Source organism: Pristis pectinata, chromosome 4 (genome assembly GCF_009764475.1).
Source record: "Pristis pectinata isolate sPriPec2 chromosome 4, sPriPec2.1.pri, whole genome shotgun sequence".
Lineage (NCBI taxonomy): Eukaryota > Metazoa > Chordata > Chondrichthyes > Rhinopristiformes > Pristidae > Pristis > Pristis pectinata.
Genome location: NC_067408.1, coordinates 74,718,872 through 74,863,050, shown reverse-complemented (window position 1 = coordinate 74,863,050; position 144,179 = coordinate 74,718,872). Strand labels below are relative to the sequence as shown.

The 144,179-nt window shown below is 41.2% G+C and overlaps 1 protein-coding gene across 4 annotated transcripts; it reads left to right on the top strand.

The window, feature by feature from the left end:
• The first annotated feature begins 48,168 nt into the window (after positions 1-48,168).
• LOC127569910 (galactosylgalactosylxylosylprotein 3-beta-glucuronosyltransferase 1-like) lies at positions 48,169-133,944 on the top strand. Of its 4 annotated transcripts, none has more exons than XM_052014961.1 (8): positions 48,169-48,402; positions 79,133-79,251; positions 107,776-107,842; positions 111,075-111,235; positions 119,299-119,825; positions 120,768-121,064; positions 124,678-124,792; positions 130,021-133,944. In XM_052014961.1, the coding sequence occupies exons 4-7, from the start codon at positions 111,124-111,126 to the stop codon at positions 124,762-124,764; spliced, it is 1,023 nt and encodes a 340-aa protein (XP_051870921.1). In that variant the 5' UTR covers positions 48,169-48,402; positions 79,133-79,251; positions 107,776-107,842; positions 111,075-111,123; the 3' UTR covers positions 124,765-124,792; positions 130,021-133,944. The 4 variants fall into 4 exon arrangements, with proteins under 4 accessions (XP_051870921.1, XP_051870922.1, XP_051870919.1 ...); XM_052014962.1 differs by lacking the exon at positions 107,776-107,842 and adding an exon at positions 60,584-60,824; XM_052014959.1 differs by lacking the exon at positions 107,776-107,842.
• Positions 133,945-144,179: the final 10,235 nt, after the last annotated feature.

Sequence of the window (144,179 nt, the reverse complement as noted above, 5' to 3'; positions counted from 1 at the left end):
ATTTTTATTCTACACACATTCTCGTCAACTCCCCTCAGATTCTGCCACTTGCCTACACACTAGGGGCAATTTGACCAATTAACCTACCAACCCACACATCTTTGGAATGTGGGAGGAAACTGGAGCATGCCGGGGAAACCTCTTCGGTCACAGGGAGACCATGCAAACTTCACACAGATAGCACCCAGGGTCAGTATTGAGCCATGTGCCATCCCAATCATGACTCCTAGTAAAGTCAATCGCTTATTTTGACCCTTTGCTTGCATTGCCTCTTTTAGCAACGGTGTCATGTTTCCGCTGTTCCTGTTTTCTTACAATATTCCCAATGCCGTGAGATTGGAAGACAATAATGAATGCATTCACTATTTTTATCACTTATTTCCTTTAAAAGCCTGTGTTGATATTGTCTGGGCCTGAAGATTTCTTCGACTGAAAACCTCTATTAATATTATTGACACCACTGGTTGCCTGGGCATATTTATTCTGCAAGTAGATGCCTCTTATGTTTTATACAACTCCAGGCCTCCATCTCATTGAGTTGCTATTGCATTATGAGATAATGGGTTGTGGGCTGAGTTGCCATGGAGATGACTCTCCATTGAGCTATTTACTTCCGCCAATGCTGTGCTGAAAATGCCAAATCTTTCTTTGTAGAACTACCCCACTGGTTTGAACATTGAGTATTGGACTCAGTTGTTGCTCTTAACCCTATCCTGTTGAGTTCTGCACAAGTTTCACTTCCTTTGTCTAAAAATGAAAAAAAACACTGCTGATGCTGGAAATGTGAAATAAAAACAGAAAATCCTGGAGTTACTCAGCAATGGGTTTGCTGGTGTAATGCCATATTCAGTGTAGGCTGCTCTTCTCTGGGCCCTTCTGCGGAACAGGTTTCATTATCACATCTTTTGACTGAATGCCAGTTGGTAGAGAAGACCAGGAAATGTTTTTGACAGAAGTGATTGGTATCTATAAGGGAGGTCACAGTACTGTCAGCATTGGCTCTGGGCCAGATCATCAGAGTTCCTTATGCACTTGCTTTAGAGATGCAAAGTTTTAGGTGCCAGTAAAATACATTTATGTCATATTTTGGATCACTTTATTCAAAAACAGGAAGGATGCACAGCAGGCTCTCTCCTCATTAAGTAACAAGTTGCACTTCACATCCATCGGTGGAAAGAGAGCTTTGCTGTATAAATATGCATTCTTTGTATCTGATGGTCACTGCCAACGGTGCAACAGCCCAAAATTCCAGTCAGTTGTGAATGAGGCTCAGTGCTGCATGTTCCACACCTATCCATCACATACTCCATTGTCCTGTTTCAGGGATTGCTCCCTAAGTACTGTTGAACATGACATTCTATAAAGAACAATTTTTGAGGACCTGATGACCTGGTGTTTTGACTTGATCAAGGTGCAGAGCCCAGTAAGAACTGATGCACAACAGGCTTCATTTTGCAGCAACATTGCCACTTCACTACAGGTTTACAAAACAGATATATAGGCCCTCTGCCTCCACTCACTGTTTTCCTGCCAGCATTGACCCTTGAGGAGGTTTGGAGCCAACTTCTTAACGGTTTGTCTTTTGGTTTGAATGTCTTTCACACCGTATTTTCATCCCTCCATTAATCTTTTTAATTTCAGATTTCCAGCATCTGCAGTTTGTTTTTAATTTTCATGAGCCTCAGCAGGTTGTTCTGGGTGCCAGAATCCTTGAGAGTATGCAGCATAGTGGATGGCATTCATGTGGAACGCAGTTAATTCCAGGTGGACAAGTTTCCTTACTGTGCCAAAGAGAACAACCTTGCCAATATCCATCTCAGGCACCATTATGGTCAGAATTTCAATCAGTTCAAACCTCCACTGGCTGTGAACATGCTTGTCAATTCTAGCCATCCACAGTCAGCCTAATATTCTATGCCAGGAGTATTTAGAAATTATTGCTGTAACTTTTAAAGGCAATAGCATATCTTATTCTTAATTCAGATTATATTCCTTTGAATCGAAAAACATATTTTACAGGGGAGAATGCTGAGGAATGGGATTGGTTGGAGAGGTTATTAATGGACATGATACGTTAAATAGCCCCTAACTGTATGATAGTCTGATTATTTTACAAGTAAGAGGTCAAAAGTTTTTTTCTTATTCGCATCAATTTGTTTGGATGTAAATTGTTCAGAATTAAACACCTAATGACCAGTTGCCAAATCACTCTGGTTCTCTTTGAATTACCTTCCCATGCCCATTATATGATGGCAGCTTGAACCCAAGCAGCCTGTCATCACCTACTACCTTCTTGTAAAACACCCACATTCAGCCACTGCAGAGATGTCGGTGAGATGCTGGCGACCATCACCAGAGGATTCCGTTAGCCGCAGCTACTTAATTAGAACTAACGCTGCTGGTCTAACTCCTGCCAACTAATTGAGGTGGGTCAAGGCTTGTTTGAGTTCTGGAATCTATCAGTGCCTCTGCTGCTGCTGTGTAATCATTACTTGCAAGCTGGAGACTACACAGTCTAGCTTTATAAAAGAAAACTCTAATTATTCTAATCATCTAGTAGAAATGGTACTCTTTTTCGATGTGCATCAAGAAGTTCAGGTTAAAATGTCTCAGTGAACCAGCAACGTTTTCTTTTTTAAAATTCCTTCCAATATTCCTTCTTTCCTTTCTTTCTAAAGACTTCGATTTCTTGCTGCCATGTGGTTCCATAAGGACGAGTTACTTCTTACAATCTCCCCACACCTTCGGCAATCCTTGGATTTGAGGTGGATCTCTGCCATGCTTCACATGTTGAGGTGACTCAGTAATGTGGTGGCAAGCCTACAGAACCATTCGCAGGAACTGCAGTGTTTCCATGTTGATGAACAGTCCACTGACTGGGGCTTCCTCCCCTTGCTTTCTTTTCAATACTGAGGATAAGGCATTTCTCTTTGAGTCAGGTTCCCACTTGCTTTGATGCCTTTGAGCCTGGTGGCTTGCTCTACAAGCTCATGATATCTACATCTGTTTTCTTGAGATATGCCTTCAGTGTTCTTCTATAGCTTTCCTTGGGCTGTGACTGAGCAGGGAATATGATGCTCATCCAGCTTGTGTTCATTGCGCACATCTTACTTACAAAATGGGAGGTTAAGGAAGGCATTTAGTGCCCAAGAAATGGCTCTTTCATAGGTGGATTTCTAGGTCATAGTTTCCATAAAATTATGGAACTTTTGGAACTATTAAAGTATCAAGAAGCTTGGGCTTTTGCATACACCTATGAATGCAGAAGTCCCAAGCTTTCTAATGCTATTCTCTGGGGTTTTGCTGACTACATTCCACTACTTGGCCTTTGGAATCCAGTGCAGAAGCACTAACCGCCGGCAGCCCCTTTTGAAATAATTGACTGTGTTTAATTTAAAAAAAAAATCATTTTAAAGTGTTACCTTCTCAGTTGGCTGCCAAAGATTTGTCGGCATTTCTGTGGGCTTGTCTTTATCAGACCTTGTCACAGGGTGGCACTTGTGCCTGCTGTGCATCTGGAGTGGGCTCTGTTGCTGCTCAAAGGTGAACAGTGAGTTTGGGCGGCTCACTGCTGTCAGGAAGTTCTGGCCATTGTATGTTGGATAGTGTAAGACATCAAACACCCTGATTCACAGGAGATGTGCTCATGATCCCTGAAATGTCCATGGCTTTGCTTTTCAGCTTAAACATTAGTCATAAACTCTCAAGTTCCTCACTTCATGCTTGCACCAGCTGGTACTGCAACGTTTGATGGGAGTTCATTATTGATGGCTGTAAGATTAAAGACAAATTCACAATCTGACCAAAAACACAGCAAAGTATCTTTCTGAAGAACATGAAGCTTCAGGGAGCAGAAAGACTAATGCTTGTTAATCACCTTGTGCTGCAGCACCTGTTAGGTGAAACGTGCTTGCACACCAGAGATAAATTTTATCGTAGGATTTGATTACCACGCGGCTGTGAAATTCAATTTATCAGCCATCTAGTTGCATTGCTGAATGGCCTCAAAAGAGAGGCTAGATTATAACAGTGAGCTATGTCAGCTCATTGTGACCATGGATTCATCAGTGTGGCTTCCAATCTTCTGTACAAATGATAGAATGAGAAGCATCACCTGCACTGAAATGCTGGCCCAGGTTTTGCGGCTGTAGTGATGGTGAAACAATCAGTGATTGCTGATGTTACACTGTGAAACTGACAGCAACAACGGGAGTACAGACATGCACAGTTAGATGCAGAAATCCAGACGTTACTGGCAGCAATCGTCTGCTGCTACATGGGATTTACTGCTCTGTAGCCTTCTCTAGCATAATCTCTATTAATTAGGGATCTGATGAGTTCCTGTATGTTCAAACTATTCATGCTGTAAAATATTCTGAATGTGTTACGCTTTATCACATGAGGATACGATATGTTTTTAATGGTGTCCTGAGCTACTCAATAATCTCTCTGGCTCTAAATAATATGTATATAGATTGCATTTCCCTTGTATAAATATTTCAAAATAAAATGGACTTTAAGATTATAAAAGAAATCATTTTTTTTATAGTTTGTTTAAATTTCAACTTCAACACCAGTCTCACCAATATAATCCAATCATCGTTTCACATTTTGTAAAATGTAAAATAATACCTGAAGATTATTCATTTTCTTATGTTAGTCAGATTTCAGCACAATTGGCTGCTCAACCACTTTGATACCTTCACATGCTTTCACATCAAAGTGATACCCAACAGCAACCCAGCCACAAGATGTCATTAGCCCCTTAGGGAAAGTCAGTGGAGAGTTCCTTTTTTCTGGACCTCACTAAGAAGGCAATGGGCTACTGGGCCTTGAATAACCAAGAAGCCAAAGGAATCAGCAGCCACAATGCCAGCTGTGAGAGCCCCTGGCAGTGTCACATGGATGTTGTTTTCTCTTAACCATCCTATCTTACTTGAATTGTGTCCCCTTCTTCATTCCTGTGCCCTGGAACAAGTTACTATTCTGTGCCATTTTACAGCAAGCTACATAATGCCAGACAAAAAATTCCACTCAGTCACTCATGCACTTCCCAGAGTTATACAAATGAAACTGTGTACTCACCGTAACTCAAGTGATGCCATAGTTTATGACCCAAAATGTAATATTTCTGATACCAATATTAATAGCTAGTACTACGTCATCTCATATTTCTGTCTGCTGAGGCTCAGTTTTTAGCACTTCATTCACAGAGTCTAACAGTTGTGAGTTCATTGGAGACTTGAGCACAAAAACCTCAGCTAATACTGGTTTAGAGGGAACATTGTCAAAGTGGCATCATTCAGATAAAATGCTAAAGCAAGGCTCTGTCTGCCTCTTAGGTGGACATACATGAACCCATGCCACTATTTTGAAGAAGAGCATGGAACTGCCTCTAGTTTTCTTGTTGATATTTGTCTCACTGCCCACATTGTCATATTGCTTTTGGTGGGAGTTTGCTTTGTGCAAATTGATCACCGCAGTTCCCACATTAAACCAGCGACCACCTTCTTAAGAGTACTTCATTGACTGTAAAGTAACGTGGACTATCTCAAGATCACAAAGGGAAGTCCTTTTTTTGTTTACAGTGCTACTCCCTTATTTGTTGGCACTTGTAAGGTAACTAGCAACTCTCCATAAGAGGCTGATGGGATAGAGGTGAGACTTGAATCTTTGAGCAATGACCCGCGATGATCCATCTATTTCTGGATCTGGCTGCAGCCTGATACTGGCCAATCTCTGGCGATATAGGTCCCTGGTCAGACCCCACTTGGAGTACTGTGCTCAGTTCTGGTCGCCTCACTACAGGAAAGTTGTGGAAGCCATAGAGAGAGTGCAGAGGAGATTTACAAGGATGCAGCCTGGGATGCGGAGCATGCCTTATGAAAGCAGGTTGAGGGAACTCGGCCTATTCTCCTTGGAGAGACGGAGGATGAGGGGGGACCTGATAGAGGTGTATAAGATGATGAGAGGTATTGATAGGGTAGGTAGTCAGAGGCTTTTCCCCGGGGCTGAATTGGTGGCCACAAGAGGACATAGGTTTAAGGTGCTGGGGAGTAGATATAGAGGAGATGTCAGGGGTAAGTTTTTTCACTCAGAGAGTGGTGAGCGCGTGGAATAGGCTGCCGGAAATGGTGGTGGGAGCTGATACGATAGGGTCTTTCAAGAGACTGTTAGATCGGTATATGGAGCTGAGTAAAATAGAAGGCTATGGGTAAGCCTAGTAATTTCTAGGGTAGGGACATGTTTGGCACAGCTTTGTGGGCCGAAGGGCCTGAATTGTGCTGTAATTGTTCTATGTTCTATGTTTTATGATATGAAGTTATAAGAGAGGGTGAGTGAAATAACAGTTAGATTATCATTAACTGGCAATTCATGCTCAGCTTTCTACTGGGGTAGATCACTGTGGTCTCTGTGAGTATACCCTATGACACCACTAACACCATTAGAACGACCAAGCCATTCTACTTGGCCAGATCTGAGAGAGCAGTGTAGTGCCAGTGAGGATGGAGCCTGATTATTGGTAGGCAATGCTAAGTTTGGCATGAGGTTCTCTGCAGTAGCGAGGAGTGGGATGTGCTACAGATGGCCCTGGTGTTGCCACATGTTCCAAGATGGACTGCAAGGCTGTAATAAAGCCGGTAAGCTCTGGGAGATGGATCACTCGCAGAAAGAAGGTATTGCTCTTTTAAAAATTAACTCCTGAAGATCAAGGACCCTTCCCTTGTCAGCTCTAGATGGATGGAATCTCACTCCCCAGCCAAGCTGCTCCTTGTGCCCCCATCTGGTCCTGCTCACTTGCACTCGGCATTTCACCCAATCTTCTTCTTGCCATCTCACTTTCCAACCACCTTGCTTTTTACACCACTCTGCTGTTGTTTGAAAGAGGGAGACAATTTGAGAGAAAGTGTGTGTCTGTTCCTTATCCTGGGCCTCCCCAACACTGCCCTCATTGAAGAGGCAGTGTTGACATAGAAATGTTGTTGATTGCTTGTTGACCAGCAGGGTAGAGGGAATGTTAAGTAAGCTGAGATCAGTGGTGGGATCTGACCACACCTGACCATCTCCTGCCTATTTTCAAAGTTCTGCCTCTGCAATGGAAAACCTGCTCCTAAAAAGTGAAGAGATATTCACAACTTCTAGCTCTTGCTATACCCACTACACCGTCCCTTGCTGGCTAATGTCTATTGCTACCTCCAGATATTGGGAAGATAGATATATGTAGGGAAGGAATTGGGAAAGTGGGGGTTGTACCAAAGGAGGTTGGTACCAAGGCTGGTGGTGGTGATGGGAAGGATAATGGGCAGTGGTGGCTGATTAACAATGATACCAATCTTTTCACACACTCCAGCAATGTGAGATGAGATGAGATTTCTTTGTGAGTCACATGTACATCGAAACACACAGTGAAATGCATCTTTTGCATAGAATGTCCTGGGGGCAGCCCACAAGTGTCGTCACGCTTCTGATGCCAACATAGCGTGCTCATGACTTCCTAACCCGTACATCTTTGGAACGTGGGAGGAAACTGGAGCATCTGGAGGAAATCCACGTAGTCATGGGCAGAATGTACAAACTCCTTAAAGACAGTGGTCGGAATTGAACCAGGCTTGCTGGTGCTGTAATAGCGTTACGCTAACCACTACACTACCATGCCTGTGTGAACATACAAGGCAACTGTTCTTCTCAGTTATAGTTCCCACACTGGATTACCATAACGTTGTAGCTAAATATCCAGCCCGCTGTTTCTAATAAGGGTGGTCACATTTTCCCAAATTCAGGTTCTTTTGACAATGACTCTAAGATTATTGTAATGAGTGACCTCTGACCCTACCTTTGGTTGGCCAGGATTCAGAGCAAAGTACGACCACCCTCCCCAGCCACACTTACTGCTGCAGAGGTTTTATGGCTATGAACTCTATTGGCTTGCTGTTGCCATGAATTGTTGCAGGCAATTTTACCCTTGGTTTAAGAACAACAGTTGTCAATTCCAAAGAAAAATGCAAGTGTTTTTTTAAGCAGATGAAAGCTTTTAAATGTATGCAGTAGCACACTGACTGACAACCCTATTGGGCAATTATTGAACAGGATACAGATGCTCACTTACTTCATGCTAATTACTTGCAGCCAGCAACAGTGTTGGGTTCAACAAATTTCTCTCTGTACTTCTCTTAGCTTAATACTGAGGATCTGGGCTGAGGGAAATCGACTGCTTGTGCCTCCTGATTGAGAAACCGAATATTGTAAACTAACGTTGGAGGAATAAACATATTCACAGAAATGATTTTCATATCTTTAGTTCATATTTCCTTCTGACAGAGGAGGCTATTCTGCCCACTGAGTCCATGCCACCTCTCAGAGCATCTTCCCCACAACTTATTCTCTCTCAGATGCCCATTAATTCCCCTCTTATGTTTCTGAACATCTACCTGCAGTAGGGGCAAATTAAAGCAGCCATTTAACCTATCCACAGCATGGCTTTGGAATCTGGTTGTATCACAGTGCTCCACAGTATTACCGAGCAGAGTGGAAAACTGGAATAAAGTATTTATTCCCATCCATGTTCTGTGTCAACCCAAATTTGCAAGCTCCAGGCACTTGATAAACATTGCTCAATATAAAAAGCTGGATCTTGTTCACAGTGAACTCTGGCTGTTATCAAGACAAATGATGCCTAACACCTGCTGTTGAGCATTTTTGTGCCTAACTTAAAAGAAGCAAACTATTCTTGCACTGCACATCTGAGAGACTGTAAGAATCCAGCGCTGTCATGCCGTTGTTCAAGTCAATGGAGTATAATATTTGATGTGGTATAAAGCTGGAATCCCATTGGTCTCCTACCCAATGAGCTTGATTAAACTTAGTCACAGAGTCTTACAGCATGAAAACATGCCCGTTGGCTCAGTGAATCTGTGTGATCATCAACCACTTATTCCCAGGATCTCCAGATATTCTTAGATTGAGTCGGATCTATCCTGGCTAACAGGTCTGGGAAAAAAACATTGTTTATTTTGTGAATCCCACAAACTAGCTTGTTGGCTTTAGTAGACATCATCAGTTAATTTAGCTCATGTCCAAGTTGACAGAGGAGTAACTTGACCTTAAAATCCATTCTGCAGAAACATAAAAAATCTTAAAATGTGACCTCCTTGCTGTAGTTTAGCTCATGCACCCTTAATCACTTCACCAAAAAACATTCAGCAACCAAACACGATTAGTTTAGAAATCTTCATGCAAAGCTCAGGCTGTGGATCAATGGTCTGTAGCAGACAAATCTTAACCTGCAAAATCTGGGGCTATTGCCGAGAATAAGATCAAAAAATCTGAAAAAGGAACTCAACTCAACCCAAACCCGGAGCTACAACAGTTATTCTGGACTATCTGGGTTAACATTCTCAGTTTTCTTTATCCTTCATGAATCAGGTGCCTAATCTCGGGTTTCCCATTAATTTTCTTTTGGGAATAATATGGACTCGGGGCAGGCATGGTAGTGTAGCGGTTAGCATAACGCTATTACAGTGCCAGTGACCCAAGTTCAATTCCAGCCACTGTCTGTAAGGAGTTTGTACGTTCTCCCTGTGTCTGCATGGGTTTCCTCTGGGTGCTACAGTTTCCTCCTACGTTCCAAAGAAGTACAGGTTGGGAAGTTGTGGGCATGCTATGTTGGCGCCGGAAGTGTGGCAACACTTGCGGGCTGCCCCCAGAACACTCTACGCAGAAGATGCATTTCACTGTGTGTTTCGATGTACATGTGATTAATAAAGATATCTTGTCTTATGTGTTACTTGAGTGACTGGTCTGACAGGTAGCTACCATATGATGTTGATGAATGGCATTGGTGGATAATTTGCCGAAACCTTCAGTGCACTATGCAGAAACAATAAAGTAGGGAACTTAAGTTTGCTTACAGTTATCTTTTCCAAACTCAGGTGGTTGCACTACAGTACATTAACCAGAATTCTTCTCCATACTCCAGATAAGACTTTCTCAGTTACCATGACAATTACAAAGCCTCAGTACTTGTATCAACACGGGGTAGTAAGGTATCATGCTGGGTCAGATTTGGACTATTAAATGTAAATTTATCATGTTTTTCACAAAAGATTATGAACTGTTGCATAATAATGAAGCTTCTGCATATTTCATTACCTGTGAGGCTTGCGTCCTCCTTCACTCACAGGTTTTATAAAAACTTGCTGTCCTAAGTGTGCAGTAGAATTAGTATATGTCCTTTTCACTTCCTGATGCTATTTTCCCAAATGCAGTCCACGTTGAAGATATAAAGGGCTCCTCCTCAATCTACTGACTGTAGCTCTAACGTGTTTGGGCGGACTTGGAGACTTCCTCATGGTTTTTCTCCTCTCCTCCACCTTTAGTTTCGTCCCAATGATTTAACCCTCACCTCTAAGTTTACCTCATCAGTAAGACTTTGCTTATTTTCTTTCAATTGTACTTCTACTAACTCTCCGATCAACTAACTCTTGCTTCCTAGTCCCCCTCCTGAATCTACAATTCTAGCTAATGTTTTGAATTACTTCACTTTCTTGGTCTTCCATGATTTAACTTTGCAATAATCCCTCCTCCTTGAAAAGCAAATCCTCATTCTCACCATTCTCTTTGATTTCTTTTTCTTTCCAAAGCTCTTAAATGTGTTGTCACCTTTCCTCACTCTAGCAGTAGCATGCTTGAGTCTCCTTAGTCAGACTCCTGTCCTTCACAGAGGGAAAAAAACCGGCAACCCATGACTTGAATGGAATTCTTGGTAATTGTGACCATTATGCATCATCCTAGTTCATTCTTAATCCTCAACACATTGAAGCTACGTAAAGCTCCTCTAACACCTTGTCAAGATGTATCAAATATACTCACTTGTTTCCAGTTAACTTTCTATCCATAGCCAAAATGCCTGAAGCAATAGATTCCTTTCCAATTCCCACATCGTCAGCTTTGATTCATTTATATTATATAATATATTAAATTTATATTTGTATCACTGCATCTTTATCTAATTCTCCCTTGCCTCTCTGTTGTCAGCTGTTTGTTTAACTTGGGATAAAAACTCACTAAAAGTCAGGCCATGGAAATCGAACAGTACAATGAAATTCATTACAGGATGGATGGAACAAAAAAGCAGAGAAGTGATGTTAAATTTTTATGTAACCTTGGTATAAACAAACTCGTCATACCGCTCCCTATGTTATAAATTTGACACAGAAGCACTAGAGAAGGTGCCTAAAAGATTTCTCAGAATGATATCTGAACTGAGAAGTTATACCCATCTGGAAAATTTGAACAGCCTGGGGTTTCTTTCTCTGGAATAGAGACTGAAAGGCAAAATGATAGCTAGAAGAAAATGAAAATGTTTTATAGGATATAAATAGAGATGTTTTCACTTCTGTGTGAGATTAGAACTAAGGATAATTTATATGAGTCACTTGTAAATCAAAAAGGTACTTCAGCAGAAACTTCTCTATCTTTAGAGTGGATCTCAAGGGACATATTCCCAGCATGCACAAACTCATTGACCCACATTGATTTATGGTGCCCTACTCTCTGGACTGTCAACTTAGAAAAAACTGCCTAGAAATTCATCCTTAGTGACCTTAAACTTGTTGTTTAACAGCATTATTACATTCTGCTCTGCTTCTGAAATTCATTTAATTGAAAGCAACACACCAATACTTCTATGTAAAACATTCAACACAACTGAGCAAAGATTTTATAGGCAATTCTGGAGTCAAAGAGCCATATATCACAGAACCAGGCCTGTAGGCCCATGGAGTCCATGATGACCATCAAGCACACATTTACACTAATCCTACACTGAACCCATGTATATTCTCCACCCCAACAACCCCCCACCCCACCCCACCCACCTCCAGATTCCACCACTGGCCTATACACTAAGGGCACTTTATATTGACCACTCAACCTACCATTCTGCATATCTTTGGGATATAAAAGGAAACCAAGGGCACCTGGAAGAAATCCATATTGTCACAGAGAGAAAATAAAAACGCCACACAGACAGCGACGGAGGTCAGGATTGAACCCTGGTTGCTCGAGCAGTGAGGCAGCAGCTCCACTAGTTGCACCACTGTGTCACCCCCAATATGTTGGATGTTTATCCTTTACTTGAGTTGTTAATTCCCACTATGCAATCGACAGTCTCACTATTCTGTGCAAAAAAATTCTACTGTTCTCTATTCTAAAATCTTTTGATTTTATTCTTATTTTTATATGCCCCTCTTTCTAAACCCTTCAAACACTAAAAACAACCAGTTTATATCTTTTTTCTCAATTTCTCTCCAATTCTTTCATCAGTTAGCTCAAATACATGGACCCTAGTTCCTGGCCTCTTTACTGATCGAATATGGTCCTTTCTGGTTACCTTGTCTAGGCATCTCATAATTCTATATACAAATTTAACTCTTTTGCTCTTTTTCATCACCTCTCCCCATTCAGCTCCATTGCACGTTGAATTGTATTGAATTAACTTGATACCTCTGTCTGCCATATCCCCTCGCATTTTCTTTGGCCCTCAAGAATAATTTGGTACACCTCCTGTTTTAGTATCACCTGTAGATTTGGACCTCGATCACTCCACAGAGGATCGCTCTGATTTAACCTTCAGTATTTCTGGGTGTGTCAATCCCACCATGCAAACGTTACATGTACAATGTCACCCTCCTCCCATTTACCCCACCCCCCAAAATTACAAAAAAAACATCCTTCGGCTTGAACGTTCAAACAAGGAAGACTCCAATCCAGTTGACGCTCTACACTGATTGAATACAGTGTGGTCGATTGTTGTGGACAGTTGGCTTTTCTCTGTGATTAGATCTTTGTCCATTTCACATGTCACAAGCTACCTTGCAAATAAAATTTGACAAATGTTATTTGTAGTACTTAGCTGATTCCCAAGAATGTGTACTGGAGAGCAGAGCACAGGCATCATGTAGTTTGGAGGGTCTTGTAAGCTACAGATCCAGGTTCACTAGTTCTTGCAACCTTTAATCTCATCTGAGAAGGAACAGCAGCCTTTGAAGCCAACAGATGTGCAGAATTAGAGGAAAAGAGAAGGAAATGGAAAGAGAGGCAGCAACAACCAAAGCCTGATCTGCCATCTGAAACTACCTGTCCTGAATGCGGAAGAACTTTCAGAGCCAAGATTGGGCTCATAAGCCACTTGAAAACCCATAAATAGATCAACGGAACGAAGACCATCATCCTCGACCGAGGGATAGCCACGACAACGAATCTTTTTACTCAGTAGCACTGCGCAGGAACATGAAGCGACATTATAACATCTGCTCCAGGGAGTAGCAGCTGATGCTTGGTTCTGTGATATAGATTTTTGAGTGACATTGACCTGGTTAGTAACAGTTTGTAATTGAGCATTCGAGGGTTTGCGTTGGAGCCCACCTGTGCCTCCAAGAATAACCTACCTTATGACCCACTAGGTATTCCTAAGCTGCAGAGGCTGTGGAGTGAATCATTTGCTAACCAGTGTTTAATGAGTATTCAAGCAGAAGCTGTAACTCAAGCTCTTATACAAGCTAATCTTTTAAAAATTCCATCAAATATGATTAATACCAAAAGCAATGATTTTTTCAAGTGTAATACAGGAACCTTTTAAAAAACTGAAATGCTCTGATATATACTTGATATTTATATAGATTTACCTTGCATACTTCATTTGCAGAGAGGGTTCTGTCATTTTATATTTATTATCCAGACCTTATATGGTTATGCCCCATAGAAATACTGTACAGTCAGCACTACCTTAAAGGCACCAATCTTACACATGCTTCAGTGAAGACTATTTACAGCCCAGTATTATACAGAGGATGCCAACTTTATCCTCTTTGATAATAACCCTCCATTTTGCTGACGTATTAGCAATGTTTTTTTAACATAACAATATGTGGAAGATATAATGCTGAAGGAACCAGCAGACTGCTGATGTGGTTACCACATATAAAAGGACATAGACATAGACACCATTGTAAAACAATGGACCAATTAACTATATGTCAGTGGTAAGAAAGGCAATGGGCTCAATTTTAAGTTGCTGATGAGCTATCTGTAGGATAGAACAAGAGTGCATGGGAGACCTGGAAGCTAGTGCAGATTGCTTGTTATTAGCTCGGCCAGATAATTAAAATATTACATCCAGGTTTCCTGACCACTTAAATTTGGTGGGCATGTTGATACAGAAACCATTGCATTTAAATGGCCATGAAATAAAGAGAAAACACAGAAGTGGGAGCATACAGTGCTGGCTGTTAAAGGTTGGTCTTCACTTCACTTAGAATGTGATGCTCAAGGTGGGGTGGGGGATTTTGTTTGGGCCTGCAGAGAGAGATTTCAAGAAAAAAAAACTGCTGGAAACACCAAGAAAATGAGACAATATCATCCACCTATGTGACAAACAGCACTCACCGGATCCGACGTTAGCTGTGAATGAAAAAATGATTGTACATAACACTAAAGAGGAAGAAGATGATTCCTAAAAACAGAACCCTGATTTAACAACTACATATTCATAAGACTCATAAACACTTTTAATTATCTCAAATACTCTGATGGCAGTGGTTAGAGGTATAGTTGGGCCTTTAGTTGAAGACTTCCACATCCCAAGTGAGCAGCAGCGAGAAGAACAGTTGAACGTCCACAGTAGAAGGCTTAGGACAACTCGAGCTCCAGCTAACTGGATGCAGATGGTGTGTTGCTGAGCAAGATATTCCCGATGTAACAACAAAGAATGTTGAGTGCACTGGTGGACGTCCCAGTGCGCTGTGTATGTTTGCAGAGAGGTGAAAGGAGTCTGCCTCAGGCACGAGAGCATGTGGGGTTTCAGGTCTTTGCAGTGATATCTGGCCCATGGAAAGAATCATCACCTTCATCCAAGTATCAAATGCAGAATTCAATACTCCCATCAGTAGGGTGTATAATATCCCAGTCTTTGTTATTCAGTGCCCAAATGAAGCGTAAAAGCCAGCAAGTTATTGCTAGCAGGGAAATGGTGAAAGAGTATTTCGTAGGGGGGTCTCTGATTAAAGCCCCTCTACTTTTCATGCCCCCATTCCCCAAGTTTGTATCCCTATGTGCTTTGTGTCCTTGTGGTCATGTCTGCACAGTTGCAGTTGGAGGACCCCATGACAGAGCCCTTGTGGGCTCCAAAATCCAAAAGCCAAGAGCTAATCAGCAATCAGAGGAGGGATGTGAGTGTATGTCTCCCTCTTCCTCTCCCTCCCCTCCCTCTCCCCCTCCCTCTCCTGAGGTCAACAGAGTCAGACCATACAGATATTGTAGGAAGAGGAAGAATCAAGATATGTCATTGCACAAGAGTATGCATGTTGGTGTTTTAAGATTATGACTTAACTTTGATCCATGTATTTTTTCCATCACCATCTCATCTAGCCCATGTTTGCTGGGAATTGTCCTTCTCTGAGGTGATGAGTGCTGAGACATGAATTGCCGTCAAGAAATGGCTTTCCACCTGGATATAGGAAAGGAGGCAAAGTGAATCTCTCATCAATGAGGATATACAACATCCCAGTCAGTGACATGCACCTGTGGTGCATTGACAGCATAATGTTCCTCCTATTGGAATTGCCCAAAGATGCTGCGCCATCTGCACCTTGTTCTTACTGCAGAGTAATGTTCTGCAGACTGCAACACATCATGCGTAATCTGGAGACTCTGACTGTGATTGAAGAGGACCTCCAGATCTGGTGCATCCTTACCATACTGATGGCTTGCTCAGTGACATGTCTAGTTGTCATAAGCCTTTTGTAGTACTGGCCAAGTGCACCCTTGCATGGGTTCCTCACTGGTGTCGTCTGTCACATGTTACCTTGATGTGTGAATAGATTAGAAAGGATGGACTATCCCAGGACAAAAGCAGTGTGGTAAGTCTCAGTGAATTTTTGCTCACTAAATGCACATTGATGAAGAGGCACCCTTGGGGTTGGCAAACACACCTAAGTAATCTGATAGTGTTTCAATCACCACATGGGTACAGCTAATAACACTCCACTCGTTTGGGAAGTCAGCTGAGGATGCAAAGTTGAGTGCCTCTCAGTCTGACAGGGACCATCACACACAAAGTACCCCCTCTCCACCCCACGGTATGCACATGTATACAGTCTATGCATAACCCAGAGTCAAGGAGACAACAGGTGTCATGAATTTTACAGCCATGGTTAAGTGTGGTCCAGAGATTGACAACGTAATAGGACTGGTTCTAAGAGATGTTGGCTGAACCCAGTCTATGACCCTCATTTAGTGGGGTTCAGACTGGTTGAGAAAGCTTCCTTGGATTGCATCTCTCCATTAACCCCTTCCTTCTGTGAAACAGCAAGTCTATGATGAGAAGACTTTTGCTGGTCCTGCTGGTCCTGCTGGTTCTGGTGCTGCTGCTGGTCCTGCAGGTCCTGCTGGTTCTGGTGCTGCTGCTGGTCCTGCTGGCCTTCCTGGTTCTGATGCTGCTGTTGGTGCTGCTGGTTCTGGTGTGCTGCTGGTCATACTGGTTCTGGTGGTGCTGCTGGTCCTGCTGGTTCTGGCGCTGCTGCTGGTCCTGCTGGTTCTGGCGCTGCTGCTGGTGCTGCTGGTTCTGGCGCTGCTGCTGGTGCTGCTGGTTCTGGTGCTGCTGCTGGTCCTGTTGTTGTTGCTGCTGCTGTGCAGATGATTATGATCATGGTCCTCACATGAGTTCCAAAGTAAAATAACAAGAACAGCAACCATGCTGATGTGGTGGTTCGAGGCTCCAAGCCGCAGATCACATTGGTAACATCCCAACTCTACAATCTCACTGCAAATTGTGTCAAGCCTTTCACAGAATCAGTCAAGAAGTTATCACATACTGCTGGATTTCCCCGTCATTCTTCAGACCTCTGGCTGCATTGTCCTCACCCTTGATTTCAATGGCCCATTCCAGGAAGCCCAGGAAACATGTGGACCCACAGTTAACATCAATGCCAAGTTAATATTGCTCCAGTAGTAATTAATCAGATTGTTAAGTGATGGGAAGTGCTGTTCCATGGGGCATGGTGCCAAGACTGCTCTTATTCACCATTTCAATGAACAATATGCACTTGGGAATTAGGCACACAACTTCAAAATTTGTGAAAACAACAAAGTGCTTGCGTTGGGTACAGTTATTACAGGATGGCGTTAATAACTTGGAGAATGAGTGCAAATCTGGCAAAGGGGCTACACTGAAAATGAGTGAGTTATAAATTTTGACCAGAAGAATGAGCCCATGTAACCCTCTGAAAAGTAAGAAAAGGATGTCAACTGACGCTAGCTTTGTAAGCAAAAGGGAGGAGTTTTGGCCAAGTTTCCCTGTGTACCACAAAGTTTTGATCTCCTGGGAATGGGCTTATTGTTTGTTCTGGTCCCACCTTCAATAAGCCTGGAAGTGGACTGGTTGGAGGCAGGTTGGGCATAATCTTGAGATTCCCATCCCTAAGCTACCTGCTTTGGGAGGGTTAATGATACCTTCATAGTGACCAGGCAATAGATGAGAAGATGTATCTAGCAGTAGAGACCAACAGATCACTAAAAATACCAATAAAGGGTTATCACCAAAGATGCACTCAAATCACTGCCTTCATTTATAGAATTGAAAGCAGAGAAGCTATGTGTACTTTGTTTGAAACTGATCTTCAACATTTATTGGTCTTTAATCCTTTCAGTATTAATGGCAACTGTTTAAGAGTTGATGTTTTACCGCATATCCCATCTCATCAATCACCAATTTCTGTTTGAAAGGCTTGAGGGGCTGAGTGATCTATTCCTGCTCCTATTTTGTTACATTCTTTTTCTTATGTTTGCCCAGAGTAATCTTGCAAGTAACTGATTCAACTTTGCTTCTGAGGATTCACTCCAGGTCAAGTCTCCAGGCAGTATGGATGCCAGTGATGTAACTCTATTTTCGGATCAAGCAGGGACTGAAGTGATCAGAAGAGAAAGTAGCTGTAACAAGTGAGCTTCGAAATAAAGCGAAACCTAACGGAATAAGCAAAGTGTGAATGGGCTCTGCAGTTATGAGTTAAAGGAGAGAAGATAGAGCTGATGAATACAAAACAAAGAAAGAAATGTATTGGGGAGAATATACCATAAATCACTGCACATGTGTGTTAATGTCTGATTTTTCTTTAGAATTGTTAACAAATGACTTGGTTGTCTGTCAACCTGTTCAGATGAACTATATCTTCCCAGGTCTTCATGATTTTGAGTAGATTTCCAGAAAGGATTGATGGAAGCAGATTCAACATATCTTTCAAATGAGAATCAAATACACACAGGCAAAGGAAGCAATTACAAGATTATGGGGAAAGAAAGAAAGCAAGAACTTTGTTTAATGTAATCCCCTTTCAAAATCTCTGGATATCTGCAGTTGCTTCACAACTAAACCTAAGATGTGGGAAAAGGCAGGGAATTGGAGTAATTGGGTATGTTTTTCAAAGAGCTAGCACAGATATGATGGGCCAATCGACTTCCTACAATTGTAAGATCCCATGATTCCAAACTTCTGGCATGTGGCTGCAAAATAATTCAGTTTTATCAGAATAGCTGTTGTGAAATCAGGCTCAAGAAAGCCTAAAATGCAAACATATTCTCAGTGCCAAACCCCCAGCCCTGGGGTATTTCTCATGATCCCACTCTCCACTTTTATCCCAGGTTCTGCCTAAATTCTCTGCGAGCAATTTTTCTGGAACAGACAGTGGGGGCTAGGCATCAGATAACTGATAAGGTAAACATCAGCCCAGATTTGCCTGAGAAATGCTGACACCTCTGGGGGAGATCTGACATTTTCCTCAGTAAGTGTCAGGAAATCTTAACACTTGAATTATCTGGCAATTCCTTAACACTCTGTCCAACATCTTCATATTTCTGGTAGTCATTGTTGTATGTTCAAGTTAATAATTTTCTGAAGGTATTTTTCATTATCACAGTCTGATTAGAGAAGGCTAAATGAAGATTTAAAAGTATTTTTAAAGATTATTTCTCTATCTGGGTATTCAATGATGAAGGGTCATCACTCATTAAACTGATGCTAAGTCAGTTAAGAGAACACTGAGAAGAAAATGATTCAGATGGAAGACTTTTGCCTAGAATGCTTCACCTATGAGAGCAGTTGAGGCAAGGACTGTTGCCTATTTTAATGGAAAATGGAATAAATAAAATGGAGAAATATTCTGCGTAAATAGCAAGAAGCCAGTAATAGGATTAATTTTGTATTTCTATAACAAAGGAACATTGGAGAAATTATGGACCAAGAGAGCATCCATGACAGCTAAGTGCACCAAAAATGGGTGAAATCAAATTTCTAGACTCGTACGTATGACCTTTTTCATTGTTCATTTCCCTTCTTCTTTACGGTGTCTGTGAACTGATCAGTAGCCCCAAGCTGGTAACAAACTGTGACCACAAGAAATTAGGTTGAGATTTTCTGTAATGACTCTTACAGCTAAAGTAATTGTAACAATTCCCTTTGTTGACTGCTCTAACTTTGGATGTGTTAGAGGCTTCTAAGCTAGCTGCCAGTATTAAATGATCATCACTGACGATTCAGCACTCCATATACTGACTCATCACCCCAATACTTGCAGACTTTGTCCATCAACATTCCAATTTTAAAATTCACATCCCTTGAGATTTTTTTTCCCATTACTGTGATATAATTCCCATCATTGTTGATGAGCGGCAGTCGAGAGTGTCCCGAAAACCTACCAGGCATGATTCATGCTCTAGAATGCTGGCCACATCACACTGATACAGTTTTGTATGTTCCTCTTCTGCATCAGCTTTGACTTGAAATGCAATCATTTTCCTGGCCTCAGATGATCTACTTTAGAATCATGCAAATGATTATCATTTAATATTGTTGACATTTCTTAACAAGATACAGACCACTCCTTTTTTTATGAAATGCCCTATTTTTGCTTTATAGTTTAACAAGTCTAGATTAAGTAGATTGTAGAAATGATACTTACATGCTTTTTAGGTCAGTGTTTCACTTCAATATAATTCTAATTGAATAAGAACATCAGGCTTTGCTTATAACTCCATCTGGGCCTCATCTATCACCTTGTGCTGCTGCCTGCTGCTATTGCCTGAGGCATTATCTTACACTGTCAGACCCAGAAATAACATACTGGAAGCACATTACAGGAGTTATTCTGCTTATAAATATATATCACCCTCACTGCTCAAAGCAATTACAGCTGAAGCGAGTTACAGCTGCTTATGCTTCAGCTAATAGAAAAAGGCTCCGTGAGAAGATGTAATACCTCTCTTAGCTGTCCACCAGGGAAGCATGAAGATCACTCAACCTAATAAGTGGATGAAATAGAACAGAAACTACTGGAAGTACTGAATTGGTCAGCCAGCACCTGTGGAGGGAGAATCAGGGGAAGTGTTTCAATATGCTGACCTTCCTTCAGGACGGGGATAAATTAAAAATGAAACAAGTTTTAAGGTGTAAAGAGAGGGGTAGAGGGATGACAAAGGGAAGGTCCTTGGGAGCTTAAGTGAGGAAAGAACTCTGAGTACATGTTGAAAGAGGGTGGGAAAGGGCTTAGGGAGTAACCAAACATCAATCCTGAGTGTTCATCCCTTCTTCGCCTGCCACCCTGACATGTCCTGGTGTGCCATGTTACCATGTACAGGAGGAAGGGTCCCGAGTGGAGGATCCCTAATGTAGGAATCTTTCCTTTTCCTCAGGGACAGGGTGTGCAGGATTCTATAGAGCAGTCCTGTGCAATAAGCATTTAAATAGACCCATACCTGCCAGTCCACACCTGCGATTTCTGTGGCTGGAAGACTCTGCGTTACATGTCCACCGGGAGTGTGGGAGATTGCAGTCCCTCTTGCATTATTTGATGGCCCTGCTCTTCAATTCCCGGCTGCACTTCAGTGCCACAGTCCTCATCTTTGGCTGACCTGGAGTGAGAGGCTGGGGGTGGCAAGCAGTTGCAGAGACCTTCGCGATGGGTTGGTCCCAGGACTGGCCAGACATCAAGGGGTTTTTGCAGTCCAACTGCTTGACTTCCTTCTGCAGATGCATGCACACTCAGTTGGCCCTGGAAAGAGAGCATGCAGCACACGCAGGTGCACTCGAGTCTATGAGTAATGCCTGGGAGATATTTTCATTTAAGTTTTTTTTCTCAGATGAAAACATTGTTTACAAGAATTAGCACTGCTGCAAGTATCTCCTCCACATCTTACAGCCCGTGCACACTGCCAGCTTTCCAACCAGAACAACCTCATTGCATGTGAAGGACAAGGTTGTGCAGAACAATCCTACGACCCATCCTCCAACAGAATTCTCACTGTCGTTCTGGGGAGTGGCAGGAGTCCCATGGAGATCCAACCTACTATCCTCTCAGAACTGCAACTTTTGTTGTCCCACCACTGCCATTGCCCTGATGTTTCCTGCCAGCCAGCTAGCCCGCCTGTTGCAGCTCATGGGAGGAAGGAGCAGTCCAGAACTTAACCCAGGGCTGCTTGACGTCATCCATCAAGGCTATCTGCAGACTCCTCCACTGAAAACCAGCAGCTTTCCCCCGACCCTGCTGCAAACAATGGAAGTGGACTGTGTAAAGCAGGACAGGCAAAGCCACGTGGGGGGCAGACGTCAAATGAATTCACAATGGTCTTGCGCAGTTTGGCATTCTTCGAAATGTTTAGTTTTGAATATTTCTTCTTTATCCATGAGAATACTGTGACTGGCAGCAGCTGAGGGAATGCCGACAGATGAATGGAATCCTCGGGAATATGTTTTTTGTTTTTTTGGATAAATGAATTGTTCACAGTTAGGATTGGATCACCGGGGTTGACCCTTCCCTGCCTTTCTCCCCTCTTCCACTTCTTCCTTTCCTCCTCCCCCTCCTGCCACAGCTCCATAGCTGCCCTGTATCATTGGTGCAAACCTGTGCCCCACATGGTTACACAACATTCAGCAGATCATCACAAATCTGGACCTCTATTCTGCTGGGCATTGCAGGGCTAAAGAAGAGACACAAGACATTCTGCAGATGCTGGAATCTGGAGCAATACACAAAAGGTGCTGGAGGAACTCAGCAGGGTAGGCAGCATCTTTGGAGGGAAATAAACAGTCGACATTAAAAAGAGTGTTTTATGCACCAGGGCCCGAGTCTTAGTACACCGATTGTCTATTCTATGTCATGTTGTGTGCTCAGAGTTTGCATGATGCCCATGTGTATCATCAGCAGTTAGCTTTGTCACCCAGTCATTGTCCCGCTGAGACCTCTTGACTACTGTTTCACCATGAACATCAGGTCATGCTCTCCCAGACAGTGATGGACCTCATTTACTTGGGAAATATTCCCCCAGAGCTTCCAGCCTGGTGGTGCCTCAGCCCCGCACTGCCTGCTTCATCCTATTGTCCATGATCCACGGACCTAGACCTGTTGTTTCAGCCTGCTCTTACCCCACCATGTTTATTTCTTCCTACCTTGTCTCTATCCTTTTTCCCCTCGTCCATTCCCTTCCCACTTCTGATGCCCTTTGCTACTTGGACAATTTTCAATTCCCTGGTCCCAAATGGCTCATCTTTACAACAGATGTGCAATCCCTCTATACCTCCATTCCACACAAGGATGATCTGAGGGGCCTCCAATTCTTCCTTGAACAGAAGTTCAAACTGTTCCCTCCACCAACACACTCATTTACCTAGCTGAACTCGTCTTCACGTTGAACAACTTCTCCTTTAGTCCACTCATTATCTTCAAGTCAAAGATGCAGCCAAGGGAACTCACATGGGCCCAAGCTACACCTATATTTTTGTGGGATATGTGGAACAGTTTTTGTTTCAGTCTTGCTAAGGCCCTGTCTCTCAACTCTTTCTCTGGTGTATTGAGAACTGCACTGATTCTGCTTCTGGCACTTACATAGAAATCAAAAATGTCTGTTTTCTCTTTCCACAGATGCTGGCTGAGTTCTTATGGTATTTCTGTTTTTGTGTCAAACATGTCTTTATTTTTGCTGCCAGTTTCCACCCTGCTCTCACCTTTACCTGTCCCATCTCTGACTCTTCCCTTCCCTTTCTGAATCTCTGTCTCCATCTCAGAAGATAGATTAACCACAATCATGCATAGGAAGCTTATAGGCTCCCGCAAGTATCTTGACTATACTCCCTCCCACCATGCCTTCTGTAAGGACATCATTCCATTCTGCTTTATCTCCCCTTCCTCCCCTTTGTCTTCTCTCATTCCTGTGGCCCCCTCACCCCTTCTCTTTCCCCTCCCCTGCCCTCATGACCTGCCCATCGATTTTTCATTCCCTTTTTTTCCATTGTCTACTGCCCCCTCCTACTGGATTCCTTCTTCTTCAGCCCTTTGCCTCTTCTACCTATCACCTCTCAGCTCCTTACATCTCTCCCTTTCATCCCCCCCCCTCCCCCAACCACCTACCTTCCCCCTCTCATCTGGACACTTATCACCTGCCAGCCTGTGCTCTTCCCCCTCCCCCGACTTTATTCTGGCTTCTGCCCTCTTCCTTACCGGTCCTGATGAAGGGTCTTGACTCAAAACGTCGACTGTTTATTTCCCTCCATAGATGCTGCCTGACCTGCTGAATTCCTCCAGCATTGTGTGTGTTGCTCCAGTTTCCAGCGTCTGCTGGATCTCTTGTGTCTCTGCTAGTTCCTCTGTCTCCTTTGTATTTTCTCTGATGATGAGACTTCCCTCATTGGTGCCTCTGAAATGTCCAGCTTTTTCATGAATCTTTACCTTGACCAAATCTCATCTACTTCCCAAACCTCTGCTCTCACCCCTTCTCTCCAGGACAAAACAAGGATGGAGTTCCTCTGGTCCCCATCTTCCACCCCACCAGCCACTGCATTCAACAGATCATACTTTGAATTTCCACCACCTTCAATGGGATTGAACCACCAGACATTTCTTCCCCTTCCCATTTAGCATTTGGTATTGGTTTAGTATTGTCACTTGTACAGAGGTACAGTGAAAAAACTTGTCTTGCAGACCAATTGTACAGGTCAATTCATTACACAGTGCAGTTACATTGAGTTAGTACAGAGTGCATTGAGGTAGTACAGGTAAAAAACAATAACAGTACAGAGTAAAGTGTCACAGCTACAGAGGAAGTGCAGTGCAGGTAGACAGTAAGGTGCAAGGTCACAACAAGGTAGATTGTGAGGTCAGAGTCCATCTCATCATACAAGGGAACCATTCAATAGTCTTACCACAGTGGAATAGAAGCTGTCCTTGAGCCTGGTGGTATGTGCCCTCAGGCTCCTGTATCTTCCGCCTGATGGGAGAGGAGAGAAGCGAGAATGACCTGGATGGGTGGGGTCTTTGATTATGCTGGCTGCTCCACCAAGGCAGTGAGAGGTAAAGACAAAGACTCCAAGGAGGGAAGGCTGGTTTCCGTGACGTGCTGGGCTGTGTCCACAATTCTCTTCAGTTTCTTGTGGTCCTGGTCAGAGAAGTTACCATACCAAGCTGTGATGCATCCAGATTGGATGCTTTCTATGGTGCATCGATAAAAGTTGGTGAGTGTCAAAGGGCACATGCCAAATTTCTTTAGCCTCCTGAGGAAGTAGAGGTGCTGGTGAGCTTTCTTGGCCTCACAGGGACCATTTCTTTTGTGACTCCCTGGTCCACTCTCCCATCTCCACCAACCATCCTGTATCCTATGGTACTTTACCATGCAACCACAGGAGATGCAGTGCTGGTCCTTTCATCTTTTCCCTTTTCACCAGCCAGGTATCCAAATATTCTTTCCAAGTGAAGCAACGATTCACGTGCACTTCCAATATTTGGTGTGCACAGTTTGGTCTCCTCTGTCTTGGAGAAACCAAACACAGGGGTGAACCTGAGCTCCATGTTGCCTGCCACATTAATTCTGTATTCTGCTTCCACTCTGACCTCTTGCACTGTTACAAGGAGGTCCAACACAAGCTTGAAGGAGCACCTCATCTTCTGTCTGGGCACATTGCAGTCACCTGGACTCAACAATGAATTTTCCAACTTCAGTTAAATCGCTTTCTCTATCTGTATCTGAACTAGTTGTTTCCACTGCATTCATCTGTCATATTGGCTTTGTTTTTCTTTCCTCATTAATACCCACTGGGAATGTCCCACAGCTCTGCTATTTGGAATTGGAATTGGAATTGGTTTATTATTGTTACTTGTACCGAGGTACAGTGAAAAAGTTGTCTTGCATACCGTTCGTACAGATTAATTCATTACACGGTACATTGAGGTAATACAAGGTAAAACAGTACGGAATGCAGAGTAAAGTGTCACAGCCACAGAGAAAGTGCAGTGCAGGTAGGCAATAAGGTGCAAGGTCATAGTGAGGTAGATTGTGAGGTCAAGTGTCCATCTTATCGTACTAGAGAACTATTCAATTGTCTTATAACTGTGGGATGGAAGCTGTCCTTGAGCCTGGTGGTACGTACCGTCAGGCTCTGGTATCTTCTGACTGATGGGAGAAGGGAGAAGAAAGAATGTCCCGGGTGGGTGGGGTCTTTGATTATGCTGGCTGCTTTACCGAAGCAACAAAAAGTATAGACAGAGTCCATGGAGGGGAGGCTGGTTTCTGTGATGTGCTGAGCTGTGTCCACAACTCTCTGCAGTTTCTTGCAGTCCTGGGCAGAGCAGTTGCCATGCCAAGCTGTGATGTATCCAGATAGGATGCTTTCTTTGGTGCATTGATAAAAGTTGGTGAGTGTCAAAGGTGACATGCCAAATTTCTTTAGCCTCATGAGGAAGTAGAGGTGCTGGTGAGCTTTCTTGGCCATGGTGTCTACGTGGTTGGACCAGGACAGGCTGTTGATGATGTTCACTCCTAGGAACTTGAACTCCCAACCCTCTCAACCTCAGCACCATTGACGTAGACAGGTGCATGTGCACCACCCCCCTTTCTGAAGTCAATGACCAGCTCTATTGTTTTGCTGACATTGAGGGAAAGCTTGTTGTCATGACACTCTGTCTCCTTCCTGTACTCTGACTCATCGTTATTTGAGATACGGCCCACTATTGTGGTATCATCTGCAAACTTGTAGATGGAGTTAGAGTAGAATCTGGCCACGCAGCCATGAGCATATGGAGTAGTGTAGGGGGCTGAGGATGCAGCCTTGAGGGGCACCAGTGTGGAGAATAATCATGCCAGAGGTGTTGCTGCCTATCCTTACTGATTGCAATGCATTGCAATTCTTTGTCTATATTATCACCTTTTCACTACCCCAATAACCCACATGGCTAGAGAACCTCCACAACTTATCCCCACTGCAACCATGGCCTCATCCTATCTCAGATATTCGCTTTGCCCTATCTACCCCTCCTCCACCTTCCCTGCAACTTAATACCAACCTTTTTTTTCCCCTTTTCTCTGTTTGTGGTGAGGGGTATTCAACCTGAAACCTGAGATCTGTTTCTCTTTCCACAGATGCTGTTGAGTGTTTCCAGCATTTCTGTTTTTATTTCAGATTTATAGCATCTGTTTTTTTTATTTTCAGGTATAATATGAAGATACATATGTCACAGGAAAGTTTCAACTTGAATAAATTTGTTCTTCACATCTGTTCTAAATTATATTAGTGTTATAATCTGGCACATATTCACTTCACATAGCATTATTTTTAAGTCCAGGTACAATCTAACCTGTGGACTCCCCTTAACTAAAAGCACAACTAGAAATATCAATGAAATTTAATGTGCTTGTGACAAATGAACATCGGAATATCAACAGCAGAAAAGATCTTCTGCTTCGAGCTGTGTGTATCTCAATAAATACACCCTGTACCCCTTGCAACCAAGTGATCTCCTGGTAAAGAGACTAAAAAACTGAACCAATTCAGGATTGGGAATTTACTCCCTGATATCCTTAAGTGAAGGATGTTTGCTCGGGAGACCACTCCAACCCTGAAAGTGTCCTGCATTCTCTTTGTTAGCACTGATCTTGATCTCCAGTTAGAAATGGGTACAGATCTCCCTTGGAGGAATTCATTGAATTGGTGCGCACAATTTCAGAACTTTAGTCTGGTGCCGCTGTCTTGAAGGTAGACAAGTAAATTTGTCCTGGGAGCTGTTAGCAAATAAACAGATGTATTAATAATTCTGACACACTCAGTGGGGATTTCATCAGACTATGTTACCCTAGCTAAAACAAACACTGTTCAGGATTCTTGATAATCTGTGGTATATTTTTGAAATAAGACACACTGACCACCTAAGAAAAGTGACCAATTCATGTGTGTTCACACACAGATCTGAACCATGATCAGTTTACCCAGTTCTCAAAGGATTTTGCTAACCTGCATGCTTAATAGCACAGCACATACTGTAGCTCACACATCCCCTCTCACTGGGGGATCTCCAGAGTTTGATCTGTGTGTTATCAGGAAGGACAACAATCAAATTTTACTTTTCGACTATTTCCATGCTAACTTTGCTTGTTCATCCTATATGTTTGCTAAAGATGACACTTGGGGGTCTTTAAAGCTTGAGTAAGTTGCCCAATAACCTTTATGGACACACCGGATTAACTTTTCTTTGCACTGTGACCTTGGATTTCAATGTTTCAAAGGAAACTGTGCTGAACAACTATACTACTGGGAATATTTACATTTTTTAGGGAAAGCCATCCACTGCTGTAATATCCAGAAGCACACCAGAACTACTCTGTTGGCAGCAGATGCATTGCAGTGTGTGATCAGCTTAATACTCATTCAGGCTTCATCTTGGGCCTGGAACAACATGCTGAATTTGTAAGTTAATTGTTACATTCGCAACAGAGATGCAGAAGAATACTCTCAGTTTGATCCAGAATTATTGGTGGCTCAGCACACTGTGCAGCTGCTGGCACTGAACTCTCCATGGAGCTGCTTCGTCCTAATTAATCTTGATTCTGCTGTTTTATAATGTCCTGGTGAATGATTGCAGCAATAAAACCTGAAGTGTGTTCTGCTGCAAAAGTTTTATTCCTTCCCACATGAAAAAAGAGTGATACCCTCCTTAAAGCTGTAATGTGGTCAATCAAATATCCTTCACCTCCAACTTGTCCTTCATCAGCTGTTCATTAGAAACAAATGCATTGTAATAATCAGGTAGCAAAATGGATACTTGTTCCATGATCAGATAATTTTGAGTCCTCATGCTACCACTAAGATGAGTTCATCAACCTTTGTTTGACCATTTTCTAATGGTTCAACCAGAATCATATTACCATAGAAGATGACAGCAAACTGACATTGCCTGATTTATCTTTGAGCCTTGCACCCAACTAGACCTCTGGTGTCCATCCACCAACATGATGATCCTTTCATTGGCAGGCACAATAACATCAGTTTGCGCAGTGAATGGGGAGAGCAGTAATAGCGGTCAGAAAGGGTCCCAGTGCTGTGATGTGGACACTCCTGCTGTGGCCCCCTCCTTGGCCAGTGACTGAGGAGAATTAGAACCTTGAAATCAATTCCAAACATTTAGTTCAGGTACCCAGATAGTGGCTAATCTTCCTGTTCAATGGGATGTGGGTGTCTAAGATATCAAGGTTACCATAAATATATTATCTTGCATCATATTTACAAAATGTACTAGCAGCATCTAGGAGCTTAAAATTGGAAATGCATCAATATTCTCCCCTCCTAGCCCTTCCAATCCATCCCGCACTCCCCCGCTACTCTTCCTATCGAACCCCCTACTCTCAAGGGTGAACCTCACCGGCTCTGGTATCCTGTTGAGAGGAAAGATTGCTAGATGCTGTAACATCTTGGAAGGTGTGCTTCCAAAATCTATGTTAGCACTGGTCAGTTTGTGAGGATACTTCCTGCTTCTACCACCTTCTATCACCTCAGTTCTGTTGCTGACAACAACCTCTGTACTCATTGTTCCAGTGATGGATAAGTGTTGTCTCATCCAAGCGATTACAGTCCTGCACCAGCACCTGTTCCCCACCAATCATCTGCTGCTGCCTCCTAAGGTGAATCACCTTGCCCTGGAGGAGAGAACAAAGATTGTTTAATGAATGTCGCCCAAAGCTTGATATTATGCACAACCACAATGAAGTGCAGGAACATCGCGGCTGGTGTGCGCAACAAATCTTGGCTCCAGAACAAACTTCTGCAGAGCTCTTCTCCAATGCTATTTTAGTTTCCACATGCTATAAAAACTTGGTCCCTTTTATCCCTATCATTCTACCCAGCTCAAGTCAGGACATGAAAAAAACAATACTGTAAACACCCTCTGAGGCTTGAGAATACTTCCTTTTTGACGCAGTTCTGATAATAACCCTCCCCACTATCGAGGACATCCTCAAGATGTAGTGACTCAAGAAGGTGGCATCCATCACAAAGGACCCTCGCCATCCAGGACATGTCCTCTTCTCATTACTACCATCAGGGAGGAGGTACAGGAGCCTGTAGACTCACACTTAACGATTTAGGAACAACTTTTTCCCCTCCGCCATCAGGTTTCTGAACGGTCCATGAACCCATGAACACTACCTCGTTATTCCTTTTTTTTGCACTATTTATTTAATTTTGTAATTTTTAGATTTTTATATCCTTGCACTGTACTGCTGCCACAAAACAACAAATTTCACATCATGTGTCAGTGATAATAAATCTGATTCTGATTCCAATAAATTAGCTTTTCTTTTGTTAAGGAAGCGAATTGATAATGTACTTGAAGGCTTTTCAACTGTTCTGTGGGATGTACGAAGTAATAGGTCATTGCATCCCATGCAGTCTTTCTCCCAGGTAGTTATGTCTCACCTTTAATGCACCAAATTGTTATTTCTGATCTCTGTTCATGGTTTGCTGTATTTTCACCTTGATTTCCCAGATTTCAAGGGAATATGATACATGCAGACCATACAGGGTCAAAAAGTTATATATATATTTTATTGTTCTTGAGATGAAATCCAACTTAAGGTTCTATCTGTGGTAACAATTAGAATGAATCAACCTGTTGTACACCACATTGAATCATCTTGAGATCTCTGTTCATATGGCTTTAATTTCCATTCCATGTGCCAAGCTGACCTGCATAGTTCATTCATAGTATAAAAATGGTACCAGTCTAGTTACTATGCAGTACATTCCATTTAAGTGCAATGTAGCGACACTTCTTGTCAAGATAATAATGTATTTTTGAGTACTGAAAGGGTGGGATGACAGGACATTCTGCACAAACCCGACAGGAGCAATTAAACTTCTGACAAGCAATGCTGCAAACATACTGCAAATCGTGTTCTTATGCTGGATTTAAATTTTAAAAAAATCACTGTTGAATTGAACTATCTGAATATCATAATGTTACAGTGAGGAGCAGGAAAATCATGAGTCTAAAAGTGCTGAAGAACTTGCTTAGAATGAGAGTCTGTCTCTGATGCTGATTAGAGAGGTACATTTGGAAAATGGATTCTGTTATTGAGTTGGTTCCGTGAGTTGTGACTTGGTTAGTTGATCAGTTTGGCAAATATAATGCAGGGGAATAAGGTTGAGAAAAGGCAGAGCCGTTTTCTGGATTTTTCCCTTTTAGGTGCATAATGTTCAGATCATTAGCTTTTTCATCCTTCAGTAAAGGTTGAGATATGAACTAGCTCAAATAGCTTCCACTTAAAATTGGAAACATAGAATTGTTTTTGTTTCCACACTTGTAGCAGCATTGTAAACCAGAAGGTGGTATTTTACAACATTTACTGCTAGATAAAGTTTTCCACTCTGAAATGAGGAATTCAAGTTAATTTTTGAATGTTTTTGACACCGGATACTCAAAGCATCCCAATTCACATTTTGTCATGAGTTGGACAAAAGACAGAATTTGCATTTATATGGCATCTTTTTCATCCTCAGTTTCAAATCATTTCATAGCCATTGAATCACTTTTGTTTTAGCAGAAGATGTAGCACCTGAACAATATTGGGTTGAGTGGCCAGACAATCCCTTTTCATGGTATTGGAATGTGGATCAACAGGAAAACTAAAGTTGTGCCATGGGATCTTTTACATCCAGTTAGATGGTTTGACATTTTTTTTAGATTTTATTTACGCGCCGCCCATTTTAAACCCAAACTAACCTACCCGTACATCTTTGCAATGTGGGAGGAAACCGGAGCACCCGGAGAAAGCCCACGCAGACACGGGATAATGTACAAACTCCTTACAGACAGCGACGGGAATTGAACCCCGATCGCTGGTGCTGTAATAGCGTCGCACTAACCGCTACACTACTGTGATACACAAAAACACCTTTTGTTTATTTTTGGCAACACCAGCCTGGCCACCTTTCTTTCCCTTAAACCTCTTTATTCCTTGAGGTGAGGGGGCACTCACATTAGTGTAGAGTGGGCAATTCCAGGATTCTGATCTAGCAAAAGTGAAGGAAAGGTGTTATACATCCAAGTCGGGATAGTACATGACACAGAGGGGAACTTGCAGGCATTACTATTCTTGTTATACAACCACACTTACTCATCCTTATGGCAGACATACCAGGCTGGAGAAGGAATGATGAAATAAGATAAGATTTCTTTATTAGTCACACGTACATCGAAACACACAGTGAAATACATCTTTGCGTAGAATATTCTGGGGGCAGCCTGCAAGTGTTGCCATGCTTCCAGCGCTAACATAGCATGCCCACAACTTCCTAACCCATATGTCTTTGGAATGTGGGAAGAAACCGGAGCACCCGGAGGAAAGCCACGCAATCACGGGGAGAACATACAAACTCCTTACGGACAGCGGCTGGAATTGAACCCGGGTTGCTGGCGCTGTAATAGCATTATGTTAACCACTACACTACCGTGCCTAAAGAAATTGGTGAATTTCTGCTTTGCCTCTGATTGATTGGAGGAGGTGGATAATGGGGCTGCAGTGAGGTGATTTGCACTATCCTGGGTAATGCTGAGATCTGCCTATCAAGGGGAGCTTCCATCACCCCTTTAATAGAAGCTGTGAACTATCAAGTGATGAGTGGGTGAGCTTCCTTTAGCAGATTACTCAGCTTCATCTACATCGGTGTAATTTGAATTCCATTTGTCGAAGGTTGATGATGCGGAACTCATTGATAACATTGTTTTTGGAGGTTAACGAGTGTTGGCCATTTGTCCTCGGTTTGAAATGGCACTTACCTAGTGTGGTTGTTTTTCTCACTTCTCCACTCCACCTTCCTCATTCTGCTGAAGATCAGCATGGATTACTTCATTATTGGCAGAGTTATAAGTTATCCTGAACACTGCAGAATAATCAGAAAACAGCCTCATTTCTAACCCCCAGCCTCATGGGAGATGGAAGGTCACAAATGATTTGTAAAGATGGTTGATGGAAGTCATTGCAGTCATGTCTGTTTTCTGGATTACTCCAGCATTTGCAGCACAGTTATGAAGAAGCTGGTACAATGGGAGAAAGAGCTCTCAGCACCTTCTATTTGTACACCGGCTTGCTTGATTCAATTGGGATCTTCCTCAAAGACGTTCCTATTCCTCTGGAATAACTCTTCTGAAGGTCTGATGGAAGCCGTCTTATTGAAGAGGAGGAATGTTTCTGTGTTGTAGTTCCAATAAGCAAAAGAAGATTGGAGGAATTTCCCACTTTAATTCCATATTTGTGGAGGTGGCTTTTCTTTTTTTCATAGTGGTTGAGAAATGGTAACAAAGTTTTCCATGCACACCTGGATAATATGCCCCAATGATTTTCCCTTCAAGTTTCCAACAATGGGAAACTAATAGAGTTGCTCCCTTGGGTTTGAACCTGACCTTGGGTACTATTTATGTGGAGTTTTCAAGTTCTCTCTGTGCCTGTGTGGATTTTCTCCAGGTGCTCTGGCCTCCTCCCAAAGATATGCAGGTTGGTAGGTTAATTTGCCATTGTAAATTACCCCTGGTGTGCAGGTAAGCAGTAGAATCTGGGAGAAGTTGATGGGTATGTGGGGAGAATGAAGTGGGATTTGCATAGGTTTAGCATAACTGGGTACATGATGGTTGGAAAAGACTAGGTCGGCTATGCTCTATGACTCTCTTACAATGCTTTTCTGTATCCTTTGCCTGGGGTAACTCACACTTAATTTTTGTTCACTTTTACCAGACCTTTCATGTTAAAAGAGACGGTGGATCTCTGAGGAACGTGAAGTTTGCAGAAAGCGATGAGTTAAATGTGCAAATGGTACCCAGCACACCCCAGGAATTCACATTTAAACTGTGAAATCATTATCATTTCAGGAAATATATAAATCATAATCCTGCCAGTGCGTTCCCATATGTCATGCAGTAGCAGCAGAAAAAAAAGATTAATATTAACAGTACCTGAGTACAGGCATCACTTCTGCGTCTATCAAGTGCAACTAATAAGAATTTCATGCTGTATTACGTTTATTTCTTATTAGGTGCTATGGTATCATATTCAAAAATATCAGAATTATCTAGGAGCAAAATTCTGACAGACTTTGGCCAGTTTCTTTGATCTTTCTTGCAGGTGAGTATTTAGGAATTAAAACACATGAGTGTTCATGAAGGAACATTCTGTATTCACACTATTTCTTATAAATCAACATTTTGATAAATGATTGGTTAAGATTTGCTTTAGTAAAAGACCACGCTTTAATATAAACTTCATAAAAAATAAAAATAGTTTATATATATAAAAAACAAATCTCTACTGTTTCATTCAGCACAGCCAATCTCCTTGAACAATATCCTCAACCTGAGTCACATTTTGTTGCTGCTTGTTTCTTCTTCTCAGTGCAAGGCTCACACATATAAAAACCAAAAGCTGACAGCCAGGCTCAGAAACAAAGACATGGTTCAAAAAGTCTAACATTTCTATAACAGCCCAGAGTACAAGCAAATGATTTGCACTGACCAGTGATAACTACCTTGTAAAGGAAGAGTTTGTGTACAAAACTGACCTATTGCTCCATTGAGTTTGACACTTCTTACATAGGTAGCAACAGTATAATGTTATCCATGTGTGGGAGCCCTGCTAGTTCTTACTACATCACTATGTATCTGTACATCAAAGTCCCAGTGATAAATTAGATGCAAAATTATGTCACAGCTCATCGTTCTTGGAAATGCTGGAGGTTGCTCCTGTAGCTCTGTAAAGATGTATGATACCTCATCATTATATCAATATTTAAAAGATGGCTATTTTTCATCACTGCAGTTGATCATAAGAATGTATAACAGTTCATTATTTTGCCTTGAAGAAAATGCCCTGCCCCAATTATTGGACTAACTTCAGTTGTTAAACCACCAGCTCTAAAATTATTTCTGTTCTATTAAACTAATGTAGAGAAATAGAAAGGCCTAGAAATTCCATGACATAATGCAATCTTTTATGTGATTAAGTTTTATAGGGTTCTGAGTTTTTTGTAAGTGATGTAGCACACTTCCTGGAATCAGATACAGAGGAAACTCTAAAGGTACAGTGATGACAGTCAGCACATAACACATAATTAATGTCACTGATGTAAGGTTCTACAGCACATGTGAGAATTGTAAGCTGTATGGGCATCAAACGCTGGAGTAGGTCTTTACTAAAGGGTAGAAGTGTTAAAGGGTCCATCCAGTCCTGCTGCCCAGAGTCCAAGGTGCAAACCCTTCCTGTCATTTGTGGTGATTGCTACCACCAAGCCTACCCCTCCTGCATGGTGTTTGTTCACCTAGCCCAACTGCCAATTACCCCACCCCAATCTTGTTCCCCTCCCCGACATTATTGCTCCCGCTTTCGTTCTTCTCCCCCAATTTCAACCATTGCATCAGCTCCTGGTGTCCTCACCAAACATCAGCTCCCACCCCTCTACCCATCATCTACACTATTTTTCTCCCAGCCCCCACCCCAATCCATTCATTAGCCTGTCCTGGTTTCCTTTTCTACCTTCCAATCCAATCTATCTATCAGACACCTCACCCTGATCATCTTATTTGCGACCCCTACTCCTTGAAGTCAACCCGTCTCTTCACCAGCCGCCCACTCTAAACAATCCATGACCTTCTCTCCTCATCACTACCCCCTACGGTCTTCTTCATCAAACTTCTCCCTCATGACTCATCTCTCCCACTGACCAGTTGACCCTCCCCCAGCGATCCATCTTCAACACTCTCTCCTTGATCTCCACTCTGTCCAGTGGTTGGAGGTTGTGGAAAAGAAGCCTTTTTTTCTGCCTGTGCAACTTCTGTGCGTGGTGGTATATTGTACCCAAGGAGCCTCAGACTAAGTGATGGAGGCCTTCCTCATGCAGCACCTCTCTAATGGGAAAGTCATAACTCTAATGGGAGAGTCAAAGAGACATACAGCATGGAAACAGGCCCTTTAGCCCACTGAGTCCTTGCTGACCATCAACCAGAAACACACTCATCCTACATATTTTATTCTCCACACATTCTCAACAATCACACCCACCCCTCCTCACCCAAATTCTACCTTCTACCACTCAACCATACACGAGAGGCAATTAACCTATCAACCTACACAACACTTTGGGTCGTTGGAGGAAACCGGAGCACCTGGGGAGAAACCCATGCAGTCGCATGGAGAATATTCAAGCTCCATACAGTCAGCAGCCAAGGTCAAGGTTGATCTCGGGTCTCTGGCACAGTGAGGCAGGTGCTGTAGTTGCTGTGTCACTGTGCCACATGAACATATTTCTAGCTCAAAATGTTTTAAACCTTGTCATAGCATTTCAGAGCAAATCACTTGTCATCCACATGGCATTACAAAGATATCAAAATTAATACCAGGCTCTTTATCATTCTAATAATGATTCAAATGATAGTAATATTTATGCTTAGTGATAAAATATTTACTTCATGACAGTTTAATATTTTACTTCAGTGGATAGTTTAACTTCAGTTTTTCTATTTAATACCAAAATACATTTACCTGGGATACAAAATAATTTAATATAAAACAAATGGTTTATCTTAGAATCTCTTTGTTACCTAACATTTGTAGTGCATTAGTTGGGGCTGTTTTGCATGTAAACCCTACCTCTGGTGACACTCTCAGCAGCATGGTGGCCTTGTAGGCAGCTGAGAACAGAGGCAGCTCTCTGCAGACCCTCAATCACACGGTGGGATTCTAAGGGGATTTAACTGCCTCTGTGGGAGAGAGGTTTTTTTTTGGCTTAAGCTGCTGTTTATAATTTATATGATGAGGAACACTGGTGTACTCATTTTGAAAGTCAAAGAGACAATAATGTTTGATTGCACTAATAAACTATTGTGAATTTGATTTTGATTGCTGGGGCTCCCAGCATGCACATCAGGGCTGTCAATCAATTGGAGAAGCAAGGGGAGGGAGAGTCAGTTTAATGGCAATTGTTCCAACATAAATAATAAGCTGATTTCAGGATATGGCTGTCAGAGCAGTCTGCAGAACATGAACATTAGGGACAAAGAAACAGACTGCTGTAATTTAAGCTTTATGGTAAAAATGACTCCAAGAACTGATGCCTCTGAGAGCTTCTGGGGTTGTGGACCTGCTGTAGAAGCAGCATCAGTACCATGGGGCACACCATTCAGACTTCAGCCTGGTTGCAACAGATCCTGAAACCAACAACATCATTAGTAACAGGATTGAAATAACAGATACCAAAACAACAGGGAATATACCCAATCTAGAATTTGATTCTAGTGCAAATCAACACATTAAAAAGGATATGAATTATACTGTAACCATGATCTTAAAAAATTGTGTTCAAAGTGTGACTGATGCAGCAATAGAAGTGATTAGCACAAATACCGGCTCAAATCAACTCAGTTGGGTTCATGTTCTGACAAACTGGGCTTTCTTTCTGTCATGTAAGGATGTTGGGAACTGACTTATTCTGCACCCAGTTGGTAGAGGAAGTTGTCATGTTCACAGCTCTTGATTGGTTTGGGTTCTTTGCAAGGCCTCTTACTCATTATGAATGGATTATAAAAGAAAACCGACTGCTCAATTCTACAAACTAATGAGGTGACTAATGCCAACAAATTCTGCCTACCTTCTTTTATTTTGTGCATAAGCAGTTGTTGAGTTAACAATAGCACTAGGTTAAAGAAAAAGTTATGCTTGAGCACAAATTCACTATTTGTTATACAGTGCTATCCCAATGGGAGCAATCAGGTGAAGGGTTAATCTGACCCAACCTACATAAAACATGCTAATCCTCAAGGAATATTGCATTCTGATTCCCATGGAGCATCCAGAGTTTGCTGGGTCAGTGTGCAAGGTGTTTCTTTCTTGGACAATAAGGATACCAATACCACTGCAGCCACATCTCAGGCACTGACTACCCATTGCTGCACAAACATTGGCACCTCCACAAAGCCTGGGAGATCACATTAACCAGCCTCAATAGTCTTTGTGAATGAAGAGAAAAGATGAAGGTGTTTAGAAAAAAAAACATTTCACTCACCTTCAGCAGCTCAAACTGCCACTTTGGGCCCAATCATTGCCCACTCCCAACTATTGCCCCCCAGCAAAATCCACCAATGTACTTCTGGAAGCTAGTGTGCTTCTTCTCTTTGGGGATATCAGGCTCTGTTATTGCACAGAGTACTGCAATTACATGATGCTAGGAGGGAAGGATAAAGCCAAGTCTTTCCTGCAATTGAAGTGGGATTAGAGGATAGGGACTAATTGGATTAAGGAGCATATCTCATGCTTCTGCATTGATTCTAAACCCATATATTCTCTTTTTATATTGATTTCATATTACTATTTGTAGAACTATTTCCCACATGCAAGCTGTATCTGGCAGTATTTCTCTCAGTGACCATTGAGACTAAACTCACTGAATTTAAGAACTACACCCTGGAAATACATGGTGAAGGGATAGGGGTGGTATTTTTCACTTTTTAACAGCTGAAACATTTCCTTCCTATTTTACGCCTGCAGGCAATGTGTGTTTACTCCTCTCCTACCGATTAACCCCTCAAACATGCAAGTGGGATGAAAACAAGAAGACGGTGTGAGATGTTAAAATTCCCATGGCTCCTCCTCTGACCATTTGTACCATTAGCTCCTTTCAAGCTGCGAGTGGAACTTGCCCTAAATTACAGCCTGGATGCTGTGGACAGATGGATGTCAACTTTTCCTGCTACATCACCAACTTCCTTACAAAGAGTGCTGAAAGGTTTTCATGGATTTTTCACAGAGGCAGACTGACACCTTTGTATTACGGCAACAATTCCCTGATTTTCCTGGTTTTGGAAGTAGATAGACACCCAAGCTCAGGACTTGAGGTGTAGGGCCTTGCCATTGGTATTAAAATCATGGGACCTCCCACTCACCCTACGTATTCTGGACAGATCAATCACTGAGGTCACAGTTGGCACATCACAGTTTGTAAGTATCTACGGCACTGCTACTTTCAAGCTTTCAGTTGGAAGAGCATTGAGTTACTGTAGAGATGTCCTGACTTTTTCACTACATTGGAATGGCTGGCTTCCAAACTGCATTGCCTGTCACACTCCAGAATACTCATGTGGGTGAGAAGAGGAATTTTTCACCTGCCAAGTGTTAGAGTTGAAACCAGACATGCAACCCACAAGCACTTCGATGTGGAATTTGGATAGTACTGCTTCTGGGCAGTCATCCACCCTTAGTCTTCTATAATGTCATCCATCAAGCATGGGCTATTTTTCAATGCTTCTGAGGTCAGATTCAGTTGTTCAACATCTGCCACAATTCAACTTCCCTTTAAGTTTTCTTTCAATTTCCTTGAGATTAAATACCCTTATTTAAATCATTTTCTCTCTCTCTCTCACACACTCTCTCTCTCCCTCTCTCTCCCTCCCTCTCTTTCTCTCTCTCACACACAATCTCTCTCTCCTTCCCTCCCTCCGTCCCACCCCCTTCCTTCTTTAAAATGCTGCTAAAAATGAACCTATTTGATAAACCTTTGTCATTTCTCCTGGTACCCCTACACAGCTGGATGCAAAGTTTTTCTTTCGTGATAATCTCACTCAGCTCCTTGAGTCATTTCATTGCATCAGAGACATTATAAAAATGCAAGTTCTTGTAGGTGTTTTCTGATCTTTAATTCTTGTCACGGTTGTTATAGGTAAGGGATCAGAAAATGCCGGAAACACTCAGAATCTGTGGAAACAGAGTTAATGTTTCAGGTCGGACAAAAGATATCAGACCTGAAATGTTAACTCCTTCTCTTTCAAAGATGTTGCCTGACCTGCTGAGTGTTTCCAGCATTTTCAGTTTTAATTTCAGGTGATTTTTTTCACACTTGGGGCAAAGGTTGTTGGCTTTCATTTGATTTAAGCCTTTAGCGTGGGCATATTAAGATACAAAGAGGTACAGTTTAGATCTCAGTGTATCCCTTCTCCATTTCTCCTGAAAACTAAGAGAAATTTGGAGCAAAAAGTTACTTGAGGACCACAGGTAAGGAGGACTGGGAATCCGAGGAAGTGCAGGTCAAAATAATGAATTTAATGGTGATGTAAGCTCTCCAACTAAATAATGATTTCTTCTCACCTGTAAAAATGCAGCCAACCCCTCTGGTGAGCTGTCAATTTACCTGCACTGCAGGTGAGCTTTGTATGCCTTTGCCATGAATGGCTGTCGGATGCTATCGTGCAAAAAGCTGTTGGGCAAGTGGATAATATTTTCTATATTTAAATGATTTTGCTTTCACAGTGGTTGGAAAATGTAAGAACATATTATTGTAGAAAATGAAAGGAAGATGTAAAGACTACTGCTCTATTTAATACTGATGAAATCTCCTGGCCTTTGTTCCAGGGGATGGTTGCTATGACAAAAATCCTAGCATGTGAAGATTTAATGCTGATAGGAATAAATCAATTTGAGACATTCCACGGGTGAAGGTAATTACATGGACCATATTTTAAAATATTCTCTTGAGAGTGGTGTCTCTAAATTCATTGATATAATACAATTTGCATTATTCTGTTAAAACAAATTAAATAGCCATATAATTGAAAAATACTTTATTGATAATAAAGGTTTGATACAAGTATTGGGACATATTTTTAATGATATAATATGTATAAAGTCAAGAAGAGTCACTCATATTTATTTATGAGAGTGCATGCTGCCAAATTCTTGAAAGGCTATTTTAACCATGACTTTGTAGCATGATATAAACTAGTACTGACATGAATGGATTGAGGACTAGGAAAAACCAGCCACAGAAGACACCAATTCATTGTTCCTGAAATGTATTCAGAAAGACTTGGTATTGGTATTGGTTTATTATTATTGTCACTTGTACCGAGGTACAGTGAAAAACTTGTCTTGCATACTGTTCGTACAGATCAATTCATTACACAGTGCATTGAGGTAGTACAGGGTAAAAACAATAACAGAATGCAGAGTAAAGTGTCACAGCTACAGAGGAACTGCAGTGCAGGTAGACAATAAGGTGCAAGGTCATAACAAGGTAGATTGTGAGGTGAAAAGTCCATCTCATTGTATAAGGGAACTGTTCAATAGTCTTATAACAGTGGGATAGAAGCTGTCCTTGAGCCTGGTGGTATGTGCCCTCAGGATCCTGTACCTTCTGCCTGATGGGGGAGGGGAGAAGAGAGAATGACCCAGTGGGTGGGGACTGCTTCACCAAGGCAGCAAGAGGCACAGACAGAGTCCACGGAAGGGAGGCTGGTTTCTGTGATGTACTAGGCTGTATCCACCACTCTCTGCAGTTTCTTGCGGTCCTGGGCAAAGCAGTTGACATACCAAGCCATGATGCATCCAGATAGCATACAGTATAAGGGGAATGTGAGTCATAAATGTGCAAAGTGTGTCATGCATGGAAGAAAAATGGTGACTTTGGACATGGTTGACCAAGCTCTTCACACTGAGGTTTTTGAGTCAATTGTGGACTAACTGATAGACAGTAATGACACAAATATGTCACTAACTTCATTCTTGTTGTATTATGTAAAAACTTGGATGCATCACTCATGAAAATACTTCCTCATACAAAATGTAGTAGAAATCTGGAAAACTAGAAAAATCCTAGGAATCAATTGAAAAATTTGAAACTGTTATATAGTCCACATCTAGTTCATAGTGCACATATAATTTTTACCTGCTACAACCACTCTTAAGTTCCAGAACTATTCTGTAAAGTAAGCACCATCTATATTCCTTATCTAGTGATGCAGTGGTTCAGGTACCTATCCTTGCTTTCAGTTGGACAGCAAAAAAAAACTGGAATAAAATATTGCAGATGATAGAAATCTGAAACAAAAGCAGAAAATCTTGGAAGCACTCAGCAAGTCAGTCAGCAGCAGCAGGGAGAGAAAGAAAGTTGATGATTTGGGCCAAATTCCATTCATCAGAACTGCAAACAAAAAACCTGCTTCCTTCAGTTCTTGGGAGAGACAGTTTCTTCCCAGCCCTTTGTAAGAATAACCAACAGTTCTTGAGACAGTTCCACTTTCAGTCCATTTATTGGCATTTCTGGCCTTACTCTCTCCTTACTTACTTACAAGTAAGTCTATTTGTTGCTAATGTTGCTCCCAAGGTGCTCTTTTTCCTACTATATACCAAATATTTAAGTTCAAAATACTCCATAAAGTCCAAACCAACCCAATACTTGAATATTGCTACTATGTCCTCAGAAACTCTTCAAGTATCTTTTAGTTTGTTGAAAATGTTGAAAATATTTTCATTAACCTTTTCTTGTGTGTAGCTGCCACCTCTTTACTGATTTGCAACTTCTCTTGTTTCTTCTCTTTTTATGAAGGTGACATGGTTAATATTTTCTCCTATTCTCTGTTATGTTTCTTTAGAGCTACAGTGTGCCATATTCTGCCACCTTCCTGCACCCTTAGCACATTGAAATCAAAGACTTATTAAAACCACCACCTACTCTAATTTTTTCCAAGCAACATTTTCTGTGGAGTCTAGTACTTGTTTGACCTATCCTGCTACAATTTTCAGCTACACACCTGTAAACTCTTTCATGATGGTATTGGTTAAGATCCAAAAAGAAGGAAGTTATTTTTGCAGTGTGTGCAGTTTTTTGCAGTGTGTTACCACCCTATGAGGAAGACATGATTACAGTTGAGAGGGTGCAGAGGAAATTCAGCAGGATGCCGCCAGGGTGGATAGTGAGAAAATGTTCCCTATGGGGGAGATGACTAAACCAGAGGGCATCAGTTTAAAGTGAGGATTAGAGGGGATTTGAGGACTTTTTTTAGACATTGAACAAATTACTACAATGAGTTAAGATATTCTGCACCTGTGAGCATGTGTGTATAGTATAGATTGTATACATAGTGGCTTATTATTGAACAATGATATAAAGCAGAGTTGAAATACATTGGGAGTCTGTTGGGCTCACAGCAGAATGCTAGCAAAACCCTTAAAGAAAACCCAATTGTTACAGGAGTTTCCAATAGGGCATGTGAGGGCTGGCCTCTACTGCCCTGCTGGTAAAGCTTAGGTCCAGGTGTTGGGTTGTACTCCTAAAAGAACCCATCTGCATCATTTCCAACTAGAAAATCTAGATTGGCCCACTATGTGGCTGTGTTGGGTGGGAGCCTGGGTAACTTGTCCAACCCATGGTGGTATGCAGAGGTCCAGCAAGCCGAATTTGATTCTGACTTTGTGTGCTATCTGCATTGAGTTTGCATTCTCCTTGTGAGTGCTGTGGGTTCTCCAGTTTCCTCCCATATACCAATGACATGCTGGTCAGCTTATTGCCTACTGTAAATTACCCCAAGTGCAAGTGGGTGGTAGAAGAATCATGGGGAGGTGTGGTAGATCTGATGGGCTGAATGGTCTGTTGCAATGTAATATGAAAAAATATAAAAGATAATGACAGTGATGTGTCTGAATACTGGAGACTGAATAGATCACTTGACCCCTCAAGTCTTCTTCTCCATTCAGCTAGATTATGACAGATTGTTATCCTGTCTATAATGATCCCATAATCCTGAATTCCCTTGATGAACAAAAATCTATAAATCTCCTTTTTGAAAATTTGTTTGGTCCCAAGATTTCCGCTGTTCTTTCTGCAAAGAAATGCTTCCTGACATTACCTGTGAATGGACAGGCTCTATTCTTAAGATACGAACATTGTTCTGGATGCCACCACTTGAGGAAATTAATTTTGTCTTTAAAACACATTAACGTCATGCACCCACCTTTCCAAGTGCTAATTAGAAGCCCACTCACTGACCTTGTAACCATCAGTGTGGTTTCTGTTGGAAAGCACTTATGGGCATGTTTCTGGTCTACATTACACATTATAGTAGCCTGGCAGAAGGCAATTCAGCATTTGCTTCCACAGTGGCTCCTACTAGAACAGATCTGTCTCATTCCCTTACTCTAAATCCATGCCTCTGGTCCCTGAATCATCTATTAATGAGAACAGTTTTCCTTTACTTACCCTATCTTACACAGGTATAACCTCGTATACCTTTATTAAAAATTTACTTTGCCCCCAGGAGAACAATCACCCAGATTCTCCAATCTAGCCTTTTAGTTGATGTTCCTCTAACCTAGAATTATTCTAATAAATCTTTTCTGCCCCTTTCTGGGACCTTCATATCCATTGGTTCATAAACATTGATTAGGTTGCACTTGGAATATTGTGTACAGCTCTGGTGACCACACAGCAGGAAGGATGTGGTAGCATTAGAAAGAGTGTGGAAGAGATTCACCAGGATGTTGCCTGAAATGGAAGGCATTAATTATAAGGAGAGAGAATGGATAGCTTGGGTTTGTTCTCACTGGAGCGTAGGAAGCTGAGGGGTGAACCTGTGGAGGTTTACAAGATTATGAGGGGCATAGATAGGGTAGATAGTCAGAATATTTTTCCCAGGGTAAGAGAATCTAAAATAAAGGGCATAGGTTAAAGGTGTGAACATAGAACCTAGAACAGTAAGCACAGTATTATGCCTTTTACCGAGCATGTCTGTGCCAACCATAATGTCAATCTAACTAATCTCATATGCCTGTATATGGTCCATTTTCCTTTATTCCCTGCTTGTTCATGAGTCTGTCTAAATGCATCTTAAATGTTCTTTTGCATCTGCTTCTACCACCTCCCCTGGAAGCACAATCCAAGCACCCACCACGATCTGTGTAAAAAACATATGTCCTTTAAACTTAATCCCTCTCACTTTAAAACTATGCTCTCTAGTGTTCGAGATTTCCACCCTGGGATATAGACTCTGACTATCTACCCTATCTCTCCCTCTTATAATTTTACACACTCTCAGGTCGCCCCTCAGCCTCTGCCACTCCAGCATCGGAGGCTGAGGAAAAACCTGATAGAAGTATATAAAATTATATCCGATCCCCCTGCATCTAATACACTCCAATCCAGGCAACATCCTGGTGAACCTCTTCTGTACCCTCCCCAACACCTCTACATCCTTGCTCTAGTGTGGTAACCAGAAAACTCTAAATTTTATACAAGTTTTATACAGCTGCAATATGACTTGCCAACTTTTATACTCAATGCCCCAACCAATGAGGGCAAGCATGTCTTATGTCTTCTTTACTACCTATCCATCTGTGTTGCCATGATAAGGGAGCTATGGACTTGCACCCCAAGATCCCTCTATACATCAATGCTCCTAAGAGTCCTGCCATTTACTGTATACTTTCCTCTTGCATTTGACCTCCCAATGTGCAAACCTCACCTTTGTCCGGATTCAATTCTATCTGTCATTTCTCCATCTAAGTTTCATACTGATCTTTATCCTGCTCTGTCCTTTCGATAACCTTCCTCACTATCCACCATTCCACCAATTTTTGTGTCATCTGCAAACTTGCTAATCAGGAGAGGGGAGACATTTAAAGGAGATCTGCGGGGCAAAGTTTTCACACAATGGGTGGTGCTTAGATGCAACGAGCTGCCAGAGGAGGTGGTAGAAACAGATACAATTACAATGTTTAAAAGGCATTTAGATAGGAAAGGAGCAGAGGGATACAGGACTAATGCAGGCAAATGGGATCAGGGTGGGTAGGCATCATGGCCAGTATGGACGAATTGTGCTGAAGGGCCCATCTCTGTGCTGTACAGTTCTATGACTACAATAAACTGTGGTGACAGAACTTGAGGCAATACTCCATGTGTGGCCTAACCAGTATTTATACATTCCAGTACAATGTCTTGAAGAACTTCTTCAGCCCTAGGATGTACAGATGACCTGTGTTATGACCATTTGGGTGACAGAAATTCATCCTTACAGAGTTCACAAATCACTTCCCAAAAATTTGAGATACTGAATAAAATTTGCTCTTACGGAATTTATGTGCGTGGGGGGGTGGGGGGGGGAGATTAAATAAGCACAAAATGAGAAAGAAACAGCAAATTTCGTCTATTTTTATTTTTAGTCACTCAATACTGTGAGGCGATGTGATGCCACCATGCCGATTGGGTCGGCTGTCACAGCCGTCCCTCCTTTGCTACTCTTTCTCCAAGGACACGTAAACAGATGTCTCAGAGTGCAGCGCTGCCGTACTCTTCATCTGTAGGGCGTTTTCTGTGACGTGCTGCATTGTGGGATGCTACTGTAGCCATGGCCAGCTCCCTAAAGTAATGCCTCGGCCTTTACCTCCGCTAAGTCACCACACTTTAACCCATTATCCCCCTGAGCTCCTTCCACAACACCTTTCTCCCATGAGCCCCAGTCCTCAGATCCTATCCCTTTCCCTGATGTCCCCACTTCCTAAGTCCTTTTCTTATCCACGAACCTTATCCGTTCCCCGCATCTCATGTTGGCCCCAGCTGTTAAATAATGGTGGTAGGTCACTTTGTCATTGCTAATGAAATGGCATAGTGTGAGAGAAAACCTGTAGGGATGCATCTTACAATGTGGGATTCAATGGGAAAAGGGGGTTTGCATTACAGAAAATTGCAATACAGATGCAACCACTCCTGTAACACAGGGGTTGCCTGTAATACAAATCTGACCTTATCAATAAGAGAATAGGCAAACTATAAATGGAACAGAACTTGAAAAGATATTTGCCCCTGAATACCAGACTATGCTGAATTTATTGAAAAGTCTCCTCTGCATGTGGCACTTTGTGAAATTTTGTAGACCATACCTCATCTCTTCTGATTCCTGAAGGAATTACAGTGAACGGTTCAATTCTTTGGTTATAGTCAAATCCAAAAGATTCAAATTAGACAAAAGCAAAACACTGATGATGCTGCAAATACAAAATGAAAATAGAGAACTCAGAATATAGTCAGCAGATCAGACAGCATTGATGGAGAAGGAATCAGAATTAGTATTTCTCTATAACCTTCATTTTTAACAATAACATATATCGATGAGGGAAAAACGGTGTCTATTGAACAAATATTTCATGTTTCCACTATTTACCTGAGCACCATTGGCTTAAAGTAAACTTCACAAACAAAAATGTTAAAACTATTAAAAGGAAAAGCCCATGAAAAAAATCCAACAAGGTGTTGTAGATTTTAATTAAAAAATGTAGATTCAATAAAAATAAGGGGCTGTGAAGGGCAGTGATGGGTTGGTGGTCAGGACAATGGGAGTAGGAAGCAAAGGCATTCAAAGATAGAGCTCCTCAACTGAATACATTGAGACTAAAATGAAATCGTTGACCAGGTGTAGGCATGTGTACAATTCAACAGAGGATTGAACAGAACACAAAAGTTGCAGAAGTGAACTGATACAGACCTCTGGACTGTTTCTATGCTGTAAATAATTTGCAACTTTGAAATAAGAGGGGCAAAGAGAAAGAATGTGAAAGATTAGTGGGTAACATAAATCAAACAAGGATGTTATTCTAAGCATATCACAATAAAATATTTGTCAGAGGAAGGGTGTGGCTAGATAGGAATAAGAAAAACATGTTTGATAAAGTAATGGAGAAGGCTGAGAAAATAGCTGACATGAGTTTCAAAAGACATTTGATCGAAAGGAGAGGAAGTTGGTACGGTTGTTAGGCAAGTATCTGGTTCATTAAAAAAGTGGGATATGGTACAAAAGCAAGATAATAAGGATAAACCTTTACAAAACATTGTTTGGTTCTAAGTGTGATGATACATTCAAGGGATTGAGAAGTGTGGGCTGGCAGTAGGCTTTAGTGGAGTTGTCAGGAACACACCTCTTAGTACTGTCATTGCATTAGAGTGTGTAAAACAAAAATGTACTTGTTATTCAGCAGATTCAATTGTCCCTGCAAAATTTATTGGTTATACCTCAACACAAGTGGCATACCTCCTGGAATATCAAATTCTAACAGTGTTGTCCTAAAACAACACCAACCATCGATTGCTGTGTTCATAAGATCTAATGCCTATTTTTGGGGTGATTTAAGCACACATTTTAAGATAAAATATAAAATCTTTACTTCCCTTTCTTCTGGGAGCTGATTTCTCCGATTCCTTTGTTCAGGGCCACTCTATTTGAATGTGTAACCTGGTGAAGCTGAGAGGCGGAAAGCCAGTGGAAGTTCATGTTGCTCTATTGTACTCCAACAGGAGTCCAGCGGTGCAGCACAGGGCAGCTGGTAGTGTAGGTGGCAGGGTAGACGATGCTGCCACTGGCTTGGGCTTGTACAAACAGTCAACAATGGGACTTCCAACAAGGAATGCAGGTAAGTCCTGGGGTGCCAGGTTCTCACACGATGCAGCCCAATATCATGCCTAATGTGATCAGCACTCTTCCCTGCACTGGTTTACTAGCTGTTGTCTGGTGCACTCCTTCAGTTTTGTCTTGCTAACTCATGTGCAGTGAAGTTAACTCAAATTTATTTGTACTACATGTTCAGAAATGAGTGCATGTTGAGTTGTTATTTATATGTAAATATGCATATTGTATTAGACGAGCACATTTTCCTGTGAATACACTGCTTCTTTTGTGAGGTTCATACTATTGTGTGAGTATGTGAAGAGTGCAGCTATGATATGATTTAATTTATTCTGGATTAAGCAAATGTGATAAAAAATGCTGAACTATTCTAATTTTACAGACTGTAATCTTTTTTATTAAATGAAGGTCTTCACATAAAGCCCAGACCCAACTCTGTCACCATATTTTATATCTCAATCATACTAAAAGAGACTGTTAATAAAAAAAAGGTGTGACTAAGTGCTTCTGGGCTGTCAGCATGTCTTTAGCAGTGCGGCTTTAAGAAGCCTCTGCACAGGCGTAACAGGCATTTGCAGAGCTGGCTTTCGCAGCCTGCAGAATTCTGCTTGCTCAGTATTTCAGTCGTAAGAAGACAGGGCACACACTGCACATCTTCCTGATGAGCAGGACCTGAAGAAACTTCTTCCAGTTATTCTCTTTTTTTGAATTTGTGTTCCTAGGGTTGTGGGCTTTATTCAATAATAATTGAAACTCATGTCTTGTGGGTTTCTTGCCTAACTTTATTCATCTGATTAGAAGGATCGTGATGAATTGATGACAGGACAGTACAGCAGTCTCACCGGTAAGTAATTATGCTTTTTACTTTGCAGTATTTATATTTTGCTCCATTTTTGAAACATTCCCTGCACAACTGCATGATTCTTAATTTCAGCTGATTCCAGAGAAAATCTCAAAAGGCATAATACTTGTATCTGCTTAGCAGTCCTTAAGGTTGTAATCAATAACCATCTACAATTGAAAAAAGAGACATTTTGTTGCTTGTGTTTCAAGATGTTATTTCATCAGTTTTTTTGGCATCATTTTATGAAGCAAGAACAGGCATACAGAACACGTTCGAACTTCTCACATCAGCAAGGAGCTTATGATTCAGTCTAACATGAGGAATATGTGTTCAAAGTTTAAACCATGATTATAATTTTAATTTTGGCTGAGATCAGACATAAGCTCAGACATTACACATTCAGTATGAGATGCATGTGGACCACACCTTTTAAAGCTCTCACCAGAGACTGTCAAAACAAAATTCCAAAATTATTAAGAATTCTGTGTGGATCATCAAGGTTGTAAAAGTTAATAGTAGAACCATTTATCACAAAATGATGAAGAGAATGTAGAACTTTCAATCACCTATTAAAGAGATTGTTGAGGATCATGCAAACAACAGCCGTGTCTGTGATTCTTGGGTTGGTTTAGAGTGCCTTTGAATCCCTTTGAGAATGGAACACATTAGTTACCAGACTTCCTTCAGTGAGAAGGTACAAGTGAAGGACAGACCTACTGACAGAGGGCAGCTGAATTTCAAAATGGCACAGAGCACAGTTATTCCTTTCACCAGGAATCCATGATGAGGCTCTTCTCAAACACCAATGGGTTAGAGCTAAAAATCAAATCGGTGAAGCTGAGGATCCTGTGATGTCAGGCAAGAAGGTTGCCAAGAACCTCGGCAGTAATTTCCCTGCTTTCGTAGCTCATGTAATATCATTTCCAGTCTAAAAGCTACAAAAAGGTAGAATTAAGCAGAAAGAAAGAAGTTAGGATGGTTTGACCATTTAAAGTGGCAATTGCTGCCGATGAGATGGTTCCCAAAATCCTTCTGTAATTACTTTAGTCCTGCGAGAGTAATGGAAGGCAAAGAGGTCCTACAAACTTTTGCCTTATTTAGCCACCTTCCATAAGAATATGTTATAACAAAATATCCTGATCAGCTGTCTGAATTTTGGCAATTGAGGAAATGTTCTTTTGCTTCATCGCATCAGCTGTCAGTCTGATATTCAGTGATGTTACTGTGAAGGGTTGTGGTGCAATGCTCAAATGCTAATTACTGGCATGCTAAAGCTTGTGTTACATATTGTGGGACAAGCAATGTAGAAGAATGGGAAAATCCAACTAACACAAAATAATCAGCAATTCTGAAAAGTAAGTTGTGAAAGTGCCCTGTGTTGGTTCATCTTCTTCCACAGTCTAAGGACGCAGAAATTATATTCATTTTCTGTACACAAGTTGTTGGAGAGCATGCTTTTACTTGGTCACTTGTATCAGATGTGTCACAGTTATTATTTTTAAAGACCACTGTTAAAGATATTGCTGATTGAAATTTGTGATTCACTATACTGATATCCACAAGAAAGCAGGCATTTCAGCTTGTAAAAATTCAACTGAATTTTGAGTTTTCTTTAAAATGTATAGGAAACAGTTGAAAAACAGTAAGCAGTAATCTAAATCAAGTTTTCAACAAAGAATTTATCACCTCAGGGAGATCTCCAAACCCTGAAAAATATCAAATAACTCCCTGCCACAATAAATCCATTTTTGTGGAAAAAAGACCTACTAAAATACACACTTCCTGTACTTTGTCATTTGAATCAGAATGAACTAAGTCTTTCAGGGAATGTACTAACTAAGAAATATGGAAGCATTCCTAAATTCTTTCAAATCGACCGCGACAAATTATGTTTCCCTCCGTAAAGCATTCATTGCCTTGGGCCAGAGTTAATTTGCAGCATCAGAAATATTTGTAATTTATTTGTTGCTTCAACCCAAGGAGGACATTCAGCCCATTGAGTCTGTGCCAGCTTCCAGAGGAGTAATCCAATTACTTGCGCTCCCCCATTTCCTTATACCCCTACAACTTACTCGCTCTCACTATGTCTATCAACTGCCTTTCGATTCTTTTTGCCTTTAACCTACAATAAGTAGTGATTTACAGTAGTCAATATGTCTTTGGGATGTGGTAGGAAACCAGAGCACGGTGTAAATCTATGGAGAGAACATACAAACTCTGTACTGACAGCTTCCAAGGTTAGGGTCAAATCTGGGTCCTTTGAGCTGTGAGGCAGCAGCACTAACCGCTGCACCAATGTGTCACTCTATTCTGTCCTTCCTTTTGTTTTCCAATCATCACAGTGTTTTCCTTTGCCTGGGAGCTGCAGTAAATGTTTTGGATCATGGCCACCTTCATTAGTTTCAGGTTCACAGGTCAATGAGAATATTGATATTATTGGCGCCTCAGAGCATGACTGACAACCAAGAAGACAAACTGGCAAAGTTGAGAGGATAGAAAATGTTTAAAAACAACAGGCATTGGATCAGAGGTGAGGAACCATGTTTTTAATAAGAAGTGATCACGCTAGAAATAGAAAGGGTAGAAATAGGTACAGAAGGGAATGGGGTTTAAAAATATTCATGGAGGTGAATGTTGGAGGTAAGTTATTGACTGATCACTGTAACAGAGCTTACAGGGCAGGAAATCGGCCATTCAGTCAATTATTTTCTGCTGGTATTTTAACTTTCCACAAGGCACTTTCCCACCCTGCTGCATCTATGAGCACCAGTTCATGTGCATAGCAAGCTTTGTTAGTTTAGAACACCAGTGCAAAGTGGACGGATAGGTGAGAAAGGTTGCAACGCAGAGTTATGTGTCAGTCATAGGGCAGTTTCAATATCCTGGCTGATAAGATCAGAGATAGCCAGGAGATGGGTAAGAAGCGGGGAGGAATGTGTTTAATGAGAATCATTTGATCATGCTTAGAACATAGAACATAGAGCTCAGAACAGTACAGCACTGGACAGGCCGTTCGACCCCAATGTTGTGCCGATCTTTACGCCAATTTATACTACATCTCCTCCTCCTGTGTATCATCCATATTCCTCCATTCCCTTCATATTCATGTGTCTCTCTAAATAAGAGGCAAACTGCCCGACTCCACTACTACCCTGGTAACCCATTCCAGGCACCTACCGCACTCTGCATAAAAAAAAATTGCCTCTCACATCACCTTTACACTTCTCCCCTCTAACCTTAAAAGCATGTCCTCTGATGTTTGACATTTCTTCCCTGGGGAAAAGACTCTAACTGTCTACCCTATCTATGCCTCTCATAATTTTAAAAACTTCTATCAGGTCTCCCCTCAGCCTCCAACTCTCTAGGGAGAACAACCCAAGTTTGTCCAACCTGTCCTTATAGCTCAAACCCTCTAATCCAGGGAGCATCCTGGGCAACCTCTTCTGCACCGTCTCCGCAGTCTCCACATCCTTCCTATAATGGGGCAACCTGAACTGCATGCAATACTCTAAGTGCTGTCTGACTAAAGTTTTACATAGCTGCAGCATGACTTCCTTACTCTTACACTCAACACCCTACCAATGAAGGCAAGCATTCCATATGCCTTCTTTACCACCTTGATTTTTTTTTGATTTTTTATTTACAGCGTGGTAACAGGGCCTTCCGGCCCAACAAGTCCACGCCGCCCATTTTTATCCACTTGCGTAGCCACTTTCAGTGATCTATGAACCTGGACCACAAGATCCCTCTGTACCTTAATGCTGTTAAGGGGCCTACCATTAACTGCATACTTTCTCCTTTCATTTGACCTCCCAAAGTGCAACACCTCACACTTGCCTGGATTAAACTCCATCTGCCACTTCTCTGCCCATATATGTAACTGATCTATATCCTGCTGTATTCTTTGATAGTACTTTACACTGTCCACAGCTCCACCAATCTTGGTGTCATCTGCAAATTTGCTAATCCACCCATCTATGTTTTCATCCAAGTCATTGATATGTATTACAAACAGCAGAGGTCCCAGCACTGATCCTTGTGGACACCACTGGTCACGGATCTCCAGTCAGAATAACAGCCTTCTACCCCTACTCTCTGTCTTCTGTGGGCAAGCCAGTTCCGAATCCAAACTCGCAATTCACCCTGGATCCTATGCACCTTTATCTACTGAATCAACCTACCATGAGGGACCTTATCAAGTGCCTTAATAAAATCCATGTAGATAACATCCACTGCCTTACCCTCATTAAGCACCTTTGTCACGTCCTCAATAAACTCATTCAAGTTTGTAAGGTATGATCTGACTGTCCCTAAGCAGGCCATGCCTTTCCAAATATGCATAAATCCTACCCTGTCCCTCCTTCATGCAACCAGATCTCTGTAATGGCAACAACATTGTATTCAGAGACTGCACCCAGAGTCATGCTTCTCATTGACGCATCCTTCTCATCCAGAGACTGCATTGAATTATCTCCATTGGTAGTGCTAATCACACAATTTGGTAGCATCAATATGTTCTACTCTCTCTTTGAATTTCTTTTTCTCAAAGTCAATGTAGTGAATGTAAGAGGCAGATTGCACTGCACTGATGAAACTGTATAGATTGCTTAACGCTACAGATCAATGATGAATTTTAAGGTTGGTGTTCTTAATACTATTGTTCAGGATGATACATAACAATTTTCTTTTCCATTTTAAATAAAATTACGAAGGACTTTAAGAAGCTTCCAAAAGAAAAGAACATTGGATGCATTAAATGATGAATTGCGTATTACTATTAGAATATAACACATGTTATGCAATTTTTACACCAGTCTTCATGGAGAAAGATATTGAATGATTACCAGCATTTAGAATTTGTATTTGTTACCCTTCTTCTCTGTGAAAATGAATGTAAAAATTGCATGCAATACATGTGCTATATTGTAATAATAATGCACAATTCATCCTTTGTGCCCTTTGTCCTTTTCTTTTGGAATGTATTGTGCAGAAGCTGGAAGGATTAAATATTCAGAAGGCCCTTGGCCAGATGGAATCTATCTGATAATCATCATGATATTAGATAGAGACAATATGGTTGATATTTTCTGAGCTACATAAATAATGGAGTATTGCCTGAGGACTGGGGTTCACTGCAATATCCAGAAATGAAAGAAAGATATAAAAATTGTGATTGCAGATCATTCAGATTGGGAGGTGTAATTTATTGTCTTTTATATGATATTGTAAATGAACACATTAGAAGTTTGGATGTCACATCAGTCACCAGCTTGGATATTATGACAACAGCAAGTTATATTTACTTTTTATTCATTTACAGGATCCAGGCATTGCTGCTGAAGCCAGCTTATATTTCCTATCCTTAATTGCTCTTGTAAAGTTAGTAATGAGCCACCTTCTCAAAGTGCTACAATATTTATGGTGAAGGTGCTCCCACAGTCCCGCTGGGTAGAAAGTTCCTGGATTTAGACACAGAACAATGAAGGAATTGGTGTTTTATTTTTTGAAGTTGCAATAGTCTGCAACTTGTAGGTAGTGGCATTCCCTTGCATCTACTACCCTTGTCCTTCTAGGTGATGGAACTTGGAGATGCAGTCAAAAAAGCCTTGGCATGCTGCTGCTGTGCCATTGTAAATAGAATAAATGGATAGTTAGGGTGATGGATGGGATGTCATTCAGGCAGGAAACTTTATCCTGATTGTTATCAGATTTCCAGTGTTGTTGGTGCTGCATGTACCTTTGGAATATTGTGCGCCGTTTTGGGCCCCACATCTTAGGAAGGATGTGTTGACGTTGGAGAGGGTTCAGAGGAGATTTACGAGGATGATTCCAGGAATGAAAGGGCTTAAGTATGAGGAGCGTTTGTCGGCTCTTGGACTGTACTTGCTGGAGTACAGAAGAATGAGAGGGGACCTCATAGCGACATTTAAAATATTGATAGGAAAGGACAGAGTAAATGTGGCTAGGCTGTTTCCCTTGGTGGGTGAGTCCAGGACCAGAGGGCACAATCTTAGAATTAGAGGGTACAGTTTCAAAACAGAGATGAGGAAAAATTGCTTTAGCCAGAGGGTGGTGAATTTGTGGAACTCCTTGCCACGTACAGCAGTGGAAGCCAGATCAGTGGGGGCGTTCAAGGAGGAGATAGATAGATATCTAAATAGTCAGGATATCAAGGGATATGGGGATAAGGCTGGTAATTGGGATTAGAATAGTTCTTTTTTTCTTCTTCTTCTTCCCCCATTCCCCATTTCTCATTTCTATTTCCCTTTCCTTGGAGCAGACTCGATGGGCCGAATGGCCTGCTTCTGCTCCCTTGTCTTGTGATCTTGTGATCTTGTGAAGCAGAGGGTACTGCATCAGATCCCTGTACCCTCTGGTGGAAAAGCTTTGGGAATTCATGAGGTAAGTTCTTTCAGCTGCAGCATTTATGCAATTGGTCTGATTAGGTTTTTGATCAATTTGACCCCCAGGATATTGATGATAGAAGACTCAGTGAGTTGACTAGGTCTGTAGTCTCTTGAGTTTAGAAGAATGATGGGTAATCTCACTGAAACATATAAAAACATACAAAAGTCAGGGGTTTGATAGAGTAGATGCAGAGTTGATGTTTTAACTGGCTGGGGTATCTAGAACAGAGATCACAGACTCAAAATAAGGGACCAGGCATTCAGTACAGAGATGAGAAATAAAATGTCTTAACCCACAGTGCTGTGAATCTTTTGAATTCACTACCCAGGAGGGATATGGAGGTTTAGTTGCTGAGAATATTCAAGATCTCTAGATATTACTGCAGTTGTGAAATGAGATTAGTATGGGAAATGGCAATGAGGTAGAAGTTCAGCCATGATCTTACTGAACAGCAGAGCAAGCTTAAGGGCCAAATGGCCTACTCCTGCCTCTGTTTCTCATGCTCATATCTTTGTATGTCAAGGTTAGGTGATTGGACTCTCTCTAGTTGGAGAAGCTCATTGCCTTCATTAGTGTAAAGAAAGTGGTCCATTTGTTTACTGGGCCTTTTCCAAAGATTAGACAGCAAAACGGCAATAGTAATTTTATTTCCCCAATAAAAAGCTTGATTTAGCAATCCATAAGTTATAATGCACTAATTATAAAACAATATTATAATCAAGTTGAGTATACCTGCCCAGTTTGAACAGGCGGCTGACTGTCTCATTAATCTTTCCTTTTGATTGTTTTTGGAACCAACCAGAATGTTAAACTGAAGCCAGCATAGGTCCCACCCAGAAAACTTTGCTGATTCTTCTAGGATATTTTTGCCTCTCATAGCAGGCACCATCCTGCTTATATTGTTCTAAAGTCTGACAGCCTTTTGCCTTGTCTATAGTTCAGAATGTCTGACAGATACCATCAATTAATGAATTGTGTGTAAACTAGTTGTTCTTTGTTTCTCTACAAGATTGTTTTAGCAGATGCTGACTTTGCATTTCGAGGGCTATCATAAGACAATTGTCCCACACAATCCTTCTTGTAACCAGAATTTCTTGAGAATGTCTAAACAAGTACTAGTCTCTTACTATCTCCCTCTTATGATCTTGTGACATCTGTATTCAGATAACATATCTCACATTCTCTTCAAATTTCTATCAATAGTTTCTAACTCAATTCCTTGTGAATTTATTTGTGCTTTTTCTCTTTATTTACACTTTTTCTCTATCATGCATGAACTTAATAACAGGGGAGGAACTTATATCATCAAAACCTTTGGCCTTGTTAACTAACAGCATCTTTCCCAGATTGAGGTGTCATTTGAAGTCTCTTATCATGTTAACGTTTTAAGAGCCTATCTATGTCCAGTTTTATTTTTACTCAATATTCCTTTGTGCCATCAGTGATCTAAACTCATTGTATTGGGTTAAACCAATGGTGCAAACAATGAGACTTCAAAATAAGGTTGTTGGGATAGGAGAGGAGACATGATTACTGGCCAGCTTGATAAGCAGTTCTCTCGGTATAATCGACCTTGAATCCAAGTAAAGGACATAAGAACAATGTGATTCTCAGAAGGATTGCTCAGGAACTGGCAAAACCCACAGTGAGAGCTCTCAGACAATCAACCAGGACAAGCCTTGGTCAGATTGATGGACAGGGCGAACAAAAGAAAATAACATTTTAACCCACTAAAAGGGACTGTGAGAATTGTTTCCTCTTTTCTTTAGTAGGAGGAGTTGAAATTACATTAAAACATGGTAAAGTATGACTTCTGCTCTGTGCAATAGTCTGCTGATTATAAAACCAAGTGGGCTATTGATTCATTCCTCACCTTGCTGCACTAAAGCGTTAATCAGTCTAACTCTCAGAAATTTGTAAAAAGGCAATTTAAATTCATAACAGCCAGTTCATATAATGTGAGTTGCACTGTTATATCTGTGCACCATACTTCCATTTAACTAGATGTTGGACAGTATAGGTGAACTCTTAATCAAACATGGCATGTCAGCTACATACTGCAGACTGAATTGGCACTGAGTGCAAAATACATATATGATAGGCAAAACAGATCTGTGACTTTAGAGGTTGTAGAAGTGACAGACTATTTGCTGTAAGTAGCTGGTTTAAAATCATGGTGGTGGGCATCACCTTATTCATGCCTCCCTGTCCCGCCACTGTTCCCCAGTGCATTCTGCTGCGGTAATCACACAGAAGGCTCATTCATCCATCTAAACCAATGCCCTTTAAACTACATTGTAACCCGGCATGATTTCAACAGCCTAGTGGCCAGGTCCTGCATTGTGGACCTCAAATTGGCAAAACTACATGAGGTAACAGAGAGGGCTGAAAACGTAAATGTTACAATTATGGTACATAACTTCTCAAGGAATTTCATCACCTCCCATAAAATTAATTGTAACACCTTTTCACAGCTTCCAGGCAGTACTTCCAGTCAGAAATTGCTGTGTCCCAGAGTTGGTGGGACATTGACTCATCAGTAGGCTGATAAAAAGGACTCCGTACCAGGCAGTCTGTCCAGGTGGTCAGCAGCCTGCTGGTTAAGTTTACTGTGCTGTAGCAGCAGGACAAAGAACATGTGGCACAAGAAAGTGAAGCCAAAGTTGCCGACGTTGAGGTTGATCATCTCTCCTTGAAAAGTGTTGGCGAAACAGCTAGTAAAAAGCAACTATAACTGAACAAATATCTCAAGACACCATCATTACAAATCTGAAGAGAAGGACAGAGAAAAATAAAATATTAATTTGAATCTGAACTTACAGCCAAGTTTTTTTGTGAATATGGAACCACCCTCTGGCTCCCATTGAGATTGCTCTTTTCCCTAGATAAGGCTTGCACAGATATTATTTGGTTACCCAAGATAGAATGAACTTTCAAAGTTTCATTGGTGCATTGACAAAGATGACAGTTGATCAGGATTTTAATGCACAATGAGAAGGCAACAGCCATCTCTAGTTTTTATGTGGTGCAGAAAGAGTACATGTGGAGATTATGAAGGGTATACAGCTAACGGAACAAATATCCCAGTAATGAAAGACAGTGGTACCCAACCTGAATTGTGTGACTCACAGGAACCAGCAATGTGATCCAAGGTTATCTGCAAGGTATATATGTCATTCATATTCAATTTGTGAGATTGGGTTATATTTTAGCACTGTGCCTTGTTTAGCAGACATCTATGCAGGTTCAGTCATGGACATGATGTGAAGTTGAATTGAACTCGGGCTGCCAATGTGGAGAGCCCCAACCAATCACCCTGCAGTGTGAAGTGTAACATCAGCCATCCTTTCTTAGTTCCTCAGAGTTTCAGTATTGCAACGTGCTATTTAAAGCAATGTTTGTGTGTTTCCTATTTCACTGACTAAACATTAAGGAATTGTACTAAACTGGCTGTTTAGTTGGTTAAGAATTAAGAAAAAGCAGCATCACTGGGACACCACTATTAATCTATTTAGTTATTATCATTCTTATTATTCAGATTGCACTGATTTTAACATTATATGTACACATCAATTGCAACTATTTGGGTTTGTTATATTGTGCAATATACAGGCAAATTAACCCTTTAGTTAGAAAATAAATCCTACCGTTAATGGATACACTCTTATCAAACCCTATTGATTTTGAGGGATCTTGGTATAGTTTACATTTTTGAAAATTGCAGTTGTGGTGATGGTGAAATTACCAGAATTCACTGCCATTACTCTGTGTAATTCTCAGCAATGTTGGAAATTTCATGAATGCCTCGCCTAATCAGGACATCTCAAAGTTGTTGTCAGTGATCCAGAGTGCTCATGCAGAGTACATTTCTTTTACCACAAGCAAGCTGAAATCATTTGATCTGAAGTAAATTTGAGCATTTTATGAACATACCCTGAAAATCTTTTGTGTAGTCACATGGTCTAATTGGGCTTTAATGGCATACCTAAAGAAAAAGTAATTTTATGGATGTGTATTGCAGTTTCCTGACATGAATAATTCAAACTATAGGTTTAAAAGTATATATTTCTTAATGTTTTGATACTTCAGCTTTCATTTTAATCAAATGTTTATATTCTGATCTTCATTTAGGACTCCATATAATGTTAGAAAAGTTAATTAATAATTCTGTATTGTAATTGGCTGCTCAGCCAGCTTAAGACATCACAGCTGCGGGTACCAGGGACCTGACATTTGACAACAACAGGCATTGGAAAAGGGGATGTTACTGCCACAGGGTTTGCTAGATCTTTGTGACTCACGTTCATCAAGGTCAGTGGCAATTTTCAAATTTTGAGACTTTAATTAGCAAGTGAAGGGCTAAACTTTTGACATTAGGGAGGAGGGGTTGAGGGAGACTGTCATCCAATTGTTCAGAAGGCTAAGCATGTCCCCGATGACTCTTACCAATTTTTATACATGCATCATAGAAATCATCCTATCCGGAAGCATCACAGCTTGGTATGGCAACTGCTCTGCCCAGGACCACAAGAAATTGCAAAGAGTTGTGAACGCAGCCCAGTGCATCACGCAAACCAACCTCCTCTCCATTGACTCCTTCAGCACTTCCTGCTGCCTCAGGACAGCAGTCAGCATAATCAAGGACCCCTCCCACCCTGGTCATTCTCTCTTCTCCCATCTTCTGTAAGGCAGAAGATACAAAAGCTTGAGAGCACACTCCACTTGACACAAGGACATTGTCTATCCCACTGTTATCAGACTCTTGAAGGGACCTCTAAAGTCTAAAGTTGCATTATTGATCTCCCAATCTACATCATTGCAACTCTTGCACTTTATTTGTTTACCTGTACTGCACTTTCTCTGCAATTGTCACACTAGATTCTGCATTCTGGTTTCTTTTCACTATCTCTATGAATGTATTTATGGCATGATCTGCCCAAATGGCTCACCAACAAAGGTTTTCATTCTATTTTGGTACACATGATAATAATAAACCAATACCAATACCAGACAGTTAGAGAAATGTTGTTCTCTTCTTTAGTTGCTTTCAGTGAGCCAATGAAGTTACCCAATGGCATAGATTTTAAATGCTGCCCAGATATGTTGTCAGTCAGCTGTCCATTTTAGGAACTGTATGGTTTTCGTTTCACTTGAGAGCAACAAAAACAGAAGACCATTGTTTCTGGAGGAAGTGCCACCTTGAACAGGGCAGGAGCTGATTTAATAGGTTATCCCAGTTGCCTGCCCCTAGATTGAGAGAGCCTCAGCTTTCTGACCAGCTTAGAACAAAATAAATATATAGATGAATTTTGGTGATACCATCAGAATCAGGTGGTCCAATTAGCTTTTTTTTTGGTTCACTTAGAAATTGCAAAACAAAATAATCTCTTGAGTTGATTTGTCCTTTCCTCATTAAAATCTGCCTTTCCATAGTTTGTGAATATGCACTTGGATGCATCAGCAAGATTATAGTTTCTAGTCCATTATAATAAAATCATATAGAATAGAAGCAGGAGTAGTGCGCACAGCCCAATCTGCTACTCTGTCATGCAAGAAGATTATGGCTAAGCTTCTACCTCAACTTCACTTTCCTGCTGTGTTCCCATATAATTTGATTCTGTTTTGGTTTCAACCTTGTATATATCCATCGTCTTGGCATCCACAGACTTCCAGGGCAGAAAGTTTAAAGATTTACAAATCTCTAGGTGATGAATGTCTCCTCATGTTAGTGCAAATGGCTAAGAGGCTATGAGCTGACTTATAAATTCCCCAGCCTGCAGGCAACAAGGTCACAGCATCTGCTTTGTCAAGCCCTGGAAGAATTTTAACACAAAACGAAAAGAAAGTACATTCAGGAATGTAAAAACCAACAGAAATCCTGGCAGGAGAACAAGAACAAGAAGGAGAACAAGAACAAGAAGGAGAACAAGGGAAGAACAAAGAACAGTGCAAGTTAGAAAAGAAGATAAAGAAAGAAAAGTGCAAGGAACATCTACCCAAATATTTATTTGCAGGTAAATGAGGGTCATCAGGAGCAATGTATCAACTTTGAAAAATGACAATGGTAATCTTGTAATTGAAAATAAGAAAATGGTTGTTATGTTGAACAAAAGTTTGCCTCAGTACTTACACTAGCAGAGGAAGGCACCATGGACATCTCAAGAAAACTAATGCTGAATAAGGATACATCAAAAATAACATAAGCAACAAAACAGGAATTATATGTCAGGGTTACTATTCTATTCTATTCTATTCTATTCTATTCTATTCTATTCTATTCTAGAAAAGGTGGATTCTATTCTAGAAAAGGTAGATTAAAACACTGAAAGCAGCACACCTTAATTCAAGAACTGTCAACTAATCTTAGAAAATTGTGCAAGTTTTTCTACCTCATAGGAAAACTGAGGTGGGGGAACGAGTGAAACCAGTGAATAATAGACCAGTTAGCCTAAAATTTATTGCTATTAGCCTAAAATGTATTACTGTTAGCCTAAAATGGTTGGAATGTGAAATTAAAGATAGTGATTGAATACCTCGAAATAGTTCAGCTGAACAGGAAGAATCTGCATGCATTTGTAAAGGACAAATCACAGTTGACAAACCTGAAACTTTGGAAGTGGTGACAAAAGTGACAACAGATCTATTTATATTGACTTCCACAAGGCCCCTCTTAAGAGATTTGGCCAAAGTGAAGCTTATGCAATTGAAGTCTAATTAATGACCTGTTCAGGAACAAAGTTATACATCAAAATACATCGGTAAGGATAATAGGCAGATGCTCTAATCCACAGGATGCAAGTGGCAGTATCCCACAAGGATCTGTGTTGACATGTCAACCAGATATTATATTTCTTAACCTTTTTAAGGATGGCTTCTATCTCAGGGGGAAGCTGCTGGATCTCTCCTGGGGGCAATGATCACTGTATCCATTCCAGGAGAGGAGATCACCAGAGCTGTTCCAAGAGGAGGTAAGCATCGGATCTGTCCAAAAATGTGAACAGAGCTGGTCTGTCCCGGGGGAGGTGAGCACTAAGACATTTGAACCTTTTCCTATTATTTATGTAAAATTGTCTTGAAAAGTAAGTGGAGACAGGAAGTTTGTCTTTATTTGACCTTTTCAGTATGTAGGAATGCTGATGACAGAATGAAGGATCATTTGGCTTTAGAACTACATTAAACCTCAATCCAGTGAATTGAAAGTGCTTGATGGATCCACAGTAGAAGTTATTAATGACATATTTCTGTGTATTTGACTGTGGACCATGTAAACTGAGCAGCACGATAGAATCTGGACATTTAGGATGAATGTGGGAAGATCCAACAGTTGATTCACTACTAAATGTTTAAAATACCTCAAGTGACATTTTCAGTTTGGTGCAATAACACAAATGCCATTCAGTGCCAGTGGGAACAGATTTTGGCCCTGTTCAATAACATAGAATTCCTGCAGCTACAGCAACTTCACCCAAGGCAATCACTCCATCTGTTGTGATGCCAGGCAGTTTCAGATGCTCGCTGAGAGTTAAGCAAGTCTACTTCATCTGTGTCATCTAAATTTATTTTCTTTTCTCTGCCAATAATTATGTTTCAGTCATAAGATTAGATCAGACTGGATACCGAGGCAGAACATATTCTTTACATTTCAGATAAAAAGTCAAGTCTGTGCATTTTCATCTAAAATATTTGGTTTACATGACATGCTGAATATTAGAAGAAAGGATGGGTTGGCCCATCACTTCATTGTTGGTCTGAAATTAAAAATATTTTATGCCAGCTGCAGTTTCAGTGGGATGTAAAAAAGAATATTGAAATTCTTAGAGACACAAGAGAGACTGCAGATGCTGGAATCTGCAAGGACACACAAAATGCTGGAGGAACTCAGCGGGTCAGGCAGCATCTATGGAGGGAAATGGACAGTCGACTTTCGGGCCAAGACCCTTCCTCAGGGCTGAAAGAAAGAAGGGACATAAAGGGTGGGGGGAGGGGAGGGGGTGGAGCGAGAGCTGGTGGGTGATGGGTGGATCCAGGTAAGAGGGACGATGGACAGGTGGGGGAGAGGGCAGAGTGGGACCGATGTAAGACGCTGGGAGGTGATAGGTGGCAGTGACGAGGGGCTGAAGAAGATGGAGTCTGATAGGAGAGGACAGTGGACCATGGAATAAAGGGAAGGAGGTGAGGAGGGCAACCAGAGGGAGGAATGTGTGGGTGATGGGCAGATAGAGAGGGCGGGGGAGGGGGAAGAGAAGGGTAACTGGGGCTGGTGGGGTAAGGGAAAACAAAGGGGGGGACACAGGGGAGGGGTCACCAGAAGTTGGAGAAATTGATGTTGATGTCATCAGGTTGGAGACTACCAAGGTGGAATATGAGGTGCTGTTCCTCTCATCTGCATCTGGCCTCAACTTGGCAGTAGAGGAGGTCAGGAACAGGCATGTTGGTGTGGGAATGGGAAGTGGAATCTCTTCCTTCCCTTTATTCTGTGGTCCACTGTGCTCTCCAATCAGGTTCCATCTTCTTCAGCCCCTCGTCACTGCCAATTATCACCTCCCAGCTTCTTACATCATACCCACTCTCCCCTCTCCCCCACCTGTCTATCACCCCCCCTTACCTGGATCCACCCATCACCCACCAGCTCTCGCTCCACCCCCTCCCCCCACCCTTTTATACCCGTTATCTCCCCTGTTTCTTTCCAGTCCTGAGGAAGGGTCTCGGCCCGAAACGCTGATTGAAATTCTTAGGAACGTGCTATTGTATAAAGACTGCAGTGATGGAGCTGGGAATAACTTATGCCACTTGACCTTGCAAAAAATGGTAGCACTGTCTTTCGGGATCCTGCCATGGATAATATCAGAATGAGGAGCTCCCAGAATAGGTGGACAGCTGATCCTACAACCTTCTGCTCATTCCTGATCCACCTACCAACATTTTCCTCAGGACTTCTGCACAAGTGGTACAGTCCCTGCTCATTTTAAGAGGAAACACACTACTTGTTTTGGGAAAATAGGGGTTCAGTAACATGCTGTAGATACTGTTCCAATTTTTGAGGTTCAATGGGCAATACATAAATAGTGAATGCCTTGCCAAACTAAAGGAACGATCCTTAGGAGGATGACTTTGGGCTATTCCAAATCCAGGTAAATGTCTGCTTTCATTGCAAGTACAGAAATAACATGTTTAACTATCTCGCCAACCCTTGTCCCTTTCAATCCCTCACAATTATCTACATATCCTCTGGATTTCCTGTCCTTTTGATCGAAAAGCTGCCTTTGTGTGCAGCTTCAATGCTTATACTTCACTGATGCAATATAAAGAAGGCCCAGTCATCATATTGGCACAAGTCACTCACTAAAGACATCAAAGGAGCAACATGATTGCAGTGATTTATTTGAGATCTCCAGCAGTTTTCTTGTTTTGCTTTTCAATAATTGCAGTTGAAATGAACCCCAAGAAATCAAAGGACTTACCAAGAGAGGAAGAAAGGATGGAGGAATTGCAGCTGCCAGTCAAATATTTAACAGAGCATCTTTACCTGAGCCCAAGGACTCTGTTGCCCAACTGCAGAGGCAAGGTAGTGTAACGGTTAGCGCGACACTATTACAGCGCCAGTGATCGGGGTTCGATTCCTGTCGCTGTCTGTAAGGAGTTTGTACGTTCTCCCGTGTCTGCGTGGGTTTCCTGCGGCTGCTCCGGTTTCCTCCCACATTGCAAAGACGTACGGGTAGGTTAATTGGGTTTAAAATGGGCGGCACGGACTCGTTGGGCTGGAAGGGCCTGTTACCACGCTATAAATAAAATTAAAAAAAAACTTTCCAATTCTTTAAACGTGGGATTCCAAACTGTTTTCTCTTTTTATTATTTGCCCTGGCACTTTCTGCAAATTCTCTATTGTTGTACTGAAGCAACATCCTTGATTTTGTTCTCAAGTCCTGACAGGACTTTCATCCCACAACTTCTGCTGGAAGATATCCATGATCTAGGAGTTCACAAATTGTACACCTTCCTTAATTTTGTATGCATCCAGTGAACCTCACACCTTCTGGGAGTCAGGTGAGCTCCTGTATTAGAGCTGTTGTGATCACATCTTTAGTTAGCTGAGAATTATTTTGCACTTAACTGAAACCCTAAATTAGTTGAAGAGGTTGCTGACCATTTTAGAGTCATAGGGTCCTTTAGCCCTTCAGAGCCCTTCAGCCCAACTGGTCCATGCCAACCAAGATTCCCATCTAATCTAATCCTATTTGCCTGTGTTTGACCCATATCCCTCTAAACTTTTCCTATCCATGTACCTGTCCAAGTACCTTTTAAATGTTGTTAATGTACCTGCCTCATCCACTTCCTCTGGCAGCTTATTCAATATACTGACCACTCCCTGGGTGAAAAAGTCAATTATCTTTGTCTATTTTCATGTAACATTTCGCTCCCTCTTCACATCACCTTATGAATCCAGGATGAGCACATTTGGTAGCACATTTCAAGTTTTCTGTACAGGATTTGTATCTTCCCTTTCCCATGCAGCCTTTTGGATCAAGAATGACTTACTTACACTCCAGTTCTCTGCATTCCGAGGTGCATGATTACACCAATGTGGGATCCATTGACTCTGCCACAAGTGGGACAGGAGATAGGTGGGTGCGTAGTTTGGGAAGTGGTGCGCTAATTATACCAGGCTTTTGTGTGCTCCTAGCGAACAGACTCAAGGTTCTCAATGCTAAGCCAGATGTTCCTTTTCTCCTTTTCTGTTTTAACCATAGAACCATAGAACAATACAGCACAATACAGGCCCTTCGGCCCACCATGTTGTGCCGCCCTTCAAACCAAACCTAAGACTATCTAACCCCTTCCTCCCACATATCCCTCTATCTTAAATTCCTCCATATGCTTATCTAACAATTTCTTGAACTTGTCCAATATTTCAGCCTCCACCACCGCCCCAGGCAGCGCATTCCATGCACCAACCACTCTCTGGGTGAAAAACCTCCCTCTGACATCTCCCTTGAACTTCCCACCCATTACCTTAAAGCCATGTCCTCTTGTTTTGAGCATTGGTGCCCTGGGAAAGAGGCGCTGGCTGTCCACTCTATCTATTCCTCTCAATATTTTGTATACCTCTATCATGTCTCCCCTCATCCTCCTTCTCTCCAATGAGTAAAGCCCTAGCTCCTTTAGTCTCTGCTCATAATCCATACTCTCTAATTCAGGCAGCAACCCGGTAAATCTCCTCTGCACCCTCTCCAATGCCTCCACATCCTTCCTATAATGAGGCAACCAGAACTGGACACAGTACTCTAAGTGTGGTCTAGCCAGAGTTTTGTAAAGCTGTATCATCACTTCGCGGCTCTTAAACTCGATCCCCCGACTAGTGAAAGCTAACATTCCATAAGCTTTCTTAATTACCCTATCCACCTGTGAGGCAACTTTCAGGGATCTGTGGATATGAACCCCCAGACCCCTCTGCTCCTCCACACTGCCCAGAATCCTGCCATTTACCTTGTACTCCGCCTTGGAGTTTGTCCTTCTGAAGTGTACTACCTCATACTTCTCTGGATTGAACTCCATCTGCCACTTGTCAGCCCAGCTCTGCATCCTATCGATATCCCTCTGCAAGCTTCAACAGCCCTCCACACTATCCACAACACCACCAAGCTTTGTGTCATCTGCAAACTTGCTAACCCACCCTTCCACCCCCTCATCTAAGTCATTAATAAATATCACAAAAAGTAGAGGTCCCAGAACCAATCCCTGTGGGATACCACTAGTCACAGCCCTCCAATCCGAATGCACTCCCTCCACCACAACCCTCTGCTTTCTACAGGCAAGCCAATTCTGAATCCACACGGCCAAGCCTCCCTGGATCCCTTGGCCTCTGACCTTCTGAAGAAGCCTACCATGCAGAACCTTGTCAAACGCCTTACTAAAATCCATGTAGACCACATCCACTGCACTACCCTCATAAATCTTCCTGGTCACCTCCTCAAAGAACCCTATCAAGCTTTTGAGGCAAGATCTTCCCTTCACAAAGCCATGCTGGCTGTCCCTAATCAGTTCATGATTCTCTAAATGCTCATAGATCCTATCTCTTAGAATCCTTTCTAACAGCTTACCCACCACAGATGTAAGGGTCACCGGCCTGTAATTCCCAGGACTATCCCTACTACCTTTTTTGAATAAGGGGACAACATTCGCCACCCTCCAATCCTCCAGTACCATTCCCGTGGACAACGAGGACTCAAAGATCCTAACCAACGGTTCAGCAATCTCCTCCCTCACCTCACAAAGCAGCCTGGGGAATATTCTGTCAGGCCCCGGAGACTTATCTGTCCTAATATTTTCTAAAAACTCCAACACATCCTCTCTCTTAATATTTACATACTCTAGAACATTACCCTCACCAACACTGTCCTCAGCATCATCAAGACCCCTCTCCTTGGTGAATACTGAAGAGAAGTATTCATTGAGAACCTCACCAACTTCCACAGCTTCCAGGAACATCATCCTACCTTTGTCTTTAATCGGACCTACCTTTACCCTAGCCATCCTTCTGCTCTTCACGTACGAGTAAAAAGCCTTGGGATTCTTCTTAACCCTACTCACCAAAGCCTTTTCATGTCCCCTTCTCACTTTCCTCAGCCCTTTCTTAAGTTCCTTCCTTGCTACTCTATATTCCTCACGAGCCCTGTCCGATCCTTGCTGCTTATACCTTATGTATGCTGCCTTCTTCTTCCAAACTAGTTGTTCCACCTCTCTCGTCACCCACGGTTCCTTCACCCTACCATTCCTTCTCTGCCTCACCGGGACAAATTTATCCCTGACATCCTGCAAAAGATCCCTGAATATCGACCGCATCTCCATAGTACATTTCCCTTCAAAAATGTCACCCCAATTTACACTCCCAAGTTCTCGCCTTATAGCCTTATAATTTGCCTTTCCCCCAATAAATATCTTCCCGTCCTCTTTGCTCCTATCCCTGTCCATGACAATTCTAAAGGTTATGGAGCAATGGTCACTGTCCCCCAAATGCTCACCCACCAATAGATCTGTCACCTGTCCTGGTTCATTACCTAAAGCTAGATCTAATATGGCATTCCCTCTAGTCAGCCTGTCAGCATACTGTGTCAGGAATCCGTCCTGGACACACCTAACAAACTGAGCCCTGTCTAAACCCTTGGCAATAAGTAAGTGCCAATCAATATCTGGAAAGTTGAAGTCTCCCATTATAATAACCCTGTTATTTTCGCATCTTTCCAAAAACTGCCTCCCAATCTGCTCCTCAGTATCCCTACTACTACCGGGGGGCCTATAGAATACTCCCAGGAGGGTAACTGCCCCTTTCTTTTTCCTAACTTCCACCCATATTGACTCTAGAGAGGATCCTTCTACATTATCTCCCCTTTCTGCAGCTGTAACAGTGTCCCTGACCAGTATCGCCACCCCTCCTCCTCTTCTCCCCCCCTCCCTATCCCTTTTAAAACACTGAAAACCAGGAATATTCAATATCCATTCCTGCCCTGATGTCAGCCATGTCTCTGTAATAGCCACAATATCATAGTCCCATGAACGAATCCAAGCTCTCAGTTCATCTCCCTTATTCCTGATGCTTCTCGCATTTAAGTAAATACTCTTTAGCCCATCCACCTTACTACTTTTATAGCCTGTACTCTGCTTATCCGTCCTCAAAGCCTCTCTACCTGTCAGATCTGACTTTACCCCATCCCCTTCTTCCTCTGACCTACTCCTCCGGTTCCCTTCCCCCTCACAATCTAGTTTAAATCCTCCAGAGAGGACAGGTTACACCCGAACCTGAGAGGGGCCACAAGGATATTGGCCCCTCTCAGGTTCGGGTGTAACCCGTCCTCTCTGTACAGGTCCCACCTTCCCCAGAAGAGATCCCAATGATCCAAAAATCTAAACCCTCCCTCCTGCACCAACTTCTCAGCCACGCATTTATTTGCCATCTCTTCCTATTCCTCCCTTCACTATCGCGTGGCACTGGCAGCAATCCCGAGATCGCTACCTTCGAGGTCCTGCTCTTCAGCCTTCTGCCTAGATCGCTAAACTCACTTTTCAGGACCTCATCCCTCTTCCCACCTATGTCGTTGCTACCAACATGAACCACGACTTCTGGCTGTTCTCCCTCCCGCTCTAGAATCCTGTGGACCCGACCAGTGACCTCCCGGACCCTGGCACCTGGGAGGCAACATACCATCTGGGATTCATGCTCACTGCCACAGAACCTCCTATCTGTTTCTCTGACTATCAAGTCCTCTATCACTACTGCCTTCCTCTTCTCCTCCAAAACCTTCGTTTTGAGTTATCATGGGCCATGAGTCAATGGAATGTCACAAGGAGGCTTTGAGAACATCCTTGAATCATTTGCTCTGTCCAGCTGGTAATCTCATGCTTTGATGGAGCTCGAAATAGAGTGCCTGCTTCAGGAATGGTGTCTCTGAGGGTGCACAAACAACGTGGCCTGCACATTGGAGCCGAATGAATGTAATTAGGGCTTCATTGTTGGGAACACTGGGAGAGGACGGCAATATTGGCTTGCTTAGCCTGCCAGTGGATCAAGATTTTGCAGTATTGGTGGCATTTCTCCTGTGTCGTGAAGTGTCTACTTTAAGTAATTCATGAGTTAGAAACAGACAGAAGGGCAGGGATCACTGCTGCCCAGAAGACAATGAGCTCTTTGCCATGTTTAATGTCTTAAAATAAAACTATTATTGGTAATAATAACATGAACTACTGAATTATTGTAAAAATTCATTTGGTTCACCAATGTCCTTCAGGGGAGGAAACCTGCCAAACTTGCCCAGTCTGGTTGATGTGACTCCAGACCCCACCAATGTAATTAGCTCTTCAGTACCCTCTGAAATGATCTAGCGAGTTGTACCATTACTAGTGCATTATACCAGAGGCTACCCAATAAATTCAGACCTGGCAATATCATTCCCAATGCAGTTGGTCTTGCAGAGTCCTCCTCTCAAAGATCTGGAGGCTAGCGTCTAAATTGGGAGAGCTGCTGCCAGAGCCGACACAAGCAACAGCCCGATATCGTCATCCTCACCAAATCAGATCTTACAGACAATATGCTAGACTCCTCCATCACAATCCCTGATACATTCAGTCCCAACAGCAGGACAATCCCACCAGAGTGACATCCACACAGAAAGGAATAGCCCTTGGAGTCTTCAACATTGACTCCAGACACCATGAAGTTGCATGGAATCAGGTCAAGGAAGGGCAAGGACATCCCCTCCTGACCACCACCTACCGTCCTAGCTCAGCTGATGAATCAGTGTTCCTCTATGGTGAACAACACTGGAAAAGCCCTGAAAGTAGTGAAGATGCAGAATGTCCGTTGGCTGGGGAACTTCAATATCAATCATCAAGTGTACCTTGGCAGCATAATACTGACTGAGCCGGCTGAGACCTGGAAGGACATAGCTACCAGTAGGTAGTTAGCAAACCAATGCAAGGGATAAACCTCCTTGACCTTGCCTCATCAATCTACCCATGGCAGATACATCTGTCCCTGATGGCATTGGAAGTAGTGACCTCTGCACAATCCTTGAAGAAACAAAGTTCTGTCCTGTGTTCACACTAAGGACATCTTAACAGTGCATTCTGTGGCTCTACAGGGCATAACAGGAGCAAACACTTTGGATACCTAAATTTGAGGTATAATAGGTGCAACCCTGGTAAAGCTGCAATACAGAATTACGTTCATGCTATAAGAAAAATAGAGCAAAGTGATCTCACAAGCAAAGGATTGGTTCGGAGCTCTGCAGTCCTGCCACATGCTATTGTGAATGCTAGTGAATATCAAACAGCTGATGGGAGAACGAGGTTTCATGGATGTCACCATACCCGGCAATGGTATGGCCGAGAAGGTGGAGTGCTAAAGACAAAGCTGAAGCATTTGCAGCCACGTTCAGCCAGAAGTTGCAAGTGTCCGATCCATTCTGGCTTGCCCTGAGATCCCCACCAATTACAGGTGCCAATCTTCAGCCTATTTGATTCAAGTAATGGCTGATAGCATTGGTTCAGTAGAGGCTACGGGATGAAACAACATTAAAGCTCTACTACTGAAAGCCTACGCTCAAAAAACAGCTGCAGCTCTAGCCAATCTGTTCTAGTAGCGTACCAACGATGCCACCTTCCCAGAATGTGGAAAATTGCCCAGATACGTCTTAGTCATAAAAATTAGGACACATCCAATCCATTTAATTACTGCTCAATCAGTCTCCTCATATTCATCAGCAAAGTGATAGGATGAAAAGTGCTGTTGACAGCGCCTTCAAGTAGCACTTACTCAATAGCTTGCTCACTGATGCCTACTTTGGTTCTTGCCTGGACCACGCTTCACAGACTTGATCCAAACATGGACCAAAGAGCTGAATTCCAAAGATGAGTTGACAGCCACAGGCAGTTCTGTCCATGCCCTGCTTTGGAGCTCCTGTTGCAGCCACAGCAGATAACAGAGATCTATTACAGGCTTCTGTTACAGCACAGGCACCACACACTCTGCTTCCTTGTCTGGCTGATATAATGAAAATGCTCCCTGAAGACTTGTTGCGGATATGGACTATGGACTCTTCTTCCACCACCATCATTTCTCTCTTACACTCTCTCTATCTCTCTCTTTATCTCTTTCTCTTCTTGTACAGAGTCGGACCATGTAGAGGGAATTTCTAGGGCAGCAAAAATTTTTCGCTGCAACTTGCATGTTGACAGCAGAAAGGAGAAACTGCCAAAAAATGAAGCCCATCTTGTTGCCCTGCAGCCTAGGACATATTAGTATTTACTATCCACAGAGTACATCAAGACCTTAAGTTGTACTGCCACAAGCTTCTTGTTGACCAATAGCACTCTGATTGATACAGGTAGGTTTACCATGTAGAATTCATGCATTAGAACAGGTTAGAGTCCTACAGCCACCATATGCCTTAACAGTATTGTTTGTGTGAGGTCTTTGAATTCTTCTGGACTTGGCCTACACTGTCCAACATGGTGGGAGGGACATGTCCTTTCATACTGGACACTTGGATACCCATATCATACCTGGAAGTGAATGCAGCAAAATCCAGTTCCTAACCCAATGACCGCAATACTTACGTTCTATCCTAAAATCTTCATTGCATCAGCAAGGTCTTGTTTCCCAGCTGTGTATCTTCATGGTAATGATTCATTCAGAGTATTAGCATTTTATTTTTTAGCATGTAGCATTAGCAACATTTTTATGTTCTTCTTTAGCAGATCAAAAATAAAACAGTAAAATCACTTCCCAGTAAGTAGAGTTAGACCAGACTTGTGCTACCATAATGTCACTAACACCATTATATTGCCTCATCATAATTTTGCATTCTGTCCAAGAATAACACTCTGAATACCTGAGGAAATGACAAATGCCATTACACAATAAATTGCAGCGTTATCAATTGTATGTGTTATCTCCGCAGTTAGTCGCCTTTTATGCACCTTACATAAGTGAGAGACATCTTAATGTACATATCATTACATCATTGATGTTGTTTCTGAGTTGCTCAGCAATGAAGTAGAAATATGTTATCAAAGCTTCTCAGCACTGTCACAGTTGGAACCGATTGCAGCTTTCCTGCAGTATTATAATTGGAACAATTGGGGATATCACGGAGGTGCCTGCTTAACATCAGCTCCTTGTTCTGTAGTTTTTTTATGGTTGCAGAATAATAGGATTGGTTGTGTTTTAATGCATATGTCCTTGGATCAGAACAGGTTCATATGAGCAAAAAATTATGAAATAATTGTTTTCATTAAAAGTCAGTTTAAAGAGGGTAGAGATTTCTGATACATTCAGTATGTTTGCTCATTGAGTTACATTGTGAAGCTGTTCAAGTGATTACACAGAAGTAATCTGATATTTATAATACATGTGGAACAGCCCAATGCTGCTGAAAGTAACGCTTGAGTAATTTATATCCTGGTATTCAGTGAATCGGGAAAGCTTGTCAAAGGCATTCAAGTGGATGAGTGAATATAACGTTCCTAATAACTTGAGTTTCAGTGATAAACTACCTCACTGGACTCAGCCTGTGTGCTGCTGAGTCCAAGCTGATGGCGTTGAATGGCTCTGTGCAACTGTGATTTTTTTTCATTAAAAGATCAGTTTTGCTTTACCATCATCTCTTCAAATTAACCAGATTTGCACATTGGTTTTCTCTATGGCTTGACAGGAAGCCCATCTCCTCATAGAGCCGATGCCCAACCTTGAGTTTTATTGGCCGGATCTTCCCAGATTCAATTTTAAAAATATGTTTTCCAGAGACATTAAAACGGATGTAAAAATGTTAAAAATTAAAAATCCTAGGTCATTTAAAGCACTTTAAAAGAGTCCTGGGGAATTTGATTCCTGTATTTCTTTCAGTTAGGGGTCATACCTCATTTATGGCAATCAATCCATGGGGTAGAATGTAGCAGTTAGTGTGAAGGAGTCTGCAGGAATCATCAACTAATACATGGTAGAGTGAAGCACAACCAGCTGAGAGGTTGCAAAAGTGTTATAGAACCTCCAGAGCAGCAACACCCACAGGACCAAGAAAACGCAAAGGCTGGATCCTCCAGTTGTTACTGAGCACTGAGCAAATAATCCGACCCATCAGACTTCCAAAGATGCAACTTTGCACTTTCAATCCAACAGGGATTAAAGGTGTGATTTATTGAACCTTAGTGAAATAATTTGAGAAATGCAAAGAAATGTTAAGGATTTATAATGTTCAGCAGTTTTCTGCTGTTCCACACAAACTTACACAGGGCATTCAGTTACCCAGCTGCAAACCTCTGTTCTTTGTGAAATGATGGCAGATGATGCTTTTATCAAGTTACAGAGCTCATCCCTTCTTCGTTGATGCTAGAATTACGTCACACTGATACAATTAAACTTCTATTGAGATCTCTTTCCTAGCTGAAGGGAAACACTGAAATAATTTGAGAAATGACTTTTACTTTAATGTCCCAATATCCATGGTATTGCTCGCAGGAAGTTAAAAATCAAATGCAGGCTACAGATTAAATCAAACTGTCGACCATGGATGTTCCTTGATCTCCTCACTCACATGTTGCCCCTTGGTTCCATTATTTGCTACTTCCGCATGTATGCCTCCCTCAAATCTGTCACAGACTCAGACTTCTTGTCCCACACCCAATGTCTAGATTGGGGGTGAACTGCACAATGTACCATGGGGTGTGGGGGGTGGAGGTGGAGGTCCCACCATAGCCGTGGGGGGTCTTTTTGCAACAGGAACCTTAATAAGTTTAGTGGGCCAGAGAACAGGAATGCAGCACATCACTCTCCACGAAACAACCAGGAATTAAATTCCACTAGTTTTTCTTCTGACAATTTAAAAACTGGAAAAACTGAACAGGAAATCCATGTTTATTCAGATGGTGTAACTCATCCTTGTTTCGTTCCCATGAGGGAGAAGTCATTGCCACAACACCGTGATGGTGAGGTAATCAAATTTCTCTGTGTATGCATCCTGAATTGTAGCACATATATAAAAAAACAAATTTTGTCAGTCCCGCTACCATTTTATATTCCTCCACTGAAGTTTTGAGTTTGACTCTTTCTTCTCTTCCCAAAAGTAGTGAATGTCAAAAATATTTCAGCTGCATTGTTAGTCAGACCTACCCACATTTTATACCCATGGGCCCACTTAATCAGAACTAATCAATTTCGTGCAATTAAGTCATACCCACATTCCCACATATTATAAGATACCAGATCTTCAAACACTGAAAACCAAATACACATTTAGTCATTATGAACTGTGTAATAAGTTTATATGCTGTTTGAACGTGCTGTCCAAACTACCTCCAGGCTTGGTGTCAATATTAACCCTGAGGTGAGCTTCAATTTTAATACTTGCACCATTATTAGGACTGTTTATTTCTACCTCTGTAACATTACCCAACTCCACCCAGCTGCAGCCTATCTACTGTTGAAGCGCTCATTCATTCCTTTTCTGCCTTTTGACTTGACTGTCCTAATGCACTCATGGTTAGTCTCACCAATACTCTCCCATCCATATCCTAACTCACACCAAGTCCTGTTTAGGACAGTTAAGCAAAAGCTCAACATTAAAATTTTCAGCCAAACCATTCCACAGCTGCTTCCTATCTCTATAATCTCCTCCAGGTCTATAAAGGAATTGAGGTCTTCTGATTCTGACCCCTTGATCATTCCTGATTTTAATCACAGTTTTCACAGCCATATCTTCAGCTAATCTAGCCCCAAGCTCTGAAATTCCCTCCCTAATGTCCTCTGACACTCTGAATCTCTTATTTTCTTCAGATTATTCTCATTAAAGGTTAATTTTTTTGGTCTAACTTTTAATAATCGGCATGATATTTCTTTAAGTGGCTCGGCCAAAGTTTGTTTGAATATGCCCCTATGAACGAGAGTTATCTTGGACAATTCACTGTGTTATATAAATATAGGTCATTGTTGTCAACTTGTTTGGTAGGACAAATAAGAATAAAACTGTAACACAACCCCCCACCCCCTCCAAAATATTTAGGCTGGTTTTTTGAATTATGCATTCAACTATTTCCCTATTGCTGCATCATGAACTTTCAGTATTTTACTGATAGTGATTTCTGACACTCCAACAGCATAATTTGGGGAATATCTTACATAAAATATTTTACATTTGCATTTCCTCTGCAAACAAAGAGCCTTTAAGTACTTAAAAAGCCTTATTGTCATGACCTGAAATACAGTAGATCTTTACAAATCTTAGCAAAAAAAACCCTTTAGAATACATAAAAGTGACACCCTGACTTTTTATATTAGATTGCATTCTTCAGTGAGAACAAACAGACCAGTTACACAGCACATAATGGTTTTTTGATAATATGGTGCTTATCTTGTGAAGGACAGTATTTCTTTTGTTGACGTATGTATGCCGGACATAAGGTTAAAAAAAATCATGCTTACATAGCATTTCCTTTTCATTTTGTTCAGCCATTTTATACAAAGAGACAATGACTAATATTTAAAAGCCTGTATTACACTGAGTTCAAACAGAAAAATATACCTCCAATTTCAAATGGCCCAAATCTGAATCCAAGAACATTTATTACAGTATCTACTTTAACAGAGTGGTGATCTAAAAGTGTTCTTTTTAAGTGCAATATATTTAAGTAAAATAACCAATTCACAAAAGCTCTGTTTAACTAAGTGCCACATCATTGTAAGAACATAGAATTCCATTGTGTTCATGAAAAGAAATAGGTTTGAAGAGAATGGTTGGGCATTTGGGATTATATTCATCTGATGAATGCTAATTAAGTCAAATGTTAAATCAGGAGAACATGATGATCCAGCTACATCATTCTATGGCTGAAGGCTTCAAAGCAAAAGCTTAAAAAACTCACAATCTTGAGTATTTCCATAGCATGAAAGCAGTGATAGTGCTTTGACATGTACATATTCTCTGAGCATTCCTTTTAAGTTTGGACTGCAGGGTCACTCAGACAATGCCTTTTAATTTGAAAGAGAAGTCAACTGATATCTACTGAAATCTTAACGGCCAAGACTTTCCCTGGAATTATTCCTGTCACAATGGCCTCACTGGTAGTATGTCAGAATCTCTGCTCACTGGACAAAATGAGATTTGAGTCCAATGTTTTGAGGAACTCCCTATTTTGCTTCATAATAAATGAAAATAGACTGTGCAATTGAAAGCTACACCATCAGATAAGTGGCTATGATGCAAATAAAGATGCTCTAAGCAGCCTTCGGGGAGGGGAGGGGGTCGTTGATAGATTTCAATGGAATTCATTATATTGCTAGATTACCACTACTTTTAAACACGACTAAGAGAGCAACACTGTATATGGTATATTAGCTTTCCCCCAGCTTAAGTTTATATTAAGCATTGTTGGTCACTGTGATAACATAACTGCTTCCACGAGCGATATGATCACCAGGTATCATAACCTCTGCACCAGCTGTGGTTTAATCGGTAACACCTTCAAACCTGAGTCAGAGTCCCATTCTAGAGATATGAGCACAAAAGTCTAGGCTGATTCTGCAGTGTAGGACCAAGGGAGTGCTGGATTGTTGGAGTTAATATCTTTTAGATGGACATTAGAGACTCATGTCTTTATTTCAGTGAAGAACAGGGGAATTATTTGTGGTCCCTGGTCTATATTCATCCCTCAAACAGCATTACAACAAAATGAATTACGTGATTATTATTCATTGCTGTTAGCAAGAGCAAGTTTAGGCCAACTTGACTGTTGTGTAACCTATATTAACATCCTTCAACTGTGTGTGAAGGAATTCATGATGAAGTGTTTTACTTCATTCAGTATACATAAAAGCCAAGGAATTACTATTGGCAATTTGTGTAAGATGTTCAAATTCCTCTGCCATGTAAATAGTAATGTGTCACTGTAATTGTTTTGAAACCTCTGGAAAAATATTAGACAAAAAATCCAAACGCTGGAAATTTGAAACAAAAACAGAGAATGCTGGAGGAGCTTCTCCAGCTCTTTGTGTGTTGCTCCAGAGGATGCTGGAAGCACTCAGCAGGTCAGGCAACATTGAGGAGAGAAATGCTGCTTGACCTGCTGAATGCTTCCAGTATTTTGGGGAACATGAGTGTATTAAGCTTTTATGTCCCATTGATAGCCATACTTTCTTAGCCATAGATTGGAGGGCAACATAAATGGCACAATAGCTCCTGCAAACTGGATTCGACATTGACCTCTAGTACTGTTCGTGTGGAGTTTGCAGGTGCTCTGTGTGACTGCATGGGTTCCCCTGTGTGTTCTGGTTTCCTCCAAAATCCAACAAATGTGCTGGTTGGTAGGTTAATTGGCTGCTTTATACTTCCCAAGTGTAGTTCATGGGCATGTGAGAGAGAATAGTATACAAGGAATAGGATTTGATGGGATCGCTCTGGCAGCTGGCATACACTTGATAGTCTGAATGGCCTCCTATGTCATAAGAAAATAAGAGAATGAAGATTAGATGTATTTTATGTTGGAGAAATTATTTCATAGGTGCAATGAAAACAATACTTAGTCTCAGAGTAATGAGCAGCATTCAAGGGCTTCAGGGGAAACATAAAGGAGAAAGGGTGGGACGGCCAACCCTAGAGCTTCCAGATGATAAGATGCATAGATGGTAAATAAGGAAAAAAGGGAACTGTATGTCAAACACTTAGAATTTAATGCCTGGAAGAGTCTAGAAAGTATTGGAGTGAAAATAAAAGGAAAATTATTAAAGCACAAAGAAGATATGAATAAATCTTGACAAGTAACATCAAAGAAAATTCAAACATATTTTTTAAGTATGTAAAGAGCAAAAGGAGAACTTGGAAAAAGTAGAGACCAAAAAGTACTCTGGAGGCAAAGCACGTGCAAAGGTTCTTAATAAATATTTTACGATCATCATCATAAAAGAATGAAATGACATGGGTGAATGAGTACGAAAATTTGTATGAGGTCAACATAGTAAAAGAGGAAGTACCAAGGGGTGCAGCATTGTTTTGAAAAATAATAAATTGGCAGATCCAGATGAAGTATATCCTGTACTGTTAAAAGAAGCAAGGGAAGAAATTGCTGGCTCCAAATGCCATTGACAGTGGGGAGGAAAGATTGATACTGCATCAATTACACATTATGAGTAAGATGTTATTGCACTGGGGAGGGTAAAGTGGAGACTTACAAGGATGTTGTCAGGCTTGGAAAATGGTAACTTTGAGGAAAGACTGAACAGTTTGAGGTGGATTTCTTTTGAACAGAAGTGGCTGAGAGACAATTGACCGAGAGGTATAAAATTACGAGGGGCATAGGTGAGATAAATAGGAAGGAGCTATTTCCCTAGGCAGAGGGGTCAATAATAAAGGCATGGATATAAAGTAATTGGTAGAAGGATTAGAGGGGAAATAAGGAAAGATATTTTCACTCAAGCTTTGATCGGGTTCAGGAACTAACTAGTGAAAATAGTGTGGAGAGAACAACTTTCATCACATTTTAACAGTATCTTGATGTGTACTTGAAGAGCCATGACCTGCAGGGTGATAGACCTAGTGCTGGAAGATGGAATCAGATTGGGTAAGTCTTTTTCAACTGTCACTGGCATAATGGGCTGAGTGGCCTCCTTCTGCCTTGTAAATATTTTATTATTCCATGTCTATGAACATTGGTCAGGTTTTGATTTAGGACAACAGTTTCCTGATAATGTATCAACAGGTATAATATCTAAACCTGCAAATTCAAATAAAAATCTTTTCACTAATGAAGTAGTTCAGAATGGATTTGTTCTTCTCTTGTGTAGTTTCCTGCTCAATGCATCATTAACGTGCGAGAACCACACAGCTCCTCGACACTGACCATGATCTACTGGAGTCATTTTATATCCACAAAGGGCATCATATTCTATTGGAGAGTGGTCTGGTAAGTTAATCTAAATATAATTGATTTATATATTATCATCCAAGTACTGTAAATGAGTTTTCAGGCAACTTTAACATTTTACGTCTTCTCAGTAACGGCACTCAAAGGTCCTGTGGAATTTACAAAATCCTTCTGTACTGCTGTCATTTGCTCCCCACAAATACTTTTCAGATTAACACAAGGTATGATTTACTGCATAACCATGATCAGCATTTGTACAATATAGTCTCTTTAAACAAAGCTTTATTGGTCATAATTTCTTCTTTGTCTAATTTTTCACTGTGATTTACAATCTGCTAACAAATTTATAGAAACACATGGATTTGAAATGTGTCATTTGTAAGAATCCAGTTACATTAGTCCTATCGTTACTTAAGGAGCCAATCATGACACACTTCATTCAATAACCCTTTAATACTTCAGTATTAGCTAACTACCCATTAACTGTTATAAATCTTTCAAAGTTCATTAATCCAGCTTGATACTAGCTCAAGGATGGTGAACTGGTTCTGATTTACTCATGAGGTTCAGCCATTCTTGGAGGAGCCTCACCAATGATAAAACTTCTAAGGAAAGAAATGAGAAAACAGTCACCTTTTCCTCGTAAATGGCTCAAGGATCGTTTGTGTCTTACTGGAGTTAGGATCTGTTCCACTAGAGGATGAAGAAGTTTATGTTTACAGAGCACCTTTCACAATCTTAAAAAATTCCAAAAGAGACAAACTTGGATTGTTTTCTCTGGAGTGGCAAAAGCTGAGGGGAGACCTGATAGAAGTTTATAAGATTATGAAACGCGTAGATAGAATAGACAGCCAGTATCTTTTCCCCAGGGTCAAAACGTCTAATACTAGAGGGCATGCATTTAAGGTGAAAGGGGGTAAGTTCAAAGGAGGTGTGCGGGGCAAGTTTTTACACAGAGAGTGGTGGGTGCCTGGAATATGCTGCCAGGGGTGGTAGTGGAGGCAATTATGAAAGAGGTGTTTAAAAGGCTCTTGTATAGGCACATGAATATGCAGAGAATGGAGGATATGGACATTGTGTGGGCAGAAGGGATTAGTTTAGGTAGGCATTTAATTACTAGTTTAATTAGTTCGGCACAACATCGTGGGCCAAAGGGCCTGTTCCTGTGCTGTACTGTTCCATGTTCTATGTTCAAAGTTTTGTTTTGAAATGTAAGCAATGTTATACTGAAGAAAGAGTGAACATTTCAGTATCTCTCACTAAAATACTGGAAAAGCAATATAATTCAAGGTTTAAAAAGGGGACTTCATTTAAAATAATGAAATGCTTGCAGTATCAAGGCAGCAGTTTCTTTCTGTGTCTATCTTATTCCCCCAACGCAGATAGATAACTTCTGGCAAATCCAACACTAAACACTGCTGCAACCCAGAGAGTAGTCTGTCATGTGACACAATCCTGTCTTAAAACAGCAATGATCATTAACAACCAATGCCAAGTGTCCCTGCAAAAATATATATGTGTATTCATCACTGCAATAACTGATTGAAATCTGACAGATATCATATTTTTTACTTAAAGGAACACATTTTATTTTAAGAAGTAATACTAATGCAAGAGCATAGCAATAGTATTTATATAAACGAAATCATATGACATCGGTACTTAAAACCTGCCTTCAATGCAAAATAAGTTCCAACTGCACCAGTCTTTTATGATGGGAGCTTATACAAGAGAATGATCACTTTTGTCCAAAAAAACACACAAAAATTGCAACATGAATTTGTTTTTGCAGATTCTATTTACATTACACAAAAATCGCAACATCTTTTATTTTTGCAGTTTCTATCTACACATTAAATTAAAAATATTGTCCATAGGCAGCAGGGCAGAAGGCCAAATCAGACAACAATCTGCTCATAGTTTCAGCACAGAGTGAAGAATCTGCTCCACGGGATGATTGAAAAGATTGCAGATGGCTGTAACCAATCAATGCCTCACTAATCAATATTAATTACTTTTAACACTATAGTGATCTGTTCCTTTACCAGTCATGGGACTGAAAACCAAATAAAGGTGAGCTATTTGGATTTGATTTGGTTTCTTCACGTGATATAGAATATAACCATGCAGAGTCCCAGATCCCACTCATGATAAACAGTAACTGTAGCCATGCTGAAGACCTGTTACTGCTCGGTAGATATACAAGAAATGTCTCTGCGCTAGTATTCTGCAATTTTCTTTCTCCATACTCTGCAATGGTAGTGACACGTTTACGGATTGAGTCCACCATGTTGCTTGTGACATCTTGAATCCCTCACTTCGTATGAACTGCTTACTTGAACATAAGTCCAGTCTATCAAAGAACATGACTGCAATAAAAGCAGAGTATTTTAGTTAGTTGCAGAGGAGTGGATGAACAGATGGATTTGAGGTTTGCATTCTTCATAGGTTCTTCTGTGTTGTTGTTTGTTAGTAAACAAACAGGTATAGCGATTAACAATGAATCCTTTAATGAATCTGTAATCCTCAGATAAATAGCAATAGAATCACAGTCATACAGCATGGAAGTGGGACGTTCTGTCCACCATCCATACTGACCACAGCGTACCCATCTATATTGACCCCATTTTCCAGCACTTGGCCTCAGTGTCTAGATATTATTAAATGTCACAGAAGTCTCTACCTCTATCACTCCCTCAGGCAGTCCATTCCTGATTCCAACTACCCCCTGGGTGAAAAAATCTTTCCCCATACCTCCTTCAAACTTCCTACCCTTTATCTTTGATCTCTGATATTAGACTTATCTGCTATGGGAAATGTTTCTACCCATCTACCCTATCTATATCCAGTTCAGGTTCCCCCCCCCAAGGGTCCTCTGCTCCCTGGGAAACAAACCCAGTCTCTTCTCATAAATGAAGCACAATAAAAAAAGAAAATGCTGGAAACACGCAGCAGATTAAGCAGCATCTGCAGGAAGAAAAACAGTTAATGTTTCAAGTCAAAAACCCTTTGGACAAAATTAAAATGCAATATTTGGTACATCAATGCATCAAGGTCATACCACAAGGCGCAGTCAGTTCTTAAAGGTACACTTGCATACACTACACTACTTTTCCTTAAAAATAAGAGATAAACCCAAACAAACTATCAACTGTTTACTACCTGAAATTCTATAACTGGTTAACTATTTACAACACAAATTCACTCTGTCTCTTGATCATTTTGTTCACTGAATTCTTCATCACAAGTTGCACTCGATATCTCTGAAGTATCCACTCCAGGCATTAGCAATTCTGATGAATCCTTCAGATGGCCCTCACACGTATCTGGTTTCACATCTTCTTCTGTAATTGCTGCTTCAACATAATCGTACACGTAACTTGGAATATCTTGTATTACACATTCCAGATCACCATCCTTTTGTGTCATCCGTACGCATTAAACTGTCACACCTAAAACTTATCACAGCGGCTAGTAACCTAGCAATACAATTATACTTTGTATTGGGTACATTACGGAATGCCAGAAACTTAGTTCCAACAATCTCTACTTCAGTCACTTCTTGAAACTGTCCATCTTCATTCCTCTGATTTCACACTGATTTCCACCCTAACTCTCATCCTGACTCACTGTACACAGTGGACCTGTCGTCTTTCCTGTTGGCACCTTTGGAAAAATGAAGTCATTCCATCTGACTTTCCCTTTCCGGATCGTCTTCAAGGATGTGACGGTCTTCAGTCCTGTCACATTCTGGCTATGCTGGATTAAGCTGACATTGACAAGTCCATGCCTGCTGTAACATGCTTCACAGAATCTTCTCAGCTTGGAAGTGCTTCCGTATTGCTATGGCCTCCTCTCTTAAAGCACCTACGCTTATCTGCACTTGATTCAATCTATTCAGTAATTCTGTAAATAGCAAGAGTCTGGTAGACACTGACCTCCTCTCCAGAACTCACACAGTTTCATCTTTTCTGTCTATGCCTTTACCACACTCAAATCGAGACTATTTCACTGCAACTCCTTGTGCTGAGCCTATTTCTTCTCACCTTGCTTGTGGATTTTTGTACTGACAACTGATGCCATAAAACTTCTGTGAACTGGCTCCCACATACAGTCTTCTGACCCGTCCGCCTTCAAGTTGTGAAGAACCCCACTGATCCGAAATTGCCGAGGCATTGACAAGTGACACCTTTGATCAGGCTCATCCATGATGGACTGTCTTCATTGGTCTCAGGTTTAGAATATCTTTTCCCCTGCGACAACAGGTCTAATTATTTCTCTAGCTAATTACTTTGGCTTGAAAGTCTATTTCTCAGTCTCGAGCTTGCCTCGAAAGGCACTTCTGTAACCGACGCCTGCTGCCCTAGTATTTTCCTTTCACTTATCTCCTTCACCAGTTGCCCTGCAGCAAAATAGACATGTGCCCAGCCCTTACCAGTGGACACCTGAGCAACCAACAATGCAAATCTTTGACTCGTGAAGAATGTCCTTGGTGTTCTTTTTATGTCTCTGATGGGATCTGTTCTTTGTTAATATTACCCAGTCTAATTGGAAACCCTCTTGTGGGGGTATCACCTTCCCATTCACTGCCATATTGCTTCACTGCACCTCCTGGCTATGTGCCACATGGCTTTGGGTTTTCTTTGTATACAACACATACGCACATGCACACAGGCACGCACACAGGTATGCACACATGCATGCACGCACACACATGCATGCACGCACACACAGGCATGCACACAGGCATGCACACAGGCATGCACAAACACACGTGCGCTCGTGCGCGCGCACACACACACACACACACACACGCACACACTTTGGCCAAACCACTGCCTTTCTTCCTTCCGGGAAGGAGTCACTTCAACTGCTTGGTGCCCTCTCAAGCTCAGTTGTCCAGCTGTTGTCAAATTCCATCTGTCCTGGAGCCAGTGCATCGCCAACCACACCTTGATCATCACTCCAGCCCTCATGGAAAAAGGTGTCTGTGTTCATGGAACCCTCATCCCGAGTTGTACGTTCTCTCACTGTCCCAGGTGCTTGTAAAGTAGCCATTGAACCTCAGCTTCCTTTAGTTATCTCATTCAATTGGCAGCCTTTGACCTTTTCTTCCAGTGTCTGATGGCCAAAGACTCCTTGGTGCCTCTGAAGCCACATGACCAGCGTTCAGCTCTGGTGAAGTTAATGCACCCTGTACATGAGTGCCTCCTGGATCTCTTCGCTGTCCAATACTGAGACCCTATCAGAAAAGCAGAGACTCAGTCCCCATCACTTGTTCCAATCTATGCCCCTGATCACTGTGAACACTCATAGCCTATAACCATAACCAGCTTTGTGGGCCGATCGATCTCTACTAGCCACTAAAAAGTTCACATACCCCATATCTCCTCCATATGTGGTCAACATCATATTGTTTCCTCCTCAGTGGAAAGGTATTTGACATATTTTGAAATGCTTCATATTGATTGAGGTATTTCATTGATTGAGGAATTTCAAATGCACTGCCTATGTCAGTCTGATGCCACAGGATCAATTCTCAATCAACAAGGTGGCCTTAAATGTACCATCCTCATCACCCTCCTTGGGTGTGCATTTCCATTTCCCACCACCTCGTCATTTGATTTGAACATGTGTACAGTATCCCCATGCTTCAGAGCCTTACAAGGACTTTACCGGCAGTTACTTTCTTCAGAGACATGCACCTCCATGCAATATGCCCTACCCAGTGGCAATGGTACCACTGTCCATCTTGAATGGGCATTCTAAGGTTGGGTGGCTCCTGCAACATACAGGGCAAGCCTCCCGCCTATTACACACATGTGACCTAGTTTCCTGCCTACATATCTGCCGTGTCTATGTGACCTAGCAGTGAAGAAGAGAAACAAGCCCTCTTTACCAGCTCTGTGGTATTGTTCCCTGCCTACACCTCAGAATTGTGTACTGGGCAAAATTGGCGTGATCCCATTTAATGATCACTGGGCAAATCTGGTGGCAAGTCTACTCTTTGAACCACTTTGGGTCCTCATGTAGATGACACTCTCAGTATCCTGAGTTCATTTAAAAAAATAGATGGACCATTGAACAGAGGCAGGCATGAATGGGAGCAAGCCATTCAGCCCCTCAATTCTGATTCAGTTACATCATGGCCGATCAGTACCTTAATTCCACCCACCTTCCTTGGTGTATATTTCTCAATATCACTCTGATCAATCAATCTCAGCTACAGAATATTCAATTGATCAAGCCTCAGCAGACTTATTGAGGGGTGAATTCCAGGTTACCATTACTGCTTGTGTGAAAAACTGCTCCCCAGCACCTCATCCTGCAATCTAGCTCTACTGTTAAGGTTGTGCCCCATTGTTCTGGACGAGCCAGTTATGAAGGAACTACAAACTTCTGAAATATGCAGAAAACATCAAATAGCGTGTGGTCTAAAATAAAACTTTGAAGTATTTTGCTGCATTAGAACTTCATGGCAAAAGAGGCAATGGCATAGAAGTTGGACTTTTTACACCTGTTTGTTATGAACAAATGGAAGTTGTTTTATTCCTGTTTTAAAATGATAGCAACCATCTGCTGTTGAAATCCTAGTCATCGTGGAAATTGAGCAGGCAATCCTAAGCGTGATTCACCCTGGCACAGCTCATGTTTTCCTGGCATCATTTGTGCAGAGAGTGACAACATTAACTTGGTCAACTTTATTTAACTCCCCAAGAAAACAAGAAGCAAATCCCATAGTAAGTCAGCAAGGAGACATGAATTAAACAGTCCCCACTTGGATCTCAATGTCTGCTTATTTCACACATCACGATGAGGTCTCACAATACCTACTACAGCAATGTACAGTGAAGGTACATGCTGTAATCTCATTAGAGTGATGAGCCCATGTGCATGGTGCCTTAGGACCACTCGCAGCTTGGGACTCAAAGTGCACTGAAAACGTGCTTCTGTGCTGTGGCTGCCGTGGAGAGAGTTCTTTAAGGTTGAGATTTACATTTCAGGATTTGTGGAAGCCAAAAATGCAAGACTATAATCTCAGTAGAAAACTGCCCTTGGGAACGGCACAGGTTTCAGGTTAACAAAGCAATTGATAACTACCCTAACAATTTGTTAAAGACAATTTCTTCCACTTTTTTTCTGAGTGTCCCTTGTTTGGTTATTTGGCTGGACAAAATAAAGTAATATAAGATAGGGTAGAAGAACGTGTACAGTTACCATCACCAGACTATCTAATGGGTCACTGTCTACTGGACACCACATCTGGGAACTCTTTGGATCTGACCTGACCTTGGGACTCTCAGGTTGCAAGCTGCAGCTCCAGTCAGTTTGTACACACCTGACATTGGGCCTATCAGGTCACGGGCTGCAGGCTCCTATTGGTGCATACACAAGTGACACTGAGCCTGTTGCAGGCTCTATAACATCAAGGACAAACCATACCTTGAAATTAAAGGAGTAGAAGTCTAAACAGACATTGTTGGCAATTTATTACTACCAAGCTATAATTAGTTTTCTATTAATAGTCATAATGGAACTTAATTTATGCTTTTAAACCAACTGGGTTGATAAAGTTTTTTTTAGATTTCTTAATTTTCTCAAGCTGTAGGCACCACTGGCGAGATAAGCATTAATTGCCCATTCCTAATTGCCCTTGAGAAGGTGGTGGTGAGCCATTGTGATACCTGTGCTATGATCTGCAAGGGTATGTGTTACTTTGAGGCTGGTGGATTACTATCACTGTAAGGACCATGTCATATGGCTCATCTTTGCTGACAGCCTCCGTTAAGATCTGACTGTCACGATAAGTCGATGTTTCCTTGTCCTGCTGGTCAGGAATATCACAAAAGAACACCAGAAGAAAACCTTAATACACAATGTCCATTTTCTTCAATTGCTGCAGCCTTTCTGATGAAGGTGCTCCCTCCCACAGTGCAGTTAGGTAGGGAGTTCCAGGATTCAGTTGTAGCAGCAATGAAGGAACTGTGATATATTTCTACTAAGGATGGTAGGAGACTTGGAGGGGAACATGCAAGTACCTGGTGCCTTATCCCCCTTGGTGGAAGGGGTCGCGGGTTTGAGGAGCGCTTTTGGAGTAGCCTGAATGAGTAAATGCTCTATACTTTGCATATGGACACATTGAAGTTACTGTGCATTGGGGGTGGAGGGAATGAAAGCTAAGGGATGGGGTGCCAATCAAATGGGCTTCTTAAGAGTTGTTGGAGCTGCACTCATGCAGGCAAGTGGAGAATATTCTATCTCACTCCTGACCTGCGCCTTGTCGATGGCTGAAAGGTGTTGGGGTGCCAGGAGGTGAGTCACTCACTGCAGGATACCCAGCCTCTGACCTGCTCTTGCAATCGCAATATTTACGTAGCTAGTCCAATTGAGTTTCTGGTCAACTGTGAACGTCTAGGATGTTGACAGCGGGGGTTACAGCAAATTGTCTGGGTGGTCGTCTCTCTCTCTTATCAGAGGTGGGCATTGCCTGGGACTTGTGTGTTGAGAATGTTTCTTGTCATATATCAGCCCAAGCCTGAATTTTTATTCATTTTCTGATGAGTTGAATCTTTACGGATAAACTATAACCATTCAATAACAGCCACATCCAGTCAATGAATTAATGAAAATTTGCAGTCACATCTGTTAACCCTGTCAGTTTTTGGATAATGAAAATCTCCTGCAGTTAAATTCAGTTATTAATCTTTAGATATCATGGATGATACTCAATGTATATAAAGTCTGGATAGGTCCTACATGTTAATCTTAAATGCCAGCAGCAGGATGAGCTATCAAAGAATGATAACATGTTGTCAAATACTTATAACTCCAAGAGGAATCTGAGCATCAGTAATGGCCACACATGCAATCCTCAATCTGTCTTTGTAAAATGGTTATGCTAAATATAAACAATATTACAAAACTGCTTAACACAAAAAAACAGCTTTATGCTGTGAATGGTTTCAACATGCCTGAGAAAGATTGATGGTGTAAATTAACCATTTATCGATTTAATTCACATTGGTTAAACAAGGTTTCGGGCACATATTGACCTCATCCATCAAATATTGTGCACAACATTATTGTTATCCCGTCAGTGCAAAAGTTCCAGCCTTGACACAGTTATGTGAACATCTGACACTGTTATTTGAACACCACCAACCAGCATTTTGGAGATTCAATGCTGACCTTTACCAAAATGTCAGAGTTTAGAATTAAGCTTCTTGTAATATATGTGGGAAATGCATGTTAGCCTTTCACTGATATTATAAACAAGATTTACAAAATAAAACCCAGCCACATTCCTCATCATGTTAATGTACACAACATAATTCACTTTAACTCAGACCACAAGCTATTGCCTATTATTTCAGTCCCACTGCTTGGTAATGGCTTCTCCATAGACAGCAAACACCATCCCCATCATGGACATAAGGATGTGTGTCTGCAGCCCTCAGTTGTTTGCCCACCACTCTGGCAAGGGAGTGAAGTGTGTCGTGTTTGGGTGATGACTGTCATATTTGTGCAGTTTGTAGTCTGTGCAAATCATGAAATCTGGATTGAAGCTTGCAGTGGTATCACTGAGTGGAGGAATGCAGAGTACAAGTTTGATTGGTAGGGACTATTAGTGGGAGTGTGATGAATTGAGTACTGTCTGAGGCTAGTGATGCTGTTGGTGGGAATTGGCATTTGAAGATGCATTTACCGACCTTAACCACTCATGCAAGGACACTGAACTTTTTGTGGCACCACATCCAGATCCTTTGGGCTTGGTTCCTGGCATTGACTACCACAGCCATCTGGTCTATCTGCTCTCTGAGAGTTTGTCTGAAGAGCCTCCAGCCCCCTGTGGATCACATGCCTCCTCTACTCCAGCTCCTATACCAAAGCCTTCAGTGCAGTGTTGGAAGACCCTAGAGCTCTCTCCTGCATAGTGTCATTCTTCAATTTCTCTTCCTGAACAAAACCCAGCATTTGCTTAACAATAATGCACCTCCTTTTAAGGCTAATGGCTGGTTTTAAGGAGTGCTGGCTAGCTTTGAGTGATGTTAACTGTACAATGTATTTGTCCCTTCCTGAGGAGTTAGATTACTAAACTGTAGGGTTAATGGTGGGGATAATCATACCAACCACCAGGCAGCATGGATTTAACATTCTGCCTGTATCAGAAGCAAAGAACACAGATTAATCATGCATCATCACACCCACGCTTGATTTTGATCTATTGTGTTTAGTTTTTACTGAATGATTCCATTTAATTGTAAACAGGAAAACCTAGACAAGGTACTAATGGGAGTGAATAACTGTTGATGTTTTAAGGTGATACCATCTTTTAAAAAGCTTGGAGCAAGGACCCACAAGTTTAGCCTGACAGCCTTGAAATCATCAAGCGATAAATTATGTGGAGAATTTGTTACATTCTCCTTTAACCCATCGTTTTGAACACGTAATATTAACTTGCTCTTGTTTGAAATGCTTTGTTAGAGTGTTCTGGTGAATATAAATTCCTGCTAAACTAATGTGAAAGGTCAACACACTGACATTTGATATTTCGTTGTTAATTTCCTAGTTGTCACATACTGACCTCATCTCAACACTGGTGACCTTACTATAAATGAGGCACTTCATTTTAAATCCCCTCTGACAGCATCAGTTATTCTTTTTACCTTTACTGGTCTGTACTCTCAACATTTGACAATATCTTCAGCTGTTCCTAAATCCTGAAGAGAATAAGGAAGCAAATTTCTACTACAGTGTCAAACAATTTTTACTTCCTCTGTACTTTTTTATTATAATGTAACAGATAAACTCTTAAACCTTATCTCACGTAAATCTTATAAATGTGTTCTAATGGGCATCAATGATCCTGTCTTCCAATTAGATGCAGCAGTGAAGTGGTTATGTTGCTGGGTTGAGCATCTGTTCTTATTTCTTCTTAAACAATTCCTCAGGATTGAGGATGACTTGTTTCCACTTTGGTTCTGTGGGTTCTGATGAGGCCAATGTGGGACCACAGACTATTCCACAGATGGGGGGGGGGTGCAGTGCCTACAAGAAGGCTGGGTGGGTAGTTTGTGAAGTGCTGCACTCCTTGCTGCTAGCGCAGGGTTTCCCTGTGTACCTGGCACACGGACTTGAGGTTCTCAATACCACCCCAAGGTCTCCTTCTCCACTTTGAATGGTCATGAGCCACGCATTCCCAGGTGTCAGTGGGGATGTTGCATTATTTTGAGGAGATTTTGAGTTACATAGACCCTGACCGACTATTCAAAAGATGTGAGTGCAAATTCGGTTTGAGAATTCAACTTAATTTTACATATCTGAAAATGAAGAGACCTGATAGAAGTTTATAATATTATAAGAAGCATAGATAGGGTAGACAGTCATAATATTTATCCCAGGGTAGAAATGTCAAGTACTAGAGGACATGCATTTAAGGTGAGAGAGGAAATGTTTAAAGGAGATGTGCGAGACAATTTTTTTACAGAGTGGTAGGTGCCTGGAATGGGCTGCCAGGGGTAGTGGTGGAAGCAGATACAATAGTGGTGTTTAAGAGGCTGTTGGATAGACACATGAATATGCAGGGAATGGAGGGATATGGATCACGTACAGGCAGAAGAGATTTAGTTTAATTTGGCATTGTGTTCGGTGCAGACATAGTGGGCCAAAGGGCCCATTCCTGTGCTGTACTGTTCTATGTTCTATGTTCAATGAAAAGTGACCAGAATTAGTTAGAAAACACTTCCTTAACCTACCAAACATGCTCATTCTGGATTAATGTAATTCTAATCACACACCAAAATGACTGACTAAAGAAGTGACCTAGTGAGCATTTTGCAGCAGTTCAACGAGATAGAGCACTGTCACCTTCTCGAGCAAACTAGGGTGAACAATTCAACAAGGATTGTAGAAGGTAAAGAGGGGTTCCAAGTGAGATTACATGTGTATCCGTGCTTTTGTTTCCTTGCTCTGGCTGTACAAGGCACTATCTGTAACCATTTAAGAGCCACAGAAGTTAAAACATTATTGGCATTACATTTTACTAAATGTCATGGCTGGAATTTCACAACCAGGTTTTTAATATTATTGTTCTTTTTCCTCGATGGTTAAGAAAATGTAAAATTAGTGATGTTGATACGGAAGTGATTAAGTAAAAATGGATAAAGCAACCTCTCTCAACCCATCCCATGCACAAAGTAGCTGCCCTACTTACCTGCAAAACAACAAGCAGGAAATGCTAATGCAGAGTGAGTTGAAAAGGTGTGCCAGCCCTTGGCAGCTATAAACCAAGAGAGTTGCAGATAATATAAGCTGCTGCATTAATCTTTCATTAAAACAAGCTGCAAAAATACAGTGCTGGCAGTATGCAGGATGTGTGGAGTTTTGTCGAAAGGGCAGTACTGTCTCTGTGTCTCTGCACCGTGAAGTGGCTACTGTCTGTGGGGCTGGTTATGACAGCAACATGGCTGGTCTGTATATTGTGGGAAACTGTGCTTGACTTCCAGCGGGGTATCCCAGTCTTGGGCATTCTGCTCCTGTCTTTCCATTTATTGACTTCAGATTCTATAATTCTTCAATTGGCACTGAATTACATTTGCAGCCTCTTCTTCTTGTTCCACTTGTTGACCACAGCTGGATTTGGGGTCTATGTACATCCCAGGGGATGTGTTACCTGGCATTTTAATATACTCTTATATTATCTACAGTGTAAATAATGTAGATAATTTACATTACGCTTGACATAATTGCAGGAAAAGTCACAACCTTTACAATCTTCTACACATTGTTATGACAGTAAAACATTCTTTCCGACACAGAATATGCAAAGATTATATTTATATGCCACACAAAACAAGAGACTTGAAGGGACTTACTGTGTGCGCTAACCAACTCATATTACAGTACTTGAAGTGTTGTGTGACACTGACTTCTAAACCAGCACTAGTGACAGCACCTGACCTCAGTATTTATTATTGCCTCCAAACAAAAAGACAGATGATCTCTCGCTCATTGATTTCACAGCACAGCAAGCCATTTGCAATTACACATTATTTGGGAGGACTGCTGCAAGTCTTAATACCTGGGCTTACTTGATGAATTTTAATAATATTCTGAAGGTCACAGTTTACCCTTACAGTGGATAATGGCATTGTGCCTTATGTAAGTCAAATGCTAGAAGTATGAAGTTTTGCATTGATTATAAAGAATGAAGTAGGTGGAGGCTAATTTTAACAACCAATGAAAATTGTTGCTGAGATTGCGATGCCTTGTTAACCCAATTTTGAAAAAACTGTTCATTTCAATCACATTTGTGTCAAGCCAGCCTTAACCACATTGTTGAGTTAGCAGAAGGTTAGCTATGGTTAAAGTTAACCTGCATTGCTTTAAACCATCCTGCAGCTCTGTAACTGAAGCAAGTGCTGACATTCACACAGTAAGTGAATCTAACTTCAGAAAAGTTGTAGAATGGCCTAACATTGCATAATCAGGCTCCCTGGTTTCCAGAGGTAGAAAGCATGAAAGATGTCCTATGTCCTCAGAGGACCAGGAGGTCTTGCAGACACACTGAGAAGGCAGCAAGAGTAGATAACCATGGGACTCAATTCCAAGATTCAAGCCACAAAGACTTGGATGCAATCTAATTTTTATCGGAGAGCAAACACGCCACACATTGTTCCTTGTTGAGGCTCTGATCGGAGAATTCTTCCCTGAACGACATGGAGAACACAGCCTTCTGCTGAGAGCACTTCTCCTCCTTCTCTTCCTCCCTCTTCCAGCAGTTTATCTGTCCTCACTCTCCCACTCATCCAAGGAGAATATCTAGTCCAGGGGCAATTAGGTCTGCCCATAATCCTTGAAGTCAGCACCAGTCACACTATTCTCTTTAGACTACTGTAATTTGAAATAACAATGGAAAATCCCAAACGTTTATAGATTTGTAGTTACAGATAAAAGAAATTGACTTGCAATTAACTCATGAGTAGTTGATGATGCCCTCACAAAGCATTGAGACTGATTGTTCCTGTGGCTGAACACATGCTCAGTTCTGTGCGGTTACATATGAAAGCTGGAACATTGAGGTCCAAAGTGCCAGTACTGTAGTAAAATGAGCATTACACACTGATAGATGCCAGGTTCTGCTTCTGTGTAGATGCCCATTGATTGTTCTCTACAATGTGGGTTGATCTCCTCCCCAATGTCATATTCAGCTCAACTCATTCCATAAAAGTATAGTGCACAGGGAACAACATTTTAAGCCCCCTTGGGTTACCACATCAATGAAAAGAACAAACAGTAACAATCTCCATTTCTTGCCAGAAGTCTTTAAAAATCACATTTAAGCAAACAGGAATTTGTGCAGAACTCTGTGCTGGTTTGGAACAGCTTGGTGACCAATTGCTCAGAATTTGAGCTTTAATCACTCTAACGGGAATGCAGGAGGCAAAAAAGCCTCTAAACATTGGGAGTGAGAAGCGCTACTTAATATATCAAATGAGCCAGCTGGGAAACTTACCAGATAAACATCATACCACTGCAGGGAGAGGAACAGAGCTGAAGCTGACAGCGACAGCTGATGGGAATCTGTTTGCTCCTCCAGCACTTGATCTTTACAAGGAACTTTTCTTCCTCTGGCTGCTGTCAATTTTCAAAGTTGAAAATTTTACTGTCTCATTGCCTAGAGGGTCAGCTACATTCTTGGTTGGTGGACTTTTCACTTCCAGCTTCTAAAGGTACTTGACAGAAAATGTTAATTTTAAAGCCTGATGTATATCTTGCGTTGTTTCTGAAATAAGTCATTCAGACTAATAACTGCTGCACCATGCTTTGTGCCAATCATTTGTGGTAAAAAGGAGTGTCCTTTTCAAATCTGTCAAACTGTAGTGATTACTGCTCTGTGTGAACAAGCAACACTTACATAAGCACTCTTCATTTTAATGGTTTTTCTCACTTGGTGCCCTAGCCTCATGGGTTACTGCCTATACAGGCAATAAATGACTCGGAAATGTATTTCTTTTATAATGAACTATGAGGTATTTTATTTTTCCTTTTCTAATCAAGGACTGCTGACGAAGTCATAATCCCCAAAATTTTACATGTTCAAATCTCCATCATGCTGTGAGTTCCATAAAGGGCCCCTATTGATGGAGAAAGTCAGAACTTTCTTCTTTTTATTTACTGAACTGAAGGTCAATTTCTTTGCATGGTGATAAATTAAGCAGTGATAAGCATCCAATGTGAGCAAGTCTCATGTTGGTACTTCCAATATTAGCAGATGTGACAAAGCTTCAATCGAATATTTATTCATGGAAATGCTGTGGTTTGTCTGGGAATGAATTACCTTTTGCTGCTCAGCACTTAAGTTCATATTTCAGATGTGAAAAATCTATTTTGCTGTTTGCTGTGTCCCCCAGAGGAAGCCGCTGTTCAGCTGTGGTTCAGATGATGGTGCTCATGAGAAAGGATTGAAAGATTGTTGGTTCAAATCCTTCTCCAGAAACTGGGCACAGAGAGGGTGGCACAGTGGCGTAGCCAGTGGAGCTGCTACCTCACAGCTCCAGATTCAATCCTCTCAGGTGCTGTATGTGTGGCGTTTGCATGCTCTCCCTGTGACTGCATGGATTTCTTCCTAGTGCTCCAGTTTCCTCCCACATCCCAAACATGTGCAGGTTGGTAGGTTAATTGGCCACTATAAATTACCCCTTGGGTGTAAATGAGTAGTAGAATCTGGGGGGAGTTGATGGAAATGTGGGGAAAATAAAATGGGATTAGTGTAAATGGGTGCTTGATGGTTGGTGTGGACTCAATGGGCTGAAGGGCCTGTTCCTATGCTGTACGACTCCATGACGCTTGTGGGAGTTTACTATGACAAATTGACTGCTGCATCTCCTGTTTTACCACAATGACTGCATTTCAAAAGTACTTCACAGACTATAACATATTGGGATATTTCAAAAGAGACATGAGAAGCATTATATAAAGCAGGTCTTTCCTGACTACCTTCAAAGCTCCATGCAACAGGCCAGTGAAGGTGCAACTCTTGTTCTGTGAAGCTCACACAAACTTTTGATATCTTCATGATTGCTTTGATACCACCGGCAAGAAAATGTGTATTAATTGCAAAGGTGAAGGCCCATATGGTAATGATCAAATATGAACTGTTTAAAAATTAGCGTGTGATATTGAAACCATGCATTTATCATAAACCAACTCCAATACCAGTGGTGTCTGCATCACAATCTCAAAATTATTTGACCTACATCCTACAGATTAAGAAGTGGCTCCAGAGAAACAGATTATCTACTAAGAAATTTGTCACACTGTGACTTATTCAGAGACCCATTGCTCCTGTCAAATGCACGTTATCTGGTTATATATAGCAAAATATATAAAGAAATTACAAAGGGTTAGAGCTGATTGGCAAAGTAAGTTAGCACACAGGGGAGCCAAAGATAGATGGGGACGAGCGGAAAGGGTTCCAGCTAAAATTAATTTTTATGATCTTATGTCAATTAATAGCAGGCACAGTAATACAGCACAGAGCTGCCACTAATTAAACACTAATCGACACAATTGGCTTTATTGGTCAGAAAAGCTCTAAGGATGACTGAAACAAAAAAATTATATTTCTTCTGAGATTTGGACTGTGAAGGACGGGAAGGCAAAATAAAGGGAGCTTCATCTCAAACTACATTTACTCAAGAGGACAAATTGAGGGCACTGATTCTGATTGTAACTGCCCCTGTCCAGTGGTTGGGGAATGACAATGGGTTTACCCACTTTTTCCTCATCCCGATTTGATTGGTTGTAGTGCTGACTGGCATTTGTTACCTCTTTGATGGTGCCGCCTACAGCTGTCTGAACCCTGCTCTCAGGATCCCCTTCCCCAAGTTCCACCAGTTGTCCTCTTTGTCTTAGTAACGTTAGAAATCTCCTCTAAATACTTCCGAATTTCAGCCTCCATGACTAGCATTCCAATATTAAACCTGTGAGATGGGTATGAGAAGGTGTAGGTGAAAAAGGTAAATAAACAATAAAAACTCTTTATTGAACTGCCCACACAATGACTACTGTTATTTTCATTTCTTCCCTCATGGGATATGGCATCACTGGTCTTTATTGTCCATCTGTAATTGCTTCTGAACTTGGATGTCTGGAGACACAGATAGGAGACTGCCGATAAGGGTTTATTCAACAATGGTGATTCAATGGATACCACCACTGAGGCTTTATTTGAACTTAAATTCACAACAGCCAGTGTGGGATTTGAACTTCCAACCCCAGAACAAGCTGTCTAGATGTTAGTTTAGTACCTTAACCATTATGTGACTGTACACTGGGTGTCCTGGGATGGAGAAGCAGTACGCTTCTAAAAATGGGCTTCTACAAGTGAGGGAGCTTAATTTAGAGTTACTCCCACTGTGCAAGTCTCCCCTGGTGTGAAGAACAGTACCAGTGAAAGCTGAAAGACTCCACAATGGAAGTACCTTTAATGGCACCCTCTGTGGACCAGGAGGAACAGGAATGCTTCTCATCTGGGCCTCAAAAGTCCTTTCCTTCTCACCTCCTTTCTCCTCCCTACTCGTGGAACTCTCCTCCTATCAATCAGAATCCCTCTCCAGCTCCAAACTTAACCTTTTGCCCCTGGCCTGATTGGCGATCTCTCTCCTTTATTCACAGGGTCCTCAACTTCAGTCCTTGCTGTTAGCTTTCCTTCTTGACAGCTGGCTGTAAGGGCAGCTACTGGTGGGAAATGGAAACGAAAAAATGTTAATATGATCCTGGCATTAAATTCAACAGGTTCTCCACGTCCCATCCTTGTTGGTTCTTGCTTCTCCATTAACATCAATGTACAAATCTGTTCCTAATTACTTTTCCCCTGCCCATTCTGGAAACTCCCCTTAGGGCATTGTCTATACTAAATACGCTGTATAAATTCAAGGAATTTCTGTTGTTGCATTGTGGAACATCAAGGCCGAGTTAACTAATGCATTGACCAAATTTTGAACAATACTCTGAGAAGGGGCATCATGGGTATAGAATGTTCCATTAGCAATAATTAATATCAAGTTGTCAATCTCACAGCTCATGCAGGGAATAGGGGCACGATCCTGTTTCAGCAGGGGTTTGATAGTTTAGATTGGGAAGGGAAGGGCTTCCTCCAGAGCTGCCTGTGCTACATCTCAACTCAGAGCCCAAACCTGGAGCAGAGATCCATTCTCCAGCAATGATAATGTCCAGTAAGCATAAGACATCACCATAACACGTGGTTTGGAGAAGGGCCAATGAGAACTGAAAATAAAAATTAAAGCAAATTCAGCAGAATTCATTGCAGTGTATTAGAACATGGTTGTTATATAGCAGGAACTGGGAATTATGTGCATGTGTGACCACCTCTTATACACTGTGCACACTTCTCCCTCTGGTGGTAACTCAGGGAAGCCTTTAAAAGGAAATGGATAAGCACATGGGAGAGAGAAACACGAAGATTTGCATGAAGTCCATTTGGAGTGTAAAAGCTGAAAGTGACCATTTAGACAGAATGCCCCATTGTTATGCTGTACGTTCTACATTAATTAAGAATAGGACTGTTAGGTGAATCGGAAAGGACAATAAGGGAAAAATTGCACTCATATGATCTTGTCCAACTTTCCCAGAACTACTTACTTCTACCAGTATTTGCTTCTTCCAACAATCTGAAAGTTATTAAAACTTAAATTTGGTTTCGTGTAATCAATGCTTCTTCCATTGCCTCGCCTTCTCTCTTCAGCTTTGCTAACTGTGTACCTAAGTCCTTAATTTCGCTAGTGTTTCTGAAAAAGAAAATGAAAACAAGGAATATAGAGGAAATAAGACTGGCAGAATGTCTTTCAGTGAACCCATGGCAAATATGAGACAGATTGAAGGAAGTGCATGACTTATTACCTGCCACTCTCAATAAGTATGCTTCAAGGAGCTGTTGTTGATGGATGTGATAGGCAAATTAAAAGGTAACAATTGAACATACTTAGTTGTGTGGAATATTATTGAAGGCAATGTCAATTATCCTTCATAATTTACAAACCACTGATGAAATCCTTAGGATCGAAAGGTTCATATGTGCACTCATTAAGAATGCAGTTTTTGAGATAAAAACAAAAATTTCTAGAAGTGCTCAGCCATTCAGATAGCAATTCAGTGGAGAAAGAAAAAGAATTAGCATTTCTGAACCTTCAATAAAGGGTCACTGACCTGAAACATTAATTCTGTTTCTCTCCTGGCAGGTGCTGCCTGACATGCTGACCAGTTCCAGAAATTTCTGCTCTTGCTTCAGAATTCCAGTATCCAGTGTTTTGCTTTGCTTTAGTGAGAATAGAATCCTGTCAGAGAAAATGAGAATTATAAAGTCTTTCTAAAAATGATCTTCTTGCACTTCCCAAGCAGCCAAAGGCCAGTGAACTGGTTTGCAAATTAGATATGGAGTAAGTAATTGGTAAAAGGCTACCTGAAGATTTGCCTAATCTCAGTTTGATCCATGTATCCTTGTGAGATCTGAGTTCCAGCCAACTTAAGCAATGTTTGCAGGGCAGTAAACAGTAGAGTGATATTTGAATTTCTGATAAATTCTTAAAATAAATATAACCAATAATGCTGTTTGCTATTCTCCCAATTTGTAATGTTCCTTCTATCTCTAATGTGACCTTCCCTGCATCTTTTCTTTACTGTTCCTCTAATCAGAACATTATTATGTCTGGTCCTTCCCCTTTGTACTTATATTGTCCTTTGGGGGTGTGTGAGGAGCTGTTTGACACCTGCTTAATAGGGCTCATCATAGGGCTTCTCAGGTAAAGTGTGCAATTAATTTTCAATCTGAGGAAGAAAATTTGATCAGGTGATTGACCAAATACAACAAAGAAAAACACTGTTTAGCTTCCAAAAGGTAAGTAAATAATTCCACCATTGGAGGTAGAGATTCTTTTAAATCCAGAGATATTTCAAAATGTTTCCTCATAATTTCATATTAGAATAAATGCAGAATGTTAATAATAAACAGGCCTCAAAAAGAGGATCAAAGTTTTGATTCTAGTCTTATTAAAATATAAATTTTAGCTTAACATGGAACCATTGAAGTAGAATAACATCTCCAGAGACAGATTATCTACTGACATCTTTTACAAACCCACTGACTCCCACAGTTACCTTGACTACACCTTTTCCCACCCTGTCACTTGTAAGGATGCTATCCCCTTCTCTTAGTTCCTCTGCCTACACCACGTGTTCTCATGATTAGGCTTTCCATTCCAGGACATCTGAGATGTCCTCTTTTTTCAGTAAACAGGGTTTCCCCTCCACCACCATCATTGCAGCCCTCACCCGCATCTCCTCCATTTCCTGCACATCTGCCCTCACCCCATCCCCCCTCCAGCATAACAGAGACAGGGTTCACCTTGTCCTCACCTACCAGCCCACGAGCCTCTGCATCCAACACATCATGCTCTGCAACTTCCACCATCTTCAATAGGATCCCACCACCAGGCACATCTTCCCCTCCCCTCCCCTCTCCGCTCGTTCCTCCCCACCAATCACCCTCCAGGCACTTCTCCCTGCAACCGTGCAGAGTGTCACACCCGCCCCTACACCTCCTCCCTCACCACCATTCAGGCCCCTAAACAGTCCTTACAAGTGAGGCAGCGCCTCACCTGTGAATCCATCGGGGTCACTTATTGCATCTGGTGCTCCTGGTGCGGCTTCCTCTACATCGGTGAGACCCAACGCCGATTGGGTGACCACTTCGTCGAGAACCTTCACTCCGTCCGCCACAACAACCGGGATCTCCCAGTGGCCAGCCATTTTAATTCCACTTCTCATTCCCACACTGACATGTCTATCCATGGCCTCCTCTACTGCCACGTTGAGGCCAGACGCAGGTTGGAGGAGCAACACCTCATATTCCGCCTTGGGAGTCTCCAACCTGACAGCCTCAACATTGATTTCTCTAACTTCTGGTAACCTCTCCCCCCTGTTTTCCTTTCCCTTCCCCTCCCCATTTGTTTTCCTTCATTCCTGTGACCCCTTCTCTTTCCCCTCCCTCACCTTCACGAACTGCCTACCTCCTTCCCTTTATTCCATGACCTACTGCCCTCTACTATCAGATTCCTTCTTCTTCAGCCCTTTTCCCCTTCCACCTATATCCTCCTAGCTTCTCACATCATTCCCTTTTATTCCCTTCCCCCACCCACCTACCTTCCCCCTCTCACCTGGGCAGCTATCACCTGCCAGATTGTGCTCCTCCCCCTCCCGTACCCTTTTATTTTGGCTTCTGCCCTCTTCCTTTCCAGTCCTGATGAAGGATCTCAGCATGGAACATCGACTGTTTATTTCCCTCCATAGATGCTGCCTGACCTGCTGAGTTTCTCCAGCATTTTGTGTTCATTGTTCCAGATTTCCAGCATCTGCAGAATCTCTTGTGTCTGTAAGATTATACACTGCTGTGCCTTCTCCCTTGACCAAAAGATACAAGTAGGATAGAGAACATAGAATTCAAAGTAAATCTTAATGATGGGATTAAGGGTGACTCGATTGAATAAAGTTTCTGATGTACTGAGCAACTTCAGGATTAATAGCATAATCCAAAAATTTGTGTAAAACAGATTCAGTTAACAGCTGTGACTTCTCCCTTGTTAAAGATTTGATGTTTGTTAAATGAATGTTTTACACAAATTTTTGGATTATGCTATTAATCCTGAAGTTGCTTAGTACATCGTAAACTTAATTCAATCGAGTCGTCCTTAATCCCATCATTAAGATTTGCTTTGAATTCTATGTTCCCTATCCTACTCGTAACTCTTTTGGTCATTCATTGCAACCCTATTACTTCTCCCACCAATCTGGGAAAAGACATGAGAAATTTTGAGGCCATAAGACCATAAGACATAGGAGCAAAATTGGGCCATTTGGTCCATCGAGTCTGCTCTGCCATTCGATCTTGGCTGATTTATTTTTCCCTCTCAACCCCATTGTCCTGCCTTCTCCCCGTAACTTCCGGCACCCTTACTAATCAAGAACCTATCAACCTCCACTTTAAATGTACCCAATGACTTGGCCTCCACAGCCATCTGTGGCAATGAATTCCACAGATTCACCACCCTCTGGCTAAAGAAATTCCTCCTCATCTCTGTTCTAAAGGGACGTCATTCTATTCTGTGGCTGCGCCCTCTGGTCCTAGAATCTCCCACTACTGGAAACATGCCCTCCACATCCACTCTATCCAGGCCTTTCAATATTTGGTAGCTTTCAATGAGATCCCCTCCTCATCCTTCTAAACTCCAACAAGTACAGGTCCAGAGCCATCAGATGCTCCTCATATGTTAACCCTTTCATTCCTGGGATCATTCTCATAAACCTCCTCTCGACCCTCTCCAACGCCATCAAATCCTTCCTCAGATATGGGGCCCAAAACTGCCCACAATACTCCAAATGTGGTCTGACCAATGCCTTATAAAGCCTCAGCATTATATCCTGGCTTTTATATTCTAGTCATCTTGAAATGAATGCTAACATTACATTTGCCTTCCTTACTACCGACTCAACCTGCAAGTTAACCTTCAGGGAACACTACACTGGGACTCGAAGTCCCTTTGCACCTCCGATTTCTGAATTCTCTCCCTGTTTAGAAAATAGTCTACGCTTTTATTCCTTCTACCAAAGTGCATGGCCATACATTTCCCTACGCTGTATTCCATCTGTCACTTCTTTGTCCATTCTCCCAACCTGTCCAGATCCTTCTGCAGACTCTCTGCTTCCTCAACACTACTTGCCCCTCCACCTATCTTTGTATCATCCGCAAACTTGGCCACAAAGCCATCAATTCCTTCATTCAGATCATTAACACATAACGTGAAAAGTAGCGGACCCAACACCGGCAGCCAGAAAAGGCCCCATTTATTCCCACTTTTTGCCTTCTGCCAGTCAGCCAATCTTCTATCCATGCTAGCACCTTTCCTGTAATACCATGGGCTCCTATCTTGTTTAGCAGCCTCATGTGCAGCACCTTGTTACCTTCGAAATGAAAAATGCTCGTCATATCCCAGTCAAAGGGAAGTGTGGATTTTGTAACAATTAAATGTTATATTTAGGATGCAGTTAATAACGTGGAGTTATGCTGCCTTTTTAAAACATCCTGCCTTTAAAAGTCTCACTGACTATAACAGAAAATGTAGCACTATGTGAAGTTAAACAGGATATTAAGTAACTCTCCCCTAAGGACTGAGGGGATTAGAGGCTTATTCTTTCTTAAACATCATTGCTTTTCAGAGCATTGGAGTGTAAACTATGCCAAGGGAAACATTAAAATTCTGTTTGACTTGAGGCTGGGTTATAATTGAACTCATTAGAGTGGAGAGCAACCCAACGAAAAGAGGATTGGGTCCATAAACTTGACATGGTTGAAGCATGTAGTGCAATCTGTACTTTTACTGCTTTGTGGCTCCAGAAGAGAGAAAATTTGTTTCACTTCAGCAAGCATGGAAGGAAAGATTTGAAGTCCTTTTTGCTTGTGATATCCAAGACTTCTAAAAATTAAACAATATGATGTTGGCCAGTCACATACAATTCCTTAGGAACATTGAATTAGAAATAGGATAGCTTCAGCCTATCAGTGTGAAGTAAGTTGAGGGAACTGCATTTGAACAGGTAGATCTGAGGTCTGATCAAAACTGGGGCTTAAGCCTCAGTTAATGAAACCCTTGAGCTGCACACACCTGCTGCAACTCACCAACAAAGCAGGTATCACTTTTGGAGAACTGAGATGCCATCAGTAGTCTACAACTTGAGGAGGGAAGGGGCTGAGTATGGACTGACAGTTGTCTTCAGGACAGTCATGGAGCTGGGGAAAGCATTCCAGCTCCTCTGCCATCTGCATTTATAAAACCTCTCATTTTGATGACAACCTGCTAAGGTCCCTTTAAGAGCCTCTAGTTAAACTGAATGTGGACCAACTTACCCCGAATGCAGAAGGCCTCATTTGAGGTAGGTGTCCTGAAACAATGTAGGCCTTTCATCAGGTATCTTTGGGCCACAGGATGCAACCGTGCAAAACTGGCAAAATGGCACCTGTTTTTCAACTGGAAAACAAGCACACAAAGGCCCCAATTTTGAGATTGAATCTAGTGTTAATGTTGTACTAAATTCGCATGGACTATTGAAAGACAACAGAGGCCATTGGAAGCCTTCCGATGGCCTTCCTTTCCACGGTTCTTGCATTCTTCCTGGAATCAGTTTCCTGATAACTTTCTCTGCATCCTTTGTTCATTTTTGTTAGACAGATGCTCCAGTGCTCCCCGGACTTGGAAATATTTCCTTTCACTTACTCTATCCCATATTTTTGACTGACTGTCAGAATGACTTTACTTCTGGAGCTAATCAGTAAGTGAGACTTCTGTCATTGATGAGAGCACACGAGGGTTCATCACATACAGAGACAATGGGTCTTCTGTATCCTTTGCTCTTCACAGATTGAACAAGCATTTTGTCAGCACTGGTAGCCCCCTTGGGTTAATTAGATGTGGGTATTTCAATGCTTTTGAAGCTGAAATTGCCCAGTGGTAACAGATGATGTGCAATGCTCGTTTGGATGTCATTTGCGCAAATTGTACCATGCAGTCAAGAATTCTGGGAATGAATCAAAGCTTGTGATGTGAAGTAGGTCTTAACCAAATGGTTGAAGCCTGCAATCGCATTATTTAGAGATAGCCTGACCTTACCTGGGCCACTTCCGGCCAGCCTGAGATGTCCATCTTCCAGATAAGATCTTCTTTAACACTTTTCCTTAATGATTGTTGCCAGCTCTCATGACCCCACTCCTTGCTGCCAACTTTATCAAGTCCCAGAGTCCTCTCCCTATCTCCCAACTGCTCCACACCCCAACCAACTCCCCCATTAAGCATTATCATGGCCAACCACACCCCACCCCCACCCCAGCTAACTGACCTATCATCATATTGTAGCGATGAAGGTTCTCAACCCGAAACGTCGACTGTTTATTTCCCTCCATAGATGCTGTCTGATCTGCTGAGTTCCTCCAGCATTTTATGTGTGTTGCTCCAGATTCCAGCATCTGCAGAATCTCTTGTGTCTCCATCTTATTGTACCACCTCGTCAATCATTGTTCCCCAAGCAAAACCATCTGAATCCTTCATCGTTTCACCCCAACCATTCCTTGCACGCACTATCAGTTTTCCTCTCCCACCATTCCTGCAGTTTCCTCTTTTTCTTCTCCCAATGAACCTCTCCTCTGTCTGTTGTGACTGTGACTAAGTCACTGAAGAAACTGCAGAGATTGTAGATGTGAAGGTCTTTATTCATCATGACACGCAGACATTGTCTTGAAGACTCAGCAGGACCTCCTCAAACTCAACGTACATCAAGTTTTTATACTCTTAAGAACAAAGGTAACAGCAGGTAATTCGGTACAATTTCAAAGCTACAATGATGTTGTTGACTTCAATATTTTGTGTCTGACAAATGGCTCCATTGAAATACATATTTACAGTGGGAGCACACTGTAACTGACAAGACACCTCAGAAGTTTCAAACACCTTTGCTAGAACAAAGTAATTTGCAAGGATGGTCTAAAAGCTTTGAGGACAGAGAACTCAATGAGGGCTGACTCTATGAGTACGCAAATATCCCAATTATTGATTAAACGGAGCAAGGATGCCTATGACCACGTTGCATATGCTAAGTGACAAACTTAAGTCTGGGCAGAGAGCCCTCCTTGATCTCTGGCAAAATAACTTAGCTGAAGGTGCAAGGTTTGATGTAAGCCAATTAATATAGCCCCATTGTCTTAGGTTTGGCTGATACATCCGGAACATGGCATGGTCATGTCAATTTATAGACCATATCCTTTGGGCAGCCAGTCTCCTGCTGGGGGCCAGTAGCCTGTGCTCTGTGGACAGTACTGTTTGTTTACGTCACTGTTGTTTTAATTTCAAAACCGATTACTTCTTGTACTTTACATTTCAACAGTTTTTTTGAAGACTGGTTCTTGTTCATATTAACACCTGCTATCCCTATTCCATAACCCCTAAAAGATGTCCCATGTCTGACAACTCCCTGACATATCAATCTTGGAATTGGAATATTAAGAACATAGAACATTATAGCACAGTATGAGCCCTTCAGCTCACGATGTTGTGCCGACGTTTTATCCTGCTCCAAGATCTATCAAAGCCTTCCCTCCCACATAGCCCTCCATTTCTCTATCATTCACATGGCTATCTAAGAGTCTCTTAAATGTTCCCAATGTATCTGCCTCAACCACCTCTGCTGGCAGTGCGTTCCATGCACCCACCACTCTCTGTGTAAAAAACTTACCCCTGACATCCCCCCTATACTTTCTTCCAATCACCTTAAAATTATGGCCCTCGCATGTTAGCCATTTTCACCCTGGGAAAAAGTCTCTGACTGTCCACATGATCTGTGCCCCTTATCATCTTGTACACCTCTATCAAGTCACCTCTCATCCTCCCACTCTCCAAAGAGAAAAGCCCTAGCTCACTCAACCTAGGTACCGAGGTACACTGAAAAACTTGTCTTGCATACTGTTCATACAGATCAATTCATTACACAGTGTATTGAGATAGTCAAGGTAAAACAATAATAACAGAATGCAGAATAAATTCTAACAGCTACAGAGAAAGTTCAGTGCAGGTAGACAATTATGTCCAAAGCCATAACGAGGTAGATTGTGAGGTCAAGAGTCCATCTTATTGTACTAGAGAACCATTCAATAGTCTTATAACAGCGGGATAGAAGCTGTCCTTGAGCCTAGTGATAGGTGCTTTCAGACTTTTGTATCTTCTGCCTGATGGGAGAGGGGAGAAGAAAGAATGTCCAAGGTGGGTGGGATCTTTGATTATGCTGGCTGCTTTACCGAGGCAGCGAGAAGTGTAGACAGAGTCCATGGAGGGGAGGTTGGTTTCTGTGATGTGCTGAGCTGTGTCCACAGCTCTCTGCAGTTTCTTGTGGTCACGGGCAGAGCAGTTGTCCATGATGCATCCGGATAGGATGCTTTCAATCTGCTACCAGATTCTGTGATCTCTACTATCTGCAATGATCGGAAATTATGCAGGAGAGGTCTTTGTGTGAGCTTTCTTGGTCAAGAAAAGGTTCTATGGTGCACGGAGCCTTAGGCCTTGCACAAGATAGGAGCAGTGTCTTACTTATGGCTCTGCTTGAATGTATATTTTCAGGAATGCTTCCATTTATAAACTCAGTAAATTTTATTTAAAATTTAATGTCATAGAAAAAAATAACTTCCTAATTTTACAAGTCGGTACAGTCCGCTACCTAGAAAATCAGAGAAATTAATTATGTTAGCTTGGTAAAAGAGCTTTTCTACATTTCTACAAGATCTTTAACACAGAATAATCTGTGTAATTAAAACTGAACACCCTGGAAAAACACAAAGTCTATCAGAACCTCTGAACCAACAGAACTGGTGCAGAACTGATTAACAAATACCTTTGAGACAGTAAACAGCAGTGTGTAGCAACGAACACAAAATGCTGGAGGAACTAAGCAAGTCAGCAGCATCTACGGAGCGAAATGAACAGCTGACATTTCGGGCCGAGACCCTTCACCAGTAATGTGTAACATTTTCTACAAATGTTTTTTTTTTACCTCTGACAGAATACACAGCAAGGAACAGAGTGGCATTTAAGTGAAGCATAAAATGTCAGTATTGCCAATATATTAAATTTAGAATAGATGCAGGTTGAACTCAAATGGTTAACACAAAAATATATACTACAGCAAATATTCTCCTGTTAAAAATTTCCAATCTAGGCAGCAGGGCAATTCAAACTATGATGAGCCAAACAGTTAATGAGAACAAATTCATGGCTGATGTTCATTAAAGGTAGAATATCCTGTCAGCAGCAAGAGGAGCTAATCACTGTCAAGCTAAGGCATACAACAATTGTTGATTGTTAAAGTACAGTCATCTCTGAATCTGTGTTATTCTATTGACAATCACCTGTAGACTGATGTTCAGACATAGAACAGACACAGTTTGGTGCATTCATAATTGCAAGTAGCAAAATCTTTTCATGCAGTAAAAAGCTATCGTTGTAGCCTATTTTGTGATTATTAAGCACTGTGAATAAATACATTAAGTATATAGGTATGGTTAACTGTAAGTTTGATTTAAAAATATTGCTCATGAAAGCCACACTACGTTTTGTCATCTTTGTCATCACCAATGCATTTGTGAAAACTAAAATCTTACTGACAGTGGAATGCTTTCCTAATGGAGTAACTCATCATAATTTTTCCTTGGCAATTATACAGGAATGATTAACTAGAAAATATCATGGAATTAAAAAATCTTCAAATGTATAGGAACACAAAATCTGAAATTTATTATTTGATATCTAGGGTTAAATGTCTCTCTGTTTGGCTTGTGTCAGATTATCCTATTTAAAACCAACCTGAGCAATATTAACTAAGTAAATCTTCAACTAAGGTATTTGAGTAAAGAGGAACATTTGTTGAAATTCATCTCTCTGTTGGTTTACCAAGACATCAAGAAATGAAGACAAGTACCGAGTTGGACCAGCAACACCATTTTCTTTAAAATGAAAATCAGGTAATGTTGGAAATACTCACCAGTTCAGGAGACAGCTGTTGGATTAGCATGTCACGTACTCTGGGTGGGGGACTACAACGTTCATCACCAAGGGTGGCTCAGTAGCACCACTACTGATTGAGCTGGCTGAGTACTAAAAGATATTTTGGGTCTGCAGCAGGTGGTGAGAGAACCAGCAAGAGGGAAGCACCTAGTTGATCTTGTCCTCACCAATCCACCTGTTGCAGATGCATTTGTCCACAACAGTACTGGTAGGAGTAACCACCACACAGTCCTTGTGTAGACAAAATCCCATCTTCACTGTGGGAATACACTTCATCATGTTGTGCAGCGCCAACACCATGCTAAGTAGGGCAGACTGCGAACAATTCTAGCAACTCAGGACTGGGCATCCACTGTACTCAACCACAGTCTGCAACCTCATGGCCCAGCTCATCCCCCGCTCGACCACCCCCATCAAACTAGGGGATCAATCCTGGTTCAATGAATGGTGCAGGAGGGGACGCCGGGAGCAGCACCATGCATACCTCAGAATGAGGAATCAACCTGGTGAAGCTACAAGACAGGACTACTTGCGTGCCGAATAACATAAACAGCATTCAACAGGCAGAGCTAAGTGATCAGACAACCAATGTATCAGATCTTAGCTCTGCAGTCCTGCTGCATCCAGTCATGAATGGTGGTGGACAATTAAACCACTCAGTGGAGGAGCAGGCTCCACAAATAGCCCCCACTTTCAATAATAAGGGAGCCCAGCACATCAGTGCAAAACACAAAGCAGAGCAATTGCAAGAATCTTCAGCTAGAAATGCCAAGAAAATCCATCTCAGTCCCCAGCATGATAGATGCCAGTCTTCAGCCAATTTGATTCACTCCATATGATATCAAGAAATGGCTAAAGGCATTGGATACACAATTTCTAGCACCATTTGCAACTCCTCAGATAATGAAGCAGTCCACATCCAAATGCAGCAAGTCCTGGAGAATATCCAGGCCTAGGCTGATAGGTGGCAAATAATATTCATGCCGGGTAATTATGATATCCAAGAAGAGAAGATTCAGCTATCACCCCCTGACATTCAATGGCATTATCATCACTGAATTCCCCACTATCAATATTGTGGAGGTTACCGTTGACCAGAAACTGAACTGGAGTAGCCTTGCACACAATGTAGCTACAAGAGCAGGTCAAACGCAAAGAATCCTGCAGCAAGTAACTCACCTCCTAACTCCCCAAAGCCTGACCACCATCTACAAGGCTCAAATCAGGAACACAAGGCTCAAATACTCATATGGAATACTCTCCACTTGCCTGTATGAATGCAGCTTCAACAACACTCAAGAAGCTCGACTCCACAGAGAACATAGCAGCCCACTTCATAGGCACCCCATCCACAACCATTCACCCACTTCAGCACCAAACCACAGAAGCAGCAGTTTGTACCATCTACAGGATACACTGCAGCAACTCACCAAGTCTCCTTAGACAGCATTCCAAATCCACGACATCTACTTGCTAGAACGACAATGGTCGCAAAAGCATGGGAACACCACCAGTTGGAAGTTTTTCTCCAAGCCACACATTACCCTGACTTAGCAATATATCATTGTTCCTTCATTATTGCTGGGTCAAAGTCCTGGATCTCCCTCCCTAACAACATTGTGGGTATACCCACATCTCAGTGACTGCGGTGGTTCAAGAAAGCAGCTCACCACCACCTTCTCAAGGGCAACTAAGGATGGGCAATTAAATGCTGGCTCAGCCTGCAAAGCCCACGTCCCTTGAATGAATATATAAAAAGATAGAATGACCTGAAAAATGAACTGTTTTCTCTCTCCTCAGAACATTTCCTGATAGCTGAGTATTTCAGCATTTTTTCTATATGTCAGATTTCTACCAACTGCAGTTTTGCTTTCACTTTAACACTATTTCTAAACATGCAAATTTATTATAAGAGGACTATCAAAGTAATCTTATAATGATTGTTACCCATCAAATGTGCCGTTGCTCAGTGGGAGCAATGATCCATTCTGGACCTGATGAGGGTCACAAAGCTAAAAGGGGATTGACTACCTTTGGCCTCAGGGCTTGCAAGTGTCAGTGCACCTACTTTTACATCTGACTCAAATTGTTGTTCAATTGAAGCAGACAGTTCTTTCCTTCTTTCTTATTGCTGGCAAAGGCTGTATTTCCTACTTTGCCACTAGATTCTCATTAATTTAAGATGCCTTCCCAGTTTAAATTTATTCTGTGTTACACTATGATATTATAAAGAGTGTGATCTCCTTCCTGTAAAACAATCATTTCCTAGAATGGAATTTCCTAGCTCTTAACCCTCTTGCCACTTCCCCCCCCCACCTCCCCCCCCCCCCCCCCCCCCACGTCAGTGTTATGTTCACAGACTAGGTCCCAAATTATTCTTCACTCTAACTAAAATGATATCTTATGGGTTATTTTATATTTTCTTTAGTTGGTTGATTTTAGTGCTGTAATATCCTTTGTTACTATAGCTGGGACCAAGTTATATCATGGAACAGTCAGGGACTGAACAGAATCCTGGGACTGTTGCAGCACAGAAGGAGGCCATTCATTGCTTCAGGTCCATGCTGCCTTTTTGTGGAACAATCTGGTTAGCTTCATTCACCGGCTCTTTCCCCATGCCCTGCAACTTAATTTTCCTCACTTACCTATCCAGTTCCCTTCTGAATGCTCTGATTCAACCCGTTTCCAGTGCCTTACAGGCAATGAGCTCCAGATCATTAAAACTCTGTGCATGAAAATCTTTTTTCAGTCACTTTGAATCTGTGTCCTGTGTTTTCTGAAATGTCCACTAATGGAATGCTCCAACCACCATCACTAGATCAAATGATCTGGTCATTTAGCTAATGATTGTTTGCTGGACATTGCTCTATCCAAATCTGACTGTTGTGTTTCCTCTCATTGTGATGGTAAATATAATCATTGATGGTAATTCAGGACTTTAAGGCTATGAAGTGAGTTATATAAATGCAAGTTCTTTCTTCAAACTATAAATTCAAATGTAATATGAACTCAATGAACATGAATATATTATTACACTACATAAGTTCTGGGTTGTTAGTCATTGTATTTTTGCAAATGTGCCTATTTAGATTTTTCATCATATTTCATTTCATTGAATGCACGCCAAACACAAATATTTCTACTTTTCAGATCTGTACCTGTAATGTTATTCTTCTGTTCTGCTTGAAGGTATAGATGAAGAAATGAGGCACCTTTCCTACTGTGAGTTCCCAACAAAATGCCAAGACGAAGAAACCTTCTCACAGCAATCCTCATTGTCTTACCCTGGACCATACTCTTAACTATTTGGCATCAGAACTCAAGGGATTTTTATTTTGCCGTTAAGAGAAGTAGGTGAACTCTTTGTGTCTCTGTATGACCTGAAAGAATTCGTTAGCCATGAATCAATGCTGCCTTCTTGTTCCTGGCCAGTATGTGGTAGACCACATTTTAAATATACATCTTTGAATTTATAAGGTTCTCGGCTCCAGTCTGAATACCCACCTTCCCAAATGAACTTAGCCTCACCCACGGGGACCAAATACTTAAAAGTCACAGGTGCATCCCCTTGATTTTCCAGAAAATAAACAGCAGCTTCCTTGCTCTTATTCTGCAAAATTTCCTTTGGAATATCATCAGTGCTTTACTTTGCAAGGAAGTCCAATGTTGGACAGTGATCTCCCATAAACACTGTTAGAAAGAAACACTTATATTGCACTTAGATAACCTCATCACAAAGCACTTCACTGCCAATGATTTTGTTGTGGTTTTGTGCATACACTGATTATTCATATCTTAGAGACTCTTAATGCACACTAGCAAAACATACATTCCTTCATGCATACTAGTTCTTGGGCTGTTTTTTAGAAACATAGATAGAAACATAGAAAAACTACAGCACAATTCAGGCCCTTCAGCCCACAAAGCTGTGCCGAACATGTCCCTACTCTAGAAATTACTAGGCTTACCCATAGCCCTCTATTTTATTCAGCTCCATGTATATATCTAACAGTCTCTTGAAAGACCCTATCGTATCCGCCTCCACCACCGTTTCCGGCAGCCCATTCCATGCACTCACCACTCCCTGAGTAAAAAACTTACCCCTGACATCTCCTCTATATCTACTCCCCAGCACCTTAAACCTATTTCCTCTTGTGGCCACCATTTCAGCCCTGGGGAAAAGCCTCTGACTATCTACCCGATCAATACCTCTCATCATCTTATACACCTCTATCAGGTCCCCTCATCCTCCGTCTCTCCAAGGAGAAAAGGCCGAGCTCCCTCAACCTGCTTTCATGAGGCATGCTCTGCATTCCAGGCAGCATCCTTGTAAATCTCCTCTGCACCCTTTCTATGGCTTCCACATCTTTCCTGTAGTGAGGCGACCAGAACTGAGCACAATACTCCAAGTGGGGTCTGACCAGGGACCTATATAGCTGCAACAATACCTCTTGGCTCCTAAATTCAACTCCCCGATTGATGAGGGACAATACACCATATGCCTTTTTAACCACAGAGTCAACCTGCGCAGCCACTTTGAGCGTCCTATGGACTCGGACCCCAAGATCCCTCTGATCCTCCACACTGCCAAGAGTCCTACCATTAATACTATATTCCGCCAACATATTTGACCTACCAAAATGAACCACTTCACACTTATCTGGGTTGAATTGCATCTACCACTTCTCAGCCCAACTTTGCATCCTATCTATGTCCCTCTGTAACCTCTGACAGCCCTCCAAACTATCCACAACACCCCCAACCTTCGTGTCATCCGCAAACTTACTAACCCACCCCTCCACTTCCTCATCCAGGTCATTTATAAAAAATCACAAAGAGTAAGGGTCCCAGTACAGATCCCTGAGGTACACCACTGGTCACCAACCTCCACTCAGAATACGACCCTTCAACAACCACTCTTTGCCTTCTGTGGGCCAGCCAGTTCTGGATCCACACCGCAATGTCCCTTTGGATCCCATGTCTCCTCACCTTCTCCATAAGCCTTGCATAGGGTACCTTAACAAATGCCTTGCTGAAATCTGTATACACTACATCTACTGCTCTCCCTTCATCGATGTGCTTAGTCACATCCTCAAAAAATTCAATCAGGCTCGTAAGGCAGGACCTGCCCTTGACAAAGCCATGCTGGCTATTCCTAATCATATTATACCTCTCCAAATGTTCATAAATCCTGCCTCTCAGGATCTTCTCCATCAGCTTACCAACCACTGAGGTAAGACTCACTGGTCTATAATTCCCTGGGCTATCCCTACTCCCTTTCTTGAATAAGGGAACAACATCCGCAACCCTCCAATCTTCCGGAACCTCTCCCATCTCCATCAACGATGCAAAGATCATCGTCAGAGTCTCCGCAATCTCCTCCTTCGCCTCCCACAGCAACCTGGGGTACATCTCATCTGGTCCCGGCGACTTATCTAACTTGATGCTTTCCAAAAGTTTGAGCACCACCTCTTTTCTAATATCTACATGCTCAAGCTTTTCAGGCTGCTGCATGTCCCCATTATAATCCCCTAGATCCTTTTCCGTAGTGAATACTGACGTAAAGTATTCATTAAGTACCTCCGCTATTCCTTCCAGATCCATACACACTTTCCCACTGCTGTACTTGATAGGCCCTATCCTTTCGCATCTCACCTTCTTACTCTTCACATACTTGTAGAACGCCTTGGGGTTTTCCTTAATCCTGCCCGCCAAGGCATTCTCATGTCCCCTTCCGGCTCTCCCAATCTCTTTCTTAAGTTCCTTCCTTTTAGCCTTGTACTCTTCCACATCTCTAACATTACCTAGCTCCCTGTACCTTTTGTAGGCTTTTCTTTTCCTTTTGACTAGATTTATTATAGCTTTCGTACACCACGGTTCCTGTATCCTCTCGTGACTCCCCTGTCTCATCGGAACATGTCTATGCAGAACTTCACACAAATACCCCCTGAATATTTGCCACATATCTTCCGTACTTTTCTCAGAGAACATCTGTTCCCAATTTAATCTTCCAATTTCCTGCCTGAGAGCCTCATAATTCCCTTTACTCCAAGTAAACGCCTTTCTAGTCCATCTGTTCTGACCTCTCTCCAGTGCTAACATAAAGGAGATAGAATTATGATCACTATCACCAAAATGTTCACCCACTGAGAGATCTGACACCTGACCAGGTTCATTTCCCAATATCAAATCAAGCACAGCCTCTCCTCTTGTAGGTCTATCTACAGGTTTTTTTAATCATTTGTTCATATCAGATAAAATTGCAAACACTTCTTAATTTCATCTATATTCAATAAAACATGGCAGATGGAATTTAACTCAGGCATGAAGTGATGCATTTTGGGAAGTTAAGCCAGGGAAGCCATATGCAGTGAATGGCAGGGCCCTGAGGAGTGTTACTGAACAGAGAGACCTTGGGATGCAAGTACATCATTCTGTTAAAGTGGCAACACTGGTAGACAGGATGGTGAAGAAGGAGTATGACTGCTTGCCTCATCAGCCAAGGCACCGAGTACAAGAGTTGGGATGATATCTTACATAACATTGATCAGGTCACATTTAGAATATTGCATACAGTTCTGGTTACCATACTACAGAAAAGATGTGATTAAGCCAGAGAGGATGCGGAAAAGATTCACAAGAATATTGTCCAGATTGGAGGGCCTGAGTTATAAAGAGAGACTGGATAGGCTGGGTCAGTTTTCCCTAGAGCGAAGGAGGTTGAGAGGTGACATAAAAGAGGTATACAATATTATGAGATGCATAGATAGGGTAGATAGTCAGTGTCTGTTTCCCATGGCAGGGCTGTCTAAAACCAGAGGGCATAGGTTTAAGGTGAGAGGGAGATGGTTTAAAGGGGATCTAAGGGGTAAATTTTTCACACAAAGAGTAGTTGGTATCTGGAATGAGCTGCCAAAGGAGGTGGTGGAGGCAGGAACAGTAACACCATTTAAGAGGCATCTGGACAGATACCTGAATGAGCAGGGCTTAGAGGGATATGGAATTAATGCAGGCAAGGGGAATTAGTACAGAGAGGCTTAATGATCAGCATAGACATGGTGGGCCAAAGGGCTTGCTTCCCTGCTGTCCAATTCTATGACCATAAAACAAATATATTAGCATAGTGCCAGTTCCCCTCTATGCTAGCACCCTATCTGATAACTTCCCACTAAGTCTACAGTGCTGGGTTTTACTAGGAAAATATCATACACTTTGACAAAATGATTCCTGAGCTTGTTCGGTTTAAATAAGCACAGCAATTCAAAATAAAAGAGAAAAATATTTTTGTGCTTTGGTTGAAAAATTAGAGTTTACCTTCAGAAATAAAAGTTCCTGTCAATGTCAAATGTGATGACAAAGGATAATTTAATATCATAAATCAATTCCTTCTCAAATACCAATGGGGTCAGTATTCGAATGATAATGCTATTTTTGGCCCCAAATTCCTTTTGACATTGTGGTCTTTGGTTATATTCTCATCCCTGAGGAGGAATGTTTCACTGCATCAGTCCTAAACAAGCAGTAAAATGCAACTGAGCTTGAGAAATATCTCTGCAAACTTAGTTTGAGATCAGTCACCTTTAGCAAGTGACATTAAGATGGATGGTTGTCTTTAACAACTGATGGAAGACCTTGGTATGGTAAAACACTTGCTCTAAATTTGGACAAAGTTGCAGAACATTTACTAAGATTGCATGAACTATATAACATACTATAACTGGCCCATCTTGCCCCTGGTATATCCTCCCATTCCAATTACCAAATTTCAGCCTTCCAGCAATCTTTATATTCTTTTTTCATGCACTCGTTTACTTTCTTATTGAGAACATCAAAGCTGCTTGTCTCATCCACATTTTTCAATAGTTTCCAAAGTTTCCAAAACTTAGAGTAAATATTTTTCTCTTTCTTTCCCTATTGGATTTATCATTAACTTACATATACAGTATTCAGAACTCCTAGTTTTAGGTTCTCTCACAAAAATAAATATCTATCCTCTCTACCCTATTCACATTTTTAAAGATCTTCATCAGGTTTCCTTTAAATCTCTTTGCTACAGACTGGTTTAAACTTTTCCAAAACAGTTAACCCTTATGTCCAATACCATTCCTGTAAACCTAACTCACACTTTCTTCAGGTCTTTTATGCTCTTGATGGAATGGAGACAAGAACTATGCACAGTACTCTAAGTGGAGTCTAGCCCAAGTCCTTTACAAATGTAATGTAGCTTCCCTATCTTTCAACCCTATCCTCTTAGAATAAACACTAATGCAAATTAATTAGCTTGCTGACCAACAATATTGTATCTAATAATCTGTTCAACTGTATCTGAGACCATTTGCTCTGCAACTCCATTCAATATCTTATTTTTAGTGCAGGTAATTTTTATTTTGGCTTCAAACATGCATCAGTTCACATTTATCTATGTTAAAGTTAATTTGCCACTTAACCTTCCTGTGGTTGATACAACCATATCGAGGTTCTATCCACAATGGAGGTTTTGTATATGAGGAGATGGGGAAGAGCTTGGGGACCAGGAAGATGTCCTGCATAAACTTCACTCTGCACTTTCCACCCCACCTCCCTGCTGCACTTCCCTCCCCCATGGCCCCCCCTCTTCATATAACACTCCCATACATGAACAAAAACATACCTCCATGCTATTCACAAGTCATTTCAGTTGTTGGGGTTTCATGAGGCTTGGAAAGACAGCCAGGCAGGTTTAAACTTGTCATTAAATTAGAGACCAACAAATGAATATACCTAAAGGCTGTTCCCTATACCACTTCCCTAAAACTTGGAACTGGATGGATTGGAGGTGGGTTGGAAATGGAGCCTTTATTTTTAATTTTTAAATCCACTTGTCTTGGTGTGTTAACTTTCGTACACCACCTTCAACCCAGGCACTTGGTTTGGCACAGTCTACATCTGGTATGGCGGGATTTTGGTCTCATTTACCACAGCCTATATCTGGTTTGGCACAGCACTTTTATGATTTGGCAGCATTTATGGCTGATGACAATATGGTTTATTTTACTTATACTGTCCATATATAATTTTAATTTAACTATACAGTACCTGGTTTGATATTGTCTATCTCTTTTAGCTATAGTTTGCATATTCTGGTCTTTGCATTTATCCTTCCACTTTCCTTTTTCACTCTTTGTTGTATTTTTAATTTTAATTCCTTTTTGATATTTTCTGCCTGGATATATTTCAAAATCATTATTGTAAGTATTGGCCATTGCAATCTACCTGGGAGAAACAAGTTCCTTATTTTACACAGTTGTTTGGCTATGCAGCTTGAAAACAGCTGGAAAAATTTTATGACAGGTTTATTCTCCTTTTATGAGCTAAAAAGCAGAAACAAGGGAAGGTGTGATTAAATTACAAATAATGTAAGCTTACTTCAAGTCATCTAACCAAAACTGCCGCATCCTTTTGTTTGTTAAGTTGTCCTGGACTTTCATCTTTATTGCATAGCTTGCAGCATATTTCATGTGAATCAAAAATTTGCAGATGCTGGAAATCTGAAAGAAAAAGAGAGACTTCTGGAAAAACTTAGCAGGTCAGGCAACATCTGTGGAAAGAGAAACAGTTAACATTTCAGATCGGAGCCCCCTCATTAGAGTGATACTTCTAACAAGGAGTCCCAGACCCGAAGTGTTAATAGTTTCACTCTCCATGGAGGCTGGAGATGTTTTCCAGCATTTTCTGTTTTATTTGTGTATTCATCTCTGCAAGAATCCTAACATCCTGACATCAACACTAAAGTTACCATTTACTGGTTTAAACCTGGATCATCTTTCATACATACAAAATAAAAATTGAAGTAACAAATATGGTCCTTTGAAATGTTCCACTTTTCAGTATTATGGCTGTGCCTTGTTCAGTTTCCCACCTTGCTATCTGTTTGTTGTACCTGCATGATAACGTGACAGGGGAAATAGAGGGAAGATGTTTCCATAAGTTTCAAGGACTGAGGGCACATATATAAAATTCTGGGCAGAAGATACAAGGGAAATGTGAGGAAAAATCTTCAAGGTAAAGAATTTCATGATCATGAAATCACAGTCCATAGGGGTGGCAGAAACAGAATCAATCAGGGATTTCAAAAGAGAATGGATAGACACATGAGAGAGACCAATTTATTGGGCTATTGGGAAAGTGTGGGGGAACAGGACTGATGGAGTTTCTCTACCTAAAACTAACATAGGATCTGCTGTAATAATCATACAATTTCATAAAACCATATTGTCACTCCCTGATCATATAATGGTTTTTCAAATACCCTGTTGAATCATTAATAATGTATTCCAGTATTTCAAAACAGCTGAACTCAGGCTCACGGATTTATAGTTCTATCTCTCGCCATTGTTTTACTGATAATACATTTGCTACCTTCTGATCTGCTAGAACTGTTTCAGATTTAATATTCCTAGACTAATAAGTAATAGTAATACTTATTACATAATTATTTTAGTTACATTAATAAGTAAGCTGTAAGTTCTTCCTGTGTTTTTATTTTAAAAAATGGCTCTGTCACAGCTAATGCCCGCAATAAGTTAATGATCCTAATAAGAGATAGTTCTAAAATATTGGAGAGTGAGTCTGTTTCAATTCTTTGTTCTCTTTCATTCCAGTATCTCTGGCATCCCCTGCTGACGCATACATAGATAACACTATAGAGGATGCATTACACAGCAGCTCTTCAGCTGAGACGTTTGTTCCATCCAGATGTGTTTTGTATTCCCATTGCCTCCTTCCTATCTGAAAGGATTGTAGCCACCTTAGACTCCATAGATATGTATGTCCAGAGCTCTTCCCAGCAATCAGAAATGGATACAAGGAAATATTCAAGAAGAGAGGGAGAATTTATTTACTTATAATAATACAGGACAAGGCCATTTTTCCCATCATTCTGGATCACAGAAAAGCAACCCATCAGTCCCATTTCTCCTCTTCTTGTACTCCTGCAGCTCATTCTCTCTCTTGTGCCCATCAGCTCCACTTTAATTCTTTTGCCACTTATCTATACTGAGGAGTAATTTACAGTAGCCAAGTAACAAATTGACTATTGCATTTTCTAGATTACATCGGTGAATACACTTCAGAATTTCTAAATTGAATGTAAAATGAAGCATCATGGAAGATGCAAACTTTCTTTTTAAAGGCCCTGATGTTCACGTATTTTATATTGCTCTGACAAATCAGTAATATCCCTCATCAGATTATGGATTAGTTTTTGTTTTGCACTGAATATGTTACAGATTGCACGTTAACATGAGAAAGAACAGCTCTCGTACTCTCAATAAACTTGGGTTTAGTGAAAGATATTCCACCAATTATACTGTTTATTGATTGACACAAGACCTTAATAAATACATTTGAATATCTTCTACTGTTTCCTTTTCAGAGGAGCCAGACAATGGAACAAAAAGAGCACTAACCAACAGCTCACATAGCAAGGAGGAACAAGATGTCTGTATTCACCAGCAGGCAGTGCGTACTCAGACCTTCATCAAACTGGAATATGTTTACACCAGGCCACCTCAGTGGTCTCACTCTTTGCCAACCATCTATGTCGTAACACCAACCTATACCAGACCTGTACAGAAAGCAGAACTAACCAGACTGGCTAATACTTTCCTCCATGTACAGAATTTGCATTGGATTGTGGTCGAGGACTCTCCCCGGAGGACCAGTTTAGTAGCACTGCTGCTGGAAAAGAGTGGACTGAATTTCACTCATTTGAACGTTCAAAGCCCAAAGAGCATGAGGTTGGGCCTCACTAAGTCATCATCACGAGCTCCAAGAGGCACCTTGCAAAGAAACTTGGGCCTTCGCTGGCTGAGAGACAGACTGAGCCCAAATGACTCTTCAGAGGGTGTTGTTTATTTTGCCGATGATGATAACACCTACAGTTTGGAACTCTTTGAGGAGGTGCTCATTACTAATTAACAAAAATCTTTGTATCTAAAATGAAACAGTTAATTCTTATATTCCACTGATTTGGACCATTTGATCACTATAATTGCTCAACTTAATGAGCATTTAATGATATTGGTAGTTTACTTATATCGCTGAAGCCAGTCCAGCAAAGATACTTCTTAAAATATTTCCTTATTAATTTTACATAGTTAATTAATATAAGGGGCAAGTTAGCACAATGCTGGAGTTTTGAGCTCCTGAATAGGAGAGTTGCACTTCAGATTTGATTCTTCTGTACTTGGGGCTCTAGACTAAGACCTTCATTAGTTTTAACCTGCAGGTGTGCCTGTATGTTTTTCATTGTACCTCTGCATGCATGTAGTTGTGCATATGACAATAGCCCTTGTCTTGACTTGCTAAGAATTTGCCCTGGAGGATTGAGTATTAAAGACATGTTCCATCTTGTGTGGATTCACTGTCCCTTCCTGATTGTTGAAGCACAAAAGTAGAGAACAGATTTTAAAAGAAACTGGAGAGAATAAATATTAGCTGATAATCTTTTTGCTAGTTTATGACAGTGATGCTAAAAGACGTGTCAAGTCTTGACAATATTCACTGTCAGAAATCAGTACTTATTTTAGGGACAAACTTTAGGAATGATGTTAGGTTCAACGCATTTTATTAAAACAGGAATCTGTGATTTTATAGATGAAAACAGACAGGATTTTTTTCTGAAAAGCTGAATGAGTAGGCAGAAAAGAGACACATATCTATGTCTCAGGGACAGCACAACAATCAGATAATTAGTCCTGAATTGCTGTGTTAACAGATGCAGTAAATAGACAAATAAGTTTCCAAGTTTATATTTGTCAAGCAGCAAAAATAAAGACACACACTTTATAATAAGGAATCCATGGAGAAGTTTACATAGCTTTTCTTATTTATATTTTTCAGATGCGATTTACTAAAAAGGTCTCGGTATGGCCAGTGGCTTTTGTTGGTGGACTGCTATACGAGTCTCCCAAAGTGAACACTGCAGGAAAAGTTGTTGGTTGGAAAACTGTCTTCGATCCAAATCGGCCTTTTGCTATTGATATGGCAGGATTTGCAATCAATGTTAAGTTGATACTCAAGAAATCTTCAGCCAACTTCCAGCTGTATGGTGTCAAAGGAGGATACCAGGAGACTAGCTTGTTGCGCGAACTTGTAACTTTAAAAGAGCTGGAACCTAAAGCTTCAAATTGCACTAAAGTAGAGTAACGTTCCAAATGAGTCTCATTTAGTATAGAATGCTTATTCTTTCTCAAGCAGACCTTCACCACATATATCACTCCATATACTTGAATCAAATTATTACATTGAAAGTCAATCAGCATAGACAAGCTACTTATTCTAAAGTTTTTGAATTAATGTCCAAAGCAGGCATTCCTGAAAAACAGAGGTCAACTGTGCAATGGACTATTGGATCCCTTTACACCAGCAACATTGCCAGTATAAAGTATGTTGTTTGCAATGTTCACAATCAATGTACCATTCTTTAGGCTGTTTTCTATTAATAATTCCCAAGTGTTCACCAGGTGAAACCCTAGATGTGTCACGCTTTAAACTTTCGCTCACATCACAGGCCAGTGCAATGTATAACAGCAAGAAAGAGCAGCCAGCTGCAACCAGCCCACCTCATCATCATCGAAGCATCCCCCAAAATCTATAACAAGATTTGCCGATGTTGGATCTATGCAGGTGATAGGAATTGTGGGATGCTGCAAATGATTGGTCTTTTAGTGTTAATGTTGTTGTATTAATCTTTTGGCAAGACCGGTATTTAATGCCCATCTCTAGTTGACATTGCCTTTGAGAAGGAAGTGGTGAACCAGCTTCTTGAATTGCTGCAGTTCTTCTGGTTAAGGAACTCCTACTGTCCTTTAGGGGAGAGAACTCCAGAATTCAGACTGAGCAACAAAGAGGACTAGTGATATATTCCTGAGTCTGGATAGTGTAGGACTTGGAGGTGAACCTGTAAGTGCACCTCCTCCCCTTGTCCTTCTTGATGGTTGAGGTTGTGAGTCTGAGAGACTCCTGGTCAAAAAAACCACAGTGGATTTTGTAAATGGTTCATATTGTAGACACTGTGTGGTTAAGGTATAATAAATAAATGTTTAGAATAATGGATGGGATACCAATCAAGTTGGCTGCTTTAGACTGAGACGAGAGGAAACGTCTTCACTCAGAGGGTGGTGAACCTGTGGAATTCTCTATTGCAGAAGGCTGTAGAGGTTAAGTTGCTGAGCGTACATAAGACGGAGATAGATCTCTAGAGGCAAAAGGTAACAAACAGGTATGAAGAAAGGGGGATATAGTGTTGAAATCTAAGATCATCTATGATTGCATTGAATGGGAGGGCAGGCTCAAAAGGCCAAGTGGCCAATGACCTACCCTTCCTCCTGTTTGCCTATCCCTCTGTGTTTCCAGGGCACTTTTGTGGCACAAACGTTACTTGCCACTCATTAGCCCATGAGTATTGCCTAGTTTGGACTACTCACAGGCATGAACTTCTTCATTTGCTGAAGAGTTGCAATTGGAAGTGAACATTGTGCAAACATCTTGAATTCTGACATGGTGAAAAGAAGGTTATTGATGAAGCAGTGAATATGGTCGGGCCTAGGTCCCTGCCCTGATGAACTCCTGCAGTGATGTATCAGGGCTGGGATGATTGACCTCCAACTACCACATTATCTTCTAATGTGGAAATATAACTCCAACTAATTCAGTGTTTTCTACATGATGCCTATTGACTTCAGTTTTATAGGAATCTTGATGCCACATGCAGTGAATTTCCTCCTCGATGTCGTGGGCTATAACTCCTCCATCCAGATTATTAATATTTATGATCAAAGAGTCCGGAGAAAAGGCAGATAGTCAAATTGGAAGGTTTGTGCATCTTCCATTGTCTCTTGCAGGTAACATTTGAGGTCAAGCACCTTTCATCAGATCTGGGAAAATTTAGAAAATAGTTAATTCTATTTCTCTCTCTCTCTCTCCATATGCTGTCTGATCTGCTGAGCACTTTCACCAGTTTCTGTTTATATTTCATATTTATAACAATTGCAATTTTTGTCTTTTCAATAAAACACACTTGTTTTCTTTATAATTTATAATGTTCACATTTAATTTAGTCAAGTAATTTAAAAAGAGAAAGGAGTTTTGAAAGGGTGGATACAGATTATTTTCTCTTCTGGGGAATCTAGAACAAGAAGGCATTGTCTTAAAATTGAATGGGCTGTTTAGGTCACTTTAAAATTAGGACACTTTTCATGTCAAGGGTATCAAAAATTTGGAACTCTCTTCCCGCCATAAAGAATTAGATGCTGAAATGAAATTTTAATGCATGAAGTCAATTTTTTTTTAGGCAAATGTGCATCAAAATTAGGTAAACAGAAGTGAGCTACAAATCAGCTACCACCTATTGAGTGAATGGCAGGGACCTTAGAAGTATGGTAGTACAGAGAAACCTTGGAATTCAAGCTCATAGCTCCTAGAAAGTCGTGACCTAGGTGGATAAGGTAGTGAAAAAGGCTTTGGTATGCATCAGGCATTGAGCATAAGAGTTGGGACATCATGTTGCTGTTGTACAAAACATTGGTTAGACCACACTTAGAGGATTTTATACAGTTCTGGTCACCATACTGTAGGAAGGATGTTGTAGCAACAGAGAGAATGCAAAAGAGATTCACAGGGAAGTTGCCTGGAATGCACTGCTGTAGTTATAATGATAAATTAGATAGGCTGGGTTTATTCTCACTGGAATGTAGGAGGCTGAGAGGTGACCTTATAGAGGTTTACAAAATTGAGGGTCATAGATAGAATAGATAATCAGTATCTTTTTCCTAGGGCAGGGGAGTCTAAAACTAGAGGGCACAGGTTTAACGGTGAGAAGGGAGAAATTTAAAGGAGATCTGCGGGGTAAGTTTTTCCTCACAGGGGGTGGTGAATATTTAGTATGGTCTGCCAGAGAAGGTAGTACAGGCACTTAGACAGGTATTTGGATAGGAAAGAAGAGAGATATGGGCCTGATGTGGACATATGAGATTAGCATCACAGTTGGCATGGATGAATGGGGTGTAAGAGCCCTTCTCTGTGCTGTATATTTCTTACGATTCTATGACTTGGCAGAACAGACTCAAAGTGCTGAATGGCTAATTCTTGCGTCTATGTTGCAATGTCATACACAAGTTTTATGATGTAAATTTCTAATTACATGCAAGAAAATAGGAACAAGGTTAATGGTTAATTAGATACAAGTTGATTTTTAAATACAAAGTGCAAGTGATTCAGAATTGATTTTAACTATTACATTGCATTTTCCTAGCAATGAATCAAAAACTGCACAGTGAGAAATATAAGAAAATAAAACTCCAGATCATTCAGAAGCTGTAGATTTTATTGGAGCTTTTTTTTAATTAAATTTGTGAATACAGTGGTTAGCAGGTATATTGTGAAACTGATGTACAAATTCATTTGGGCCATATGGAGGAATTCTAAACGATAGCACTTGATGATTCTCCATGTTAAGTTTATGTCTACAGGTATGTAATGCAAAAAAAGTGTTGTTAATTATGCAGATAGCTTAAAGTGAAATCTATTTCCTTGTAGTTTAGCCACTCATAGTAAGTAGAAACATTAGATTTTGGGTCATTTAAGCACTTGATAATTACAAGATTTTGTTTTGAAAAATTTCTACTGCTAGTCCATCCCTAATGTCAGGATATCAGGAACACTCCCAGAAAAGTATGGTTTACTTTACTTGCGCTACATTGGACACAAAGTGTTAACATTGCTATTTTTATATATGATTTTTTTTTTACAGATCCTGGTCTGGCATACTCGGACTGAGAAACCAGTTCTAATTAATGAAGGAAAGAATGGATTCACTGATCCAAGAGTGGAGGTGTGACCTCTAATCAGACAGAAAATGTTTTTCCGTAAGTCACAATTCATTGCAGCTGATTAAATAATTAATATTTATCTACTTTACTTTTGGTCTGGACTTAACTCCAGTGGTTAAGGGGATGGGATGGTGGAATCTGAATTTATGCAGACTTACATACTTACACTTATTACAATTGTTGAGCTTTAGCAACAAACAATGTTAGAACAACCTTGAATTTCAGACATTAAATGTAAAATTTAACACTAGTAGTTTTTGGATAAACATTCTGAACAACATTAACTATCCAAACAAGAACTCAAAGGGTACTGTTGTCCATTTTTGAGTTTTCTGAAATGAACTAAATGCAGTTAATACATGGCAGACTATCACATCTGAACTCTAGATTTCAGTTTATTGCAGGAAGAGGCAGGGATTTGATATCATTCCTTTTTACTTCTCAATCATTCTATAGCTTTGATAGCATACTTACCTCTGTATAATCTGTCTCTCCCTGCCATCTGAAGATCATTAGTGATTGCCATCCAGCATAGCTCTCCTCAGTCTCCCAATGTGACTTTGGGTTAACTAACATGTTTGCATTATCTTCTCTCTTTAGAGATGGCTGTGTACAGCAAGTAAACCAATTCTGGACCATGATTAAGGCCACAAATCTCACTTTCCAGTAAAAATTCTTGAGCGATAAATATTGGTTAACTCTTAGGCACATCAGGCATCCCAGAGGAGTCAAGGAAATGTTGGGGCGTGGGGTTGGTGTTTTTGGTATTGATATTGGTTTATTATTGTCACTTGTACCGAGGTACAGTGAAAAGCTTGTCTTACAAACCGATTGAACAGGTCAATTCATTACACAGTGCAGTTACATTGAGTTAGTACAAATTGCGTTGATGTAATACAGGTAAAAACAGTAACAGTACAGAATAAATTGTCACAGCTACAGAGAAAGTGCAGTGCAATAAGGTGCAAGGTCACAACAAGTGACGTGAGGTCATAGTCCATCTCATTATATAAGGGAACTGTTCAATAGTCTTATCACAGTGTGGTAGAAGCTGTCCTTAATTCTGGTGGTACGTGCCCTCAGGCACCTGTATCTTCTACCCGATGGAAGAGGAGAGAAGAGAGAATGTCCCAGGTGGGTGGGGTCTTTGATTATGCTGGCTGCTACACCAAGACAACGAGAGGTAAAGACAGAGTCCAAGGAGGGGAGGCTGGTGTCCATGATGCGCTGGTCTGTGTTCACAACTCTCTGCAGCTTCTTGCAGTCCTGGGCAGAGCAGTTGCCGTACCAAGCCGTGATACATCCAGACAAGATGCTTTCTATGGTGCATTGGTAAAAGTTGGTGAGAGTCAAAGGGGACAAACCAAATTTCTTTAGCCTCCTGAGGAAGTAGAGGCGCTGGTGAGCTTTCTTGGCTGTGGCATCTACGTGATTTGACCAGGACAGGCTGTTGGTGATGTTCACTCCCAGGAACTTGAAGCTCTCAACCCCAGCACCATTGATGTAGACAGGTGCATGTACACCACCCCCTTTCCTGAAGTCAATGACCAGCTCTTTTGTTTTGTTGACATTGAGGGAAAGGTTGTTGTCATGACACCATTCCACTAAGCTCTCTATCTCCTTCCTGTACTCCGACTCATCACTGTTTGAGATGCAGCCTACAACGTGGTGTTGAGGTGCAGAGGGGTAAAGAGGGGCAAACAATCAGTCAGAATTCTATCTATTCAACAACACCTTCCAAGTGTCTATACCATCCAGACATTCAGCGAGGTATGCAGTGCATTTTACATAAGAATGTCACTGTGCTCAAATCCATTCAATCCTCAGAAACCTGGAGCTAACTCCAGTGCACAAACTTAGGCTGAAATCTAGTCGAGCCTCAAAATTTGCAGGCTGAACTGATTTTGAACAGTTTGTTCCATTCACCGGACAATGTGATCTCACAACGCAAACCTGGTGTTGCATCAGCAGTGAGTGCTAAAACACTCCCCTGAACAAGATGCTCCTTGAAGAGAAATAGAAATGATTTGAGTGATTTGTAGGAGGTCAAGGTGAGGATAGGTGGTCATACAGTTAAGGAACTTCCCATCACCAGATGTGGGTGATAGCAACATTAGCAAAAGTTATTTTACTCATTCATTGAGCATCTGTATCTCATGTTGAATGTAAAGTTTCAACTCATTTTTAAGAGTTTTTTTAAAAAGCTGATATTTATCTGCTCATGAATGAATGTCATCTATTTGCCATCAATACCTTTTTATAGTACAAAATACCAATAAATATCTGTACGTTATGATTCACTGCAATTACTCATTGTTATAAATTGAGTTCACTGCCATGGGAGTCTGTGAGAACTTTCATTCATTAATCATGTCAAAGCTGACTATTGTACCACTTCCTCTTGCGGTAGCCTCTCCCAAGAAGATAAGCTTTAATGCTGTTGCAACGTGTAAAATTCTAAAAGCAAATGCCAGCTTGTGTCATGAACTGAAATCCAGTAAATTAATTTTAAACATATTTAGGTGAAGGCAGCTCAGGGACAGCTAGATAATTAAACCCAATCAGTGTGAACTGCTTACTGGAGAATAAATGGATAGTCTGAGGTCAGAGATATCGGCAATGAAGAAAATGTTTTGCTTAGTTGTAGGTTATTTACAAACAAAGCTTCTATACGATTATATAAAGTGATACATGGGAGCCAAAAAACATGGAACAATATGAAATATAATGCCTTTAAGAAACAATTGGAGTTGATTAATGAATACTTTTCAGGCCCCAGTGCCTACTCCTAAGCTGCCTAATGACATTTCTGGAATCTGTACATTGGATGATGTAGGATCACACTAGGTTGCAATAGGCTTTGCAGCAGTACCACCAGTCAACATGAACTACACAATCTGTTAACTGATTATTCAGCAATTCCATCTGGCTCACTAGGTGATTTTTCTCTCACTCGCTTGAAACTAAATGGGAGGCCTGGTTGCCACACTCCCACTACTCACTGGGGTCCTGGTTCCCCCTTCACTGCCTGAAGCACTGATTTTTTTAAAAAATAGACTTGGTTTCAAACTACCTTGAAACTCTCTTAGAATTGTATAACCTTTCAGGTAAAGTTGGAGATGGGGCACAGCTCCAACCCCACGCAGATGCTGATAAGTGTGCCATTTCCATACATGCATCTGTAAATTACACCCAACAGAAACACTCCACCCTGGCAGCCCTCAGTGACATTTGAGGAAACTCCAAGCACAGCTACCTGTCATCGTGCATTTGCCTGTCCAACACTGCTGTCCCCAGTATCCCAAAAAAGGGCATCAGGGGCAACTTCTTCAAGCAAAAGGACGTGCCTATTTCGAATGAGCTACCAGAAATAGTGGTTGCACATTAGCAACATTTAAAAGCCATCTAGATAAGTACATGGATAGAAGTTTAGAAGGTTATAGGCCAAACGCAGGCAGATGGGACTAGCTCACTGGTCAACACAGTCGGCATGGACGAGTTGGGCCGAAGGGCCTGTTTCCATGCTGTGTGACTCTATGACCTTTCCTTCTGTAGGACTTGTGGCTGTTCCTCTTGGCAGACATTTGGCAGAATTTTCCTCTTGGCAGACTTGCCAAAAGCTTTATTAAGCACCATGCAATAAACCTGATGAGAGTTAATGGGTGTGACAGCACACTATAATTGAACCCAGAGTAAATATTTAATATTTAAAGAAATACATTAAAAGGGGTGGAATGTTTGCTCAGATTTGTACCTTTGCATCAGGAGGAACCTGCATAAGGTCTTGATGCAGCAAGCATTTGAATCCACGAATCTGGGCCCATAAGAATACCAATGCCCTGTAGCATGACATTATAGATTTGTTACGGTAGCAATGTAACAGTATCAGTACAACTCCATAGACCACGAATGAAGTAGCTATGTAAACCAGAGTTCTGGTTGAATAATCTAAAAAAAAGTTAAATTCCCACCCCAGCTATGAAATTTTAAATTCATAGTTCAAAAAATTAATTATCTGCAGAAGTGGGAATAATGTTGCTGGATTGAATACCCAAATGGTTCAATAATTTTCTTTGGGAAAGTAACCTACTTGATCAAAGAGTCAGAATCATATAGCACACAAACAGGCCCTTTGGCCCACAGTGTCCATGCCAGCCTTCAAGTACCTACCAACACTAATCTCATGTTCCAGTACTCTACCCAAAGCCTTGGGTTTTCAAGTGCTCATCTAAATACTTCTTAAATATTGTAGGATATACCACCACCTCTTAGGCAGTGCTTTCCAGATTTCAACCAGCCTTGGGGTGTTTCACCCTGGGTGAAACCTCAAAGCCAAGCATATTTCCATCTCAACCTGATGTCTATTCATGCACAGGGATCAGGAATAATTAGGAGTGGGGACCCTGGTAATGATTTTTCATTGACCTTAGTAATGGCAGACATACAATTAGAGGTGCTTCCAACTCAGGTATAGATGAGGCAAACTAAATCACTGCAGGCAGGTGAATTGCCTATCCATAAATCTTTCTAATTAATAAGACACAATAGCAAACACAAGAGTGTATCAACCATCTGTTCTAACTCAGTTGTGTAACAGACTATTGTACGCTTGCTTACACCTATAGAATTGAATAAATGCATCACAGCGGGCTCATAAAGGTTACACATTGTTCTGTGTATTTCAAATTAGGTTTACGGTGTTCAATTTTAAATGACTTGAGTTTGCACAATCTAATTCAAATCAGGCCCCATCCCATGACAAGAAAATTAATTTCTCATTTTAAGTTATTCAATATAATTAACAGATGAAATATTCCCAATTTCAAATATGAACAAGTACACAATCTACCAGCATGGAATTTGATTTTTGCAATGAGGTGGAATAAATAAATGGAAGTATGAACAAAATTAAACAGAGCACCTGAGTTCCAAGATTACACTGTGGTGTGTTGAAGATCATAGGAAATAGCGTGATATGAATATGGTTCAATGATCTGATATTCAAAACCAAACTTTTCTTGCACTATATATTAATAGAATTTCACTACTCATTATTATTTGACTTCTTAGAGCATTAATGTAATGTTACATGAGGACAATGGTTTCCAAACTGTGCCAGGTCACACTGTTTGCCATCTCAGGATGGATGTATTCCTGGAGGTTTCATCATTGGTGTTCCATCACCAATCTACCTACCTCTCCACACCTTACTACTTCTCATTTTTGTACTGTAAATATTAATCCTTATTTCTTATTATTTTCAGGTATCTCATAAAGGTCTTCTGCAGATTGGCTTATACCACGACAATGTTTCAAGCCATATGGGTCTTCTGTATATTTGATTTAAAGTGTCCTACTAAATCACTACTGTACAGATTTTAAATTATTAATAGCTTATAATTAATTATTTCCATCACTCTCCGACATCATCCATTTCTACAGAACTGAACTGGGAGAGTCTCGAACAAGGGGGCATAGTTACAAGAGGACGGTCATTTGAAACTGAGGTGCAAAGAAATCTCTTCTCTCGGAGGGTAGTGAATATCTGGAATTCTTTTCCCCAGAGGGTGGTGGAGGTCAGATATAATTAAGGTGGTGAATATTTGGAAGTTTGAGGAACTGAGGGACTAGGACAGAAGAGGAGTTAATGTCAGCATAGATCAGCCATGATAATATTGCATGGCAAGGCAGGCTTAAGGGGCTTGGTGGCCAATTCCTGCTCCTGTTTTCTTGTGTTCACTTGGATACTGGCCACAACCTTGACAAAAATGGAATGTTTCTTCCAAAGATTAATACATTAATGGAATGCTTTTTGAACCTTAAGCTACCAAGAGCAGGGACTGCAATTATTTCCCTGTTTATACTTGACCAAACATAAACCATAATCTATTAATGAGTGATCCATTAACATACAGACACCTAGCTGCTTTTTTCTTTAATCCTGTGTGCCTCTTTCAGCCCTTAAACACAACATGGCAAGAGAAAAGCAATCTTGCTGCACAATTATGCTAAAAGGGAGCCACCGGCAAAGCCAGCAGTTATTGCACATCCCTAATTCCCCTTGAGAAAGTGATGATCAGACATTTCCTTGAAACAATGTAGTGGTTGCAGCACAACTAAGTAGCTCACTTGGCCATTTCAAAGGACATTGAAGTTGGGGCAAATCTGGAGTCACGGGTAGGCAGACCAGGCAAGGACCTTAGATTTCCACCCCTAAAGATGCTAGTTTGCCAAACGAGTTTTTACATGCAGTAGTTGCGTTTTTTTTTCCAATTTCCACATTATTAATTGAATTTAAGTTTCACAGCTGCTACGGAGAGATTTGAACTTGTATCATTGGATTGTTAGTCCAGGCCTCCAGATTGCTAGTCTGGTAATTTAACTGCTGCGCTATGACCATACCCATTACAATGGCACAAGATCACTGCTGTATTTTTGATCAAGATTTGGTACATTTGCTATAATTTGAATGAAATAGTATTATTTTAATTTTAGTTTACAGGCTTAGGTGAGATTCTATATCAACTGCAAGTAAGTTTTATATAGTACAATAGGTATACAATGAAGGGCACTGAAATGTCAAAGAAAGACCTATTAAAACAATTTGGGTTCTTTTCTTCATTCAACAATTGAATCATTATAGACTTGTTCCATTCAATTTGTGACAATGTCATGCAGAAAGTAACAAAAGGTAAGTAGAACAATGAAATATAGAACCAAAACGGTTGATTACATGTTCAGCAAGTTATGCAGCATCCATACAGAACACTAACCTAACTATATCGGCGTGTTGTGCTTGCTTCTGCACGCCACAAAAGTAGTGATAGAGAGGTTGCAGAGAGGACCAACACAACTAATCCTTAATATAAAGCCATAAAAAAACTTCAGAAGATTTCAGGTTCTATGGTCTAGAAAGCAGAGTAGTAGAATACCTAGGTGAGGTGCACAAAACAAACAATGAGTTGATGAAAAAAACCTCAATATTTAAATAAACCCAGAAAAGCAACAGTGAACAATGCATATTTAAATTAACGTGGAAGTAATTTAAATCAGGAATTCTATGCTTAAAAAAAAAGTGAGAGAGGCTGGCTGATGGAGGCAAAACATTAAGGATATTCTAAATGGAGCCAAATACTATAATAGGATTCAAACAGTCATATTTCCCTTTGTCTTTGTTAAAGTTACAGCAGAGATTATTTGATGAGAGCAGCATTGCAAAGACATTAAACTAGTGGCTGTAATGAGAAGTTTCCATGCTATTCACCTTGGCTAAAGTTAGTTTTTTGCCCTTTTATCTGCTAATAAACAAAGCCACATACATCATTTAAAGATCCTCCTGATCAAAGAATAGTAGTCTTCCTCTGCACAATATAAATAAGTAGTTATCAGCATTCAAACAACAAAACAAGGAGATACCTGGAAATAATGAAGAACAGAAAAGTCAAAACACAATTTTAATCATGCTAGGATTTCATGAATAAGCAATGAAGTAAAACAACTGCCAGACACGTGGTAAGATGAAATAAGCACATTGAAAATGACTAATATTTTCACAAAATGAATGCATCATAATGGAGCAAAACTCCTCATTGAATCATTATGGTGCTGATCTAACACATGTAACTATTAACACATGTAACTTAACACACAGAGAAGCATGATACAATGGCCCAGAATTCACTAGTGTGGGCCTTTTTGTCCTATTTTGTTTTCACCCACATTCTGCTCAAAAAATATTGGCAATACAAATTGTTGGAAGTTCATAATTACAGGCTGATTTGATGAGATTTGCTTATGAAAAGAAAAAAGAAACATCAGGGATAATCAAATCAAATAAGGAAAGAAACATTGAAAGGAAAAGTAATCTATTTAAGAAGTCACAACAATTTACTACCTGTAGAAATGAGATATCATTTTCTGAGGCAGAGAGATGGATAGGCATTTCAGAAGCAAAGATCTCCCATTAATGTAAGTGCTTCCACTGTTAAATACCAGCCATCTAACTCTGACAGGCCATCAGTAAGTAATCACAATTACAAATGTGAGGAAAGTCATACTTATAATTCCCAGGTCATCTTTTTTGTAACAGGGTCCACCGTGGATAATTCAAGGCATTTTAAAAAGATTTTAGTGATAAAGTAATTTGAACTAAGCAACATAAATAACAAACAATTAAAAGTCTCTCAGAACCACCCTGACATGGTAAATCATCTGGTGGGACTGAATGAAACAAGGTTCGCCACAGTAATCAACAATCATAACTCCAAGGTCTAGCACAGGCACCAGAACCTAAACGTCTACTGCAGATACTTATAACTAACAAGCAGCATAAAGCTGAAATACCCTGAAACTATCTCCTGAAGCCTGACTGAACCTCTGAGCAGACTATGAAGTTGGTACCACAGAGGAATCAGCTTTCACTCATTTTTGTAGCAACACCCCTAAAATCAAACTTAAGTTCAAGTGATAGGATATACCCAATTGAGGACAGGCTTACTGTATATCTCTGTTCCTGTGTCCTCTTTTTGTCTATGATTTCTTAGTTACCCTTCCACTTCTGACATGTAAAACGCTTCTGACAGAATAGGATCCTTTTCACAATGTTTGTTCTCCTATTCCAATGCTTTCATTTAATTTTCCTCTACATTGTAAATTTTGCTGGTTGTTGTCCTGCAAGCGCAGTCCTGGATCCAGCACTTTGCTATAATGCTAATGCACAAGGGAAAAGTACACTTACAGTTGACTGTCCAAAATTCAACTTGTCATTCACATCTGTGCAGTACCAATAAAGAATAAAATTTTAAAAACTACAGTTACTGGAAATCGAAATTAAAACAGAAAATGCTGGAAAAACTTAGCATGTGAGGCAGCAGCTGTGGAAAGAAAAACAGTTAATGTTTCAGGTCCTGAACCCTTTATGAGAACTGGGTAAGAGAGAAGAAACAAGTCAGTTTATAGCAGAGAAAGTGGGGGGGGGGGGGTTGAACAAGGGGAATTTTTTTCATAGGGTGAAGCTGGATGACCTTGGGTACCATTTAAGGGCGATTAAGATCAGATGAAGTTTCATTCCAATGTGTTTCTAATATTGTATAATCTGGACTACTGGAATATGCCAAGCAAACCAGACCAAATAATGGAGAGAACAAAGGCATGGCAGGCAAAAGTGACCAGTTCTCATACAAAAAAAAGCGCAAGTTATCTAAAGTTGGAGAATTCAATATTGAATCCTGCAGGCTGCAATGTGCCCAGACAGATGAGCTGCTGTTCCTCGAGTTTGCATTAGGCCTCATTGTAACAGGACAGGAGGCCACATAAAGGGCACAGAGTGGGAGTGGGATGATGAATTAAAGTGGTAGGTTACTTCTGCAGACTGAACGCAGTTGTTCCGCAAAGCTGCGTTTGGTTTCTCTAATGTAGAGGCCACATTGTGAACGCCGAATGCAATATACAGGATTGAAAAAGGTAGAAGTGAATCGCTGCCTCACCCGGGTCCCTGGATGGTGGAAAGGGAAGAGGTGAAAGGAGGGGTGTTGCACCTCCTACGGTTGCAATGGGAAAGTGCCACATAATGCACAGTGGTAGGCGGGGATGGAAGGGGAAACCAGAGAGTCACAAAAGGACTGGTCACTTTGGAATGCTGAAAAGGAGGAGGGAATGTGCCTGGTGGTGGAATCTTTAAGGAGCTGGTGAATTCCCAGTCCGACTCTGGCCTTCCTGTCTGAGCCTCCTGTACCGTGACAATGAGGCCCAATGCAAACTCAAGGAACAACATCCCATCTTCCGTCTAGGCACGTTGAAAGTTGCAGGACTCAGTATCGAACTCTCCAGCTTTAGGTAACTTCCTTTTTCTTTCTGTTTCTACGAGAATTGGCTATTTCTACCCACCATCCTTTTATTTTCCTTATTATTTTCCCCATACAGCCTGACCTGATGGACATGCCCCCATAATCCAGATTATGCGACATTAGCAACACAATAGACAAAACGGGTTTATCAGATGTTAACTGCCATGTTACATCATTCAGTTTCACTCTATCAGAGAAATTCCCTTTATTCCACTGACCTGCCTTCCCCTACCTTCTCTGCTACCTTAGACCAACTTGTATCTTTCTTTCTGACTTCTGACGAAGGGTTCTGGAAACATTAACGCTTTCTCTTTCCACAGATGCTGCCTGACCTGCTGAGTATTTCCTGAATTTTTGATTTTTATTCCAATAAAGAATAAAATGGGCTGAAGTCTCTTTTAAATTTTTGAGTCCTGGCATATTGAAATTCAGATTCCATTACAAACTCCACTGACAAGGTCGAGCCTCTGACCATGGAAGCACCTGCAGTAAAACTCTACCCTACACAACTGAAGGTGGAGCTGCCAATTTCTAATTTGCCACTTTAAGAATATGAGCAAGGAACCTCCAATATAAAACAACCGTGCCCATCAGCTGGAGTTCTGTGGCTTTTTCTGTTTGGTTTCAGTTTCTGTTTTAAACTCTTGTCAACCCAGAAATCAGTGCCTTGCATATCATGGCTCTGCCACATTGCCATTAAATTTGTAAAATAAAAGTAATGGAACTGCACCTGACTTCGAAATTTGGGTTGCGCTGACCTGCCAGGAATGAAATCCTGTACTGAAATTGAAGTCTGAACACCATCCACCACCAACTCATCTGGCAAATGGGGATAGTGGAAGGCAGCAGTTTTGACTTATGGCAAACATTCTCCCAATCAAAAGAACTTTTGCCCTAAGTGGCAAAAAAATTATGCTTTGAAACTCAATGCTACATCCCTATGGGGGAAGATTCGGCTTTTTGTCTTCCAAAAAAAGGCACAAGAAACATACAGTATCTTCTGAAATAATTTCCTTCCAGTTTTGCTTCATCACCATCTCACCCGCTTCTTATTCCGCTTCACGCATCTCCCTCCATCATTCTTCCTCTCTCCTTCTACACTTGAACATTTTCCCCCCATTCACTATTGCTATCACTTCGCTCACCCCTTTTAGTCAACTGCTTGTTATATTTCATTTCCTCTCTTCTATCCCCTCTACTCCTCTTTTCCCACCTCAACATCTCGCGTCTTCTTCCAACTAACCTTGACCAATTTGCTCCAATTATTTCCAAGGCATCTATTTGACTGGAATACTCTAGTTTATTGCCCATATGTAAAGTTACAGGAGCACTAGTGTAAACAAATTAAAGGGGACTGCATGGAAGATAAAGAAATAAATTGTTTAGGACAGAAAATATAAAAGTTGGGCCTTTTTTTGCAACTTTACAAAACTCTGGTTAGGCTGTACTTGGGAGTATTTTGTACAGTTCTGGTATCTACACAAGAGGAAGGATGTGGTTACACTGGAGAGAATGCAGAGGAGATTCACCATGATGTTGCCTGGATTGGAGGACTTTAGTTATGAGGAGAGATCGGATAGGCTGAGTTTGTTTTTCCTGAAGCGAAGGCAGCTGAGAGGTGACCAGATAGGTGGTTATAAAATTGTAAGAGGCATTGACAGGGTAGGGCCAGAATCTTTTTCCCATGGTAGGGGTCTCAAAAACAAAAAGGCATAGGTTTAAGGTGAGAGGAAAGAGTTTAAAGGGGATACGAGAGGAAAATTTATTCTTAAACACGGAGTGGTTGATATCTGGAACTCACTACCAGATGAGGTAATGGAGACAGCTACAATCACTATATTTAACAAATGTTTAGACAGGCACTTAAACAGGCAAGTCACAGAAGGATGCGGACCAAGTTAAGGCAAATGGGATTAATATAGATGGGTAAATAGGTCAGCATGGACATGGTGGACCAAAGGGCCTGTTTCTGTGCTGTACAATGTTATGGTTATACTAATTATTAGTCACAGTTTCAATTTTAGCACAAGTCAATCCTAATGCCCAAGGTGCCAAACCATAATATGCACAGCTGCTTGGTGCTAACATAGTTGATTGTCCATCCTATTAGGCAGAAGTTATGATAAAACCAGTCCACATCACCAATTTAGAGTCATAGAATTATACAGCAAAGAAACAAGCCCTTCAGCCCAACTTGTTCATGCCAACCAAGTTGCCTACCCCAGCTAGTCCCAATTGCTTGCGTTATTCCTCTAAACCCATAGCCCTCTAAACCTTTTCTATTATGTACCTGCCCAATTGTCTTTTAAATGTAATTGTACCCACCTCTACCACTTACACTGGGAGCTCGTTCCATATACCCACCACCCTCTGTGTGGAAATATTTGCCCCTCAGGCCCCCTTTAAATCTTTCACCTTAAATCTATGCCTTCTGGTTTTAGACTCCCTACCCTGGGGAAAAAGACTGTGACCATTCACCTTATCTATGTCCCTCATGACTCTATATGGTTACCCCTCAGCCTCCTACAAGCACAGGAAAAAAATCCCCACCCTTTTCAGCCTCTCATTATAACTCAAGTCCTCCAGTCCCAGTTACAGCCTTGTGCATCTTTCCTGCACCCTTTCCAGCTTAATGTCATCCTTCCTGTAGCTAGGTGACCAGAACTACACACAATACTCCAAGTGTGGTCTCACCAACATGTTGTGCAGTTGTAACATGACATCCCAACTCTTGTACTCAATGCCCTACCAATAAAAGCAAACGTGCCAAACACCTTTTTCACCACCCTCCTATCTGTGTTACCACTTTCAGGGAACTATGTACTTGTACCCTAGGATTCCCTGTGCTACAAAATTCTCCAGGGCTCTGCCATTTACTGTGCAGGTTCTGCCCTGGTTTAACTTAAGAACATGCAACATTTCTTATTTATCTGCCAATCTTTGGCCCACTTTCCCAGTTGATCTTCACTGTCCACTATACTACCAATATTGGTGTTACTATGCCAATTACATTCTCATCCAAATTGTTAATGTAGTTAATGAACAGTGAACCCAGCACTGATCCATGCAAATTTATGATACCAAATTCTAATATGGTAGAAGAAAAAGTTTGTTGGATCTTATGGGTTTTTATGGGATTTGTTGGGTGCTGTGCAACAAACTGGAGGTGATTAGGGAACTAAAGGTAAAGGAACCATTAGGAACTAGTGATCACAATATGATTGAGTTCAGTTTCAAATCTGAGGAGAAGCTGATAACTGGTGTATCGATATTTCAGTGGAACAAAGGAAGTTACAGTAGCGTGAGAGAGGAGCTGGCCCAAATTGATTGGAAGAGTAAGCTAGCTGGAGGGCCGGCGGAGCAGAAATGGATGGAATTTCTACAAGTAGTAAGGAAAATGCAGGATAGATATATTCCAAGAAAAAAGGTTTTGAATGGAGAAAAGGCACAAGTGTGGATAACGAGAGAGGTGAAGGCTAAAATAAAAGCAAAAGGGAGGGCATACAAGGAAGCAAAAATTAGTGGGAAAATAGAAGACTGGGAAACTTTTAAAAACCTGCAGAAAGAAACTAAGAAGGTCATTAGGAAAGAAAAGATGAATTACGAAAGGAAGTTGGCAGATAACATTCAAAAGGATACTAAGAGTTTTTTTAAATATATAAGGAGTAAAAGAGAGACACAGGTTGACAAAGGACCAATCAATAACAGTGCGGGAGAGATTATAATGGATGATAAAGAGATGGCAGAGGAACTAAATGAGTATTTTGCATCGTCTTCACTGTGGAGGACATCAGCAATATACCAGTTAGTCAGGGGTCTCAAGGAATGGAACTGAGTTCAGTTAAGATTACTAGAGAGAAGGTGCTAGGAAAACTAAATGGCTAAAGACTGATAAGTCTCCTGGACCAGATGAGGTTCATCCCCGGGTTCTGAAGGAGGTGGCTTTAGAGATAGCGGAGGCATTGGTGATAATTTTCCAGGAATCAACAGACTTCCGGCATGGTTCCAGAGGACTGGAGGGTCGCAAATGTAGTTCCGCTGTATAAGAAAGATGGAGGCAGCATAAAGGAATTACAGACTATTAATCTGATGTTGGTGGTGGGAAAGTTATTAGAATCGATCCTCAAGGATGAGGTTATGGAATACCTAGAGGTGCAAGGCAAGATAGGTCCAAGCCAACATGGTTTCATGAAGGGAAGATCCTGCCTGACCAACCTATTGGAGTTTTTTTGAAGAAATCACAGGTAGGGTGGATAAGGGAGAGGCAGTAGATGTTGTGTATTTAGGCTTTCAAAGGCCTTCGACAAGGTGCCGCACAAGAGACTGATTAATGAGAGGTCATGGAATTACAGGTAGGATAACAGAATGGGTGGAGCATTGGCTGGTTGGCAGGAAGCAAAGGGTGGGAATAAAGGATCTTGTTCTGGTTGGCTACCAGTTACTAGTGGTGTTCCGCAGGGGTCGGTGTTGGGGACGTTTCTTTTTACCCTGTACATTAACAATTTGGATGATGGAGTAAACGGTTTTGTGGCTAAGTTTGCAGATGACACCAAGATAGGTGGAGGAATAGAGAGTATTGAGGAGACAGGAAGGTTGCAGAGATAGTTTAGGAGAATGGCAAGGAAATGGCAGGTGAGAGTCAATGTCGAGAAATGTGCAGTTGTACACTTGGAAACAGAAATAAATGGGCAGATTATTATCTAGAAAGGAGAAAATTTAAAGTACAGAAGTACAAAGGGACTTGGGGTACTCGTGCAGGATACCTTAAAGGTAACCATCAGGTTGGATCGATTGGTAAAGAAAGTGAATGCTATGTTGCATTCATTTCGAGGGGTTATAGTGTATAAAAGTAAGGAAGTGTTGATGAGGCTCTACGGGGCACTAGTGAGGCCTCATTTGGAATACTGTGTACAGTTTGGGCCCCATATCTTAGGAAGGATGTGCTGATGTTGGAGAGGGTTCAGAGGAGATTTACGAGGATGATTCCTGGAATGAAAGGGCTTACATATGATGAGCGTTTGTCGGCTCTTGGACTGTACTCACTGGAGTACAGAAGAATGAGAGGGGACCTCACAGAAACATTTAAAATGTCGAAAAGACTGGACAGAGTAGATGTGGCCAAGCTGTTCCCTTGGTGGGTGAGTCCAGGACCAGAGGGCACAATCTTAGAATTAGAGGGTACAGGTTTAAAACAGAGATGAGGAGAAAATTTCCTTAGCCAGAGGGTAGTGAATTTATGGAATTCCTTGCCATGTACAGCAGTGGAGGCCAGATCATTTGGAGGTGTTTAAGGAGGAGATAGATAGATATCTAGTCAGTCAAGGTATCAAGGATATGGGGATAAGGCCGGAAATTGGGGATAGAGTGGCTTTTTTTCTCATTGCCCCCTCCCTCCCCATTTCTCATTCTTTTTCTTTCCCTTTCTTTGGAGCAGACTCGATGGGCCGAATGCCTACTTCTGCTCCCTTGTCTTGTGATCTTGTGATCTTATTGTGTTCCTATTTTCTCAAGGATATTCTCCAACAGCATGCAAGAAAACATTTCATTGCTAGGACTCTAAATATTTGCATAACCAAAGGAACAGTGGATTTCATCTGCTCCCATTTCTCAAGGTTATTTGCCACAAATAGCCAAAAACATTTCATAATTCACATGCTATATATGGAATGCAAGAATGTTGACTCTCTGAAAGTACATTGGAATACTAGATATGCACAATAAGGCATCAACAACTGGAGAAACGAACACTATGTTAATCATTTGAAATGGGACCCTTTAATTCACGAGTCCTCAGATCCTACCACTCCAAAATATCACTGAACATTAACGTTCCAATGAAGCCACAAAGTGTTGCCAATATTTTGTTTGCAGATCCATTCTTCTCTTCATTTTGCCACTGGTCATATGTTTTACTTCCAGAAGTTGTAGCTTTCTTGATTAAAATTGAAATCTAAAATACATTAGAATAAAGATGGTTCAATCCTCTGAAAGGATCTTAAGCATTTTGTTTGCTAGAGGATTGAGAATATGTCTAAAAGTCTGAAAATAATTTAATCATTTGTTCCAGCCCTTCAACTGAATAGGATTTTGTTATGGAGACTAGCACAAAAGGTACATACTGAAAACAGATCGGAGTTATTGCCAGTGCTGAACTAATTGGTTACGGCAGGATCAACATTTTCAATAAACTTATATCCATTACAGCGTTTCAACAGTGCAAAACAAAATGGCAACCTACCATTATGCTCCATTAGAATTGTTAAAACAGAGCTCGATGCATTAAAGCATTTGTGTTACTGGCTGCGAGTAAAATGTTAAAAATAAAGAGACACTCAAAATGAATTTCTGGCAAGTATTTCAATTATTAGCAATTTAGTATAAATGGGCTTGTGCAAATCGATATAGGTTCATTTAATAGCCTTAACCTTATTGTCTGACAACTCTCCTGGGACATATAATTGGGATCTATTATTAAAGAAGCAATTAAGAAGATCCCATGAAAGTGAGGGCAATATATCCATCAATCATTAGTGCATTAAAAGGAAAATAATACATAATTAGAATAACTGGATGATCTTTTTATTTTGGTTCAAAAAGTGTGTGTTAGCTTGTGACCTGGGACTGAATTGCAAACTCTTAACATTCAACATGGCTACAAAATGGGTTATTCATTTGCTAGATAATACACAACAGATAAAATGGTCTAATACATTAATTCTACTCGGATGACAAAGTAAAAGGTTTCTCTGAGCATGTGTCCTGGGTTTCCTGTAGCGCATTCAAACATACAAATTTAGAGCAGGAGCAGCTCACTCAGCCTCTGGAGCCTGTTCCACCATTCAATAAGATGTTAGATGATCTGGTTGTAACTTCAACTCAATAGTACCAACTACCCTCAGTAACCTTGGACATCAAGAGTCTATTTACCTCTGCCTTAAAATGATTCAAAGACTTTGCTTCCACCACCCTCTGAGGAAGAGAAAGGCCCTTGGGTGGGGGTGGGGGGGGAGGGGGAATGCTTCATTGCATTGTTAAATAGGGTACACAGTGACCCCTTAGTATCAAATTTTCCTACAAGAGGATATATGCTCTCCATATATACCCTGTTAAAACCTCTCAGAATCTTCTTTGATTCAATCAGGGCACCTATCACTTTTATAAACTCTAGCGGATGCAAGCCCAACTCTTCTCATAAAATAATGTGCTTATTGATTGCTTGAATAAAAAACATTCAAATCAAAATTAATATAGATGACAGCTAGAGAAATAAGAGATTGAGGACAAGAATGTCATGCAGAAAGATTCATAATAACAAATACAAATGGCGATGGCACATAACATCAGGTAATACAAAACTCTGTCTAAAAATGACTATAAATATGAGATATTAGAGTTGTAAAGTCATGGAATTATGGAGAGAGAAAGCACAGAAATAAGCCATTTGGCCACTGCCTGACCATCAAATACCCATTTTATACTAATCCTATCCTAATCCATTTTATCTCCAAACATGCCCATCAAAACATCTTCCTCTTGAATAAACAGTGCCTGAACTTCCCTCACTCTTAGGTTGGAATTCAAAGATTTACTACCTTGAACATTAAGATTCTCTTTTCATCTCAGACCTGAATAACTGACACTTTAAGACTACGACTCCTGGTTCTAGATATCCCAGCATGGGGAAACTTCATTCTTGCACTAACCCCATCAAACCCCATATGAATGTTCTATGCTTCAATGAAATTGCCTCTCATTCTTCTAAATTTAGGAGGTCACAGGCATAGTCTGCTTGATCTCCCTCTCATTCAATTATTTCCCAATCCCAGGAATCAACTAGGTGACCCTTTGCACTGAAAAGTATATCTTTCCTAGGTAGAGAGACCAACCCTGTACATAATATTGCTTGTTCTATCTTACCAGGGCCCTATGTAATTGCAGTGAGATGCTCAAATCCTCTTACAAAAAAAGCCACCTTAACCACTCAACCTTTTTGGTCTGCCCAAGACACATTGGCTTTCTGTGCAACAAGATATCCACAAGCAGATGTTGGGAAGCTGGTTCAGAGGAGCCAGGACATTTGGCAAGAATTGACCTGCCTGTAGATTCTGTGGGAAAAGGGGATAATGGATCCTGTCAAATGGTTTCTCATGCAAACTGTCAAAAGTCATTTGGTAGAAAGCCTCATCGCCAGAATTGTGACACCCAGTTTTGGCTTGCAGCTAGTGACTGTTCTCCCAATCAGATCCTTCTTGTGGAGTTGGGACATCATTCCCTGTGCACGCTACCCTCGAAATGGCTGCACTGTCAAGGAGATGATTGTCTACCTCCCTATGGTCTGTGTGCTTGCCAAGTTCTGGAAAAGTATGCAGCCCCTTAACTGCTTTACGAATGCATTGTTTAAGGAGGAAACAGCAGTGGCATTTGCACATTGTAAAATAATGTTTGGAATTGATGGTAAGATTAATTCTAGAGAAAGGCATGTACCAACTGTATTTATTATACACTTTTACGAAAGGACATATGGCATGACTCGATGTCACTTCTACACACAATACTAGAGGATGATGCTGGGCATAAATGCGGAGGCAGGTGTACACTAGGAAGGCAACTACAGCTTCGGCGAGCCTTGGAAGTAGCTCTCCAGCAAGCAGCTGAGTTTCTCCAGCTCTCCCTCAATCATCCCAATCCACATCCCATCACATCTCAAACTCAGTTTTATCCACCTAATCACAAACTGGTTCCATCTCAATGCAGCCTCTTAAGATGCTTAGAAACGCTGACAAATCTTAGATTTCTATTTGTATCATTAACATACAGTAATTTGCTTACTTTCATCCTAATCAGGACCAGGCCTTTAATTTTCAACACAGTTGCTGACAGATTCTTACATTGGTGAAAAAGTTAGGCGAAATAGTAGTCCAAATAACAATGTAGTCTACCTCACCGAACTGAGCACATTTAGATCTAATCAGGTAATAATTCATTTGTAATTGTTTGCTACAATTATTCAGCTACACAATGAAATTTTGCTTACGAGGAAACCAAGAACATTAAACTGAGAGAAACACAGAAATAAACAAATTTGGAGGAAGGGACTTGGAATCTATCCCACTATTTATTCCATATCTGCATTCCATACTAAAACAAGGGTCTGAAGTTTTTACAAAACATATTTATGATTTACAACATACAGGAGAGTGTGGCAGTCCGCACACGCAGGACCCGAACCGCCATTGGGAGCCGCGGGCAGACACGCAGTAGCGCGTTTGGAACTACCCGCTTGGGTGGACCCTCCGGGGAAGGTCGGACGTCCCTTCCGCCCCGGGGGTCACAGGTGCCCCATGGGATGGTAGATGGAAGCGTGCGATTTTGAATCAGTAAAGGGTTTTGTTTTTGAGTTCAGCACTCTCCGCCTCCGTGTGTTCCTTTAGTAGCGTGTTGTGTGCGGCTAAATTGGTGACCCCGACATTCCAGATGGCATTTGGAGCAGCGACTCAGCGACCAGCCATTAGTTTGAGCAACTCACACAGCGCGGTCTCTCTGAAGCTCCCGACTTTCTGGGCCACTCAGCCCCATGT

Excerpts from the sequence above, each read along its gene's own strand:
- LOC127569910 (XM_052014959.1), top strand. The coding sequence starts at position 111,124 with ATGCCAAGACGAAGAAACCTTCTCACAGCAATCCTCATTGTCTTACCC. Across the intron at positions 119,826-120,767 it reads GTTTGGAACTCTTTGAGGAG|ATGCGATTTACTAAAAAGGT; the intron begins GTGCTCATTACT and ends TATATTTTTCAG. Across the intron at positions 121,065-124,677 it reads AAGCTTCAAATTGCACTAAA|ATCCTGGTCTGGCATACTCG; the intron begins GTAGAGTAACGT and ends TTTTTTTTACAG.